The sequence below is a fragment of the Lepidochelys olivacea genome, assembly GCF_965140295.1.
Source record: "Lepidochelys olivacea isolate rLepOli2 genome assembly, chromosome: 28".
Classification (NCBI taxonomy): Eukaryota; Metazoa; Chordata; order Testudines; family Cheloniidae; genus Lepidochelys; species Lepidochelys olivacea.
Window position 1 is genome coordinate 7,056,940 of NC_140438.1, and position 138,902 is coordinate 7,195,841.

At 51.7% G+C, this 138,902-nt stretch overlaps 4 protein-coding genes and 1 long non-coding RNA gene across 10 annotated transcripts; 3 read left to right on the top strand and 2 right to left on the bottom strand.

The window, feature by feature from the left end:
- Nucleotides 1-12,297: 12,297 nt before the first annotated feature.
- LOC311513976 (E3 ubiquitin-protein ligase TRIM15-like) lies at nucleotides 12,298-27,610 on the bottom strand (the record flags this gene model as incomplete). Its single annotated transcript, XM_084616192.1, has 9 exons — nucleotides 12,298-12,421; nucleotides 12,590-12,899; nucleotides 15,536-15,677; nucleotides 16,800-17,278; nucleotides 23,471-23,530; nucleotides 24,587-24,702; nucleotides 25,141-25,163; nucleotides 25,456-25,686; nucleotides 27,395-27,610. 9 exons carry the CDS (start codon nucleotides 27,608-27,610, stop codon nucleotides 12,298-12,300), a joined length of 1,701 nt encoding a protein of 566 aa, XP_084472318.1.
- A 6,171-nt stretch (nucleotides 27,611-33,781) lies between these two features.
- Nucleotides 33,782-45,199, top strand: LOC311514110 (uncharacterized protein). The gene is made up of 6 exons (XM_084616495.1): nucleotides 33,782-33,925; nucleotides 37,412-37,498; nucleotides 38,046-38,163; nucleotides 38,698-38,811; nucleotides 39,455-39,541; nucleotides 40,294-45,199. The coding sequence occupies exons 3-6, from the start codon at nucleotides 38,130-38,132 to the stop codon at nucleotides 41,745-41,747; spliced, it is 1,689 nt and encodes a 562-aa protein (XP_084472621.1). The 5' UTR covers nucleotides 33,782-33,925; nucleotides 37,412-37,498; nucleotides 38,046-38,129; the 3' UTR covers nucleotides 41,748-45,199.
- Nucleotides 45,200-58,988: 13,789 nt separating this feature from the next.
- LOC311514134 (butyrophilin subfamily 1 member A1-like) lies at nucleotides 58,989-71,662 on the top strand. The gene is made up of 4 exons (XM_084616547.1): nucleotides 58,989-59,123; nucleotides 66,523-66,638; nucleotides 68,771-68,830; nucleotides 69,748-71,662. The coding sequence occupies exons 2-4, from the start codon at nucleotides 66,614-66,616 to the stop codon at nucleotides 70,407-70,409; spliced, it is 747 nt and encodes a 248-aa protein (XP_084472673.1). The 5' UTR covers nucleotides 58,989-59,123; nucleotides 66,523-66,613; the 3' UTR covers nucleotides 70,410-71,662.
- A 422-nt stretch (nucleotides 71,663-72,084) lies between these two features.
- LOC311514111 (uncharacterized protein) lies at nucleotides 72,085-97,840 on the bottom strand. Of its 6 annotated transcripts, none has more exons than XM_084616500.1 (8): nucleotides 97,520-97,839; nucleotides 96,315-96,395; nucleotides 90,117-90,174; nucleotides 88,134-88,260; nucleotides 78,188-78,301; nucleotides 76,751-77,851; nucleotides 73,985-74,202; nucleotides 72,085-72,439 (listed from the first exon to the last, which is right to left on the bottom strand). In XM_084616500.1, exons 2-7 carry the CDS (start codon nucleotides 96,371-96,373, stop codon nucleotides 73,991-73,993), a joined length of 1,671 nt encoding a protein of 556 aa, XP_084472626.1. In that variant the 5' UTR covers nucleotides 96,374-96,395; nucleotides 97,520-97,839; the 3' UTR covers nucleotides 72,085-72,439; nucleotides 73,985-73,990. The 6 variants fall into 6 exon arrangements, with proteins under 6 accessions (XP_084472626.1, XP_084472625.1, XP_084472624.1 ...); XM_084616499.1 differs by having other exon boundaries at nucleotides 76,751-77,854; XM_084616498.1 differs by having other exon boundaries at nucleotides 78,188-78,304.
- An 820-nt stretch (nucleotides 97,841-98,660) lies between these two features.
- Nucleotides 98,661-108,111, top strand: LOC311514148. The gene is made up of 3 exons (XR_014709834.1): nucleotides 98,661-98,888; nucleotides 100,135-100,384; nucleotides 106,249-108,111. It is a non-coding gene; the product is annotated as an uncharacterized lncRNA (long non-coding RNA).
- Nucleotides 108,112-138,902: the final 30,791 nt, after the last annotated feature.

Here is a 138,902-nt window from a genome sequence, read left to right on the forward strand (position 1 = left end):
CCATCCCCATCGGATGATTTTAGTCTCCTTCCCATACGCCCATCTTCGGTCCAGGGACAGGCCCCTACACGCAGAACACGACAAACCTCACCAGCAAGCCTGCTGGATCCCTGCTTCGGAGACTCAAAACACAGGCCAGCCTTGGCAGGCCCAGGTGTTGGATGGTTTAAATTACCCTGACAGGCACCGGCTTGCTACCTGGGCCCGTCTGGCTCCCCACACCCTTCAATACTGCTAAACACCATGGCATTGGGCAGGCATGGCATTCGGCTGATTATTCACCAGGACCCCCCAAATCTTTCCCAGTCACTGCTTCCCGGCATAGCACCCCCCGTCCTTCAGTGGGGCCGACAGTCCTTGCTCCGACATGTGACCATTTCCATGTAGCGTCGTTAAAACACCTGTTTGCTTGCACCCAGCGAACCAAAGGACCCAGATCAGTCGGTATCACTGCCTGGAGTCTCTCGCCTGAGCGGAGGGCAGAGAAAGTCCTCGTTTTCTAAAGAGACTCGGGGGACCCAGAGCAGAGGAGCTGGGACTCCAGACTCATTCAGCCCCCCAACACCACACCTTGGGGGGGCAGGGGCTGCGGTTCAGGAGTGAGGGGCACCGGCAGAGCTGGGGGGGGCAGGGCTGGGGGAGCAGGGGGCTGCGGGTCGGGAGTGAGGGGCACCGGCAGAGCTGGGGGGGGCAGGGCTGGGGGAGCAGGGGGCTGCGGGTCGGGAGTGAGGGGCACCGGCAGAGCTGGGGGGGGCAGGGCTGGGGGAGCAGGGGGCTGCGGGTCGGGAGTGAGGGGCACCGGCAGAGCTGGCGGGGGCAGGGCCGGGCTAGCAGGGGGCTGCGGGTCGGGAGTGAGGGGCACCGGCAGAGCTGGTGGGGGCAGGGCTGGGGGAGCAGGGGGCTGCGGGTCGGGAGTGAGGGGCACCGGAAGAGCTGGCGGGGGCAGGGCTGGGGGAGCAGGGGGCTGCGGGTCGGGAGTGAGGGGCACCGGCAGGGCTGGGGGGGGCAGGGCCGGGCTAGCAGGGGGCTGCGGGTCGGGAGTGAGGGGCACCGGCAGAGCTGGGGGGGGCAGGGCTGGGCTGGCAGGGGCTGCGGGTCGGGAGTGAGGGGCACTGGCAGAGCTGGGGGGTCAGGGCTGGGGGAGCCGGGGCAGCGGATCAGGAGTGAGGGGCATGGGCAGGGCTGGGGGGGGCAGGGCTGGGGGAGCAGGGGGCTGCAGGTCGGGAGTGAGGGGCTCCAGCTGGGCTATCAGGGGCTGCGGGTCGGGAGTGAGGGGCACCGGCAGGGCTGGGGGGACAGGGCTGGGGGAGCAGGGGGCTGCGGGTCGGGAGTGAGGGGCTCCAGCTGGGCTATCAGGGGCTGCGGGTCGGGAGTGAGGGGCACCGGCAGGGCTGGGCTGGCAGAGGCTGCGGGTCGGGAGTGAGGGGCACCGGCAGAGCTGGGGGGGGCAGGGCTGGGGGAGCAGGGGACTGCGGGTCGGGAGTGAGGGGCACTGGCTGGGCTGGTAGGGGCTGCGGGTCGGGAGTGAGGGGCACCAGCTGGGCTATCAGGGGCTGCGGGTCGGGAGTGAGGGGCACCGGAAGAGCTGGGGGGGGCAGGGCTGGGGGAGCAGAGGCTGCGGATCAGAGGTGAGGGGCATGGGCAGAGCTGGGGGGGCTGGGCTGGGCTAGCAGGGGGCTGCGGGTCGGGAGTGAGGGGCACCGGCAGAGCTGTGGGGGGCAAGGCTGGGGGAGCAGGGGGCTGCGGGTCGGGAGTGAGGGGCACGGGCAGGGCTGGGGGGGCAGGGCTGGGCTGGCAGGGGGCTGCGGGTCGGGAGTGAGGGGCACCGGCAGAGCTGTCGGGGGCAGGGCTGGGGGGGCAGGGGGCTGCGGATCAGGAGTGAGGGGCACCGGCAGAGCTGGGGGGGGCAGGGCTGGGGGAGCAGGGGGCTGCGGATCAGGAGTGAGGGGCACCGGCAGAGCTGGGGAGGGCAGGGCTGGGGGAGCAGGGGGCTGCGGGTCGGGAGTGAGGGGCACCGGCAGAGCTGGCGGGGGGCAGGGCTGGGGGAGCAGGGGGCTGCGGGTCGGGAGTGAGGGGCACCGGCAGAGCTGGGGAGGGCAGGGCTGGGGGAGCAGGGGGCTGCGGGTCGGGAGTGAGGGGCACCGGCAGAGCTGGGGGGGGCAGGACTGGCCTAGCAGGGGGCTGCGGGTCGGGAGCGAGGGGCACGGGCAGGGCTGGGGGGGCAGGACTGGCCTAGCAGGGGGCTGCGGGTCGGGAGTGAGGGGCATGGGCAGGGCTGGGGGGGCAGGGCTGGGGGAGCAGGGGCTGCGGATCAGGAGTGAGGGGCACCGGCAGGGCTGGGGGGGGGCAGGGCTGGGGGAGCAGGGGCTGCGGGTCGGGAGTGAGGGGCACGGGCAGGGCTGGGGGAGCAGGGGGCTGTGGGTCGGGAGTGAGGGGCACGGGCAGGGCTGGGGGGGGCAGGGCTAGGGGAGCAGGGGGCTGCAGATCAGGAGTGAGGGGCACGGGCAGGGCTGGGGGGGCAGGGCTGGCCTAGCAGGGGGCTGCGGGTCGGGAGCGAGGGGCACGGGCAGGGCTGGGGGGGCAGGGGGCTGCGGGTCGGGAGTGAGGGGCACCAGCAGAGCTGGGGGGGGCAGGGCTGGGGGAGCAGTGGGCTGCGGGTCGGGAGTGAGGGGCACCGGCAGAGCTGGGGGGGGCAGGGCTGGGGGAGCAGGGGGCTGCGGGTCGGGAGTGAGGGGCACGGGCAGAGCTGGGGGGGGCAGGGCTGGGGGAGCAGGGGGCTGCGGGTCGGGAGTGAGGGGCACCGGCAGAGCTGGGGGGGGCAGGGCTGGGGGAGCAGGGGGCTGCGGGTCGGGAGTGAGGGGCACCGGCAGAGCTGGGGGGGGCAGGGCTGGGGGAGCAGGGGCTGCGGATCAGGAGTGAGGGGCACGGGCAGGGCTGGGGGGGGCAGGGCTGGGCTAGCAGGGGGCTGCGGGTCGGGAGTGAGGGGCACCGGCAGAGCTGGGGGGGGCAGGGCTGGGGGAGCAGGGGGCTGCGGGTCGGGAGTGAGGGGCACGGGCAGAGCTGGGGGGGGCAGGGCTGGGGGAGCAGGGGGCTGCGGGTCGGGAGTGAGGGGCACCGGCAGAGCTGGGGAGGGCAGGGCTGGGGGAGCAGGGGGCTGCGGGTCGGGAGTGAGGGGCACCGGCAGAGCTGGGGGGGGCAGGGCTGGGGGAGCAGGGGCTGCGGATCAGGAGTGAGGGGCACGGGCAGGGCTGGGGGGGGCAGGGCTGGGCTAGCAGGGGGCTGCGGGTCGGGAGTGAGGGGCACCGGCAGAGCTGGGGGGGGCAGGGCTGGGGGAGCAGGGGGCTGCGGGTCGGGAGTGAGGGGCACCGGCAGAGCTGGGGAGGGCAGGGCTGGGGGAGCAGGGGGCTGCGGGTCGGGAGTGAGGGGCACAGGCTGGGCTAGCAGGGGGCTGCGGATCAGGAGTGAGGGGCACGGGCAGGGCTGGGGGGGCAGGACTGGCCTAGCAGGGGGCTGCGGGTCAGGAGTGAGGGGCACGGGCAGAGCTGGGGGGGGCAGGGCTGGCCTAGCAGGGGGCTGCGGGTCGGGAGTGAGGGGCACCGGCAGAGCTGGGGAGGGCAGGACTGGGGGAGCAGGGGGCTGCGGGTCGGAAGTGAGGGGCATGGGCAGAGCTGGGGGGGGCAGGGCTGGGGGAGCAGGGGGCTGCGGGTCGGGAGTGAGGGGCACGGGCAGAGCTGCGGGGGGCAGGGGCTGCGGATCAGGAGCGAGGGGCACGGGCAGGGCTGGGGGGGCAGGGCTGGCCTAGCAGGGGGCTGCGGATCAGGAGTGAGGGGCATGGGCAGGGCTGGGGGGGCAGGGCTGGCCTAGCAGGGGGCTGCGGGTCAGGAGTGAGGGGCACTGGCTGGGCTAGCAGGGGGCTGCGGATCAGGAGTGAGGGGCACGGGCAGGGCTGGGGGGGCAGGACTGGCCTAGCAGGGGGCTGCGGGTCAGGAGTGAGGGGCACGGGTAGAGCTGGGGGGGGCAGGGCTGGCCTAGCAGGGGGCTGCGGGTCGGGAGTGAGGGGCACCGGCAGAGCTGGGGAGGGCAGGACTGGGGGAGCAGGGGGCTGCGGGTCGGAAGTGAGGGGCACGGGCAGAGCTGGGGGGGGCAGGGCTGGGGGAGCAGGGGGCTGCGGGTCGGGAGTGAGGGGCACGGGCAGAGCTGGGGGGGGCAGGGGCTGCGGATCAGGAGCGAGGGGCACGGGCAGGGCTGGGGGGGCAGGGCTGGCCTAGCAGGGGGCTGCGGATCAGGAGTGAGGGGCATGGGCAGGGCTGGGGGGGCAGGGCTGGCCTAGCAGGGGGCTGCGGATCAGGAGTGAGGGGCACTGGCCGAGCTGGCAGGGGGCATGAGGCGTCTGCCTTGGGGGTGCGTCACACTGAAATTGACCCCCAAGAAAGAGACAGGAACGGGGAGTCTCACCCGTTCTGACATGGTTTCTTCGTACTCCACCCCGTTCAGCTGGAGAGAACGGGTGGGGGCCGCATGAGAACTGGGCCCCTGTGCGGCCGAACGAAGGGCAAAGAACGAAAGAAGGAACGAAAAGCCACAAGATCTATTTGCCAACATCATGCAAGAACTGCCCCCCCAGATTCACCCTCCCCCAATTCTCCAGGGGGGGTCTTCCACCCCACCCCACGGACCGCCCCCCCCACCTGGGAAACGGGGTGAGAACTACAAGCAGGATTCTCTATTGAACAGAAGCAGAAGTGGGGGCCAGAGGTGAGTTTGGGGGGAAAGGTTCAGGGGCTGGGGGTGTTGGGGGGGAGGGGAAGATTTGGAGGGGAGTTTGGGGGAGGTCAGGGTGGGTTGGTGGAGATTTGGGGGGTCAGAGATGAGTTTGGAGGGTCAGATCAGGGGTGAGTTTGGGGGGAAGGCTGGGGGCTGGGGAGAGTTTGGGGAGAGGGTTCGGGGGCTGTGGGGAGTGGAAGGTTCAGAGGGGAGTTTGGGGGAGGTCAGGGTGGTTTGGGGGAGATTTGTGAGGAAGGTTTGGGGAGTAAGATCAAGGGGTGAGTTTGGGGGGAAGGTTGGGTCAGGGGTAGTTTGGGGGGTCAGATCAGGGGTGAGTTTGGGGGGAAGGCTTGGGGGCAGGGGAGAGTTTGGGGAGAGGGTTCGGGGGCTGTGGGGAGTGGAAGGTTCAGAGGGGAGTTTGGGGGAGGTCAGGGTGGTTTGGGGGAGATTTGTGAGGAAGGTTTGGGGAGTAAGATCAAGGGGTGAGTTTGGGGGGAAGGTTGGGTCAGGGGTAGTTTGGGGGGTCAGATCAGGGGTGAGTTTGTGGGGAAGGCTTGGGGGCAGGGGAGAGTTTTGGGGGAAGGTTTGGGGAGTCAGATCAAAGGGTGAGCTTGGGGGTAAGGTTGGGGGCAGGGGGAGGTTAGGGGGAAGGTTGGGTGGCTGGGGGGAGTTTGGGGGAGGGAAAGGTTGGGGGGGGAGTGTGGGTGGTGGGAACGGTTCCCAGAGATCAACATGCATCTAGGAGGACGCTGTACCGGTCCAAGCCTCTCCCCGCCTTCGCTACTCACATAGGCTAGTGCCTCCAGGTGTCCGTATCCGCCAGGACCGGAGGAGAATTCGCCTGCAGGAGAGACACCCCCAGACCGGAGCCACGTCTCCCACCAGCGCTCCCCGCACAGGCCTGCCACCCCAAGGAGCATCTGGCTAGAGAATACCCCGCTCCCACTGGGCAAAGCCAACGCCGTAACGGAGACACGGGATTGGGGGTGACCCACCGAGCGGGCTCCGGGCCAAGGAGCGGCCTGCGCTAACTTGGGGGTGAAATCATTGTCATGAGGGTGAAGAACCCACAAACCCAGCGTCACAACCAGTGACGGCGGGTCGTCCTCGTTTTGCACCAGCCCTCGCGAGAACTCACTTTGTCAACGCCCGTGGAAGAACTGGGTTGTTTCTTTCCTTTGGGGCTGGCGCCGTCATGGGCCCATTTCATTTTACTCATTTCTATTCAAATTGCCCAGAAATGCTAATTCCTTGGGCGAGGCCCAGGAGCCGAGGCTGAGCCAGTAAATAGACCATGGCTGAACTATTTCCCTGGCCCCAGCACATTTTTACAGCTGGAAAACATTCACTAGCCACTCGCTTCGCGTCCCGACAGAGCGGGCAAAGCCCCCGGCTCTTTCGCTTTTCACTGGTTCTTTTCACTTTTCCACGTCTGGCGGCGTCCCTGGCTGGGCAGTTCACGGGAGACGCCCTCCAATGTTGCTTTGTTCACGCAGCTCCAGGTGTCTCTACAGGACTGACATGAAGGGGAAAGGAGTCCAGCAGAGCTGGCTGTATTTCAAGGAATCCCTGTTGAGGTTACAGGGACAAACCATCCCGATGTGTCGAAAGAATAGTAAATATGGCAGGCGACCAGCTTGGCTTAATGGTGAAATCCTAGCGGATCTTAAACATAAAAAAGAAGCTTACAAGAAGTGGAAGGTTGGACATATGACCAGGGAAGAGTATAAAAATATTGCTCGGGCATGTAGGAATGTTATCAGGAGGGCCAAATCGCACCTGGAGCTGCAGCTAGCCAGAGATGTCAAGAGTAACAAGAAGGGTTTCTTCAGGTATGTTGGCAACAAGAAGAAAGCCAAGGAATGTGTGGGCCCCTTAATGAATGAGGGAGGCAACCTAGTGACAGAGGATGTGGAAAAAGCTAATGTACTCAATGCTTTTTTTGCCTCTGTCTTCACTAACAAGGTCAGCTCCCAGACTGCTGCGCTGGGCATCACAAAATGGGGAAGAGATGGCCAGCCCTCTGTGGAGAAAGAGGTGGTTAGGGACTATTTAGAAAAGCTGGACGTGCACAAGTCCATGGGGCCGGACGAGTTGCATCCGAGAGTGCTGAAGGAATTGGCAGCTGTGATGGCAGAGCCACTGGCCATTATCTTTGAAAACTCGTGGCGAACCGGGGAAGTCCCGGATGACTGGAAAAAGGCTAATGTAGTGCCAATCTTTAAAAAAGGGAAGAAGGAAGATCCTGGGAACTACAGGCCAGTCAGCCTCACCTCAGTCCCTGGAAAAATCATGGAGCAGGTCCTCAAAGAATCAATCCTGAAGCACTTGCATGAGAGGAAAGTGATCAGGAACAGCCAGCATGGATTCACCAAGGGAAGGTCATGCCTGACTAATCTAATCGCCTTTTATGATGAGATTACTGGTTCTGTGGATGAAGGGAAAGCAGTGGACGTGTTGTTTCTTGACTTTAGCAAAGCTTTTGACACGGTCTCCCACAGTATTCTTGTCAGCAAGTTAAGGAAGTATGGGCTGGATGAATGCACTATAAGGTGGGTAGAAAGCTGGCTAGATTGTCGGGCTCAACGGGTAGTGATCAATGGCTCCATGTCTAGTTGGCAGCCAGTATCAAGTGGAGTGCCCCAGGGGTCGGTCCTGGGGCCAGTTTTGTTCAATATCTTCATAAATGATCTGGAGGATGGTGTGGATTGCACTCTCAGCAAATTTGTGGATGATACTAAACTGGGAGGAGAGGTAAATATGCTGGAGGGCAGGGATAGGATACAGAGGGACCTAGACAAATTGGAGGATTGGGCCAAAAGAAATCTGATGAGGTTCAATAAGGATAAGCGCAGGGTCCTGCACTTAGGACGGAAGAACCCAATGCACCACTACTGACTAGGGACCGAATGGCTAGGCAGCAGTTCTGCGGAAAAGGACCTAGGGGTGACAGTGGACGAGAAGCTGGATATGAGTCAGCAGTGTGCCCTTGTTGCCAAGAAGGCCAATGGCATTTTGGGATGTATAAGTAGGGGCATAGTGAGCAGATCGAGGGACGTGATCGTCCCCCTCTATTCGACATTGGTGAGGCCTCATCTGGAGTACTGTGTCCAGTTTTGGGCCCCACACTACAAGAAGGATGTGGATAAATTGGAGAGAGTCCAGCGAAGGGCAACAAAAATGATTAGGGGTCTGGAACACATGACTTATGAGGAGAAGCTGAGGGAGCTGGGATTGTTTAGCCTGCAGAAGAGAAGAATGAGGGGGGATTTGATAGCTGCTTTCAACTACCTGAAAGGGGGTTCCAAAGAGGATGGCTCTAAACTGTTCTCAATGGTAGCAGATGACAGAACGAGGAGTAATGGTCTCAAGTTGCAGTGGGGGAGATTTAGGTTGGATATTAGGAAAAACTTTTTCACTCGGTGGGTGGTGAAACACTGGAATGCGTTACCTAGGGAGGTGGTGGAATCTCCTTCCTTAGAAGTTTTTAAGGTCAGGCTTGACAAAGCCCTGGCTGGGATGATTTAGTTGGGGATTGGTCCTGCTTCGAGCAGGGGGTTGGACTAGATGACCTCCTGAGGTCCCTTCCAACCCTGATATTCTATGATTCTGTGAAACATGACACAAAGACAGCACCTCGTGGACCTGGCTACCCCGAGACGGGGGCCGTGCTGCAGCTGAAAAATCTGGAGCTCGGCGCACCACCTGAGTGGCCGCGGTAATGGGGAGCTGCCCTGAGGGTGAGTCCCAGTTCTGCGCCCGGGGACTGGTGGATCAACTGTTGAGTGAGGAAACTAGAGGCGGGGGGGCAGTCCATTGGGGCTCCTCTCACCCACCCGCACGCTGGAAATTGCTCCTGGAGTTTTGCAGTCCCAGATCCATCTCAGTGGTTCTGCTGCCAAGCCAGTTGTCCCCCAGTCTGTATTTGTGCATTTGGTTTTTCTTCCCTAAGTGTTGGCACTGGACATTTGTCCTTGTTGAATTTTATTGGGTGGCCTATAGCCTTGTCCTCCAATTTATCAAGATCCCTCTGAATTTTAGCTCTGTCCTCCAAAGTGTTGGCAACCCCCCCGTTAGCTTTTGACAGTTTGGAAATAATGAGAAGGCCGTGGAGCCCGTGGGGTATGGAGTTAAAATCCCTGCGAGATTTCAGCAATGGGCAGAGTGCATGAGAGACAGGCTATGTGGTGTATTGCTAAAGAATCCCAAGAACAACCCAGAGCTCCCTGCTTCAGACAGAAGAAGGCTTCTTGTGCACTTTTTCATATCCCCTTCCCTTGCTTTTGGGACTTGACTGGCTTAAAGGAGTCCTGGCTGATGTGTGTTTCCATTGTTTTCTTTCTAAGAGTTTTACCCAGGAGTCACACTAGCAAGATGGTTAATAACTAGTGGGCAGCCAGGGCCTCCACTCCTTATGTTAATGAAAGGGCAAAACACTTCATTAATGCAGAATTAAGGTTGCCTGGTGGGATATCATCCCCTTGCAGAACCTCAGCTTCAGCAAAACTCCAACATCTGCAAACCAGGAAATGCACTGTTAAGGTTGCCCCCACAACCTTAACTCTGCCTCTTAGAGCCATGTCCCAATATGGCCTGTTAACACATGTACATTTACTCTGCCAGCACCAAAGTGACTGAAAAGGACAAATGCTTCACCTGCCTTTACCACCCTTCAAACCAGAGCCCACCATCTGAGCTGGGCCTGACCAGGCACAAGCCCAGGGCAAGCCAGATAGCGTCACAGGTTGGTCCTGGCTATGACAGCGATTGCAGAGTGAGGCATCCCCACATACACACACCTACTCAGAGAGATGCCCCCACCTCTCTGCCTCCGCTTCACCCTGCCACACTGCCCCCCTTTTCCTCTTCCCAAAAGCCTGTCTGGGGGGGGGCTCATTTTCCCTTGTGGTGCCCCCCCCCTCAGCTGTTCTCATCTGAGAACCAAAGGGTTGATTCAGAGGGAGATGATTAGGCCCTAAGTTGGACCAGCTGATCTCCCCCCAGGATTTTCTACGGTTCTGGTCCATTTTGCTGATTGAAAGATGAGTTGACCTCCCTTGTACACATTTTATTAAAACGAGCAAACAAATAAAAGCAAGAACACACAACACTAATGCCAAAGTACTATCAACGTGACTAAACTAACTATGGGTTGAACACAGAGCTATCAAGCTAAGGTCAGATCAGTAAGTCAGTGCGTTAACAATGATATTGCATTGGAATCAAGTCATCAATGTAGTCAAATCATCAGATTAATACAACAGATAATGAACTGTTATACTTTGCAAGTTGCAGTGGGGGAGGTCTAGGTTGGATATTAGGAAAAACTTTTTCACGAGGAGGATGGTGAAGCACTGGAATGCGTTACCTAGGGAGGTGGTGGAATCTCCTTCCTTAGAAGTTTTTAAGGTCAGGCTTGACAAAACCCTGGCTGGGATGATTTAGTTGGGGCTTGGTCCTGCTTTGAGCAGGGGGTTGGACGAGATGATCTCCTGAGGTCCCTTCCAACCCGGATATCCTATGATTCTATGATAAATCTCCAAATAGTAACCCAGCGACACGACCGTCCATTTAGAATCCACACTGAACCAGCGAATATGTCAATCCTGAAACCAAATGACTGTTCTGGTTTAAGATACAACCTTAAAACCAATTAAAATCTACCCCCTTAGATGTTACCACTGTGTGGCTAATCCTTCTGCTTCCCTCTCCAACTTCCATACAGATGTTATTGAGGCATTAATCAACAGACTTTTAACACATTCAGTGATTTCAGAGGGCAGATTTTTAAGGCTATTTAGATTTGGGGAACTATTCTACCTCGCACCTTCCCTATGTGGATTTTACTTCTGATCTAGACATGCACTGAATGTAATAAAAAGGGCAAGACATCCCCAGTTAAAAAATGAAAGACAAAAAACAGATGCACATTGGAAAACAGAATCCCAACTCTTGATATAAAATGATGGGGTCTGCATTAGCTGTTACCACTCAAAAGAGAGATCTTGGAGACACTGTGGATAGTTCTCTGCAAACATCCACTCAATGGGCAGCAGCCATCAAAAAAGCGAACAGAATGTTGGGAATCATTAAGAAAGGGATAGAAAATAAGACAGAAAATATCAGATTGCCTCTATATAAATCCATGGTATGCCCGCATCTCGAATACTGTGTGCCGATGTGGTCGCCCCATCTCAAAAAAAGATATATTAGAATTGGAAAAGGTTCAGAAAAGGGCAACAAAACTGATTATGGGTCTGGAACGGCTTCCGTATGAGGAGAGATTAACAAGACGGGGACTTTTCAGCTTGGAAAAGAGATGACTAAGGGGGGGGATATGATAGAGGTCTATAAAACCATGATGGGTGTAGAGAAAGTAAATAAGGAAATTTTATTTACTCCTTCTCATAACACAAGAATCATAGAATCATAGAAGATCAGGGTTGGAAGGGACCTCAGGAAGTCATCTAGTCCAACCCCCTGCTCAAAGCAGGACCAATCCCCAATTAAATCATCCCAGCCAGGGCTTTGTCAAGCCTGACCTTAAAAACTTCTAAGGAAGGAGATTCTACCACCTCCCTAGGTAACCCATTCCAGTGTTTCACCACCCTCTTAGTGAAAAAGTTTTTCCTAATATCCAACTAAACCTCCCCCACTGCAACTTGACACCATTACTCCTCGTTCTGTCCTCTTCCACCACTGAGAATAGTCTAGAGCCATCCTCTCTGGAACCACCTCTCAGGTAGTTGAAAGCAGCTATCAAATCCCCCCTCATTCTTCTCTTCTGAAGACTAAACAATCCCAGTTCCCTCAGCCTCTCCTCATAAGTCATGTGTTCCAGACCCCTAATCATTTTTGTTGTCCTTCGCTGGACTCTCTCCAATTTATCCACATCCTTCTTGTAGTGTGGGGCCCAAAACTGGACACAGTACTCCAGATGAGGCCTCACCAATGTCGAATAGAGGGGTTACCCAGGTTTAAAACAAACACAGGGAAGTATTTCTTCACACAATGCACAGTCAACCTGTGGAACTCCTTGCCAGAGGAAGTTGTGAAGGCCAAGAGTATAACAGGGTTCAAAAAAGAACTAGATAAGTTTAGGGGGAATAGGTCCCTCAATGGCTATTAGCCAGGATGGGCAGGGATGGTGTCTCTAGCCTCTGTTTGCCAGAAGCTGGGAATGGGCGACAGGGGTGGATCACTTGATGATTCCCTGTTCGGTCATTCCCTCTGGGGCACCTGATAAGGAGTTGATAGACAGGACCATCGGATTCACCCCGGAGAAGAGCAAGCTGCAAAAGGCATGAGTGCGCAACTCACCTGGCGGACCAGAGAAAAAACACTGATGCAAATGGTAGAAATAGCCTCAAAATTTACTATGGGGGCATTAGCAAAAGTATTAAAGAAAATCAAATCTTTTGTCAACCCTAGACAAGGTTTTATGGTGTTTATCTCCCTTGTGGATTCTCAGAGATAAATAAGGGCTAAGCTCTGATGGAACGTTTTCCCAGACTCAGAGCATCTGTAGGGTTTCTATCCCTCGTGGGTCCTCTGATGACTCGTAAGGGTTGAGCTCTGAATGAAGCTTTTCCCGCACTCACAGCATTCATAAGGTCTCCCTCCCGTGTGAATTCTCTGATGTTTCATAAGGGATGAGCTGTCAATGAAGGTTTTCCCGCACTCACAGCACTCATAGGGCCTCTCTCCTGTGTGGATCCTCTGATGTCTAATAGAGGCTGAACGGTAACTGAAGGTTTTCCCGCACTCACAGCACTCATAGGGCTTCTCTCCTGTGTGGATCCTCTGATGACGAATAAGGTGTGACTGTTTACTGAAGTTTTTCCCACACTCAGGGCAAATGTTGTTTCTTTCTCTCATGGGGATTCTCTCCTGGGCTCTGGTTTCCTTGAGGTGCTTGTGAGTTCCCTGACAATCAATAGTTTTACCCACTTCCTCCCCTTGCTGGTTTTCCTGCTGATTCTCCGGCCTGTGCTGACTCTGACAGGCTTTTCCCTGCTCCCGACTCATGGACAAATTCCCTTGAGATCTTTGTAATAATGCCCCAGGCGGTTCCATTTCCTCGATACCTTCCTGCTCAGGATTCTGCTCTTTGTTCCCACACGCCATCCCACCACCTGCTGGGACAGGAAGAGCAAAGCCTCAGGCATAGGAACAGTTGCTATATTCAGACTCTGTGCTTGCGAGAGGGGAAGTATGCCTCTTAGAGGCACCCAGGATGTGTGTGTGTAATTATCCCAGGTCGCTGGATGGGGGCTCAAGACGGTTTTCTGTTTTGTTGTTGAAAAGGGACCCCTAGATACTGAACCTGCCCCTTGTTGCTGCCAACTCTGACTGGCAGAAGGGTTGCAATTGTAAAAGCTTCTCAGAAGAACCAGTCTTCAGGGTGTGATCAGATCTCACTGGTTTTGTTGAGATAGTTACACTTCAAGTCACTGTTTCAGGTTATCAAGTTGCACAGCTCATTCTGGCTATAAAATAACAGCCGCATTTTCTCGTCGCTTTTCCTTACACTTTTTAAAGGAAATCTGGTTTCGTACCGAACGGCTTGGTGTGCTCTCCTCGTGCAGCATGTGCCGAGTTAGGCAGTGAAGGTAACAACAGTAGCTGGAAACGGGCAGCAATTTCTACGTCTGTCATGAGGGGAAGTGAGTCCTCTCTTAAAGAAACAGCCACGGGGTAGCTGGAAGTGTCCGTACCAGCAGACTCAAGCTTTCAGGTGTCCCAAGTTATCTGAATCCAGCAATGATTTCGAAAAGCCACTTCTTCCTGGGTTTTTTTTTTTTTTTGCAGGCTATAATAAATTGAATGGTGACAACACCAACCAGCCAACCCATCCACTCCCCCACCCAACCTATCCACCCCCAACCCACAACTCACTCAACCAACCAACCAATCCACCAACCAAATCCCAACTCACTAACCAACCCAACCAGTCCACCCACCCACCAACCAACCCATCCACCCAATCAACCAATCCACCCACCCAACCCAACCAACCAACCAATCCACCCACCAACAACCCATCCATCCACCCATTCACCAACCGACCCAACCAATCCACCCTCCAACCCAACAACCAACCCATCCAGTCACCCACTCACCAACCAACCCATCAATCCACCCAAACAATCCACCACCAACCAACCCATCGACCCAATCAACCAATCCACCCACAACCCACCAACCAACCCACCCACCCACCCACCAACCAACCCATCCACCCACCCATTCTCCAACCGACCTAACCAATCCACCCAACAACCAACCCATCCACCCACCCACTCACCAACCCACCCACCCACCCACCAAACAACCCATCAATCCACCCAAACAATCCATCCACCAACCAACCCACTGAACTCAACCAGATTGTTGAATGCAATCTGGTGAGTAAGGGTGAAAGGATTGTAACAGGGCAGGGAGGGTTATAAAATTCGACAGGCTTGGGCTCGTTTCTGGGGAGCAGACTCATGTGACAGTTGTCGTGTGCCCTATTCCCTGTGTGCCAGGCACTGTCTCCAGAGGCAGAGGGCGAGTGCTGTGGGGGTCTTGGGGCACCTCTCAAAGAGGCCGCTGTGTTGCCATGTACATTAACTCTATGTTTCCTGGTGTTCCAAAATTTTAGTTTTGATGAACTCGACATTCTGGAGCTGTCACTGGGGAACCTGAACGCTCCTTTAACAACGTTGTGGGGTTTCTTTGTTCTCTGGGGTTTTGCTTGGTTGGTTTTGGTTGGTTGGTTTGGTTGGGTTTTTTTATTTGTTTGTTTGCTTTGCTATTTAATTTCCTAGTATTTTGAATGGAAAGAGGCTTGTTGTAAGAGTTAACGATCATTTAGGCAGTTGTATTTATCACCTACATGTTGCAGCTGATACAAGACTGAGATAAGGAAATAACAAAAAGACCTAGGGAGAATTTGGGGTTGACAGCCCCCTCACTCCTCTGTCTCCAGCCTCCCAGCTTCCTCTGCCATCCACCCCATATCACCCCTCACATTTCTCCAAACGAAAATAAATAATTATAAAGAAACACTGGCAGAGGTGGATGTCACCCACTTGTTTGCAGTTCATTCTCCGATTTGTGTCCAAGGTGGGTTTCAAACTTCATTGTTGGTAGAATCTATGAATTTTATGAAATGCTGTTGTCTCTGTTTCAGTTTGTTGTCGTTCTGTTTTGTGTTTTGGAGCCAGCTGTATCTTGGGAACATCAAGATCGAATGACCCTACATTTGAATCACTCACCCTACCCTGCACTCCCACAAGGCACAGTAAATGTCAAGACAATCCAGCTAAGCTTGGAGGAGTCATCATTTTAACAGGAGGGAAAGGGCTTCTCTACACAGCTGCTGTATCAGAGATCAGAGATGCTGTATCATAACATCAGAGAGACGTGAAGTGGCTCAGTCACCTCATGGAGATGAATACAGCCCGAAACATCAGCTCTACTGTGTGTGAAGGAGCCAGGTTTGTTGGTTGGTTGCTTGGGGTTGTTTTTTCAAAGTAAATTAAGAACATCCTGGCAGGTATCCGTTCTAGGACCAATATTCATCAGCATTTTCATCCGTGCCCTGGCAGGAACCATACAACCATTGCTCATACACAGCTTGGTGGGGTGGTAAATAATGCTGGGGCCAGGCCAATCCCACACAGGGACCCGATCACTGGGTAAGCTGGGCCCATTCAGACAGAAGGTGCGTTCACACAGCCAAATGCAAAGTTAGATCTCTGGGAACAAGGAATGTAGGCCAGACCTACAGACCGCAGGGCGCTCCGGGTCTCCCTTGCATTCCTCGGGCGATGCTCGGGCTCTTCCCTGAAGCAGCCTTTTCCAGCTCCGAGGTGGGTGCTGAGAGTCTGGGAAGTGGCCACGTGAAGCCACAGTAAGAAATCTGACTACGGCGGAAGAGGGGGGGTAACTGTTGTGGCCACAGCTAATTAAAATGAACTAGGCACAGGCTACACTTTAGCTTCTTCCCCCCTGCCTTTTCTGGACAGCTGGATGCTGTTAGCAGAGAGGGGATGTTAAGGGGAAGGACCTCATTGCTGCAGGGTTGGGTTTTTTTCTGCTGAATGTGTCCCTTGTGATCTGTAGCCGTCACTCAACCCCGTTTGTCTGGCTGCTGTTTCCTGGACCTCGGCACAACACCCTGGGTGCTGCCTCTTCCCTCTCTGAGCTGCCCCCGATGGACAGACCCCTGGACCCACGGGGTGGCCCCTGCAGGTTTGGGGCCGTGGTCCCTGGATCCTGTACAGCAACCAGCGCTCTCAGCTCCCGCTGGCTGTATCTGTTCCCATCCAACCTTTTACAAGATTGAAGCATTGTGGCCACTCGCCGGGGGCAGATTTACCAGAATGCATGTGGCAGCTTTCAATACATGGACGGAAAGGAGCTCTGACGAGAAACGGTTTTTAATCCGTGGAGCTGCATACAAATAACTGGACGCACCAGTTCAACTAAATCCAGTTTTGACCCCTATTTACTTAAACCTATTTACTTAACTTACCCCCCAACACACACAAATCCTTCCCAGAATCATAGAATCATAGACTAGCAGGGTGGGAAAGGACCTCAGGAGGTCATCTAGTCCAACCCCCTGCTCAAAGCAGGACCAACCCCAACTAAATCATCCCAGCCAGGGCTTTGTCAAGCCGGGCCTTAAAAACCACTAAGGAAGGAGATTCCACCACCTCCCTAGGTAACGCATTCCAGTGCTTCACCACCCTCCTAGTGAAATAGTGTTTGCTAATATCCAACCTAGACCTCCCCCACTGCAACTTGAGACCATTCCTCCTCGTTCTGTCATCTCCTACCACCAAGAACAGCATCCCTTCCCTGGTAAGCTGGAGGTCACCCCCCCCCCACCCCCTCGGTCTCCCTCTCCCAAGCAGCCTGCTGGTGCAGGACTCCAGCTTCTCCCCACCGCAAATCCCAAATAATCAGTTCTGTGTCCCTGCCGGCTGCCACCCCCACACCCCATCTCAGGGACGCAGTCTGACCCCACTGCTCGATCTTACTAAGAGCCAGGGGCGGATTCTCTCCCCGGCGACAGAGGCCAGCGGGAAAGTGAAGATCGGGGCCTCGGTACCAGAATCGAAAAATGTCACCTGCCCCCATTCACAGTCCAGACAAACCCGGATCCTGCTGGGGACCCGGCTCAGGGGGGTCACAGGGGAGGTGAGAGCCCGGAACTGATGCCCCCACAGCTCCACCGCCCAGATCCCCTCCTTGGGGTTAAGGTTGATCCGTTCCTTCCTCCTCACAGACTCTCTGGCCACCCCCACCGCCCAGCGTCCCTCATCCTCCACTTCCATCTCCACCTCCCAGCAATGTCTCCCGCAGGTGAATCCCTCACAGCCCAGCACGCAGTGACGTCGGTCGAATCTCTCAGGGTTGCCGGGCAGAGCCTGCTGCCTATGTTCCCATGTCACGCTTTTCCGATCCCCAGAGAGGACGAGTTCGGGATGGGCCGTGTCCGGATCCAGAGTCACGTGCACTGCGGGGGAGAGAAAAGCCGAGCGTTAGGGGCAGAGCTCAGCTCTGGGGGAGTCTGGGACCGTTCCTCACACTCCCCGGCTGCCCCATTCTGGCTGGGACAGTCCTGGATCCCGGGTGGCTGCCTCTGCTCAGTCTCAGGTGCCCCGGACAGAGACGTCCGGACAGCATTTTGGGCTGGATAAGTAGGGGCATTGCCAGCAGATCCAGGGACGTGATCGTCCCCCTCTATTCGACATTGGTGAGGCCTCATCTGGAGTACTGTGTCCAGTTTTGGGCCCCACACTACAAGAAGGATGTGGATAAATTGGAAAGAGTCCAGCGAAGGGCAACAAAAATGATGAGGGGTCTGGAACACATGACTTATGAGGAGAGGCCGAGGGAACTGGGATTGTTTAGTCTGCAGAAGAGAAGAATGAGGGGGGATTGGATAGCTGCTTTCAACTCCCTGAGAGGTGGATCCAAAGAGGATGGATCTAGACTGTTCTCAGTGGTGGAAGAGGACAGGACAAGGAGTAATGGTCTCAAGTTGCAGTGGGGGAGGTTTAGGTTGGATATTAGGAAAAACTTTTTCACTAGGAGGGTGGTGAAACACTGGAATGGGTTACCTAGGGAGATGGTTGAATCGCCTTCCTTAGAAGTTTTTAAGGCCCGGCTTGAGAAAGCCCTGGCTGGGATGATTTAGTTGGGGATGGGTCCTGCTCTGGGCAGGGGGTTGGACTAGATACCTCCTGAGGTCCCTTCCAACCCTGATATTCTCTGATTCTATGTCACTGCAGTTTCTCAACCTGGGTAATGGGACCCACTTCTCTGCCTTCTACTGTCGCTATAGAGGTTGCAAACAGCTCCCTGTTTCCCTTCAGGAGCTGCTCCATTCCCAAGGAAGGCATCAAAAACGTTTAATTAGGAGGGTCCAGAGGAGGCAGGTACCAACTTTGGACCCCAAAAGGGAATCTTTCTTGCCCAAATGCATCCAACGCTCCCAGGCCAGGGATCAGAAATGAAGATGCAGCCCTGGGGAAGAGCCAATGATTTAAGGCCAGTGAGTACACCGTAGGAGAGGACATTGGGTGGGTGTGATGGAGTGGGAATTTTCTGTAATATTTCGTATGAATGTGGCATGGGCCTCAGTTTCCCCCATATGCTGCATGGTTAATGAAGAGGTGGGAAAAGGTTGTTTACCCTCTGCAAAGAGTCAGAAATCCAGGTGAGACCGATGCCTGACTGTCTGGAGCCTGGGCCCATGTCCCTGGCGAGTCCCACAAGACAATGGCCACTCCAATTACACAGTCATTTGGCGCCTAGCAACCAACGACCATGGATGGCTCAAACTCTGCAGGAAGCCAGCTGTGTTTGACCCGCTGGAGAAGAGGAGGTTACTGACCTGTAACTGGAGGGTTTTTGAGATGTGTGGTCCCTACCTGTATTCCACTGAGGGTTTACGCATGCGCCATGCGTCTGGAGCTGGAGAATTCGAAAGTAGCATCCGTTGGGCCGTGCACGCGCCCTTGCTTCACCTCATGCGAGGTGATAAAGGGTGGGGCGGACTGACCATGCCTTCAGTTCCTTCTCCACCACAAATCGGACCGATCCGCAGTGGAGGGGCAAGAGCAGGGGGAGTGGAATACAGGTAGGGACCACACCTCCGGTTAGAGAGAAGTAACCTCCTCTTCTTCGAGTGACGGTCCCTACTGTAGTCCACTGAGGGTGACTAACAAGCAGCTCCTAATTTGGAGGCGGGTGGGAGGAAGAGGTTGGCTGGGTGGAATGGTCGGAGGCCGGCTGCGCCAAACGAGACGTCCACCGCAGAGTCTTGCACCGAGGAGCAATCCACAGCAAAAGTATGTACAGAACTCCATGTGGCTGCCCTACCCAGCTCTGGAAGTGGTTCGAGTGAGAAACGGTCCAGGGGACTTCCTGAATAGTCTTGCCCTCTGCAGGTTGACGGCCAAGGTCCTGCAGACATCAAGGGAGTGAAGGAGTCTCTCCTCCACTGAGGCATAAGGCTTTGGAAGGAAGAAAGCAAGTGAGTATTGTATATGAGTTGGTTAAGATGAAAACAGGAGACAACCTTTGGCAGAAACTTGGGGTGTGGGCACAGGGAAACTTTATCCTTACAGAATGTGGTGAAAGGGGGACCCACCATCATGGCCCCCAGTTCACCTACCCTTCATGCGGAAGTAAGAGCTACCAGGGAAATGACCTTCATGGAAAGAAGGGACAGGGACCATCAACTCAATAGTTCAAAGGGAGATTTCATTCATGTTGAGAGAACAAGGTTGAAGTCCCATTGCAGAGTGATAGGTTGAATGGGAGGACAGGTTCTGAGAAGACCCAAGACTGGGTTTGGGTCCCTGGCACCCGAACAGTTTGCCCTCCTTCTAGATAGCTTGGAAATGGGTTCGATCTTGCTAGGGAAGCTTGTCTGTAAAGTCCTCCGATTTACCGTAATTGAGAAAGTGGCATTTGGCCAATAAGGCCTGGTAGTTGGAAATCCAAAATTGGAGGCTGGCTGACGAGCACCCCAGAAGGTCCAGCGGCTTACCCTCCTTTTCTACCAGGACATCCTCCATCCCCTTACTGCTTGTATCATGAGGGAAGGGGGTGGAGGATGAGAGAACAGAAATTCAGACCCCTTAGCCAGTACATGGTACCCCCTTTTCTGCCCGCCAAACAGTGAATCCAGTCTTGCTGAATGTGGAGGCTCTGAAGGTAGATATTGTGGCCAGGACCCCCCGTGTGGCCAACAAGATGGATCCACTGGATGCTGTGGAGGGCCCCAGGCAATGGGATGACAGTGGTTTCTCTGTTGGAGAAAAATAAGGGACTCTCAGAAACTTGGCGGTCCCTTAGGATATTCATAGCAGCGGTAGAGGATCGGCAGCCCCTGCGCGCCATCCGAATCCTCCAACGAGAACTCAGAGCCTGGCTCAAGAGGCGGTACCGTCGGAACCGGGGGGGGGGATCTGTCTGAACCATAGGGGAGTGGGTAGAAGTGTGACTCGACTGAGGGAAGTCCAGAGTTGGAGATCACATCCCCGCCTGGCGCTGACTGTGCAGGAAGACATGGAGACTTCGCTTCCCCCAGAGCAAAGAAGTAAACAGGTCCGGCTGCCGCCTCCAACCTCCCCGGTCAGTGGCACACGCTCCAGAGCCGGAACCAGAGCCGGAGTGGGGGACTCTTCCGAAACCGATGGTTCCCTTGACTTAGGGGCTGCCAACTTGGAAGGCGTGCGTGGCTCGATGGTTGGTACCAGTGGATCTGGCGGTCTGTGCGACTTCTTGTGCTTGTGAGCCTTGGAAAGCGCCACTTCTCGGTGGCTGGAACTGGTGGAGGACCCATGGTCCTTCTTGGGCCTGGAGGAAGACTCACTGCCATCCTTAAGCGCATGCATCCTTGGCTCCCGACTAGGCCCCAGCACGGGATCCATAGTACCGGTACCGGTGGAACCGGACATGATCTCCACCGTTGGAGGTGCGCTTTGGGTTTCTCAGGCTGATGTATGTGGGGGCGGGTGTTCCCCAGCCTGGATCCAACTCGGCTTCATGGCGACCTCCATGAGGTGCTTTTCGAGGTATGGTTTGGGAAGGACGGGCAGATGCTGCACCTGGATGAAATGTGAGCTTCTCCCAAGCAGGAGAGGCAGCGTTGGTGCTCATCACTGACTGAGAACGAACACGGGCAGGAGGTGCAGATCTGGAACCCCAGCGTCTCCGGCGTAAACCAGTAACCAGGCGTGGGTGCTGGATTGGGATCGGGGGGACCAATGAAAACGGAACCCTGCAGTCTCTTATCTCCTAAAACTACTGCTAAACACTAAAACTAGAGTAAAACCAGCACAAACCTGAATAAAACAAATGATGTACACTTCTAAAGTGTGTGTGTGTGGGGGGGGTTTAAGTGCGTCAGAGACAAGAGGACACTAGCAGTTCCGACTCGGACCATGTAGCGGTGAGAAGGAACTGAAGGCGCGGTCGGTCCACCCTGCCGGTTATTGCCTCGGACAAAACCATGACACAAAGCAAGGGTGCATGCACGGACCAGCGAAGACTCCTACTTTCAAATTCTCCAGCTCCAGGCACATGGCGTAAACCCTTGATGGAATACAACCGGGACCATCCCTTGAAGAAGAACAAAGGGCTAAGGAGGGGTGTCAAGGTTCCTTCCCCACTCTGAACTCTAGGGTACAGATGTGGGGACCTGCATGAAAGACCCCCCTAAGCTTATTCTTACCAGCTTAGGTTAAAACTTCCTTGAAGTACAAACTTTTACCTTTTGTCCTTGAACCTTTATGCTGCCACCACCAAAGTGTCTAACAAAAATAACAGGGGAAGTGCCCACTTGGAAATGTCTCCCCCCAAAAAAATATCCCCCCAAGCACTACACCCCCTTTCCTGAGGAAGGCTTAATAAAAACCCTCACCAGTTTGCATAGGTGAACACAGACCCAAACCCTTGGATCTTAAGGACAATGAAAAAACAATCAGGTTCTTAAAAGAAGAATTTTAATTAAAGAAAAAGTAAAAGAATCATCTCTGTAAAATCAGGATGGTAAATACCTTACAGGGTAATCAGATTCAAAACATAGAGAATCCCTCTAGGCAAAACCTTAAGTTACCAAAAGACACAAAAACAGGAATATCCATTCCATCCAGCACAACTTATTTTATCAGCCATTTAAACAAAACAGAATCTAACGCATCTCTAACTAGATTGCTTATTAGCCCTTTACAGGAGTTCTGACCTGCATTCCTGCTCTGGTCCCGGCAAAAGCATCCCACAGACAGAGAGAACCCTTTGTCCGTCCCGTCCCGTCCCCAGGTTTGAAAGTATCTTGTCTCCTCATTGGTCATTTTGGTCAGGTGCCAGCGAGGTTATCTTAGCTTCTTAACCCTTTACAGGTGAAAGGGTTTTTCCTCTGGCCAGGAGGGATTTAAAGGTGTTCACCCTTCCCTTTATATTTATGACAAGGGGCCAGGTGGGGGTTGTTAGGGGTGGGCTGCTGACAGCTGGGGACACACTCCCCTGAACTGGGGCAAGAGAGGGGTCAGAGGGCTGTAGACTCAGGGCTCACCAAGGCTGGCTGAGAGTCACTGCAGATGCCGAAGGTGGGGGTGCATTGCTCCCTTCGGGTGTCTGTCCAACTCAAGCGGATCCACTGCAGGGAGCTCACAGCTTGAAGCAGGGGGGCTGACGGCTCTGAGGTGAGGTCCCAGAGGGAGGTGAAGCCACGTGGCTTCCCCTCGTGAGAGAGTGTGACGCTCCGAGGGTCTGGCTAAGGGGTTCCCCCAGGTACTGTTCCAGAGCTGTCCAAGAGCACTGGACCTGTGGCTCTGTGACCACGGGGTAAGCCCTTCCCCAGCCCAGAGAGAAGAGAGGACACAAACTGGCAGCCTTAGAGAGACGCCATCTACCCACGCCAGCAAGCAAACCCAACAGGAGAGCCCAGCCCAGCCCAAAGGAAAGTTGGGATGTTGGAGAAGCATCCTGGGGGAAAGGGGAAGGATGTGACAGCCATGAGGAGAGAGATCTCTCGGCTGACAACCCTGAATGTAATATTAGAAAGGCCTGTCAATGTCTACACAAATGACCAGGTCACACTTCAGGAGCTCTGGGTGCTGGGTGGTGGTGAGAGTGAGTCTGGTTACTCTTGTGGGGGAGAGTTGCTTTCATGGGAATTTCCTGGTAACTGAAGGAAAATCTCCCCCCCCACGCTCCCCCCAGGCTCATCCTGGGTGTGTGATCCCAGAGATTCCCCCCTTCGCTGCTCTAGCTTAGATGGCAAAGAGCATGGAGGGGGAAAAGGGCCACAAAGATTACAGCCCCTGGTCTTTGATTTACACCAGCAGCCCGTGGAGCTGCTTCTGTGCCCTGAGAGCCTGAGACCGGGCAGAGATGCCCTGGCAGTTCCCCCCCGGCTGGCTTCAGAAACTGCCTCTCTCCCTCTTTCCCGGCTGCATCTCCCTGCTGGGGCTGCTCCTCTTTCGGCATATCGGGATCTGTGCGTCCGATGAAGTGAGCTGTAGCTCACAAAAGCTCATGCTCAAATACATTTGTGAGTCTCTAAGGTGCCACAAGTCCTCCTTCTCTTTTTGCGGATACAGACTAACACGGCTGCTACTCTGAAGTTTGTGAAAATCCTTTCAAGGGATTTTTCTCTTCCTTTACAGATAATCTCCGTGTGAAATCTCACCTGGTGTGTATGACTGGAGGGATTCCCCTCCTTTTCTCTCCAGTTCAGAGGGCAGCAAGTCTGGAGAGGGAAAGGGGAAAGGAGATGAGGTTTCAGGTGTCATGTTTACAGAGACATCCCCACCCTTAGCTGACAGAACTGTGTTTTAATTACGTGAGAGAAAACGTTGGCGAGGGACAGAGCCACGCCCAGCTCTTTAATCAAAGAATCCGACACTTTCTATTTTCGCTTTCATTCAGGCATCTTGCATCCACAGAAACGGCCATTAACCCTCCCAGCCCCCCCCAAGCAGAATGACGTGGGAGACGGCTTTCCCCGGGGTCCCTCTTCCTCCAGACCCCAGGCGGTTACTCTCATTCTCCGTGTGCAGGTTTTCGTAACCTAGACCCAGATCCTGGCAAGAGTTTAGCATGAATGGAACTTTACACCCTTCGGCTCATTTGACATCAATGGGCTGCGGAGACTTTGCAGGATCAGGGCCCTGAATGGCGAAGCTTTACCCTGGCTATGCCCCTCTACCCCTGTCCCACCCCCTTCCTCCTCCGCCCTGCCTTCAACAACTCCACTCCCTGCCCACCCAGGAGCACCTCTTGAGCCTGCAGCTGCTGGGGAGGAGGCACAAAAGGCTCCCTGTGTTGTAGGGATTCGCCTGGGTTTGCACCTTTGGCTCACCCGAGCTGCCACAGGGGCCGGTGCCCAAGGATGGGCTGGGTCCACATTTCAAAAGTGACCTGTAATTTAAGGTCTAAATTTTGGCTGCCAAACTTCAGGCCCCTGGGGCCTGGTTCTCAGTGGTGCTGCAAATCCCACTGCCTCAAGCTGCAGTGGTGGATGATACCAGCTCAGGCGCACATGTCCTGCCGTTCAGTATTTGGGAGAGAGAAACCGAGGCACCCACAGTTTGCTATGTTTTTACCTTAACAATTTTACCAAGGCTCACAGAGTGAATCACCGTGAGACATCCCAGTGCCTGGCCCCTGCTCCATCTGCTCAGTTTCTCCACTTTCTGGCTTTTATTAAATTGGTACACACTGTAATTATGATGGCCAGAGCCCATCTCCTCCCACGGTCTCAGAGACACACCCTCATTTCCCCTCCTAGATTCCTTCTTGGTACCTTTGAACTTCCTCAGAGTCTCCGTTAGAGCGAAATTTTTCTGGGAGAAATCGCTGAGTATCTCTGCCAGCTCTAGAGAAATCTCCACTGGCTGCTGGAACTTCCCCATCTCACATCTGGAGAGAGAGAATTTCACATGATTATATTTCGTTTACTGACTCATTATAATTCCTTGCTGGTGGAAGCTGCTGCTTTATGGAGCCTGGAGTTAGAAATCCTCTCCTCCCAGCCTCTGAGCAGATGCAGCACGGGCCAGGGCTTTGCAATCTTCCCCCATAGGCGGTGGCCCCATTAATATCCTTCCCATCTGGCCTGCAGAGGCCAGATCCGAGGATGAAAGAGGTCCATCTTTCCTATGGACTAGAGAATTCCAGAGTCTTGTATAGATGGGTGAGTGCCTGGGGATTAAGTTCATCCGAGATATTTGCATCCAGCGTGTGACCCTGCCCCACACCTTTTGCTGTAGAGCCTTGGGGGGATATGGTGCCCATATGGTCCCCAAGCCCTTTCCCAGCATTGTGAAGCACAAGGGGGAGGAAGTGAGAGCCACGTACCTGCTCAAGGTGCTTCTGACGTCCTAGAGGGGAGAGAGAGAGAAAAACAATCTCAGTCCCTCATGCCACACTCTGGAGGACAAGGGAAAGGGATTTTGCAGCTAATGGGAAAGAGGCACTTCCCTGGCCCCAGGGCCATGCATTGGCTGAATTAATGTCATCTCAAACATAAATGAGTCTGCAACTCTTCCAAAAACAAAAATAATTTGCACGTCAGCAATGCACACACTGACTTACACTGTGATCTCTGACTGCTGGACCCCATGTTGTCCTGTCCCTGTGTTGGGATCTGGGGTGTATTTAACTCGGTCTCACCTGCGGGAATTCACTCGCTGGCTTCTGATACTTCCCCTCCAGCTCACTGATCAGGTTGCTGAGACGGGAAATCTCCTCGGAGAGTTGAGTGACGTGGTCTTTCTGTGTCTTCACAATCTCCTCGTCCAGCTTGCCCAGCTGGGCGAGAAGGAGTCGCTCTTCTTTCTCTAGAAACATCTTCAGTTCCTGAAACTCAGACACAAACTTCTGCCTCTCGTTTTCTGTCTGTACCTGTTTTTTAAAAGAGGGGTGGGGAAGGGACATATAGAGAAAGTCTAGGGTCTTTCATAAGTGCTGAGCATGCAGGAGAGAGAATTGCCTTACATCTGACACTTGACTACACACCGTAGTTACTAGGGAGCGGATTTCGTAACACCTTCCTCTTTGTTCCTAATAGCTCTTCGTGGGATGTGTGCAGGTCTGACAGGGGCATGGCACTGTGTCATCAGAGACCTACCTCGGTCCTGACCCAGAGCAGCAGGAGGCAGAGATGCCAGAGGAGAAAAAAGAATGAAGCAATTATTAAACAGCGCAAGAAATGCCTGCGGGCTCCAGCTGATGGCACTTTCTGGGATATAGTCTGTTCAGCTTGGGAGGAGAGTTGGGAAAGCCACAAAGGCTAGAAATGAACTCATTCGTTGGAATGGGAGCTTAGCTTCTGTAGAATATGAGGTGGGCCTGATCCTGGGAGAGGACTTCTCAGGCCCCCTGTATGTGTGTGGGTGCCCACGTGAATCTAATCCCTGGTCATGGAGCAATGCAGACAACAAGTCCTCATTCCCCAAGGCCACAGAGGAATCTGCCTACAAAGAGACCTCCTTCCCCAGCTCCTTGCAGGTTAATAACAATTTAAATCCCTTCAGCTTTTCCTTTTCTTCCCTCAGAGTCTCCAAATAGGCCTGGATCTTCCTCTGGTGAAACAGAAATGCTCTGGTTGTTTAGTTGTGTGTAGTGGGTGTTTTCCCACCCAAGACTTTGTAGGTGACTGTCAGCCCTTTCTGACATCAGGGACACCAAGGAAATGAATCTTCATGAATAGAGACTGGGAGTGTTTTATATTCAGGCAGTTTTAGAATTATTTGTCCTTTTTCCCCACTGAGTTAAACCAGTGGAGAAAGCTGGAGTCACATGGTGGTGAATCAATAACCCAATTGTTTAAAAGGTTTAACTAACAAAGTGATACAAACCCCAGAAGCCACCGGGGTTAGAAATACTATCTGGGATGCCCAAAGGAGCCCAACTCCCATTGAATTTCAGCCCTGAACCCCGGGGGACTGGACTGGTTGGACAGAACTGGTCTAAGCACTTGGGGGTGGCTGATTTGTGTTAAGAACGGTTGCTCTACGCGGTCCAAAACCCTTTCCTTTGCAATGCCCTCTGGGTAGCTGCCCCACCGTGCCTAGCAAAGCTACCCGAAGCAGTGGACTCTGGGAGATAGGCCGGGATTGTCCCTCACTCTTGTTTTGTGCAGGGCCCAGGCCAATGGAGGTCAGGTCTCAGGACTGGTCTGCAGGGGCTGCTGGGATGATACGGACTGTGAGGCAAAGCCGTTCTAAAATCAGCCGCTAGTCGTAAGTCCCCCTTAGCACTCCCAGGTACGCTGGCCTGCAGCGCAGGTGAGCAAAACCTCGCTGATCCTTTCACAGTTCCATTTGAGTTGCGAGTTCCCTTATTTTGCCAGGGGGAAGTGGTTTGAAAAGGGCGCTCCAGCTTCCCAGAGGAAAGTCACCCACATCAGTCATCTGTCCTGCCTTCATTTCCGCCTCTCACGTCACATCCCTCTACACATTTCTTTCCGTATCACTGTTCATACCGTGAAGGCTTTACCGAGCAGAAAGATGCAGGGGGGAGAAATCGAGTCTGATTAGCAAGTTGGGGTGAAATGAACCTGTCATTAAAATACAGTTAGAATGAATTAGACGGGGCAGCGATTCCTTACCTGGTACTCCTGGGCAGCCTCCTGGATGGGAACCCGCCGGTAAGCGGCGTGAGCCCGGGATGCGTCACCACGTGTGAGGTTTCTCTGCTGAGCAGTTTCTCCGCACTGAGGACAGGCGAAGTCTGTATCCGACCCTTCCCTGCGCTGGCCGATGCAGGCTCTGCAGAAACTGTGCCCATCAGCCAGGAGACGTTGTGCGGTGCTCTCTGCAGCCATGGCTCCCGTCTAGACAGCACCAGTGCGTAAGTTTCACTTTCCTGAACTTAGAGATTCACTCCACCTGCCACAGTAACTGGGTGTTTCCTTTCCTGGAACTGACTCATGCTGTTTGCTGCATTGGAACAAGCCCCCGCTAACATTACCAGTCCCGGGGGCTTTTGTGATCAAAGTACCAATAAAGCTCTGCCCCCCCTCGTGCAATCAGCCCCTGTGCTGGTGTAGAGGGTCACTAGGACCTCTCGTGGGTGCGAGCATCCTCCTGTGCTAATGAGCTTGCCAGAGCAGGTGTTTAAGGAGGGATACTTTGAAACTCACATTCTAAAAACTTGGCTAACCTGGAATCAGTGTTTCAAATATCTGATTCTCATTTACACCAGGGCTGCTCTGGCTCAGTGAGTTGCCAGCTCCCATGATTTCATCAGGACTCTCATGATATTTGCTGTTAGACCCCAGCTCCCGGAAGCCTGTGATTAGGGGAGACTGTTGCCACTTTTATCCAAGCAGAGCTGTTATGCCTACAGGGAAATCCTTAACATGCTGTTACTCGTTCAGCAATCTGGGCCCTGGCTCTGTTCCAGGCACAAGCCATTTTTGCTGAGGTCAGAATTAAGGATTTGCTTTACAGGGCGAGAGAGATGGATACACTGGGTGCAGGGTGTAGACCGCTTTCTGTCAAAGGCACATATCTGGGCAGGGGCAGCATCCCTCTGGTGACATTGCACTCCGTATGTTTTATGGAAATATGCTTATGAGTATGAATATGATGTAACTGGAATATGCTTTATGCAAAAGGTCTCTTGCCTACTGAATATATTCCTCCTATTTGAATGCCCGTATCATTCTTGTAGCTGAAGCTAGAAATATGAAGTATAACTCTGAGGTCCTATTGTAGTGATGCAAAGTGTGGGCCATTAATGGTGGTTTAGAATCTTGATGGCTCCCACTGACTAGGGCAATTGGTTGTAAATGGTTTATTTACCTGCAAACCTCCCTGTTTACGTGTGGGCCAACCCAGGAAGAATGGAGATTAGGGGTCTTACAGTGACCATGTCACATGAGGCTGGAATCCATCTTAATCCTTGTACTTTTCCATTGATGAGGCAGGGGTGGGGCAAGCACAGACAAAAGATTCCTGCCTGTGCCAAAGCTATAAAAGGGGGTGGAGCAGGACAAAGGGGGCCAGTCATGAGAAGACCCCTGCTTACCACCTGAGATGTCAGCTGGAACTAACAAGGACTGTACCAGGGGAAAGGATTGGGCCCAGACTAGGAAGGAGTCTAGTCTGTGTGAGAAGCTTACTGGAACATCTTTGAAGGTAAGATATTACCTGTAATCAGTTTCTTAATGTATTAGGTTTAGACTTGTGGGTTTTTGCTTTATTTTGCTTGGTGAGTTACTTTGTTCTGTCTGTTATTACTTGAAACCACTTAAGTCCTACTTTTTATACTTAATAAAATCACTTTTGTTTATTAATAAACTCAGAGTAAGTGATTAATACCTGGGGGTGCAAACAGCTGTGTGTATCTCTCTCTCAGTGTTATAGAGGGTGGACAATTTATGAATTTACCCTGTATAAGCTTTAAACAGAGCAAAAAAAAAAGATTTATTTGGGGTTTTGATGCCATTGGGAATTGGGTGTCTCGGTGCTGGAGGCAGGTAACCTGCTGAGCTGTTTCTAGTTAAGTCTGCAACTCTGGGGCCGTGGACCAAACCCTGGGTCTGTGTTGCAGCAGGCTAGCATGTCTGGCTCAACAAGGCAGGGTTCTGGAGTCCCAAGCTGGCAGCGAAAATGGGCTCAGAGGTAATTTCAACACATCAGGTGACAGTCCCAAGGGGATCTCTGTGACCGAACCCATCACACTGCTGACAATGGTTTTAGGAGTGTGTCCATAAGAACATAAGACTGACCATACTTGGTCAGACCAAAGGTCCATCTAGCCCAGTATCCTGTCTTCTGACAGTGGCCAATGCCAGGTGCCCCAGACGGAAGGAACAGAACAGGTAACCATCAAGTGATCCATCCCCTATCGCCCTTACTCAGTTTCTGGCAAACAGAGGCTAGGCACACCCATTCCTGCCCATCCTGTCTAATACCCACTGATGGACTTGTCCTCCATGAACTAATCTAGTCTTTTTTTTTTAACCCCATTATAGTCTTGGCCTTCACAACATCCTGTGGCAAGGAGTTCCACAGAGTCTGTAGCAGAGAATGGAGTAGGTATTCCCTTGAAATCCACATTTCTTTGCTTATTAAAGTTGAGGCTGTGGTGAAAATCTACACTTGAGTAACCTAATCTGCCTTTCTGCTGGTTTATTGATTTATATGCATTACACAGGATTAAAGTTTCACCCACTAATTCAGTATCCCAGATTTAGCCTAGAGAGGGGGGATGTGAAAAAAAAGATCTCTGCCAAGATCTTTGATCAGGGTTTTGGGGTAGGAGAATGATCCAGATAATGCACAGAATAATAATAAAACCTACTGCAAGTGCAATGTCACCTTGGTACCACAAAATCTGAACCCTGGAGCCTGCAGGTCAGAATGAAGGAGGGGAGCTACGTGACACAGGTGCTGGCTTCCTCCTTTCCCTGAGGGTGTTCAACCCCCACTCAGCTCAAGGCCCCACCCTCACCCCACCTCTTCCCACCCCTGCTCTGTCCCAGGCCCTGCCTCATACTCCACCCCTTCCTCCAAGCCCCCCCCCCGCCTCTTCCTGCCCAGTTCCACCGCCTCCCCTGAGTGTGGGAGGGAGGGGCAGGAGCTGATCAATGGGGCCGCTGGGGGGAGGGATGCATTGGGGTGGGGGAGCTGGCTGCTGGTGGGTGCTAAATACCTGACAACAGAGTGGGCACCTATGCTAAGCAGGGTGTGTGAACGACCTCAAAGAGAAGCCAATCCAGCAGAATCCAGAAAGGCAGAACCCCACCCCACCCCCACACCAATTAGCCCAGGGGCCCCCAAGAGCAGTGGGGGCCAGGTCTGCACACGTGGTCTCAGTGGAGCTAGTTGACCTCCACCCAGGTTGCAACGCTCGCTGTGCTTCGCAGTCCGGGGGCCTGCCTGCAGACTCAGGCAGATGTTGGCTGTTCATATTGTCATGAATCTCTTTCTCGCCGTGAAAGGGAGCTAGGTCTGAGACCAGCCACACAACTCTAGCAGGCAGGGTCTGGTGCAAGAGCCCCGCCTTCGCCCAGAATGACCCGTGCGTGGGCCCAAACTTGAACTCGTGGGAAAAGTGTGAACATTTTGCAAACGTTGTCACAGAGAAGTCCTCTTTTGACATTTGAATGTTTTGATCAGCTCGAATCAGAGCCCCCGTGAGTGGGAATTAGGGACGACAAGGGCGTAGGTTACTGAATTCATAGAAGATCAGGGTTGGAAGGGACCTCAGGAGGTCACCTAGTCCCACCCCCTGCTACCTTCCAGTGAAATCAAGGATTGAAATCAATGAAGCTCGGAGCCTAAGTGGAAGTTAAATGTTCATTAAGTTGTGAAGGCCAAAGCTATAACAGGGTTCAAAAAGAGTTAGGTACGTTCCTCAGAATTGGTCCACCGATGGTTATTAGCCCAACCCCATGCTCTGGGTGTCACTAAACTACCTGATGCTGAGTGTGGACGACAGGGGATGGATCACTAGGTGATTAACCTGTTCTGTTCATTCCCTCTGAAGCACCTGGCAGTGGCCACGGTCGGAAGCCAGGATACGGGGTTAGCTGGACCATTGGTCAAACCCAGTGTGGCCGTTCTTATGTTCAGCAAAAGTTACAGTAGATTCTTGCCTTTTGAGAAGGAGTTAATAGGAGATCGTATACGGCCCTCAGTGAATATTTGAGAATCAAGCTCCACACACAAGCAGTGACATGCAAAAAAGCACTAAGGGCTGGACTGAGAGCCAAAATAACAACTGAGAAAGGCAGTCCCATTGGTACGTCAAATGCAAATGACGTTTTGACACCAGACCGGGGAATCAGTGTCAGTATCTAGGTCTGTTCGCTACCCTGGGGTAGAATTTGGGGTTTGACTTTTTGATACTCTTATAGTAAAATGTGCAAACCAGGGACAAAGCCACTGTGATGTTGCTTCCGGCTAGTCAGCTGGATTTGTGAGTACAGTGGGAACAGGGAAGAGCAGCTGAAGTGTTACTGAGAGCACACTGTAAGATTGCCTCAACCCCTATCTGAAGGCAAAGTCGAGCAACCAGTGGGGAGGGGCAAAGGGGCTTTGCGGGGAAGGTATAAAACACGAAAAGACCAAAGAAATGCCTCACTCCTTACCCCTCCCATGGGGTCCAAAAGGGGTGGGATGAAGAACCCAGACCCAAAATGGAACATGACCCTAAGTTGTAAGGGGTGAGACTAGGGGCATGTACTGCAGATGTATTTGAGGAGGTGGGAATTGGGGAATGGGGAATGAGAATGGGGACACAGGCAAGGCTCTGCAGTGTCAGAGCTGGGAAGGGGGACACGGGGTAAGGGCTCTGCGGCTAACCCAGGAACCTATCCCTGCAACAAACCCCATTGCCAACTCTGTCCACATATCTATTCAGGGGACACCATCATAGGACCTACCCACATCAGCCACAGCATCAGGGGCTCGTTCACCTGCACATCCACCAATGTGATCTACGCCGTCACGTGCCAGCAATGCCCCTCTGCCATGTACATTGGCCAACCAGGACAGTCTCTACGTAAAAGAATAAATGGACACAAATCTGACATCAGGAATTATAACATTCAAAAACCAGTCGGAGAACACTTCAATCTCTCTGGTCACTCGATTACAGACCTAAAAGTGGCAATTCTTCAACAAAAAAACTTCAAAAACAGACTCCCACGAGAAACTGCAGAACTGGAATTAATTTGCAAACTGGACACCATCAAATTAGGCCTGAATAAAGACTGCGAGTGGATGGGTCACTACAAGAACTAAAAAAACCTAAATTTCCCCATGCTAATTTCCTCCTACTCTTACTCACACCTTCTTGTTAACTGTTTGAAATAAGCCACCCTGATTACCCCTACAAAAGTGATTTTTTGTCCTGTTGATAATAGCCCACTTTAATTGAAATGTCTGGACCCCCCAACTTGGCAAGGCAACTCCCATCTTTTCATGTACTGCCGAATACATCTTCCTACTGTATTTTCCACTCCATGCATCTGATGAAGTGGGTTCTAGCCGATGAAAGCTTATGCCCGAATAAATTTGTTAGTCTCAAAGGTGCCACAAGGACTCCTTGTTGTTTTTGCTAGCAGCTACTGACTTGTGCATATTTTCAATCAGTATTTGCTATGAAAATGCAAATGGAACAAGCACACTGGCTTTCCTCTGCCCGGTGTCGACAAAGGTAAATGATGAAGTGCGGAGAGTGACCAGAGTCATAAAAATAGCATTTTAAAAAAGAGCAGGAGGACTTGTGGCACCTTAGAGACTAACCAATGTATTTGAGCATGAGCTTTCGTGAGCTAAAATCCACTTCATCAGATGCATACAGTGGAAAATACAGTGGGGAGATTTATATACACAGAGAACATGAAACAATGGGGGTTACCATACACACTGTAATGAGAGTGATCAGGTAAGGTGAGCTACTACCAGCAGGAGAGGAAAAAAAACCCTTTTGTAGTGATAATCAAGGTGGGCCCTTTCCAGCAGTTGACAAGAAGGGCTGAGGAAGAGTGAGGAGTGGGAGAGGGGGGGATAAACATGGGGAAATAGTTTTACTTTGCGTAATGACCCCTCCAGGCCTATTGAAGCTGAAGTTAATTACATCCCGTTTGCAAATTAATTCCAATTCAGCAGTCTCTGGCTGGAGTCTGTTTTTGAAGGTTTTTTTGTTGAAGAATGGCCACTTTTCGGCCTGTAATCCAGTGGCCAGCACTCCAGCTGAAGCTGGCAAGGCAGGGAGCCTTTCAGGGAATCCAGCATTGGAGAAATGTGGGATCTGCTCGGAGACTTTTCTGCAGACCCAGAAGCTGAGAAGAGAGAGTCCTTCAAACACCCCAGGTGTGAGCTACAGAACTAGGCGAGGGTTTTGGGGTTTTTTTGGGGGGAGTTGGGGGGGGAGCATGTCAGGCACAGGGGGCCTCGGCCCCAAGCCCTGCGCAAGGGGCCAAGCTGCGGCGGCGAGATCGCTAGGACCCAGGAGCAGCGCGCTGGGGTCGCTGCCCCCTCGGCAGCAGGAAGTGAATCGGCCTCGCTCCGCAGTGACTCCGGAGCGCGGGGCTGCAGCCGGGAGAGGGGCCGCTGCAGCCGGGACAGTCTCCAGCCCGGCCGGGACCCCCCCTCCCCGGCCCTGCTCCTGGGGGGGGAAGGTGAGAGAGACCCCCCCACACACCCCCCGGGCTGCAGGGATCCCTGTGCCCAGGAGGGCGGCCGCCAGCCCCAGTGTGGGCGGGGGGCTGGGATGGGGGAGATGTGGGGGGAAGGGGGGCTGGTATAGGGGGAGGGGAAGGGTGGACTGGGCTGGTATAGGGCGAGGGGATGGGGGAGATGGGAGGCTGGGATAAGGGAAGGGGAGGGGAAGGGGGAGGGGGAGCTGGGATAGGGGGAGGGGGAGGAGATGTGGGGGAAGGGGGAGATGGGATGGGGGAGATAGGGGGCTGGGGAAGGGGGGAGGGGGGCTGGGATGGGGGAGATGGGAGGCTGGGATAGGGGGAGGGGGAGGAGATGTGTGGGAAGGGGGAGGTGGGGTTGGGGAAGGGGGGATAGGGGGTGGGGGGGATGGGATGGGGGGCTGGGGAAGGGGGGATAGGGGGTGGGGAGATGGGGGGCTGGGATGGGGAGGGGATGGGGGAGATGGGGAAGGGGGAGATGAGGTGGGGAGATGGGGAAGGGGGGATAGGGGGTGGGGAGATGGGGGGGCTGGGATGGGGAGGGGATGGGGGAGATGGGGGGCTGGGGAAGGGGGGAGGGGTGGCTGGGGTGGGGAGGGGATGGGGGAGATGGGATAGGAGGAGGGGATGGGGGGGCTGGAGGGACCATGGCAGAACAAGGGGAGGCTGGCTGGCGAAGGGAGAGCCGGAGGGGAGGGATAAGGGGAAGGGGTGGTGAGAGATACAGGGGCAGCTGCCTCGCCCCATGGAGTGGGAGAGGGGGTGGGCTGGAGGTGCTGTCCCTCCCAAGCCATTGCCGATTCCTCCCTCCCCCCGAAATGGTAACATGAGCCTTGCAAGTGGGGGGCAGGGGATTTCCCTGAAGGGGTGCGAATTTACACAGCAAATATCCACACTCCCTCCCTCCCGCATTCTGCGCTCAATTTAATGTTTTGTTTCAAGACCATCGTTATTTGGCCGGGGAGGGGGAGTGACTCGTGGGCTGACCGGGTGCTGGTCTGAATTCTGTGCAGGATTCGGTGTCACTCCAAAGTCACCGCTCGCCATAGCCGGCAAGGAGTGGAATTGGGGGTTGGTTCGGGTTCAGTGTTCGGTTCTGGTTCAAGATGCCCGAAAATGATTCAGTTACCAGGCAGCGCCGGGGGCGGGGGGGTGCGACGGGGAGGGTAGGAGCAGGTCCTGCAGCTTCCTTCAGTGGGGAACTGATTTGGGGGCCCGAGGCCTGTGTCAAGTGGGGCATTCAGAAGGAGGAGCTGCCCCAGGGGCTGGGGATGGGTGGGAGGAGGCCTGTCTAAGCAGGAGAAAAGTTGGGCAGGCAGTCCCTCTCCCCCTGGAATCGAAGAGTTATTGTTAACTTCTGGGACCAGGAGCCCCCCCACTTCCCTCTCTGCTCCTAGGGTCTCTCTCCTCTTCTCCTTCTACTGGGGCAGGCTGCTCTGGGAGCAATCGCCTGCCTGGGTGTTCTAGATAATGAAGGAAAGAGCAGAGAAGGTTTAATTTTATTTGATCAGATATTGAGCTTAAAAACTGCTGAAACTTTATTGTAACTGGCCACCAGTTTTCCCCCAGTTCAGGTCAGAGTCAGCTTCACTGAGTAAGAGAAAAATGATGGATCAAGTCTGGCTCCTGCTCAGTTAAAAAATACCAGTTCAGACTGGTTCTGGTTCGGTTCTGATGTGAGTCCAGGCGGGCAAATGAAATCTGCAGCTGCCGAACTGCCCCTGGGGGCTGCCGGGGCAGCCCAGTGGGGTGTCTGTGTCTCTCTCTGCTCGTGATGTTAGCACCCCTACAGTTGAGTTTTCTGGGTCAGACGCTTCTGCCTCCTACATCGTGATCTGGGAGCCCAGACGGAGCAGCTGCTGCTCCCCCAGCGGGGTCTGTGCTGGGGAAAGACCTTCATTAAAGCCCCCTCTGTGCCCAGCCCAGGTGGGGACTTTCCCCCATGGCTGGAATTGGCCCCGGGCTCTGCCCGCACCAGCCCTGAGGCAGAGCCTCCAGATGATGGGGAGAGAACTGGGGACCGGCAGGAAAGTGACTTTGCACAAGGGCCCCCTTTCAGGGACCAGCTGGTGAGTTTGTACCAGAGGGGAAGGGGCTCCCCATCTGTCTGCGGGTCCCAGAGCTGTTGCCCTCAGTGATACAGCCAGACTCACGCTGGAGAGCAAATGCGCATGGGCACAGGACAGTCCCCAGTTCTCCCAGGCAGAGCGGAGCGGGAAGGAGACCGAAAGGGGAAGGGTGACACCGAAACGGGCAGCAGGAACAAGAAGTAGAGAGAGAGGTTCCCAGTTCCCCAACCTGCCCAGATCCATTCACTGCGGCACCCGGGGCAGATTGAGTGTCCTGGGAACAAGGTGAGGCGCAGAGAGAGGAAAGGCCATTTCCTGACCCTGTCAAGTCATGGCACTGCTGGGCGGATGCGCTGCCTGGCGGACAATAAGAACAGAAGAAAGGCCACGCTGGGTCAGACCAATGGTCGGTCTAGCCCTGTATCCTGCCCTCTGACAGTGGCCAATGGCAGGTGCTTCAGAGGGAATGAACAGAGCAGGCAATCATGGAGTGATCTCATCGTTCTCTCTTCGCTTCTAGCAGTCAGAGTCTAGGGACACCCAGAGCATGGGGTTGCATCCCTGCCCATCCTGGCTAATAGCCATTGATGGACCAATCCGCCATGAATTTATCTAGTTCTTTTTTATACCCTGTTATAGTCTTGGCTTTCACAACATCCTCTGGCAAGGAGTTCCACAGGTTGACTGTGCAGTGTGTGAAGAAATACTTCCTTTTGTTTGTTTTAAAGCTGCTGTCTATTAATTTCATTTGGTGAGCCCTAGTTCTTGTGTTATGAGAAGGAGTAAACACCACTTCCTTATCTACTTTCTCTACACCAGCCATGATTTTATAGACCTCTGTCATATCTCCCCTTAGCCGTCTCTTTTCCAAGCTGAAAAGTCCCAGTCTTATTAATCTCTCCTTATACGGAAGCCGTTCCATACACCTCATCATTTGTGTTGCCCTTTTCTGAACTTTTCCCAGTTCCAATATATCAGTGTCAGGGGGAATCCTCCAAAGTGGCTCTTTTGATTCTGCTCTTTTCTAGCATTTGTCTCAGAGCCTCTGTCCCTGGGAGGGTTTAAAAGTGCCTCGGTGGGTCCAGTCCTGGCGGGAGGGGCCGGGTCTGTCTTGTAATGAAGGGCTAGAGAAGCATTTCAGTGGCTGCTGTCGGCATAAGATCCCCACCCCGGCGAAAGGCAGTGGCTGTGTCGGTGGGAGAAGCTCTCCTGAGCAACGTCAATTATGCCCAAGTAAGCCGGAGTGTAGGCCAAGCCAAAGTGACTGAGGGTTTTCCCACTGTGGCAAGAGTCTAGAGTGTCCTTCTGCAGGGAGAGACCCTGGAGGGGAATCGGGGTGTCACATGGACTAACGCCCCTTCTGAAACCTCCCCGATTGTCCCTCTCACCCTGACAGGCTGAAGAATCACGTCCGCTTTTCGCTGCAGGTCGTCCCATCTTCCAGGAGACGAGGAAGAGAACTGGCTGCGGTGTAGCCCGCTCAGGTAGGGGATTTTCAGGGAGCTCTGTCTGTGTGTGTGTGGTTTGTAGAGGGGAGAGGCAGGAAATATACAGGGTGAGGCAGGGAGGGGACAGGATGTGATAAATCTGCTGGGGCATGTTCACCGTGGGCCTCGTTTTCTGAACAGGCCCATTGGGAGGGCGTGACCATCCACCCATTTCTGAAAGAGGAAAGGCCCCATGGACAGGGCTGGGAAAACTGACCAGATTCTCAGTGCTGGAGCCTGGACCCACTAGCCAGAGGCTACCGTGGAATATGAAGGTGCTGGGATTCCTGTCCCTGTCCCCTGCTTGGAGCTCTGCTTCCCATATCAGCCTGTGGCTAGCAGGTGTGTGGTAAATGAGAAGACGCTGCTCTCCTCCATCTGCTGGGAGGGACAAGGGGCTCTCACCTTCTCTGCTCCGGAAGCCACCTGGCTCCTCTGAGCAGGGTGGGAGTGGGATTCTGCTTCTCCGGCCCTCCTCCATCGTGACTAGTGGGATTGTGGCCGGGGCAGCTGGCACTGAGTGGAGGAACTGATGTTGTTTCTGACACTGGTGACTTTTTGTGTGTATTTCACCGAGGGGAGGGGGCTCTGTTGGACCCCAATCAGGGAGCCCTCTACAGGGACGTCATGCAGGAGAACTATGAGACTGTGACCTCGCTTGGTAAGGATTCCTGTCCCCTCATTTATTGAAAGCCGTTGGGTCAGCATTTCTGAATCCGGTCAGGTTTTTCCCTGCTTGGTTAGATTGTAGGAGGGTCGCAATGTCCACAGCTCTAGTGCGAGTGCATCTCCATTCCCCTTTCAAGGGAACGGGGAGTCAGAAACCTAATGGACATGCTAATTCAACCCCATCTCCAGCTTTCAAGGGGCCAGAAGCACGGTATTGTCCTGCCTGTATAATTTCTCCTTTACCTTCCTTCTTGGGACTAGCTCCATCCGTGGCGAGGGCTCTAGGTTCTGCAGGCTTGCAAACAGGCAGGAATTTAACACCCGAGCCATGTGTGTTGTGTGTCCATAAGTCCCCCAGAGCACACAGATCTGGAGAACTCCTAGTGAGGTCATAACAACACCCCTGCAGACCCCAAGGGGTCTGAGTTATTCTAATCCCATGTAAGGTCAGGCTAAACTCGGGAATGTTCCTCGTGACAAATCGTCCACCAAGACTCCATGCAGCTTGATTTCCCCCGCTGCGCAGGATTTCCCATTCCCAAACCTGACCTGATCGCCCGGCTGGAAGGAGGGGAAGAGCCGTGGGTCCCAGATTTCCAGGCCTCCAAGAAGAGAGAGCTCCTGAGAGGCACCCACACAGGTGAGGGGTCAGGGAAACTGACACAGAAAGCATCCGGGACTCCCCAAAATGTGCCATGAGCAAGCGCCTCAGTTCTGCCCCATCTCACCCAGGTCAGGGCTGCAGTCAGAGGTGGCGTATCATCACGGCAAATATCAGTCCCGGCTTCCCATCCACCCTGTTAGCTGTCAGGAATCTTCTCCCTGACTTTACTTCCCTGGAAGTGTTACACCCACATAACTGCCGGTGTTGACAGCGGTATGTCAGCGGGAGAGTTTCTCCTATTGGCTTAGCTACCGCCGCCCACCAGGGCTGGAAGAAGGTCTCGTCTACACTACAGGGTTTTGTTGGCGCAAGTGATGCCGACATACAGCCACCGCTGTAATTAAACCGCTGTGGCAGGTCCACACTGTGATCCTGGTGTCGGCAGAGCGCATCCAGGCTAGCCGCTCTTGGATGGCCACAGAGAGCAGTGCATTGTGGGTCGCTATCCCACTGTGCGACTGGCCGCAGGGTGCTTTGGGAAGGGCTTGCAATGGCTCATGGGACAGGTAGCGTGTCACACGATGAAGGCTTCATCCTACTACACTAGGACCTCAGCGTCATGGAGACCTCGGGAACGGGGGTTGTTGCTAACTCTGAAATGTTTGTCACCCTGAACAAGATGTTATGGGATGCTCCTCAGGGCAGACGGCTTGGAGCAGGGGCTCACAGCTGTGCCTGCGAACCTCAGCGTCTTCACCTCCTACCTGTAAGTGGCTGCCCCATGTGTGGCGAGCAGGGGGTAGGGGTGGGGACAGGCAGCCCAGATGTGCCTGCCTTTAAGATGCAATGCAGGCAAAGTACTGGATTTTCTGGGGTTTGTTTTTTTGTTTTGTCTCCACGGCTGCGGACTTCCAGTTCCACACGGTGTCCGGTTGACTGGTCAGTCTGTAACTCCGGTGTTTGTATCTACTGTAGATTTTGCCAGCCGCTTGTCAACGGAAGTGTGGGTGTGGGGGGCAGGGGAGCAGTGGAGAGTGTGTGACAGGGAGCGAGTGTGTGTGGGAGGAGAGACAGAGACACTCTGTGTGTGTCTGTGTGTGTCGGGGGAGGGTGTGCGTTCCTCCCCTCCCGCCCGAACGCTTCCGGGAGCTTTGAAAGGGGCGGGGACGCATGTCTGCGTAGCTGGATGCCGGGCAGCAGAGTTCAAACCAGCGATCCGAGCGGTCACAGCGGGCAACAGGGCAGACTTCCTGAAGGCCCGTTACGGCGACATAACGAACGTACTGTCTGCACTGATGCTGTGTCTCTCTATCTTTGCCGCACAAAGCCCTCTGCCTCTCGTCAAGGTGTGTGTGTGTGGGGGGGCGGTTTGTCACCAAAACGGGAGAGTTTTGCTGCCAGAAGTAGCATTGTAGTGTGTACCCCTCCATTGTTTTGTCAACAAGAGTTGCCTTTTGCCGGCAAAACTGGAGAGCACAGACAATGACTCCTGTCTGGATTGTCTCTCTCTCCCGGCAGGTGATGAGCGTGGGAGGGAGAACAAGGAGGAGAATCAACAGCAGAAAGGTCCTGGGAAAGTGGAACCACAGGGGACGTTTTTGAGAAGAGCTGCAGGGAGTTTTTCCCAGTGCTTGAAACAGGGAAAAGCCTGGGGAAATCAGGGCAGGGCAGGGAAGCAGCTGGAAAACCATCCAAGGAAGAAGCCAGATGAATCCATTCCATGTGAGGGAGGATGCGTGGATCCCAAGGAAACCACAGCTCAGCAGACAAATCACAAGGAAGAAAAACCCTACAAATGTCTTGACTGCGGGAAAAGATTCAGTGTGAGAACAAGCCTCACTACGCATTGGAAAATCCATACAGGAGATAAACCCTACAAATGTTTGGACTGCGGGAAAAGTTTCCATCAGAGCTCACACCTTATTACACATCAAAGACTGCACATGGGAGAAAGACCCTATAGATGCCTTGAGTGTGGGAAAAGTTTTAATGAAAGTTCATCTCTTACTAAACATGGGAGAATCCACACAGGAGAAAGACCCTACAAATGCCTTGAGTGTGGGAAAAGATTCAGTTTCAAATCAGCCCTTAATGCGCACCAGAGAACCCACACGGGAGAGAAACCCTATAAATGTTTGGTCTGTGGGAAAACCTTCAGTGAGAGCTCACATCTTATTAACCATGGAAGAGTGCACACGGGAGAGAAACCCCATAAATGCTTGGAATGTGGGAAAAGCTTTCGTAAGAGGTCGTCCCTTATTACACACCAGAGACTGCACACAGGAGAGAGACCATATAAATGCCTGGAGTGTGGGAAAGATTTTAGTGAGCGATCAGTCCTTCTTACACACAAGAGAACCCACACAGGAGAGAAACCCTATAAATGCTTGGACTGTGGGAAAAGCTTCAGTCAAAGGTCACATCTTATTAACCATGGGAGAATCCACACGGGAGAAAAACCCTTCAAATGCTTGGAATGCGAGAAAAGCTTTAGTCAGAAATCATCCCTTATTACACATCAGAGACTGCACACAGGAGAGAGACCATATAGATGCCTTGAGTGTGGGAAAGGATTCAATGAGCGATCATCCCTTCTTACACACAAGAGAACCCACACGGGAGAGAATCCCTATAAATGCCTTGAGTGTGGGAAAAGTTTCATTCAGCCATCCAACCTTATTACGCATCAGAGAATGCACACAAGTGACAAACCCCATAAATGCTTGGAGTGTGGGAAAAGCTTCAGTCACAACTCCTACCTTACTAGACACCAGAAAATCCATACAGGAGAAAGACCATATAAATGCTTGGACTGTGGAAGAAGTTTTGCTCACAATTCAGGCCTTACTGTGCATCAGAGAATCCACACTGCAGAGAAGCCCTATCTATGCTTGGAGTGTGGGAAAAACTTCAGCCACAAATCAAATCTTACTAGACATCAGACAATCCACCTGGGAGGAAAGACCATATAAATGCCTAGACTGTGGGAAACGTTTCATTTAGACATCAACCCTTGTTACACGCCAGAGAATACTCACTGGAGAGAGACCCCACAAGTGCTTGGACTATGGGAAAAGTTTCATTCAGATCTCACACCTTATTAGACACCAGAGAATTCAGGGCCGTCCTTAGGCATACGTAGGGAACCTGAAAATTTGGGGCACCCCTGGGTCTTAGTGTCCACCCATCTGCCTCTTCCTATCCCTGTTCTGACCCTCCCTGCAGGCACCCACCACAGCTGGCTGCTGCAGCCTGGTGAGTCTTCCTCTGGAGGGGATCTAGTAACTTAAAAGTGAAAAAGCCTCCAGCCTGCCAGACCTATTAGCACAACACTGAAACTGTTAAAGACCCACTCAAGGGGTAATGAAGCCATTTAACAGGCATTTGCCAACCCCCAGGTATATACGGTCAGTTTCTGAATTTACTGACCAAAACAGTTGTGCATGACTGTAATATTTACTCAGAACATGTCAGTCTACAGGACCTTAGTTTAAAATTTGACTTAAAAATATTTCATTAGTGTGTTGGTGAAGTTTATAAAATCACATCTCTAAAAAATCCTTGCAGAGATTTTTAGATGCACAATCTCAGTATTCATCTTTAGCCTTAAATGCTTGGATCTTCAGACATATAGTTTTTTAAATAAATCCTTCAAAAGACCCCCCTTATCTAAAATATGCATGCGAGCCCGGGCTGCCGTTGGGCATCAGGGGACCAATTTAATAATACTGCATAGGGCCCCATAAATCCTAAGGGCGGCCCTGAGAGAATTCATACCGGAGATAAACCTGATAAATCCTCCACTGTAGGAAAAGTTTCATTGAGAGAACAAACGTTATTAGACGTCACAGAATCCACAAAGGCTATAAATTTCATAAACGCCTCAACTGTGGGGAAAGCTTCAGTAAGAGCTTACCAAACATCAGAGAATCCTCAAGGGTGAGATACCCTAGGAACAGCTTGACTAGATTCAGTCTGAGTTCACACATCAGTGATCCACACAACAGAGAGACCTTGAATGGGCAAAGCTTCTAGGCTGCCCCTGTTGTTCCAGGCATCAGCAAATCCACACGGGGAAGAAAGCTCTCAGATGTCCTCAGGGTGGAAAATGGTCCAAGTGGAGCTAACACGGAATTGGACAGCGGAGACTCCTCCACACAGTAGGGAAGTTCTCTCGGTGCCTTACTAGTGCTGGCCATAGTAATAAATCCATTTCCTACTTCCCCCACACACCAGGGGCATTTGGCTCCCAAGGATCCAGCTGCCCATCTCTGGGGTGAGGATACAGCGGTAGCTGTTTCAGCAAGCCCCAGGCAGAGGAGGGGAAGCCCCGATCAGGCCCTCCTCCCTGCACCAGCCCTGGCTGCTGAGCTGATGGGCCACAGGTGGGGTAAGGGGGAGAGAGAGAAACTCCTCCAGATGCTCCCTCTGCCTTGCTGAACTTCCCCCCCCTCTCCCTGCCCTTCCCAGACAGGCTCCCCCTTCCATGGAGATTAGGAGAAGGACACTTGGGCCAGGCCTGACCTTCACTCTATAGACACCTGTCTCACTCCCCTCCCTGTCTTCCACCAGTCCCTGGGCTGGGCTCCCCCATGTACCTGGAGCTATTTCATGCAGATTAAGTGTCCCTGGGGGCTGGCAACTCCTCCCCTCCCCAAATCGCCCAGGGTGCTGGGTTCTGGGGGATCAGATACTGAGGGACCAGGAGGATGGGTTTTGTGGAGGAAACTGGGGATTGAAGAGTTGGGGCGGCTAGAACTAGGAAGCACGGGGAACTGGGTGCTGGGGCTATCGAGTGTTTGGGGACTGTGGGATAAGAAGAGAGGGAGAACACGGGGTATAGAGAAGTACCGCTTCTTAACATTCATTCCCTCGGTACCTTTGTGATGGGTTTTCCCAGGGTACAGCCTGGAACTGGGGTCCTGCTGAGCCCTCTGGCATACCAGTCTGGGCTCCCTGACTCCCTAAGAAAGAGAGATTTAAAATCATTATAAGTAGTGAGCATATAGATCAAAGCAGATTACCGTAAGGAACAAAACAAAACACAACCTAAGCCCTATAAACTCGACAGGATTTGAATCAAGCAGCGTCTCGCCCTGTTAGCGGACAGAGGCAGGAATTCTGTCCCGCCTGGGACCCCCTTCCCCACTTCAGTCTTTGTTCCTGACGTGTTTTCCGGTGTCGAGTTGTAGGGGGAGAGAGGCCCAGTGGTGATGTCACTTCCCCCTTTTATAGCTTCTTGCAGGTGGCGCGAACTTCTTTGTTTCAAGCCAAGCCCCCAGCAGGAGTCTGTGGAAAAGTACAGCAACAAGATGGAGGCCAGTATCCCATGATCTAGTCACATGCCCTTGCAAGCTTCCATGAGTTCTCGCAGCCATTACTCATACCCTGACTGAAGTGTCCACACGACAGATCATCCGGTCAGGATAAGCTTTTCCCATGGCCCGTTGTTTTTGCCGATGGGCCAGTCAACTGGAATAGGCCTTTCACAATGTGCTGACTAGACTGGAGGTGGAGTATTTTGTGTTTCCCAGGAGCAAACACATTTGAAATACAGATGCATAGTCAGCATTTATAACTCCAGCTACAACGATACAAGCATGCTCAAATAAATTGGTTAGTCTCTAAGGTGCCACAAGTCCTCCTTTTCTTTTTGCGACCTTCTCCCTGGCCCCTCCGCAATCAGAAAGCGCCACTGAGTGGGACTGACTCCCACAGGACCTTTTGTGGGAGGCCCAGAGATCCCACCTCTGTCTCCTCAGCGTCAGCCTCGGAAGTTCTCTCTCGGGTAGGAAACGTGGTTGGGATTAGCCAGCGCATCCTTGTGACCCTCCAGCAGATTTCCTCGTGTAAACTGACCCTGACAGTATCTTATCTGTCCTGATCCCCCCATTAGCAGAGTGATTGCTAGTCCCTGAGTTCCCCCTTTGGGGCCAGATTGTCTCATTCCCAGATAGTCTCACATTGCTCCAGGCCATTTATTGTTTGTACATTTTCTGCCTTATGGGCCAGAATTAACTAGATGCTAGAATAGCGGAAGCTGGGCCAGTAAAAAGTGGTGTTTTACCTCCTGTGCTCTTTGAAGGCGATGGGGTGAGTCTGAGGGATGCTTAGGAACCACAGTTTGATTTCTCTGATCCTTAGTTAGACTCCTGAGGGTTGGAGAAGAAAGTGTCACAGACCTGGGAGCGGGCAGGGGAATCCTAATAGACCTCAAGGCACAGTGTGACCTGTCCGACCTTATAGCCCCTGTTTCCCTCTATTGGTAAAATGGTTTCTGGGCTTCTTCCAGGCGAGTCCAGATTTACTTATTTTTTGTCTTTCTTTCTCTTTCTTTTATTATAATAATGCGAAAACTTTTGTAACTAATACAACCAAATAATGAGGCCAGAAGTAAAGCAGGTTTAGCCACTTCAGAAGAAAATGGGTACATTTATTTTCCTGATTTTGAATCTTAAAAGACTCTCTGAGATTTCCCTTTATGAATGTGAAAGTGTTTTATAGCCCACCCTGCATTGTGGGTTTTCTCTCTTTGTGAGGGCCATTTGATCACATACTTCGATATTCACTTAGTGTGACAGGAGGTAGATCAGATTTAGTGAGGACCTCACAAGACAAGTGATCATTTGCCACAATAGCCTGTTTAAATTTTATTTTAACCTTTGTCTAACCCTTTGTCTTGAGATTTTTTGTGTTGTTTGAATACTGACAATGATCAATATCTCTCAGCCCAAACTCTCAGGGTGAGATACTCCGAGAGGCCGAGACTGAAACAGGGAAGGAGGTTACTGCCCGAATGATCCCTGCAGTGATGTGAGATACTGTCAGGAGAGGGAGAGGGCGGGAGATGGGGGAACAGAGCTGGGAAACTCCTGCGTTTGCGATCAGAGCAAGGCAGCCGAGGCTGAGAACTGTGAACTCCCTGCATCAGAGCCAGAGACAGACAGGAATTGGCCTGAGAGTGTCGTGTGAAGCTGCCCCTGAGCTCCAAAGGGCCATGAACGACACCCCAAGAAGAATGATGCGGGGAGGGGGCAGCGTCTCCCTATTATGAGATGACAAGGTTGGGCACAGGCAGGACGGGAGCCGGGGATGTCAGCAGACCTGGCCAGCCTTGAACCCAGGCTGACCCCCATCATTGAGGCCAGAGGGAGAGAAGGAGCCTGACAGCCCAGCTGGTCACCCCTTCCCCATCTATCACAGTGTCCTGTGTGGGGATGACAGAGACTGTCTCTGCCCCACTCACCCCACAGTCATCCCTCCAACCAGAGCTCTTGGGGTTCCCTGCTCTCGAGGTGTTTGCTTTTGTGCCTGGCTCCCAGTGTCTCTCATGGCTCCTCGGCCCTTCTCTACCCATTTACAAACGTTGCTGGTTCATGCAGGCGTTGGGCGCGGCCAGGCGCTGGACTGGGGGTGAAAAGTCCCGCGTTGGGCTGGGCTGGGGCTGGGGAAAGGAGTCTGCCTTTGTTCGGCCTTTGAAATAAAATAGAATTTAGTTTCTCCCACTCCCAGTGTCCTGTGTTTTGCATTAAATGCCTACCCACTCCAGAGCTAAGGTTAAAGGTAAAAGCAATGCAAACATGGTCTGGGATGGAACTACGCAGCGAGGTCACCCAAACAACCGCATCCCTGCATGCATCTGATGAAGTGGGCTTTAGCCCACGAAAGCTTAGGCTCAAATAAGTTTGTTAGTCTCTAAGGGGCCACAAGCAGTCCTCGTTCTTTTTGCTGATCCCTGTCATAGGCTCCTCAAACTTCCCATAGAGACAAAACTCACTCAACTCTTGTGCCTTCCCCCTGAGCCCAGCCCAAACCAGGAAGAGTCTGACTGGGTTCACAGGCTCATTCACCTCTTCCTCACCCTGGTGTAAACCAGACGTAATCCCACTGGAACCCCTTGTTCTGTCTACACCAGTGAGAAGCTGTAGGGTGAGGAGAATCAGACCTGTTAGCAGGAAATATACTCACACACATAGAGAGAGACTCTGACCCCGAGCTGGTTTCTGCTCAAGACCCCTGTCCCCACAACCTTACCGTCTGCCTGATTGCAGGTCGGGCACATTGAAATCAATGGGGCCATTGGCGTAGTATGAGGAAAGGCGTGTACAATTTGGCAGGGTTGGGAATTGAGAGCGCTAGGCTGGGGAGTTTCTCTCTGATGATCTTCGGCCTGTTCCTCCGACCACAGCTTTCCCCGTTTCATTCTTGTCTGACTACGCAGGAATTGTTTCTATTGATCCCGGGATTATTTTTAATACCGTAGCGGCTGAGGCTGCACCCAGGCTCGGGGCACGGTCTTGTGTTATACATACACAGCGTGAGACAGCTCCTAAGGGAACGAGCGTCAAGGCTGAATCTACAAAACGAACCAAGTCAGGATTCTGCAGGCGTTGGGAACATCTCTGCGCACTTTTAAACCAGGGTTTCAACTTCTGACGTGTGTGAAAAAAACAGATTTTTCTTTCCCCAAATTACAGCCCTTCCAAGAGTGCAGAACACAGCCCGCGGGAGTGACAAAATTGGCCTCTCCAGCGAGGGTGACCGGATGTCCCGATTTTATAGGGACAGTCCCCGTAATTGGGGCTTTTTCCTACATAGAGGCCTATTACCCCCAGCCCCTGTCTGGATTTTTCACACTTGCTATCTGGTCACCCTGTCTCTAGCCGCAGTCACCCGAGGATCGGAGAGCTTGGAGGATTCCCCTCTGCACAGACCCCTGGTTCATCTCTCTGACCCTGGAGGACTCCCATCGACACCGTCTCCTGGTTCCTGTCTGATGCTGGAGGACTCCCATCTACACAGCTTTCCTCCTGGGTCATCTCTATGAGGGTGGAGAACTCCCATCTGCCCAGCCCTGGCCCCCCACGTCTAGGACCCCTGGAAGCTCCTTCCCCCTCTTCTCCATATGCTCTGTGGCTATTAAAGTTCCTTTTAACTCCTACATATGTCAGTGCGGCGTTCAAAAGAATTCTTTATCTTCCTTCCTTTTCAATTTCCCAGCTGCCCTTGTTGAGGGCAGAGTCCTGGGATTTGCTGCCCCACTTGGCGGGGTCACCCCAGCACCTGCAGGGACCTCACCAGCTTGGGGTTTTGGGGTTTACTAGGAGGAGCCCGTGGGCTCTCTCGGGTGCTGCACGGGACCCTGGACACCCGGGATTCCCCAGTGAGCCCTGCAGCGTGAGACACCCCGCACCGGGACTGGGGGGGTTTCTCTGCCTCACTGTAGGATCCTAGTGTAGACAAGGCTCAGGGTGGTTTCACCCTTGACAGCCACGCTATCGCGCGAGCCAGGGCCCCCGAAACAACGAGGAGTCCGGTGGCACCTTAAAGACGAACAGATTTATTTGGGCCCGAGCTTTCGTGGGTAACCCCCCCCCACTTCTTCAGCTGCAACAAAGCCACCCACGCCCTATTTTGGGGACCACAAATTGGGGACCTAATTTGTGGGAACTTTGACACCCCCCCGTCCCCCCTGGGGGTTCCCCCCCTCCCAGCGCCTCCCCCTTTCTGACCCCCAGCTTCTGCACCCCCTCCCGGAGCCTGCCCTTTGCCCCGCTCCGCCCCGTGTTTTACCCCCCTCGGGACCCGCTTTGGCCCCTGCACAAACTCCCCGCCCCGATCCGGGGCTGAGCCTGCTTCGGGAGTCCGTGCAAAGGAGCCAATCCGGAGGGGAACCGGATTCACGTGGGTCAGCTCAGCGGCTTCCTCCTCCGCCCTCCGGCGACCAGCCAGCCCGGCCCCCCACCGCACCCGCCTGGGAGGGGAGCCGGGGACCTCCCCCTGCAGCCCCCCCAGGCCAGAGCACCCCAGGAGCGGCCGGAGGGGCAGTGGTGAGCCTGGGAGGAGGGACTGATGGGGGGCAAATGGCCGGGGGAGGGGCCCGGTCACACTTCTGCCTCCAGATCTGATGGGGGGGCGAGGGGGCAGATAAATGTCTGGGCAGGGGGCCGCACAGGTGGGAGCTTGTGCAGAGGGACCAAAATCTCTTTACTCCGGTGGTTTGCAAAGTTTTGTCCTGGTGACCAGCCTCTGAGTGCGCCCCTCCCCTTATAAATTAAAATATAAAACACTTTTTTTGATTGTGTAACACCATTATAAATGCTGGCGCAAAGGGGGGCTTGGGGTGCATAATCTAATGACCCCCTGAGGGGTCCTGCCCCCCACTTTGAGAACCCCTGATTTACTCGCTATATGTGGGTGAGGGGCTGCTAATTCTCACCCATCCCCTGGGAGGTTCAGACACCAAAAGGCACCAAACCCACAACAGAATCTTTTAAAAAATCCACATCATTTTTGGGATCGTTTTCCTGATTTTTGGTGGCTGACTCAGGAGTTTTGACCCCTCCAGGTGGCTACATTTTCCCCAAAGACTCTGGGGCTGTGACTCTCCCAGGCCCCCCCAAGCTCGGGAAAGCCAGATTTACCCTGTGCAGGGAACCCGGGGAGAAGTCTCCAGGGTGAAGCTCCTTGCACCCTGGGTCTGGTGTATTTCACAGACCCTGTCCCTCTCGACAGTGGGCGCAATTTCTGCCTAGCCCGAACCACCCAGTGCTTGGGGGGGGCAGGGAGGGGGGGGCGGATACACACGTCTCCTGCCCTCAGTGCAGACAGGCTGCGCCACGGAGAAACCTCAGGCCGGCCAGAGAGCTGGGAACTTCCCGGGGAGCACTAGCTCCAGTGGAAGTCAAATTGAGAAGCCCCTTCTGTTTACCGGACGACATTTCTTCGTGCTTGAACGTCTGCACCGAGACTGGGATTGCCCTGAAATCCGCTGTGCCTCATGGTGGCAAGGGATGGGGCCGTGACCACATTAGAGGTCATTTGACAAAGGGGTTCCTAAAATCTAGCCCCTCCCTCCCCCCAAAGATTTTCTTAAAGTTGAGGGATTATCTGACAGATTTTTGCACGCACTTGGAGCATCAAGTCATGGCTCCGATCAGACCCCGAAGGGTCTGGCTGCTCTTCACCCCCACTCCGGCCTGACACCCATTAGCTCTTAGGAGAAACAATATTTAAAATGTTCTATTCCATAAAGAGTTAAGCTCTCCAGAACAGCTGGAGCCTGGTGCTCATGCGCTGAATGGATGACGCTGTGCAGAGTATCCCAGTGGGTTGCTACTCCCCCAGCTTTCCTGCGACCTGGGTGGCTGACGGGAATGTGCTGTGGCCTGTAAACCAGAGCAGCACCGCGGCGCTGTACGTCGAGAACCTGCTCTAGGCAGAATTCCGGAAGGCCAGAATTTTCGGCCTGTTGCCGCGACCTGCCTCTGTCCAAAGGGGCTTTCCATGTTGGAGAAAGAGGATACAAACTTACTCAAAATCGTTCAGTCCAAAACTGACTGGGAAATTTTAAAGGGATCTCCCAGAGCTGGACGCCTGGGCGACACAATGGCAGATGATACCCAGCGTTAATAAGTGTAAAGTAGTGCACCTTGGAAAAAATAATCCCAACTATACATACAAAATGATGGGGTCTAAATGAGCTGTTACCACCCAAGAAAGAGATCTTAGGCTGTCTCTACATTACCACTTCTGTAGGTCAAGGATGTGAAAAAACACCCCCCCCCCCCCCCCCGGTTAGGATATAGATATTCAGGCCTGTCTGTAAATGCCTACATTTTAAGTATTTAGGTGTATGTTTATCATTTAGCGAGTCATAGAGGTATAAAAGAATCAAAATCACTGTCTGCCGGTGTAAGGGCCTTCTCTCACTGTGACAGTCTGAGGCCCTGTGCTTAGGCTCAGGCCTTTGGCTAAGTAGCAGGGGCAGCCATAAGCTGGGAAGCGACCGGTCACCTCCTCACATTCCAAACGAGTCACATCGAAAGAAGGTGCTATTGGGCTGTTAGGATACAATCCTGTCCTGATAATGCCTGTCGCCTCCAGAGAAAGATGGTTAAAGAAAACTTAGTTTAATAGCATCCTTTCTGGCAAAAAATCACTTCTCAATAGTTGTGATTATAAAACCCTAATTTCTGTATGTTTTATATGTATGGCCCCCACTTTTCTATTGTTAATCTGTCTGGTTCTCTAATTGTTTCTGTCTGCTGTATAATTAATTTTGCGAGGTGCAAGTTAATTAGGGTAGTGGAATATAATTGGTTAAGGTATAACTAAAAATATTACTATATAAATTAGGGGCAAACAGAAAGTAAGTTATAATTCAAAAATAAAAAAAACCCTTAAATTTAAGCTTGCTAAAAGTTCACCCCAATAAACATCAGATTGTTTGCACCTTCAAACTCTGGGTATTGTTGCTCTCTGTTCATGCAAAAAGAACCAAAAAAAATAAAAGGGTAAAAAAATAAGCCCTCTAACACCCCCCCGGACCGACATAAGTTTCAGCGGCAAAAGTGCCGGTGTGGACAGCCCTCTGTCGGCACAAGAGGCTCTCCTGATGGCAAAGAGCAGCTACATGGGAGATCTTGCTGCAGTACAGCTGGGCCAGCGTACGGTCCGCAGTGCCTTAGGGTCATCCTGGATAGTTCTCCGAAAACATCTGCTCGAGGTGCAGAGACAATCAAAACAGCGAACAGAGTGTTGGGAATCCTTAGGAAAGGGACAGATCACAAGATGGAAACTATCCTATCGCCTCTCTATAAATCCATGGCACGCCCACATCCTGAATACTGCGTGCAGTTCTGGTCACCCATCTCGAAAAGATATATTGGAATTGGAAAAGGTACAGAGAAGAGCAACAGACATGATGAGGGGTATGGAACAGCTTCTGTGTGAACACAGGTTTAAAAAACGGGGACCGGGGAGTATAGAAAAGGGACGACTAAGGGGGATGTGATAGAAGTCTATGAAATCCTGCGTGGTGTGGAGAAAGTGAATAGGGAAGTGTTATTTACCCCTTCACATAACACAAGAAGGGGAGGGGGGGGGGTTTCACCCAATGAAATAAATAGGCGGCAGGTTGAAAACAAACGAAAGGAAGTATTTCTTCACAGAATGCACAGTCAACCCATGCTGCTTCTTGGGAAGGCCGAAAGTATAACTGGGTCCAAAACAGAATTAGATAATTTCATGGAGGATAGATCCATCAGTGGCTATGAGCCAAGATGGTCAGGGATACAACCCCATGCTCTGGGTGTCCCTAAACCTCCAGAAGCCAAAAGCATCTGACACGGGCCGCTGTCAGAAGACAGGACACTGGGCTAGCTGGACCATTGGTCTGACCCAGTGTGGTTGTTCTTATGCTCTTCTACAAATAATATTTCTCAAGCTGGTTGTGACATTTGGTGGCTGTTGGTTCAGCAGCTTTGAGAGGCCTGAATGAAAGAGGAAATACAAGTGCAAGGCGTCCCATTAATTTGTATCTGGCCTCTTTAGAAAGACCGTGTTTGCATGTGTGTGTTCCTCTGTCGTAATAAAAACATTACGCTGTCAGATAATAGTGGCAATGCTATTGTAAATGTGATGGAATGAAATCTCATCTCGAGTCTCCTTTTATTCCCTCTAGACACTCTGCCATCGGAAATGGAGAGGGACTGTTGGAAGAGGCTGTTGTCGTATACAAAGGGTGAGGATTCAGGTGGTGGTTATATTTAAATTAAGAGAAAATTCACCCCATGAAAACGCCTTTGTTAAAGTAGCGTGAACACACAACTCAAACACACACTGATCATCAGAAACGTTGTCACTGACCAGCCCCCAAACACCTTATCTCAGCCCATATGATTCCCCGATTAAGTTTTATTAAAGATCTCTGTGTGTTTGTTTTAATTAAAACCCATTTATGTCAGTAAAGTATTCCAGGATAGTTAAAGCCGAATCCAATAATCATCCCCAGCAGCACTGGTTCGGTTTTGGTGGCTTTCCAGGGAGGGGCCTATTATTAGGCTGGAATATGAAGGAATTCCAAAGTGTGTCCCCCAAAGACACGGCCAGTGATCACATGGGCACCAAAAGTTTCAGTGGCGTGTTGAAGCGCTTTCCCTTCACCCCCCCTCTCCTGGTTCTTCCAAAACAGACAGAAAGCAGAAGTCCAAAGTGCAGGCAATGTGATGTTTATTGGGGTTAGTTCCAAGGAAGCATATCCATACATAAGAACGGCCATACTGGGTCAGACCAAAGGTCCATCGAGTCCAGTATCCTGTCCTCTGACAGTGGCCAATGGCAGGTGCCCCAAAGGGAATGAACAGACAGGTTATCATCAAGTGATCCATGCCCTGTCACCCAAGCCCAGCTTCTGGTAAACAGAGGCTAGGGACACCACCCCTGCCCATCCTGGCTAATAGCCATTGATGGACCTATCTTCCATGAATCTATCTAGCTCCCTTTTGAACCCCGTTATAGTCTTGGCCTTCACAACACCCTCTGGCAAGGAGTTCCAGAGGTTGACAGTGCATTGCATAAAAAATACTTTCTTGTGTTTGTTTTAAACCTGCTACCTATTGATTTCATTTGGTGGCCCCTTGTTTTTGTATTATGAGAAGGAGTAAATAACACTTCCTTATTTACTTTCTCCACACCAGTCATGATTTTATAGACCTCTATCATTATCCCCCCTTAGTCGCCTCTTTTCCAAGCTGAAAAGTACCAGTCTTATTAATCTCTCCTCATACGGAAGCCGTTCTATAACCTTGATCATTTTTGTTGCCCTTTTCTGAACCTTTCCCTTCACCCCCCTCCTCTGGTTCTTGTGACACAGAGAGAAAGCAGAAGTCCAAAGTGCAGGCAATGTGATGTTTATTGCAGTTAGTCCCAAGCAAGCGTATCCATGGCTCTACATGCCAGCCGAGCTTTTCCCCCGGTGTTCCCGTCCCAGCTCTGGGACACCACAGAGCCTTTGTCTGTGTCCCTATTCCCACCTCCTCCTCCTTAGCAGGCCCAAATATACATGCAGTACACGCCCCAGTCTCACCCCTTACAACTTATGGTCATGTTCCATTCTGGGGGGGTCGTGAGTCTGGGGTCTTCATCCCACCTCTTTTGTACCCCATGGGAGGGGTAAGGACTGAGGTTGTGTTCTGGCCAAGGCCAGGTTTTTCTTTGTGGCTTTTAGTGTTTCTTATGCCTCCCCCCCACAACCCCCCTTGTCCCCCTCCAAATTCAAATTCTCACAGAAACATCTTCCTGAACATGTCGATAAAGTAACAAGTCAGACACACCCTGTCTAACAATAAACACGTCCTGCCTTGAGGAGATCCCAAGCCGAAGTCAGACAAACAATCCTGACACCAGCCTCATTCCTCGGTGCATGCTCACGACAAGGAACAGAAATGTTCTTACTCTCCGGCATCCAGACACCCTTAACTCTGCCCTGGGGTTCTGGGAGGCTTTCACGGGCCTGTTGTGTATTAAATCAAGAGGACGGAGTGGAGTGAGGGTTCTTCTCCAGCATCCTCCCTTCCTCTTGGGCTGGGCTCTTTCCCTTCATGCGGCTCACTTCTCTCGGGCCGGGCGAGGGGCTACCTCACAGAATATTGACCTTACTCTCTGCTCTGGAGCGGCTCCTCCCCAATGCCGTGCCTTCCCCTCTTCTCCCAGGATAAGGAAGGAAGGACCAGCTGGGGGAGGGGGATCCCTAGGGGGTTTAAATCCGTGACCAGCCTCCTCCTCAACTCCCCTACCTGCAGATTCAGTCTCTTTCCTCCATGTCTCTACTGTTCTGTGTCTGGGTGTGAAACAGAGGAATCAGTCAGGTGCCCGGGAGCTCCCCGGGATCCAGGAATGTCCCGGCCAGAACAGGGCTGCTGGGGAGTGTGAGAAATGGTCCCAGCCTCCCCCAGGGCTGGGCTCTGCCCCTAACACTCGGCTTTTCTCTCCCCTCCAGCAAACGTGACTCTGGATCCAGACACGGCCCATCCCATCCTCGTTGTGTCTGAGGATGGGAAAAGTGTGAGACGAGCAGACGCGTTGCAGGACCTGCCGGACATGCCGGAGAGATTCGACACATGTCACTGCGTGCTGGGCTCGGAGGGGTTCACCTCGGGGCGATGTTACTGGGAGGTGGAGGTGGGGAATGGGAAATACTGGGCTGTGGGGGTGGCCAGAGAGTCTGTGAGGAGGAAGGGACGGATCAGCCCTAGCCCTGAGGAGGGGATCTGGGCTATGGGGATAAACGGGGTTAAGGGACATTGTAAAGTGTACCATTTTTTCTCCTCCCCTGGCACCCGTTTGATCTCGTGGGATAACATAAAGAGGATAGGGGTTTCTCTAGATTACGAAGCGGGGCAGGTGGCATTTTTGGATGCTGATTGGAAGTCCCTGTTGTTCTCTTTCCCTCCGGCCTCTTACAATGGGGAGAGGATCCACCCTTTCTTCTGGGTGCGGGGATCCCAGCTCGGACTGTGTCCTTGAGACAAGGGGCTGGGGAGATGGGGAGTGTCCCCCTGGGAATGATAAAATGGGCTTCTCTAGCCTCCAAGATCCCAACCCCTGCGTCCCTGGAGGACTCCCATCTCTCCGAGCCCCTGGACCGCTCCTCTCCCCTAAACGGCAGTGTCTCAGCGTGCCCATAAAGAGCCGGCTGGGGCCTGGCCAGAGAATCTCCTTGCAGCAGGTGTCCCCGGCCCATGTCTCACCACGCTGGGTGGCTCTGGAGGGCTCTAGCGGGGCTGCCCAGGCTTGGAACCAGCATCCTAGTAGGTCCAGCGCCACCCAGGAGCGGTCAGACCCGGCACGGGGACCCCCTTAATTCTTTGGGCCACGGAGCCCCTGGCTGGGTGAATTCTGCGGGGGGAGGATTTGGGGGGTAGGAGGCTGAGTTTTGTCTGGGGCTGCCGGTGGGGCAGCTGCTGGGTTTCTGTGATGGGGTTTTCTGAGGAGCTGAAGGGAATTAGGCACCCAAATCCCTTTCTAATTCGCTCCCTGCGGCTCTGTTGGAAATCCCAGCTGTGCAGTGTAAGCTCTTCTCCGAGTTCAGAGCAATCTGGATAAAGATAAAGATCGCTCCATAAGACGTCCGTGGGTTTTATGTCATTGGCGGCTGGCTCTTTAAACTCCCGCTCACTCACGTAACCCTGCTTGCCAAAGCGGGTAGGCTTCATGGGGCTGGATGGCCACAGTTTAATGGATAACTTTTCAGTGGCAACAGGCCCTTGTGTCTACCTACTAACCGCCCCGCGGTATCTCCAGAGGAAAGAGTGGGCCTGATTCTTAGTTACACAAACGCCCCTGATGCCACTCGGACAGCGCAAAGGGACCTGCTACATTACTAGGTGTGTCACCGTAGCATGTAGGAGTCCAGGTTACGGACCTGGACCCGCTGTACAAACACAGAAAGAAAAGGTGTCCCTGCACCTGGCAGCTTCCAGTGCAAGGCAAGCGACCAGAGCTGGAGACAGACAGACAGACAGACAGAGGGGGAAGTGCAAGGGGACAAGGAGATGGCACTGCTCAGCCGGACAGGCTGGGATCTCAGAACACCATCGGCCTTTCTGCCGGCCAGTTTCCTGTGGCGAAGAAGAGGATTAGGCGTGAGGAGGGAGCTTTGTGCATCTCTGGGAAGCTGCTCCCAAGCATGAGGGGCCGTGTGGGGGAAAGCAGGAACGTGCTTGTTTGAAAATGCGGCAAGTGGGTGATGGAGGCTGGGATCGTGGGCTGATAGCAGGTGGGGGCTGACCTTTTGGTAATGAATGGGGATAGTAAGTGGCGGGAGGTCAGCTTTATCACCCACCTCTCCGACCTTTCCTGAGTGGGTCCTATGGGAGGGATGCTCCCTGCCAGCCCCGGCCCTCTGGACCATGCCATCGGGCCCCTGTTCCCCGGTTCCCCCCATCAGCTTCTGGCTTTGCATAACCCAGCTGGCTGCGTGACCTGCCGCCGTTCCACTTCTGAAACATTGCCTAGGAAACCGCTGTACACACTCGCGCTGCATCCCCCTTCACTTCCTCACCTCGTGTCCCGACCTGACACCAAGTGACGGGGCCTGCTGTCAACTGTGGAGGGTGAGGAGCCCCGGTGGGCCAGTCCGTCTTCCACCCGGGTCCTGCGGCCTGCCTGGGATAGTCCTTGGCATCGCCTTCATGAAGCCGTGAGCACGGACATGTACCTGGTGTGGTTCACCCCCTTCCCCGAAAACTTGGGGCATAAGGAAGACCCTGATGCACATCTGTCTGGAGTGCGCCCGGCTGCAGTCCCCTGGATGCCTTTAAGGGTTCTCTGCTTGGTGTCCCCCTCTGGATCCCTGTTTTTGACCCTCTGAGCCTCACTCCTATCCCTGTTTTCTCATTTGTTGCCCTCCGAATTCTTTTGATGCCTGGGTCCAGTGGCTCTTCCCCTTAGGCCAGGGAAAAGGGGGGAGCTTTTGATGTGGGTGGGCTTGTGCCTGACCATCCCTGGCAATTCAGTACATCTGTATGTCTAACAAAATGGGCTTGAATAGTGATATTGGGCCAGGCTTTCGCCTGCTTTAAGTCGGCAAAGCTTCATTGGGTCTAGGCTAATTTACCCCTCCCTGAGAATCAGGCCTCTCTAACTGGCACAGAGACAAGATTTGAACAGGGAGTCCAGGCTTCGGGGGGTGTGCATCGGCCACTGTACTAGAGGAGATCCTTGCTGGGGTTTCCCTCAATCTCTCTTGTAGAAGTGATTCCACTGTGTTTAAATAAATATTAATTGGGTCAGAGAACAAGCAAGAATCATTGTATAGTCCAGAATACTCCCCCCCTCCCCGGACCAGTGGTCAGGGTGTTTTAAGGATGGGGAAACTGAAGTAAGCAGCTTGCTCTCAATATATACAGTAGCAGACCCAGGAATCGAACCCAGCAGTTCGCACTCCACGTGCCCGGGTCTCTCTGCTAGATAGTTCTGGAGACAGCATGCTGTCCGTCACCGCTGAAAAGATTTACACACACACTGGACAGAAAGGGTCTTGTTTACTATGGTGTAAACGGGAAGTAAAGCCGCTGAAGTTAGCCTCCTTGTTCCAGACTCTGAGAGCGGAAGCCAACCCAGCGTTTCTCAAATGCGGCCGCATGCGACCACCAGGGGCTCTTCTTGCGGCCGCAGCCTCCTGGGCTGCGTTTGGGGGCTGGGGGTGTTGGCAAAGCAGAGGCTGCCTGCATGGGTTGGCCGCTACCCCCTTCCAGAGCCACAGACCGCGTAGGAGCAGACAACCAGTGGCCTTGCTCAGCAACTGGCTGTGCGGCGGTGGGCTCCGTCCCTCAGCCGCAGGGTTTTGGGCGCCATCCCTGGACTCGTCACCTCCATCTCCCCTGCCTCCTTACCCACCTCCTCATCCAGGGCCTGACTTGTCCCCCAGCAGGCCAGGGCTGAGCAAGTCTGCTGTGAAACGTGACATGAACAAATAGGTTCACAGGAGCAGACTTACTAAAGAGCAATCAAAATAAAATAAAATAAAAATCAAACCATCTTAGTTTTGTTTCTACTCTGTTTCGGTCCAGTAAAGAATAGAGACCCCTGTACATTATTGTTATTATGGAGTCTGCAAAAAAAAAACAAAAAAACAACCCTACATAAATAAATTACAGTGACATGGACATGTATATATGTGCATATTTATTTGTTTTTCCTAAAGTTAATGATGTATTTTAGGAAAAACTCTCAGCCCGGCCACCAGCAAGAGCGGCCGCCAAAAATTATGCTGTGAGACCCCCATGACCCATGAAAGGGAGCGAGAGCGAAAGCGAGACCTTGCCCCGCAGAGGGTAGCCCTGTAAGGGCTTGGACTGGCCATAGCTCCTAGCCATGGGGCAGACACAGGCGGCAGAGACAAAGAAGCATTACAGGGGGCTAAAGGAAGAGAGAAATCCCAGCTGGCCTTGGCCTGCCGTCGCCCGAGGGGAGTTGCCCTCCGGTTCCCACAGCCAGAGACTCCGAATCACACGCCACCGCCTCTAAGGAAAGACGAATCCTCCATTCCGGGAGACTCCCGGCCAGTCCTGGAGGGCTGGCAACCCCAGCAGGCGTGGGGGCCGGGGGCGGCGTGGGCTGCGGGGATGCACCCCAGCCAGGACCCCAAAGCTCCTCACCCCATTTGTGGGAATTTTGACCCCCCCACACTGCCCCTCCCCCCCTCCTGGGGTGGGCCCCCCCCCAGCGCCTCCCCCTTTCTGACCCCCGCACCCGGTCCCGGAGCCTGCCTTTTGCCCCGCTCCGCCCCGTGTTTTTACCCTCCCCCCCCCGCCCGGGACACGCTTTGGCCCCTGCACAAACTCTCCGCCCCCGGGAAGTGCAGGGCGCTGCTGCGGGGGGGTCGGCAGCTGGGCACTGAGGCTGCTCCGTGGCCCGGGAGCAGAGAAGCTGTTTTCTCCACGGTCATCGCCCCTGCGAGCAGCCAGCCCCAGCCCCACAGCTCCCGGCGGGGAGGGGAGCCGCGGACCGCCCTGCAGCCCCCCGGCCCTGGGGCGGGGAGGGGGAGAACCCCAGGAGCAGAGGTGAGGGGGGGAGGGTCAGATTGGGGTGGGGTGGGGGGGTTGGCGTGGGCGATGGGGAGGAGCAGATGTGGGGTGGGGGCAGGGGCAGGACTTGGGTCTCCATTAGATCTGGAGGCAGAACTGATGCGGCGGGGGGTGAGGATTGATTTGAGGCTTGGGGCCAGATAAGCGGCTGGGCAGGGGGTCTGGCAGATGTAGGGTGGGAGCTTGTGCAGGGAGACAAAAATCGCTGTCCTGGCTACACGTGGCTGAGGGGCTCTGCTAGACACCAAACCCACAAGAGAATCTTTAAAGAATGTTTTTGTGGTTAATGTCCCTGCTTTGAGGGATCGTTTCCCTGATTTTTGGCGGCTGACTCAGGAGTTTTGACCCCTCCAGGTGGCTACATTTTCCCCAAAGACTCTGGGGCTGTGACTCTCCCAGGCCCCCCCAAGCTCGGGAAAGCCAGATTTACCCTGTGCAGGGAACCCGGGGAGAAGTCTCCAGGGTGAAGCTCCTTGCACCCTGGGTCTGGTGTATTTCACAGACCCTGTCCCTCTCGACAGTGGGCGCAATTTCTGCCTAGCCCGAACCACCCAGTGCTTGGGGGGGGGGGGGGGGGTCGGATACACACGTCTTCTGCCCTCAGTGCAGACAGGCTGCGCCACAGAGAAACCTCAGGCCGGCCAGAGAGCTGGGAACTTCCCGGGGAGCACTAGCTCCAGTGGAAGATTGAGAAGCCTGTTCTGTTTACCGGACGACATTTCTTCGTGCTTGAACGTCTGCACCGAGACTGGGATTGCCCTGAAATCCGCTGTGCCTCATTTGACAAAGGGGTTCTTAAAATATGGCCCTTCCCCCTGAAAAGTTTTTCTTGAAGTTGAGGGCTTTTCTGACAAATTTTTGCACCCGCTTGGGGAATCAAGTCCTGGCTCTGATTGGCCCCCAAAGGATCTCGCTGGCATTCGTCCCCACTCGTGCTGACTCTGTGCACGTGGGAGCGGGAGCTAGCCTCTGGCGGCCAGGGGGTGCAGCTGGCACAGAGGGGCTGCTCCGAGCCCTGCTGGTCAACACTGGGGCGCTGCCCAGGCCAGAGAGGGTCGCTGCTGCTGAGGGCATCATAGAATCATAGAATATCAGGGTTGGAAGGGACCTCAGGAAGTATCTAGTTCAACCCCCTGCTCAAAGCAGGACCAATCCCCAACTAAATCATCCCAGCCAGGGCTTTGTCACGCCTGACCTTAAAAATATCTAAGGAAGGAAATTCCACCACCTCCCTAGGGAACCCATTCCAGTGTTTCACCACCCTCCTCGTGAAAATGTTTTTCCTAATATCCAACCTAAACCTCCCCCACTGCAACTTGAGACCATTACTCCTTGTCTTGTCATCAGCTACCACTGAGAACAGTCTAGAGCCATCCTCTTTGGAACCCCCTTTCAGGGAGTTGAAAGCAGCTATCAAATCCCCCCTCATTCTTCTCTTCCGCAGACTAAACAATCCCAGTTCCCTCAGCCTCTCCTCATAAGTCATGTGTTCCAGTCCCCTAATCATTTTTGTTGCCCTCCGCTGGACTCTTTCCAATTTTTCCACATCCTTCTTGTCTTGTGGGGCCCAAAACTGGACACAGTACTCCAGATGAGGCCCCACCAATGTCGAATAGAGGGGGACGATCACGTCCCTCGATCTGCTGGCAATGCCCCTACTTATACATCCCAAAATGCCATTGGCCTTCTTGGCAACAAGGGCACACTGCTGACTCAGATCCAGCTTCTCGTCCACTGTCACCCCTAGGTCCTTTTCCGCAGAACTGCTGCCTAGCCAGTCGGTCCCTAGTCTGTAGCGGTGCATTGGGTTCTTCCGTCCTAAGTGCAGGACTCTGCTCTTGTCCTTGTTGAACCTCATCAGATTTCTTTTGGCCCAATCCTCTAATTTGTCTAGGGCCCTCTGTATCCTATCCCTACCCTACCTCTCCTCCCAGTTTAGTGTCATCTGCAAAAGTAGGCAAAAGGCTGAGTTTGCAGGCAACACAGGGATCAGGTGGGGAGAGGGTGTGTGGGAAACACCAGGAGTCTCTGAAACTGTTCTGTGAAGAGCATCAAAGTTCTGTCTGTCTGGTTTGCAGTCTGTCTCGGGCTCACAGAGCTCACACGGTGCTTCCCATAGAGAAGGCTGCCCGGGAGTGTACAAAGTAGGGAATTGCTGTCAAGTTCAACGAGTTGTAAGTCTGGATTTTAAATACAGTGTAATTTCACCTGGCACAGCAGTAACTGCATCATTCAGCTCAGTAAAGCCTGTGTTGTAGGGGAGAGGTGATAAAACGTAAATGATCTGGCAGTGTGGCATGCAAGACAAAAAATGAAATCTTTCCAGATACCTGAGGTGGGAAACTTATCTGAGGAGCTGAATCCTTTTGAAAACCAGCTCCCGCTGGTGAAATATGGGAACTGGTTACAGAGCAGAAGCTGTTAAAAGGATCAGTGAGGTTTAAGTCACTAGAGCTGCAGGCCGGAAGATGTGGGAGCGTTGCCTTCAGACTGGAGAAGGGGGAATTACAACGCTGTTATTTACACAGTACATGAAAAGGCCGCTTTTACAGATCCAGACTAACCCGGCGACCCCTCTGATGCTTTCTAGCCCTTGTGGCTTTCACTATGGTTGTGTCATTTCTTGCATTGTTGGATCATTTGATTCTGCTTTTCCCCCCTCTGGCATCTCTGTCAGTGTAACGCGGAGTCCTGCGGCTCTGGATCTCCCTTCCCAGAGGCCACTGATAACACAACATCCTAACCACGTCCGACATGGAAACATCCCTTGTCAGAGATATTGGGGGTAAAGGACAAAGGTGGGACAGGATCCTCTCCCAAGTAACCACAGGGTAGAGTTGAGTGTCAGAAATCTCAGGGTTTGCAAAGAAGTTCTCCCTCCTACACAGGAAGAAACCCCAGGCTGCCTTCATGTTCCCTACCAGCTCTTTTCCTATAAAAGGAGGGGCAGAAAATGGTCTGAATTTCAGTTCCTGGAGGAATAAGAGTGACTCCAGCTGGAAAAGCTGGACAAGGAGATATTTTTGTTCCGTATCTTCACAAACTCAGTGAGTTGATCAGTGAGATAGAAGGGAAGTATCTGGGGGGAGCCGGGGCCGTTATAGTGGGGACATAGAAGAGATGAGAGAGAACATGGGGGGAAATCAAATCGGTATCTTAGATGTCTGTACACGAATGCAGGAAGTATGGGGAATAAGCAGAACTAGAAATGCTAGTAAATAAACACAACTATGACATAGTTGGCACCACAGAGACCTGGTGGGATAATACACGTGACTGGAATATTGGTATAGAAGGGTACAGCTTGCTCAGAAAGGACAGGCAGGGAAAAAAGGGAGGAGGTTTTGCCTTATATATCGAAGACGTATACACTTGGACTGAGGTTGAGATGGAACTAGGAGATAGACTTGTGAAAGTTTCTGGCTAAAGATAAAAGGGGTAAAAAACAAGGGTGATGTCATGGTAGGGGTCTACTACAGACCACCTAACCAGGAAGAGGAGGTGGACGAGGCTCTTTTTAAATAACTAACAAAATCATCCAAAGCACAGGACTTGGGGGTGATGGGGGACTTCAACTACCCAGATGTGTGCTGGGAAAATAACACAGGAGGGCACAGATTATCCAATAAATTCTTGGAATGTATTGGCAAAAAAAAATTATTTCAGAACGTGGAGAAAGCTACTAGGGGAGAGGCTGTTCTAGATTTTATTTTGACAAATAGGGAGGAACTGGTTGAGAATTTGAAAGTGGAAGGCAGCTTGGGTGGAAGTGATCATGAAATGGTCGAGTTCATGATTCTAAAGAATGGTAGGAGGGGAAAAAAGAACAACAAAGACAACGAGGAGTCCTTGTGGCACCTCAGAGTGAAAATACAGGAGCAGGTATAAATACATGAAAGGATGGGGGGTTGCTTTACCAAGTGTGAGGTCAGTCTCACAAGTTAAATCAATTAACAGCAGGATACCAAGGGAGGAAAAATAACTTTTGAAGTGGTAAGAGAGTGGCCCATTACAGATAGTTGACAAGAAGGTGTGAGTAATAGTAGGGAGAAATTAGTATTGGGGAAATTAAGGTTAGGTTTTGTAATGACCCAACCATTGAGTTTACTAATACTAATTTACTCTTAAAAAGAGTCCTACAAAAAGTGCAAACTAGGTCAATTACAAAAGATGAACATAAACAACTAACACAAGTATGTAGGGACAAAATTAGAAAGGCCAAGGCACAAAACAAGATTAAACTAGCTGGAGACATAAAGGGTAACAAGAAAACATTCTGCAAATATATTAGAAGCAAGAGGAAGACCAAGGACAGGGTAGGCCCGTTATTCAGTGCTGTGGGAGGGAAACAATAACAGAAAATGTGGAAATGGCAGAAGTGCTAAATGACTTTTTTGTTTCAGTTTTTACCAAAAAGATTAGTAGCAGTTGGATGTCTAACATAGTGAATGCCAGTGCAAATGAGGTAGGATTAGAGGCTAAAATAGGGAAAGAACAAATTAAAAATTACTTAGACAAGTTTGATGTCTTCAAGTCACCAGGGCCCAATGAAATACGTCCAACAATACTCAATGAGCTGACTAAGGAGGTATCTAAGCCAAAGTCTTGGAAAAGTCAAAGACGGGAGAGATTCCAGAGGACTGGAAAAGGGCAAATCTAGTGCCAAGCTATAAGGGAAATAAGGACAACCCAGGACAGTCAGCTTAATGTCTTTATCTGACTCCACCTCGAGGCCTAATATTCCCCAATTGGCGAAGTACAAGTATCCATGATGGGGAAAACACATCTTCTCTCTTCCTGGGCTTCTTAACGCAGGCCTCTCAGTGATGGTTGCTCACGTTCTCTACCACGTGTGGCAGGGAGGGTGTCCCCGTCCAATGCGGGGTGAGTTCACCCTGTCCCTCAAGTGGTCCTTTCCCTTGAGGTGGTGAGGCCTAAGGACTAAAATCAACAGGGTAACCCTGGTATGCAGGGGAGTGAGGCCTAGCAGCCAGAGTCAACGGGATTGACCCTGATTCACGGGGCAGCCCGGCCAGAGTCAATGAAGTTGCCCTCAGTCGCAGGGCAGTAAGGCCTACTGGCGAGAGTCAGTGGGTCCCCACTTGTGGGAAGGGTGGCGGATAGGCTAGGGGGGCCTGGCCCAGTGCCCTAACAGTGACGACGTGTCCCGCCACTGAGTCAGCGAGGCTCCCACCGAAACACTTCCTACAGGACTATAGCTAGTCCCCCATCAGGGCCACTTCCTACCTTATCTTTTGGAGCTGTAGTTGAGGTGTTGTCAGGGTCTCCGGGCTTTTCGGTGCATGTGTTTCCTGGTGACTCTGATCCCTCTTGGACATCCACAGGCACTTGGGCATCAGTCTGGGTCTCCGACTTTCACGGTCAGGAGTTTCAGCTGCTCTTGGGCTGGAGCCAGCAGTGAGCATCCTTCCTCCTTGCTGGCCAGCCCAGACTGAGTTGGGCTGCTGCTACATCTGGAGTATGCCCAGTCCACAGTGAGGGGTTAACCCTTCCCCGACGAGTGCAGGGTGAGTTCACCCTGTCATACCAACCTAACAGCTTTCTTTGACAGGGTAACAAGCCTTGTGTATAGGGGGAAAGCGGTAGATGTGGTCTATCTTGACTCTAGTAAGGCTTTTGATCCTGTCTCGTGTGACCTTCTCATAAACAAACTAGTGAAATACAACCTGGCTGGGACTACTATAAGGTGGGTGCATAACCGGTTGGAAAACCGTTCCTAGAGAGTAGTTATCAGTGGTTCACAGTCAGGCTGGAAAGGCATAACGAGTGGGGTCCCTCAGGGATCAGTTCTGGGTCCGGTCCTGTTCAATAGCTTCATCAATGATTTAGATAATGGCATAGAGAGTACACTTATAAAGTTTGCGGATGATACCACGCTGGGAGGGGTTGCAAGTGCTTCGGAGGAGAGGATTAAAATACAAAATGATCTGGACAAACTGGAGAAATGGTCTGAAGTCAATAGGATGAAATTCAATAAGGACAAATGCAGAGTACTCCATTTAGGAAGGAACAATCAGTTGCACACATACAAAATGAGCAATGACTGCCTAGGAAGGAGTACTGCGGAAAGGAATCTGGAGGTCAGAGTGGATCACAAGCTAAATATGAGTCAACAGTGTTGCAATATTGCAAAAAAAGCAAATACCATTCTGGGATGTATTAGCAGGAGTGTTGCAAGCAAGGCACAAGGAGTAATTCTTCCGCTCTACTCCGCGCGGATTAGGCCTCAACTGGAGTACTGTGTCCAGTTCTGGGCACCACATTTCAGGAAAGATGTGGACAAATTGGAGAAAGTCCAGAGAAGAGCAACAAAAATTATTAAAGGTCTAGAAAACATGACCTATGAGGGAAGAATTAAAAAACTGGGTTTGTTTAGTCTGGAGAAGAGAAGACTGACAGGGGACATAACAGATTTCAAGCACATAAAAGGTTGTTACAAGGAGGAGGGAGGTAAATTATTCTCCTTAACCTCTGAGGACAGGACAAGAAGCAATGGGCTTAACATTGCAGCAAGGGCGGTTTAGGTTGGACATTAGGAAAAACTTCCTAACTGTCAGGGTGGTTAAGGACTGGAATAAATCGCCTAGGGAGGTTGTGGAATCTCCATCGTTGGGGATTTTTAAGAGCAGGTTAGACAAACACCTGTTGGGGATGGTCTAGATAATACTTAGTCCTACCATGAGTGCAGGGGACTGGCCTAGATGACCTCTCGAGGTCCCTTCCAGTCCTATGATTCTATATTTGCAATATCTCTTCCCTGGAATGTGTGTCAGGTAGGGCTGAACTTCTCTCTCTCTCCTCTAGGATGTTAGATGCACCCTGAGCAGATACATGGCTCTCCCTCACACCCCCTCACATTTCACAATGCTGGGGAAGGATGTTAGCACCACATCTCTCTGGGGCTCTACAGCCAAATATGTGGGGAAGGTCACATTTTTTATACAAATCCTGAAGTTATCACCTTTTATGGACGACTCTGGAATTATCCATTCAGTGGGAAAAATCGACCTAAAGTATTTCCTAGAGATATTACATCCCTGCAGTCTTTAGTGAGCAGATTTTTACAACACTTAACATGGGAACCTCCTGTCCCTGAGAGCCTGGAGGTCAAGGAGTGAATTAGCTGTGGAGACTCAATTCCCCTTTTATCCCCAGAGCTGGTCTCTCCAGGCCAGAGTTGAAGAGTATGATTGGGATCTCTGGGGCGGAAGGTTGCACTGCCCTGGCCTGTGCTTTGAAGCTGGGAGAAGGAGAGGAATTCTAACTCCAGGCCCATTAGAGCAGCAACTTGCTAGCAAGAACTTCTAATGAGTCACTAAATGAAATATAACTATGTGAAATTGTTTCTGTACAGTTGTGAGAAGGGGAAGTTCCAGCAGCCAGTGGAGATTTCTCCTGAACTGGAAGTGAGACTCCGTGATTTCTCCCCGAAAACTGATGCTGTAATGGAGACTCTGAGGAAATTCGAAGGTATCTAGGAGGGAAAATTCTGATAAACCTGTGAGACTGTGGGAGGAGAATGGCTCTGGCCACTTGGTTCATAATTAGATGATGCATCTATTTAATTGTTGGGTGAGAATGCCACATACCTGGGGACCAAAACACTCAGCTTTATGAATTCAAGCATTTATATGTCCCAAAAGCATGCCTTGCAATTACAATTACTATTAAAATAAGGAATGACAAAGAAGTACTGGCCAGTTACCATCTCCTGGGGCATAGGCGGATTTCTCCTATGATGCTCTGACTACCCCTTACAATGTCCAACATATTATACACATGAAAATTATATATGTATTAGTTCTTTTCCAATCACCTTTGAGTGTTCTGAATATTAAATATATATTATGTAACTCATACAATACACATGCATGAACTTTTTAAGGCCAAGGCTTTTGCTTTCCAACATATTTTCATGATGTTGTTCTCTTTTCTGATTGGTTGATTATCACTGATTATGCATAGGCCAATTTGACCCTTTTCTGTACAGGGGGGTTGTTTTGACTTTGCTAACTGCTCCTGGGCAGTACATTTTGGGGGTCTGTTGTCTTTCAGCACATTGTGTGGTCAAAACATCTCTTTGGGCCACATGGCAATGTATGAACACATCACTTAATAACAAGGTAATTTAAAGCAACAGTTCCTTATGTCAAGCAAACTCTTAAGTAAGCCAAAGCGAAGCAAGTCAGCATAATCACACAGTCTCGGTCTGTCCAAACTGGAGCAGAAGAAATGACCCTTGTACCACTTCCCAATACTTAATGTAATAAATAGTGGAAAGCAGAGAATGAGGTAGCTGGGGCCCAGGCACCAAGATGTCTCGCATCAATTCATGACTTACCAAAGATCACAACATTCAGGCCCAAATTTCGCAAAATGGCCTAGTTTTGGCCACTGGAGTTTCTTTCCCAACTTGAGAACTCCAGGACCCATGCTCCAGAGCTGTGTAGCGTCCACAGCTGCAGGTGAAGTCAGTGGGAGCTGCAGGTGCCCATCCCCTCTGAAAACCAGACCGCAGGGTCCTCAAGGTTGGCACCCAAAATTAAAGGCCACGCGTTCCATCTGGATCCAGTCCATCGCTATGATCCAGTTCCTGCGTTGCAGGCGGGGTGGAAGGGGGGGGGTGGACGATGGATAGAGAGAGGTGGGCAGCGTCAAGCTGGGCCTCTGGTATGCCGCAGGCTGGCCCAGGCGGACGGGGGTCACTGTAATAGGGATGTAACTCTGGCTGGCTTCTGCACGTCCTTAGCCCGTGCCGATCTCTGCGCCAGGCCTTGCAGCCACTGAAGAGCAGAGGCACGAATGGGCTCCCCTCTCTCCTGTAGCTGGTACAAGCCCAGTGAGCCAGCCTGCCCCCTGCCTCAGTTTCCCCATGGATAAAATGATTCTATTATTGTTCATATTTCTGCCTATGGTGGATGAGCGCCCCGTCATGCCGCTCTCTGTAGAGACGCTGAGTAAACAGAGCCAACAGCTCACAATCAGAGCCAGGATTTCACAAGCTCTGAACAGCCCGTTAGTGTCAAAGGGCCCTAAGTGGGTAAAGTTCCTGTTATGATAAAAAATCTTTGCATGATCTGGGTCTAGCTTATGACAAAAGGCAGCAAGTGAAAGAAACAAACCAGCTGGAGTCTGAAGGGGCGGGGGCGGAGGAGGGAAAAGTAACTCTCTCTCTCGCAGATTGTATATCCTGCGATGGTCGTGAGGCTTCATGGTTGCATGGGAGATGCCTGAATGGTCCCTCAATGGCTATTAGCCAGGATGGGCAGGGATGGTGTCCCTGGCCTCTATTTGCCGGAAGCTGGGAGTGGGTGACAGGGGATGGATCACTTGGTGATTCCCTGTTCTGTTCATTCCCTCTGGGGCACCTGGCATTGGCCACTGTCAGAAGACAGGACACCGGGCTTTGGCCTGACCCAGTATGGCCATCCTTATGAGACAGAAGAGAAGGCTTCAGATTAATTTATATTAAATATCTGCGTGTGTCTCTGTGTCTGTTTCTCTGTCATGATTAACGCACAGTTCTATGAGTTCAGAGTGGGGATGCTGTTATAAACAGGACAGCCTGAACCCCCTCCCCCTTTTCTCCTTTCCCCCTCCAGACATTCTGCCGCCTAAACTGGAGACAAAAAGAGGGGAACCCCTAGGAGCACACAGACAAGGTGAGTTTGCCGGTGGAGATTGTCTTCCAGCCATGAGAAAACTCCAGCGAAAACGTCTTCACGAGAGGGTAGCGGAAGTTACCAACCAAGCCGATGCCGACCGTCACACACAGCCCGGAATAGAAACACAGTGAGGAGATTCCCCACGCTGAAGTCACAGGCGCGGGCCATCCCGACGCCGGCCTGGGTGCTCAGCCGTGCCCGTGCTGATGAACAGAAACGCTCTTCCCGGCCCAGCACTCGAGCGCCCCCTCCTTTACGCCAGCGGACTGGCTCTCCCCCATGGCTCTTCTCCAACATCCGGCCTTTCCTCCAGGCAGGGCTCCGCCTCAGGGCCCCGGACAGAGGCAGCTGCCCGGATCCAGGACTGTCCCAGACAGAGCAGGGCTGCTGGGGACTGTGAGAAATGGTCCCAACCTCCTTCCGCCCCCGCCCGCCCCCCCACACCCCTGGGCTGCGCTCTGCCCAGGGGTGCCAGAACAGGGGGGGGCGTCCAAGGGGCCATGACCCTCCCGCCTTTGAAAGTGGATGGGCCTGGCTTTCCAGCCCCCTGCCGGCCCCTCCTCAGGCTGGAAGCGGGAGCCTGGCCCGGGGAAGAGCCGCCCCGGCAGCTGTGGGGGGACATGGGCTCTCCACCTGCCTGGAGTGGGGGGGCTGAGAGCAGCCCCTCCCCACCCACCCAGGGCAGGTGGAGACCCACGGCTCCCCACAGCTGCCCAGGTGGCTCTTATCATGGTGGATCCAACTTCTGGCTTGGCCGGGGTGGGGCATGGCCTTAGGAGGAAGACGAGGAGTGGGGGCGGGGCCACTTAGGGGGGCGGGGCCTCTTCCTCTCCCCCACACTTTTAGGAAGAACCCGTTGCCTCTGGCTCTGCCCCTAACGCTCTGGTTCTCTCTCTCCCCCCCCCCCCCCCCAGTGAATGTGACCCTGGATCCAGACACGGCTCATCCCGAACTCGTCCTCTCCACGGACGGGAGAAGCGTGAGATGGGGGCGCACACGGCAGGCCCTGCCCGACAGCCCGGAGAGATTTGACTCTGAGCTCTGCGTGCTGGGCCGCGAGGGCTTCACCTCGGGGCGACATTGCTGGGAGGTGGAGGTGAGGGTGCAGGAGGGGGGACACTGGGCGGTGGGGGTGGCCAGAGAGTCTGTGAGGAGGAAGGGATGGCTCAACCTCGACCCCGAGGAGGGGATCTGGGCGGTGGAGCGGGGCTGGTGGGGTCAGTTCCGGGCTCTCACCTCCCCGGCCACCCGCCTGCCCCTGGGCTGGGTCCCCAGCAGGATCCGGGTTTGTCTGGACTGCGAACGGGGCCAGCTGACGTTTTTCGATGCCGTTAGCGAGGCCCCGATCTTCACTTTCCCGCCGGGCTCCGTGCTGGGGGAGAGAATCCGCCCCTGGCTCTGGGTGTGGAGAGCCTGGCTCCGGCTGTGCCCCGTGGGGGACCCAAAAGCCAGCCTGCCCAGCCTCCGGTGTCCTAGTCTCTATGCCTGCGGAGGCCTGCTCTCTCCCTGTGGTCTCTGCGACCCTGCAGGCTCCCTGGAGTCGCTGGACTTTGAAACCAGGGAAAGCAGGGAGTGATGAAGGTAGAGCAGCCTCTCGCATTGCCCCACGGTTTTCTGTCGCCTCTTTTCTCACTATTCTCCGTGGTCCAGGATGACTCTGACCCTGGGCTTCTCTCGCTAGCTATCATCCCAGTCTCTGGGACCCTGGAGGGCTCCCATCTACCCAGCCCCCTGGCACTTCATCCCTATGACCCCTGAAAGCTCCTGCCCCCTCCCTCCCTGCAGCACCAGGGATTGGAGGAGCGGGGCGAACCCCGGAGCTGCCCTGAGAGACAGACACTTAGGTGCTGGAACGAGAGGGGCTGGGGGTGCGGCAGCATCCCCTGGCTTGAAATGGTTTCCATCATATACAGGGTTGACTGTTCTGTTCAATGGCTTTTTCCGCCCCTCCCTCTCGCATACAAAGTGTTCCCGCACCCCTGGGAAGATGGGGGGGCTGGCCAGGGACCCAGGATTAATTAATTAGTATTTGGAGGGTTGGCGGGTGGGGAGGAAGAAGCTGGAAGCTCTGCAGCAGCTGGGAGTGTCTTGTGCAAATCTGTGTCATTAGATCTCACGGAGGGGGTCTCCCAGGGGCCAAAGTCACCTTCCCCTGTCACTCCGGGACAGCTGGCCACACTGTGAAATTGTCACACACACACACACACAGACGTGGGATGGGCAGGGGTGCAGAGAGACCAAAAACAATCATATAATCTTTTAGAAAAAAAATCATCATTTTGGGTCAGTCTCGTTTGTTTTTTTTTAAACTCCTGAGGTTGGCAGGGACAGGGCGGGTTTAACCAGAGGGACTAGGAGAAGCGAGACAAAAATGTGAATTAAAATAAAACAAGAAGAAAGGGAGAGCCTGGGAGAGATGGTGGCAAATTAGAAACGAAAAGCGTGAAAGGAAAATATGTCTGGCAGGGGAACCAGCCTGGGAGCACAAAGACGGGAGGAGATAAAATCGGGAAAGAATGGAGAAGCCAATGATCTGTGTCAGGGAGGAGAGAGGCCAGTGGGAGAGACCCAGAAAAATAAACAGGGATGGGAAGTGAGGGCTAGGAAAACACCGAGAAGAAAAGAGAACATGAGAGAGGAAGAGATTTATGAAATGTTCCTGAAAGTGAGACTGTGATGCAGTAATTCCCTCTGTTAGTTCCTGCACGTCTGTATTACTGTGGTGCCATTAAGAGGACTGTTCTCAGTGGCTGGGGATCTCCTTTCCCCTACGCTTTTTACTCTCCAGCTTTCCAGTTACTTACTGTCAATAAAACATTACAAACAATTCTCCTCGTCTCTTCCCATTTCATGTCCCAGCTGCGCTTGCTGGGGGCAGAGGCCTGGGCTTGGCTGCCTGACTTGGTTGGGTTCTTTGCAACCTCAGAGTGGAAGCAGCGTAGACATAATTGTTCTTTTAACCAGGATTTTTATTCCCTCCCCCTCCGCCCCCCCAGAGTTCAAGCCGATGGGATGAGTTCTCCTCTTCTGGCTGTGAGGGGAGAATCAACAAGTCTTTTGTCCACAGAGGCTCGTCTTTTGGGCTGCCTTTTGATGGAGAGGAGATGACACCTCTGGTGATACACCAGTATGTCACACTTAATGATGCCTCCCTCCTGATGGGTTTACAGTTGCAAAACAAATATTTGTACAGGTTTCAGAGTAGCAGCCGTGTTAGTCTGTATCAGCAAAAAGAACAGGAGGCCTTGTGGTTAGAGACTAACCAATTTATTTGAGCGTGAGCTTTCGTGAGCTACAGCTCACTTCAGGATAGGTTGTAGAGCCCCTCCTCCTACTGTTGCAATGGTCCTCGGTGAAGCATGTCTGCTGGGCTACGGTAGCTCCCGAAGGCAGGGTTGGGACCAGCCGGGGTTGCATTCCAGGGTGATGCCGCTTGCAAAGCACCAAGTGGTGGAGATTTCAGGCAGCCGTCGTTACAAGGGCAAGGCAGAGTACCGTCTCTTGGTGCCGCTCAGGCTGCAGCCTTCTGCTCGCTCCCACAACTTCTGGTCTTGACAACAGGTGAGGCATGTCTCTCACAGCAGGGACTGCCCAGGTGGTGATGAACTAAAATACACATTATTTTTGCAGTTCCCAGCATGCAGTGACTAGGAGTCAGGTCTCAAAAGTCCTGAGGATGCCTTAAAAATCATGAATCATTTAAGAAATGCTACATTTGGGGGGCGGGGGTAATACTATTTCTTTCCTACTTTTTGAGCCTTTCAGATCATGTTTCCTTCATGACCTAGAAGGCTAAAATCTGATATTTAACACACACAAAAAAGACATGCAAGATTCTAGTATCGTCTAGAATTTCAGATCCTAGGCTGAGATTTCCAGCCTGACAATTATGAAAAAAAATTTTTATCTTTGTTTCTAACCTGAGTACATTTAATCTGGAATCACGGCAAGATAATAAATGTAGAGCCGCACTTTATTCTCCCCTGTTTATGAACTCATCTTCGGTGTCTTGGCCGCTGAGCCTTGCCACTGGCCAAATGAAAGGAATGCAGGGACTAGGCTGTTGTGTAGACTGAACTAGCCTGGTCCACGCTACCCTGGGTTCAGGTCTGGCTCCTATTGGGAGGTTCTATGGGGTATAACGGGGTGGACCTAACATAGCTCTCCAAGTCCACTGATCACACTCATCCCCAGGGTATCACCGGTCCAGCACTGGATGTGAAATCTCTGACCCACACCCCTAGCCTACAGAGTTCACAGCTGCTCTGAGTTCTGTATTTCACCAATCAAGGGAGTTACGAAGAGACAACGGAGTTTATAATTCCCATGAAGCCTGAAATGTTTGCTGTATGGCAGATCCAGCTCCTTTAGCCTGGTGAGCACCAGGGTTATCATCTGAGCGAGCACTGCACATTTACAAGCTCCACCGGCCCAGCCAGCCCCTTTGAGGGAGCCCTAATCCCCATCAGCCCATCCAGGAATTTCATAGTAGTAGTGAAAAGAACAGGGGGACTTGTGGCACCTTAGAGACTAACCCATTTATTTGAGCATGAGCTTTCGTGAGCTACAGCCCACTTCATCGGATGCGTACTGCGGAAGTGAAGAAACAGATAGATAGAGCCAGAAGAGTTCCCAGAAATCACCCACCACAGTAGTAGTGATCCCTACCAGCCCAGCCCGGCTTTTCATGGGAGCCGTGATACCCCAGCAAGTCATTTCTTTGTGAGCTGGGATTCCCACAGGCAAAGCCAGGCCTTTCGCAGGAGCTGTGATCCCCACCAGACCAGCCAGGTACTTTGTGGGAGCTCTGATTCCCAAGAGCCAAGGAGGTCATCTAGTGCAACCCCCTGCTCAAAGCAGGACCAATCCCCAAATTTTGCCCCAGATCCCTAAATGGCCCCCCCTCCAGGATTGAACCCACAACCCTGGGTTTAGCAGGCCAATGCTCAAACCACTGAGCTATCCCTCCCCCTGTTATCCCACCACTGAAGTCAGGCTTTGTGCGAGCTGGGGATCCACAACAGCCCTGCCACAGATGTCACAAGAGCCATGATCCTCACCACCCCAGCCAGGCATTTCACGGAAGCTACCATCCCCAGCGTCTTCTGCAGCATGGGGTGTGAGTCACTTGCCACGATTATCTGGGCATACCTCTCATCAGCATTTCCCTGCTGCTGCACGGGCATCAGCCACTGGTGCCCCTGGGTCCCTCCTGTTCTCTGGCTGGGGCACAGAATGGCTCAGGCTCCCGGGGTATCCCTGTGGTTGACGGGTTACTGTGCGGTGCTGGGTGATGTCGGTGGCCTGTGCAACACATGAGGTCAGACCCAGATGATCTGCTGCTCCCTTGTGGCCGGAAACCCCGATGACTGTAAGGGAAGAGGAGGGAGAAGCAAGAGGCTGGCGGCTTGAGAGGTGATGGGGAGGGAAGGGAGACCAGCAGGGTGGTTCGGGGGAGCAGGGGAGGGGAGGGGAAGGAATCAGCTGGGAAGGGGAGAGGAGAGAAGGGATAATGGTGGGTCCCCAAAAAGTCAAACTTCAGGTGGGTTGGCGGGTTGCCCTCGGGAAAAGTTTGGGGCTGATTGCTTTGCCCACAAGGCTGACCGTGATACGGTAGGTGCCCTGCCTGCCTTCTCCTCTGGGTGCTGGGGGTGGAGTGAGGCCGGTGCCTCCCTCATTCTCAGCAGAAATGACTTTGGCACCTAAGCTGGCTAGTTCCCAGTCTGTGGATCAGAAGCAGAGATCCACCGCTTTCTGGCAGAGGGTTGGGCTTAGTATTTCCCAGTCGCATGACAGGTTTTGTGGATCCCATTCCAAGGTGCCAATTTCTCCCCAATCGCGGTATAGGAGCCTCAGGGCCGATCTCTCTGGGGGCACAGTTCTCTGTTCGCAACCAGTCACAGACCTGAATCAGAATCTCTGTCAGCTACATGAGGCAGAGTTTCTGGTAAAAAAAATAGCTATTTTTCTCCAGCTATCTCGTGTTCAGCATGGGTTTCATTTTATGCTCCTTTGCAGCACCTACAAAGGGTTAGTTCAACAAAAACACTGCTTCTATTTCCTCCATATTTGCATAGTTAGGGACAACATTTGACCAATCAAAATATTAGCTAGGAGATATCTTCAGGCGTAACCTCCAGTGGGGCCTGGCTTGTAACTTCAATGGGAACCAAATGCATCAGCATATTACAAAACTCCAAGCCACATCTGGTGGTACTTTCTTCTCAAGGCACCTGAGATAATATAGGCCTAATGAACTGAACAATGTCGTGACCACATGCAGTTCCTTCAGTAAGTTGTAGAATTTGGAGTGGGTTGTTCAGCATTTCATAGTGGAGAATTAAAAACACAAATGTTTCCTTGGTAGCATGGAGTATTCTTGGCGTATTCTTCTGTGTTGAGTGAACTGCATTAGAATTCCCTGCATGTCATCATGGAGGGGTGGTGGAAAAGCAAGAATAAAATAAATGACTATTTTTTACCAGATAGCCATTTGTCTCAAAGTCCCCAATAAATCTGAGCTGCATTCCCTCAAACTAAACTAAACTAGTGTCCCATTATGTAACCAAATGATCTTTAGGAAAGCGAGAAAAATCCACAACACTGAGAGGAATAAGACACTTTCAGTTTTATATAAAATAAAATTCCAGAGCAGATTATATCTGATGACTCACAATCAGGACACGATATGTTCAAATGTGCTTTGTTCAGAACTCTTTCCATATTGTCGAGTCATGTTATTTAGTAAAATTTTAGCATTATCATAGTGTGTGTGTGTGTGTGGGGGGGGGCAGCCAAATTTCTAATCTGCAAACAATCCATACTCAGCAGGAAAAAGCCTAGAAGCTGCTTTGCAAAAGGATGGAGACCGGCATTTAAACTCATTATGATCAATCTATGTTTTGGATACATTCAGATTCCTCTTCCGGGGGTCTGGGACACTTTCCTCTCCAGTTCTGATGAGTCTGATTTAGGATCAAGGAAATCAAAGAGTGACTCCCAGGCAAAGTGAGCTGAGAACACTTCATCACGTGACCCTTTGGGAGGCGGAGAGTGTGAAGGTGGAAAAGATAAATTCTACATTGCTCGGTCAGAGAGTAACTCTGATGGGATGAAGGGGAATCAGGGAATCCCCCCCCGACTCACGCCATCTCCTTCAGCATCACAGAAGCTGAATTAACACTTTCCCCCCACCCAGGCTCCTTGTTATAGTTACATATATTTTAAATGAGGATAAGGGTACCAAACATAACTGCTATTCATCCCAACTCAGAGCAATGTGAGAACTACTGGGAACAAGACGATTGGTCCCCAAAGAGGGGACTCGGTGACTTTAACAATTGCTTTGCAGTGGGAGGAGTATAAATGTGATGCTTAAAGTTTGTTGAGATTTGTAAAATGTCAGAGGTTAGGTCAGGTCATGAGGAAATGTTTCCTATAACCTGGGCATCTAGACATGGGTCAAGTCTTTCCTGCAAGAATAGTTGAGCTAGCTAACGCCTCGAAAATCACAGTGGAAATTAATATTTTACCTCAATGTGGCTAGCTGAGATAACCCCAGTTCCCCCATCTGTGTCTGAAGGACATTCCTGACAGGCAGGACATACAATCCCATCATTGGTAGAAAGGACCTTGGGCTTCACCCAAAAGAAGGCCTAGCTGCAAAAAGCAGAAGTTGGCAACTCCTCTGGGGGACCTACAGGACCACGGTGAAGCAAATGGTGCAAACAGCCTTGAAGGTGACTATATGGGAATTAGCAAAAGTATTAAAGAAACAAACAAACAAAAAAATCTTTTGAGAGCCATAGACAAGGTCTTAATTATGCTTATTGCCCTGGCAGATTCTCTGGTGATAAGTAAGGGCTGAGCTCTGAGGGAAGCTTTTCCCGCACTCACAGCATTCATAGGGTCTCTCACCTGTGTGGATCCTCTGATGCGTAATCAGGGCTGAGTTACGTGCGAAGTTTTTCCCGCACTCCCGGCATTCATAGGGTCTCTCTCCGCTGTGGATTCTCTGATGTTGAATCAGGGCTGAGCTGTCAGTGAAGGTTTTCCCGCACTCACGGCATTCATAAGGTCTCTCCCCTCTGTGGATTCTCCGATGTGCAATAAGCGCTGAGCTCTGAGTGAAGCTTTTCCCGCACTCACCGCATTCGTAGGGTCTCTCCCCTGTGTGGATCCTCTGATGCGTAACAAGGACTGATCTCTTAGTGAAGCTTTTCCCGCACTCACTGCATTTATAGGGTCTTTCTCCTGTGTGGACTCTCTGATGTATAAGAAGGTCTGAGCTTTCAGTGAAGCTTTTCCCGCACTCACAGCATTCGTACGGTCTCTCCCCCGCGTGAATTCTTTGATGTCTTATCAGGGCTGAGCTCCGAGGGAAGTTTTTCCCGCATTCACAGCATTCATAGGGTCTCTCTCCCCTGTGAATTCTCTCGTGTATAGTAAGGTTTGAGCTCTGAGTGAAGCTTTTCCCGCACTCACGGCATTCATAGGGTCTCTCCCCTGTGTGGATTCTCTGATGCGTAATCAGGGCTGAGCTGTTAGTGAAGTTTTTCCCGCACTCACAGCATCCGTAAGGTCTCTCCCCTGTGTGGATTCTCTGATGTATCATAAGAGCTGAACTCTGAGCAAAGCGTTTCCCACACTCACAGCATTCATAGGGTCGTTCTCCCGTGTGAATTCTCTCATGATTAATAAAGTCTGAGAATCGACTGAAGTTTTCCCCACTCTCCATGCCTGTGTTTTTTCTCTCTCCTTTGAGGATCTTCTGCCGGGCTGTGGTTTCCTTGATGTGTTTATGTGTTCCCCGGCAATTAATGGATTTACCCACTTTCTCCCTTGGCTGGTTTCCCTGCTGCCTCTCTGGCCTCTGCTGATGCTCATAAGCTTTTCCCCGCTCAGAACTCCTGGGCACTTTCCCTTTGGATCTTCGTGATAATACCCTGTGCAGTTCCCTTTGTTCAGCATCTTCCTCTTTAGGATTCTGCTCCACATTCCCACTCACCGTCCCCTCACCTGCTGGGAGAGAGAGGGAAACCTCAGAAACAGGAACGGAAAAGAGAGAGCAAACCAAAGTCTGTGCTGGAGAGACAGGAAACATCAGGACCTGAATTTCCCCAAACTCTCCCCCATAGGGAGTCAGGAGACAATCAATTCTGCCTCCACATCCACAAAACTCATGGGAGAAAGGAGGTCAGGGAGGGAGCTACTGCCAGGTGTCAGTCACGAGTGGTATTGGCCGTGAGCATATGACACCTGCTGAAGCCGGAGAGCTCTCAAGGACTTTGTAGGGAATCCCAGCTGTTTCCTTCAGGCACTGGCCATTTTTGAGTTTGTTTAATGATTGCTCACCAGGGTAGGTGCATCTCAGGATCGCTCTTTCCTCCGAGCCCTGGAGGTCCGGGACCCACGGCTCTTCCCCTCGTTCCAGCTGGGAGCTCACATCAGGTCTGGACACTGGAAACCCTGCTGAGGAAGATCAGGTGAATTCATTTGTCACCAAAAACAAAACAAAAAAAGTTTCATTATTTTAATCCCAGCCCATTTTAAAGCAGTAAAATCCAGGGCAGCCCCCGCAGGTGCTCAGAGGCACCAACGTCCCTTGCTCCCAGGGGGTGCTTGACCCCCAACTCCATCCCTTCCCCAAGCCCTTCCCACCCCCTCCCCTGCCTCTCCCTCTCCCTGCTCCACCCCCTCCCGCCCAGCCCCTCCTGCACGCCGCTGAATAGAGTCGGCACCTATGGTCACACACTTTTTATGGGGGATTTAACTACCTCCACCTCTGTCAGGAACACACAACAGGCAGACACTCAACATCAAAGGAGGGAGATGGTAACTCCATGTCCCGGAAAGCGAAGGCTCTGGCCAGAATGGAAGGTCCCCTGCAAATGCTTCTTGCTGACCTTAGAGGCCCAGAGAGAAGGCGAGAGATAGGGAAGCCGGGACTGGAGGAATAGGAGGGAGCAGGGATGACACTGAATGCAAGCTCTCAGGAGCAGTAGATGCCAGGAGAGCACATTTTGAGGCATTAGGGAATCTAGCAAGTCAGGTGTAATGGGGGTGGGGGGTTATGAACATCCCCCAGTGCAGGGAAGCCTGAGGAATTTAGGACCAACAGACTCTAATGCCTCTAGGAAAGGAGAATGTGAAAAATAAGAATCAGCCCATGTGACTTCAGGAGGGATGGACTCAAAGATCCAAGGAGCCTGCTGGGAGGAGAGTTTGTGGCTGCTGCAGATGGGAAGGGACTCTCTGTGTCTCAAGAAGTCTCACTACCAACTTATGTCATCGCCCGGGACACACACAGACACTTGTGCCAGGGAAGGGGTCGCGTTGTGGCTGGGAGGAACATAAGGACTCAGAGATGGTGGCTGGGGTCACAGTGGGTGGGGGAGAGGTGTTTGCATGTGGTGGGGCCGGGGGCAGGCGCTCAGTCACGGAGAGAGAAGAGGAGTGAAAATAATAATTGTTGGGGAAAATCTGTACAACCAAGTGAAAGTGGGATGTAATACGGATGGAGTGCCGGCTCCAAATTAATGTGGCCTGAGCAGGGATAGTATAAACTCACTGGGATTACCCCACCACTCCTGATCCCCCAACGCTCCCCTCCCCTATGTCTCATCCCCTCCCACTTCCATGTAGTCCCATTTCTCCAGACCCCCTTTAATGAGATGGTGCAGCTCTGTAATATTGATGAACACGGGGATATTGGGGTGTTTACTGTCGGAATAACGTGGTTTAGTTTAATGGGGTTGTGACAAAGTGGGGATTTTTTGTAATATTTTTATGAATCCTGCTTGTGCCTCATTTCCCCCTATGTGCTGCATTGCTCCCTAGTGGTTAGAAAAGGGCTGTTTGCTCTCAGGGCAGGTGAAGAGACATAGACATGGGTGTGGCCAAGCTGTCTGTTCCTTAGGTTCCATAAAATCAATGGAGCTTTTAAGAATACACTGGCAGATCCAATTGCCCGGACATGGACACAGAACAAACCAAGAGCAAGGAGGATATGGATTTCCCCCTCTTAGCAGGAAGGCTGTTACCTAACACACTCCTGGATTCAGACCTGACACACTAGTGTAAAAATCTTTGTACAAAGTACGGCTTGGGAAGTATCATTTTGAAAACTCATAATCTGCTGGTTTTTATTGGCCTGATAAAAGGTATGTGGCAACTTTATATGTGAAGTTGTCAGATTTCCCTGTAGGAAAGTTATTACCACACGGTCCAAAAGCCACAGCCCTGCCCAAACTGAGGTTGGCAAACTGGTCTTTCCTAAACAAAGGAATGTGTGCCCTGCTTCATTTGGATTTAAGCAGTAAACAGAGTCATCAAGCAGGAAGGGACACAAAGGAAGCTCAGATAGGTGAGGAAAAAGCAAGGGGAGCATCCTTCCACAGAGGCTTTTTGTCTTCTGGTAGCCAGCTGGAAACATTTTTCAAGTGGCGGGACTGAAACAAGAACCTGAGTTCTTCCTGCACTTAGGAAGGAAGAATCCCATGCACCGCTACAGGCTGGGGACCGACTGACTCGGCAGCATTTCTGCAGAAAAGGACCTGGGGATTACAGTGGACGAGAAGCTGGATATGAGTCTGCAGTGTGCCCTTGTTGCCAAGAAGGCCAATGGCATTTTGGGATGTATTAGTAGGACCGTTGCCAGCAGATCGAGAGAAGTGATTATTCCCCTCTATTCGGCACTGGTGAGGCCACACCTGGAGTATTGTGTCCAGTTTTCGTCCCGTCCCCCCCCCCCCCACTACAGAAGGGATGTGGACAAATTGGAGAGAGTCCAGAGGAGGGCAACGAAACTGATTAGAGGGCTGGGGCACATGACTTACGAGGAGAGGCTGAGGGAACTGGGGATTGTTTAGTCTGCGGAAGAGAAGAATGAGGGGGGATTTGACAGCTGCTTTCAACTACCTGAAGGGGGGTTCCAAAGAGGACGGAGCTCGGCTGTTCTCAGTGGTAGCAGATGACAGAACAAGGAGTAATGCTCTCAAGTTGCAGTGGGGGAGGTTTAGATTGGATATTAGGAAACACTATTTCACTAGGAGGGTGGTGAAGCACTGGAATGCGTTACCTAGGGAGGTGGTGGAATCTCCTTTCTTAGAAGTTTATAAGGCTTGGCTTGACAAAGCCCTGGCTGGGATGATTTAGTTGGGGATTGGTCCTGCTTTGAGCAGGGGGTTGGACTAGATGACCTCCTGAGGTCCCTTCCAACCCTGATATTCTATGAACCTTTCTTGGTAACCTATTCCAGGAGTTAATGACTCTTATAGTTGGAAAGTTTTTCCTACTAGCCAACCCAACCCTCCCTTACTGCAGATCAAGCCAATTACTCCTTGTCCTAACCCAGTGGACGTGGAGAACAATTGATCACTCTCCCCCTTTATAACAGTTTTTAACATAGTTGAGAACCATTATCAGGTCTTTTTTCAAGATTAAACATGCCCAGTTCTTTCAACCTTTCCTCATAGGTCACATATGCGGTAGCTTTGTAGGTGTTTGCTTCTGAATGGATATGAGCAGGGCAAGACTGCGTTGGTCAAGGTCGGAGAAACCAATGTTGCAGTAACTGAGGCAGGAGATAATGAGTGCCCTGAAGAAGATTTTCAGCTCTGTGGATGGGTAGGACAGGCCATAGTTTAGGAACATTCAGCAGAAAGAAAATCCAAGATGTGGACCAGGAGTAGGCAACCTCTGGTACACGTGCTAAAGGCGGCAGGCGAGCTGCTTGCCAGTGGCACTCACACTGCCCGGGTCCTGGCCACCAGTCCGGGGGGGCTCTGCATTTTAGTTTAATTTTAAATGAAGCTTCTTAAACATTTTAAAAACCGTATTTACTTTACATACAGCAATAGTTTAGTTATAGATTATAGACTTATAGAAAGAGACCTTCCAAAAACGTTAACATGTATGACGGGCGTGCGAAACCTTAAACTAGAGTGAATAAATGAAGACTCGCCACACCACTTCATGAGAACATGGAGAGGGGTCTGTGTCAGAGTTACGGGCCCGAGCGACAGGCAGGAGAGTGATGCTTTCCACAACGAAAGAGAAAAAAGAGATGGTGGGATGGCTGGGGGGATTTATTAAGGGCTCTGGTTTAGCCATTTTAGCTGTTGAGTTTGAGCTGGCAGACAGACATTCCAAAGGAGAGGTTAGAGAGACCGGCGGGGATTTTAGTTTGGCCAGAAGGCGCCGGGTCGGGAGTAGAGAGGTAGATCGGAGAGTCACCAGCTGTATTTGTGTTGGTGGATGAGATTATCCAGAGATCAGGCGTAGAGGAAGAACAGAAGGGGACCAAGGACAGTGTAGTACAGAAAGACCCTAAGGCCCTCTATCAGAGGCCTGGGGCCTGAACTAAAGTAGCTCATATAAAGCAAAGTTAGTAAAACTCAGGCTGTGAACAGACATCGGGCTCTGCCTGCTTGCATGGTCACAGAACCTGGCAAGAACAGGGGGCAGAGCCGTCCTTAGGCATACGCAGCATATGCAGCTGCCGGCTGCGGGCAGCCGAAAATTTGGGGCACCCCTGGGTCTTAGTGTCCACCTATTTGCCTCTTCCTATCCCTGTTCTGACCCTCCCTGCAGGCACCCACCACAGCTGGCTGCTGCAGCCTGGTGAGTCTTCCTCCGGAGGGGATCCAGTAACTTAAAAGTGAAAAGAAAAGGAGGATTTGTGGCACCTTAGAGACTAACCAATTTATTTGAGCATAAGCTTTCGTGAGCTAAAACCCACTTCATCGGATGCATACTGTGGAAAATACAGAAGATGTTTTTATACACACAAACCATGGAAAAATGGGTGTTTATCACTACAAAGGGTTTTCTCTCTCCCCACCCCACTCTCCTGCTGGTAATAGCTTATTTAAAGTGATCACTCTCCTCAGACCTTCTTGTTAAACCCTGGATTTGTGCTGGAAATGGCCCACCTTGATTATCATACACATTGTAAGGAGAGAGAGAAAACCCTTTGTAATGATAAACACCCATTTTTTCATGGTTTGTGTGTATAAAAACATCTTCTGTATTTTCCACAGTGTGCATCCGATAAAGTGAGCTGTAGCTCACGAAAGCTTATGCTTAAATAAATTGGTTAGTCTCTAAGGTGCAACAAGTCCTCCTTTTCTTTTTGCGAATACAGACTAACATGGCTGCTACTCTGAAACCTGTTAAAAGTGAAAAAGCCTCCAGCCTGCCAGACCTATTAGCACAACACTGAAACTGTTAAAGAGTCATTCAAGTGGTAAAGAAGTCATTTAACAGGCATTTGCCAACCCCCAGGTATATACTGTCAGTTTCTGAATTTACTGACCAAAACAATTGTACATGACTGTAATATTTACTCAGAACATGTCAGTCTACAGGACCTTAGTTTAAAATTTGCTTTAAAAATATTTCATTAGTGTGTTGGTGAAGATTATAAAATCACATCTCTAAAAAATCCTTGCATAGATATTTAGATGCACAAGCTGAGTATTCATCTTTAGCCTTAAATGCTTGAATCTTCAGCCATATAGTTTTTTAAATAAATCCTTCAAAAGACACCCCTATCTAAAATACGCGTGCGAGCCCGGGTTACCATCAGGAATAGGGGCACCAGTTTAATAATAATGCATTGCGCCCCATAAATCCTAAGGGCGGCCCTGAGAACAGGGCTGGTATTGCAAAAACTCACACATTCCTGACCAGTGCTAGGCACAGGACACTGAAGCGAACACATTCCCCGAAGGTAGTGAGTGACCGCTCCTACAGATAAGGTCGGGGTAACAGTGTGACGGATGGAGATGCTTTGATTGACCCAACATGTACCAGGTACGGGGTGGTAGCTAACCACGTCAGAGGGGCAATGCGTAACTTGTTTGTATTGATGTATGAAATGAAAGCTCAAAGGGAGTATCTCTGTCTAGCCTAAGGAGGAACAGAAAGTCCCACCGTTCACTGAGCTGGTCCATTGTTACGGGGATACATGTATTAATGGTCCGGTAGAGTCTGCGGGATACTGGTACCATGCTTCGTTGACAATAAACCTGGCTGAACGCCTTCGCTACAAACCGGGTCTGTGGTCACTGTGCAGTTCATTGCACAGAGCTGGGATGGCTCACAGACAGAACACACAATCAGCCAATATCTGACAACAGACAGAGCCTGGTAGCCTGGTATGAGGGGTGCTCCTAAGGGCACACTGAAGGAGAGTTTAGACAGGTAGGAGCGGGACCGGGAGGAGACAAGAGACAACAACATTTCAATGGTCAGAGGTGTCAAAGGAGGCTGACAGGCCAAAGAGGATGAGGATGGAGGGCGGGTTCTGAGCTGTGCCTAGGGAGAGGGCATTAGAGTTTGGCAAAGGCAGCCTCAGTAGCTTGCCCCAAATCCCTGCCCTCATGCATCTGTCCCTTCCCAACTCCACCAGACCCTCCCTGCACCCTAAAGCAACCCCTCACCAACCCCTTCCCTCTCCCCCTCCTCACAATCCCGCGTTCCCCACTCCCCAGTAACCCAGATCTTCTACGCAATCCTCCCCCACCAACAGCACCACTGCTGGGCCCGCATTGTCCTCATTCCCAGTCTCCTGCTCCCCCAGCCCAACCCATTCCATTGCCAGTTCCCAGATGCACCTGTCCCCGACTCCCTCCCTCCCTCTTCCTTCCTCCCACTGCTCTCAGCCCTCCCCGCTTTACGACACCCTACGAGCAACAGCTCCCCATCATCTTCCCCCTGCTCCCTGCTCTCCCTTCTCCCCAGGACTCCTGGAGAGGAACCTCACAGGGTCTCCTGTCAGCAGATGGTCTCACCTGGCTGTCACACCCTCCCCACCTCTGGGAAGTTAATACAGTGGCAGGCCAGCTCTACTGGAGTTAAGGTTCAATATTACTTTCTCTTTACAGGTCGACTATTTTAATTTCTCTAAAATTCACATGATTACTCCGATAGTCTTGAGATATACCCAAGATCATGGGGGTGGGGGGCAGGGTTATTGGTCCAAAAAAAGGGGTTGATTGCATCAAGAGGTTCCAGAGAGACAGCCCCCCTCAAAGCAGCCGGTTACAAAAAATCATTTCCCTCTTATAACATCTTCTTGCACCTGCCTGGGGCTCATATTATGGTTCTAATGGTCTTCTGACTAATCTCCAAAAACAAGGAGGACTCCTTATGGCACCTTAGAGACTAAATTTATTTGGGCATAAGCTTTCGTGGGCTAAAACCCACTTCATCAGATGCATGGAGTGGAAAATACAGTAGAGAGGTATAAATACACAGCATATGAAAAGATGGGAGTTGCCTTACCAAGTGGGGGGTCAGTGCTAATGAGCCAATTCAATTAAGGTGGAAGTGGGCTATTCTCAACAGTTGACAAGAAGGAGTGGCAATCACCTTTCTAGTGCTAATGAGGCCAATGTAATCAAGGTGGCCCATTTCAAACAGTTAACAAGAAGGTGTGAGTATCAGCAAGGGGAAATTTGTTTTTGTACCATCTACTCCCAGTCTTTATTCAGGCCTAATTTGATGGTGTCCAGTTTGCAAATTAATTCCAGTTCTGCAGTTTCTTGTGGGAGTCTGTTTTTGAAGTTTTTTTTATTGAAGAATTGCCACTTTTAAGTCTGTTATTGAGTGTACAGGGAGATTGAAGTGCTCTCCTACCAGTTTTTGAATGTTATAATTCCTTATGTCAGATTTGTGTGCATTTATTCTTTTGCGTAGAGACTATCCGGTTTGGCCAATGTACATGACAGAGGGGCATTGCTGGCACATAAGGGGATATATCTGCCACGTACATTGGCCAAACTGGACAGTCTCTACACAAAAGAATAAATGGACACAAAGTGCTGGTCTCAGGCTAAAGGGCTTTCTAGCCTGTGTATGGAAGCTTGATGAACTCCTTGTACTATCTAACAGGGTGAGACACCGTTTGATTCAAATCCTGTGTTGTCTATTAGGCTTCGCTTGTGTTTTGCTAAGTAACCTACTTTGATCTGTTTGCTATCACTTATAATCACTTAAAATCTACCTTTCTGTAGTTAATAAATGTATTGTATATTTTACCTAAAACACTGTGTGTTGTTTGAAGTGCAAAGGGAAAAATCTCAGCTCAGGAAAAAGAGCTGGTGCACATCCACCTTCTTTTGTAGAAGTGGAGGACTGGGTAATAAATTCACACTGGTCAGGTTTTTGACCAGGGCAGGACAGTATAGCTCCGGGGTCCTAGGCTGGGGAGCTGAGTATATTTTAGCTGGAGCCTCTCGACGGTTGGTTCGTGCGGTGGCTGACAGAGCATTCAGTGAACACAGGTGGTCCCTGCCTGTGGATATTGGTGTAAGTGCAAGCTTGGAGGGCTTTGCAGTTTGTCACAAGCTCACAGGGCAAGAGGGAACCCAGATTGGTGTGACAGAGGGCTCAGCTGTATCCCAGTTCCAGGCAGCACTCCAGGGGTATTGATTCTGTGTGTGTTGCTAATAAATAGATGTTTAGAGCATAATTGTCTAAGGCTCTTTCACGGGAAAAAGGTCCTGCAGACCCGTAGAGCCCCAAACCCCATGGGTACTTAAATTGACCAGGTTTTCCCTGAGCCCCATGGGTAAAGGTAGGTGCTTGCCATTATCGCAAGACTGGATACTGGGCTAGATGGACCTTTGGTCTGACCCAGTCTGGCCGTTCTTATGTTACTGTATTTCTACTGATCGACTCCCCCATCACTATGGCCTTGAGCCCTCAGTAGGGAAAGGGTGGGAGTACCTAAATTGACCGGGTCATGCCTTGAGCCCTCGATAGGGTATAGGCGGGTTGCCCTAATTTTTTGCGGGTAACGAGAGTCTCAACAGTCTGCTCTCACAGTAATTGGTTGCCTCAGGAGGACAGGCTGTGGCCACTGGACTTGAACCCTACCACTGTTAACTTTCATACAGTGCGTGTTGCGGATTTTTCTTGCATCCTGCATTCTTGGAAGCTTTGCCCTGATACCAAACATTTCTGAGCTAAGAGCAATATTTTGAACTGTTCTAACATTCACATGTAGAGTTTGGCCTGCTTGCTACTGAAGAGTTTTGCCAACGTTGCTCTGGTCAGTTAGTTGTGTGAAAAAAAAAAAATCACATCCCTACCGGACACAGTGATGCCATCAAAGCTCGAGTGTACAGACAGTTATACAGCAAAAAAAGTCCATTAAAAACCAATGCCCACAAATGACATTAAAGCAAAGTTATGGTGGCCCAGTGCTGCCTCATGCCCTTCCAGCACGTGGATGGTAGCTAAACTTAAAATGAGGAAATGAAGGACTGAAATGAAGAGTTTATGTACCTACCACCCCTACAAAGCGCTTTTAATTTTGTCCTTGCCCCCTAGCTCTGGAGCTGGCAATATCCCCTGGAAATAGATCTGGAAGGGTGGCGCAAAGACTAAAACTATCAATGGAAGTGGCCAACTTTCCATCTATTGAAGTCTTCACATCAAGACTGGATGCCTTTTGGGAAGATGACTTAGTCCAACACAAGATACTCATCTCCGTACTGCAGTAACTGGATGAATTTCTATGGCCTGTGTTATGCAGGATGTAAAACTAGTGGCCTGATAGTCCCTCCTGGCCTTAAAGTCTTTGAAACTATAATAGCTATGAGGAAGGACTAAGAGAACATGCTGTGGTTTGTGTTTTCCACAGACTGGAATACCAGCATTTCTCTGCATGCCCTCCAGCTGTGTGCACTGGGTCAGCTGTAGCTGTAATCGGACGGTGGAGGGATTAGTTGGAGCAGCTTGGCAGAGCTCTGACTGCGATATGCAGAGAGGTGCATGTGACCCCTGAGGGACTGAGTCTGCCCCATTTCAGTGCTCAGTGTGGTAGGTTGTGACAGTGAGGGTGCACAAGGGGGAGTTCTTGCCACAGGGAGCAGCAGCAGCCTGGTGACGTACATGCTAGTGATCTCCAGGCTCAGTGAAGGTGATGTCCCAGAAGGAATTCTCAGCCCAAGGGTCCTGGGGTGGTAACATTTTATACATCCCAGATGGTTTGCGTGGCTCGGTGTTTGAGTGTTGGCCAGATGCAGGCAGCTTCTGTTCTTTATGCCAGACGTGAATCCAAGTTTTCCCTCAGCAAAGAGAAGATGTTGGACTCAGTGCTATTCCGCTCCTGGGCTCTGTTCCCAGAGTGTTCTGGGGCAGGGCAGGGCACAGCGCTGGGGTGTCTGTCCCTGGCATGTCGGGGTGATGCTGAAACAGGGCAGAGTTAAGGTTGCATTGTAGGGGTGGGGTGAAACTTAGCTCTTCATTGCCCCCTTCTAAGAACCGAGGGGACGGGAACCCTTACCCAGCGAGGTCACATTCTCATAGTTCTCCTGCATGACGTCTCTGTAGAGGGCTCTCTGAGCGGGGTCCAGCAGAGCCCACTCTTCCCTGGTGAAATACACGGCCACCTCCTTGAAGGTCACCGGCCCCTGAAAGAGCAAGAGTCCAACACTCAGAACCTGCTGCCCCACTGACAACCCCATGACTCACCGGGGAGGAAGGTCAATCACACGGGAGCTCAGGGAGACAGGCAGGCAGCAGAATCCCACTGTAACCCTGCACCCCATATTCTTCATAGGGATATTAGTATGATATAATTATATCATAGTTATGATGCATTTTATGCAAGCCCCTGTCCCAGGCTCAGCCCGGAGCCCTCTCCCACACTCCAAGCCCCTCGGCCCCACCCCCCGGCCCAGAGCCCACACCCCAATGCCCTGCCTCAGCCTGGTGAAAGTGAGTTAAGGGTGGGGGAGAGCGAGCGACTGGGGTGGGTGGGTGGGAGGGTGTCTTGGATAAGGGGCAGGGCATGGCCCTGGGGAAAGGGGCGGGGAAAGAGCGTTTGGGTTTGTGTGATTAGACAGTCAGCATTCCTAGCTGTTGCTCCTTGAATATTTTCTCTTTGAGGAACTGTCGCCTCTCCGAAACACCTTTTTCCCTCCGATTTTCTACACATGGGGCCTTACCTACCAGAACTCTCTGTGCGTTGAACTCTGCTTTTTGGAAGTCCATTGGCCTTATTCTCCTGCTTTCACTCACGTCCTTTCCTTACAGTCATGACGTCTACCATTTCATGATCACTTTCACCCAAATTGCCTTCCACCTTCAGATTCCTGCCTAGGGCCCGACCAAAGTCGCCGTCCGTTTTGGTCAATTTCGCCGTCATAGGATTTTAAAAATCGTCAGTGTCATGATTTCAGATATTTAAATCTGAAGTGTCACGGTGGTGTAACTGTCAGGGTCCTGACCCCAAAAGAGTTGGGGGGGGGTCACAATGTTATTGTAGGGGGGTCATGGAATTGCCACCCTGACTTCTACGCTGCTGCTGACGGCGATGCTGCCTTCAGAGCTGGGCGGCCAGAGAGCTGCTGGCTGGGAGCCCGGCTCTGAAGGCAGCTGCCAGCCGCGGCGCACAAGTAAGGATGGCGTGGGATGGTTTTGCCACCCCTCGTTCCGCCCTGCTGCCCTCAGAACTGGGCCCTCTCCGGCCGCCCAGCTCTGAAGGCAGCAGCGCGGAAGCGAGGGTGGCGTGGTGAGGTGGGGAGAAAGCCTGCCTGCACGTAACTGCACCGGGGTGCGTCCTTACCTGTGTGTATGCTGGTGAAAGTTCAGCCCTGAGCAGGCTTTGCAGCGTGTCTCAGCAGTACAGTGTAAAAGGGAGCCCAGCCCAGGTGGGTCAGGGGAGCTCAGTGGCACCCCCGGGGGGGAACCCGTCACACTCACTCACCCCCACCTCGCTCAGAGCACCCAGTAGGCATTGGGGTGAGGGGAGAAAGAGAGAGACCCTCACCCCTCTCAGCAGAGAGAGGGGGCAGGGGTCCTCACATCCATCACTCCCCTAATAGCCAGAGCCTGATATACAGGAGATGGAGACCCCCAGCCATGGGAAGGGACAGCCCCCAGTAGGAATCCCAACACTTCCCCCAATTCCAGCAGCTGGCTATGTGGGGGGGTGTGGTGGCATCTCCCCCAGGCCGCACTGGTGGGTGCCCCCTTCATATGTCATAGCAACCTCTGACTAGCAGGGTCATGCTCCAGCATGGGATTGTCACACAGGTTCCTAGCCCTGCCCAGGAGCTTTGCCTCCTGTTCCATGATAGTGCCATTTCCTCCCTCAATGCCCCTCTAATCTAGACCCCCAAGTCCCAGAAGATTTGCCACACCCTGTCCCCCTCCCCCTCTCTCCCACCTCCGGACCAAACCCGCAGAAGCTCCCACCTCCGAGATGGTTGCTGCCCCTCTCCCTCCAGCAGGGACCCACCAGCAACTCCCCCATAATCCCTACCTGAACTGGCTCCACGGCAGCCATTTCTCTCCCCTGTCCCACGGGAGGCTGGGATGAACTGAAAGAAAACATGGATGTTATTCTGCAGCCTGCCCGGGCAATAAGGGCAACTGGAGAGATTTCAGAACAGGCTTTAGTTCATTTAGTTCAATCTCATGAGGTTCAACAAGGACAAGGGGAGAGTCCTGCACTTAGGACGGAAGAATCCCAGGCACCGCTACGGACGAGGGACCAAACGGCTCGGCAGCAGTTCTGCAGAAAAGGACCTAGGGGTGACAGTGGACGAGAAGCTGGATATGAGTCAGCAGGGTACCCTTGTTGCCAAGAAGGCCAATGGCATTTTGGGATGTATAAGTAGGGGCATTGCCAGCAGATCGAGGGACGTGATTATTCCCCTCTATTCGGCACTGGTGAGGATACACCTGGAGCATTGCATCCAGTTTTGGTCCCCCCACTACAGAAGGGATTGTGGACAAATTGGAGAGAGTCCAGCGGCGGGCAACAAAAATGATTAGGGAGCTGGGGCACATGACTTATGAGGAGAGGCTGAGGGAACTGGGATTGTTTAGTCTGCAGAAGAGAAGAATGAGGGGGGATTGGATAGCAGCTTTCAACTACCTGAAGGGGGATCCCAAAGAGGATGGAGCTTGGCTGTTCTCAGTGGTGGCAGATGACAGAACAAGGAGTCATGGTGTCAAGTTGCAGTGGGGGAAGTCTAGGTTGGATATTAGGAAACACTATTTCTCTAGGAGGGTGGTGAAGCACTGGAATGGGTTTCCTAGGGAGGTAGTGGAATCTGCATCCTTAGAGGTTTTTAAGGCCCAGCTTGACAAAGCCCTGGCTGGGATGATTTAGTTGGTGTTGGTTCTGCTTTGAGCAGGGGGTGAGACTAGATGACCTCTTGAGGTCCCTTCCAACTACGATCTTCTATGATTCTATGATTTCATAGCACGATTTCCCCCAGGTTCTTTCCCCGAAGACAGACGTTCTAGATTCTGCCACACAAACAACAGAAATATCCAAAACACACGTAGAAATGGGGGAGGGGGGAATTAATTACCCAAACATCTGTTGGGAAACGTAATATGAACAAACAGAAAATGTTCAATGAGTCTGTGGAATGTACTGGTGACAAATTTGTTTCAGAAGATGGAAGTCGTAACAAGGGGGACAGCTACTTTTGACTGGATTCTGTCGAGCAAGGGGAAATTGGTTATGAATAGGGGCCTACCAAATTCATGGCCGTGAAAAACACATCACAGACCGTGACATCTGGTCTCCCCCGTGAAATCTAGGCTTTTGTGAGCTTTTACCCTGTACTATACACATTTCACCAGCATTTCTCAAATGTGGGGAGTCACAAGGTTATTGTAGGGGGGTCGCGGGATTGCCACCCTTATTTCTGCGCTGCCTTCAGAGCTGGGCGGCCGGAGAGTGGCAGCTGCTGAGCCAGAGAAGGCCCAGTTCTGAGGGCAGCAGGGCGGAACGAGGGGTGGCAAAACCATCCCACGCCGTCCTTACTTGTGCGCCGCGGCTGGCAGCTGCCTTCAGAGCCGGGCTCCCGGCCAGCAGCTCTCTGGCCACCCAGCTCTGAAGGCAGCGTCGCCGTCAGCAGCAGCGTAGAATTCAGGGTGGCAATTCCATGACCCCCCTACAATAACATTGTGATCCCCCCCAACTCTTTTGGGGTCAGGACCCTGACAGTTACACCACCGTGACACTTCAGATTTAAATATCTGAAATCATGACATTTACGATTTTTAAAATCCTATGATGGCGAAATTGACCAACATGGAGGGTGACTTTGGTCTGCCTGAGGCAGGAATCTGAAGGTGGAAGGCAATTTGGGTGAAAGTGATCATGAAATGGTAGACGTCATGACTGTAAGGAAAGGACGTGAGTGAAAGCAGGAGAATAAGGCCAATGGACTTCCAAAAAGCAGAGTTCAACGCACAGAGAGTTCTGGTAGGTAAGGCCCCATGTGTAGAAAATCGGAGGGAAAAAGGTGTTTCGGAGAGGCGACAGTTCCTCAAAGAGAAAATATTCAAGGAGCAACAGCTAGGGTTGCTGACTGTCTAATCACACAAACCCAAACGCTCTTTCCCCGCCCCTTTCCCCAAGGCCACGCCCTGCCCCTTATCCAAGACACCCTCCCACCCACCCACCCCAGTCGCTCGCTCTCCCCCACCCTTAACTCACTTTCACCGGGCTGAGGCAGGGCACTGGGGTGCGGGCTCTGGGCTGGGGGGTGGTTTGGAGTGTGGCAGAGAGCTCCGGGCTGAACCTGGGGCAGTGGGTTGGGGTGCAGGAGGGGGTTCAGGGTGTGGGCTCTGGGAGGGAGTTTGGGTGCATGAGGGGGCTAGGGCAGGGGGTGGGGGTGCAGGAGGGAGTTCTGGGTGCAGGCTCTGGCCTGGTGGCGCTTACCTCAGGCAGCTCCCGAAAGTGGCGGCATGTCCGGCAGCGGCTCCTAGGCTCACAGGCAGCTCTGCGCACTTCCCCTGCCTGCAAGCACTGGCCCCACTGGTTGCCTGTTCCTGGCCAATGGGAGCTGCGGAGTCGGCACTCGGAGCTGGGTCAGCGCGCAGAGACCCCCTGGCCGTGCCTCCTCCTAGGAGCTGCTGGTGGACATGCTGGCCGCTTCCGGGAGCGGCGTGGAGCCAGGGCAGGTAGGGAGCCTGCCTTAGCCCGGCTGGACTTTTATCAGCTTAAAATGTCCCACATTGGCTTCAGTAGCCTCTGGGAGATAAAGCCCGATACTGGGAGGCTCCCGGCCAAACTGGGAGAGTTGGCAACCCTAGCAACAGCAAACTATCCTGATGTGAAGGAAAGATAGGCAGAATAGTGAGAGGCCTATGTAGATCCATGAAGAAATGAAAAGCAGAAGCAGGCAGGGACAAAATCAGAAAGAGTTACACCCAGAATTTTCCCCATCGACCTAGCTACCCCCTCTCAGGGAGGTGGAGAACCAATGCTTGCAGGTGCCGGCTTCCAGCTTTCCCCAGGAGTGCTCAACCCCCACTCAGCCTCAGGCCCTGACCTCACCCCACCTCTTCCCCCAAACCCCCACCCCTGCCCTGCATCTTCCCATCCCCACCCCGCCTCTTCCCCACCCAGTTCCACTCCCTCCCCCGAGCATACCCCATGCCCCGCTCTCCCTCCTCCCTCCCAGTGCCTCCTGCATGCTGCAGAACAGCTGACCTGAGGCAGGCAGGAGATGCTGGGAGGGAGGGGGAGGAGCTGATGGGCGGGGCCGCCGGCGGGTGGGAGGCAGTGGGACTGCCCATGAGTGCTAAGCACCCGTTAATTTTTTTTCATGGGTGCCCCGAGCACCCACAGATTCGGTGCCTATGCCAATGGAAGAATCCCTCCCATCATCATAGATAGCGTCTTCACTGAAACATTATAGCCGTGCTGCTGTCAGGGTGTCGCAATGTCACCATAACTTAAGAACATAAGAATGGCCAGACTGGGTCAGACCAAAGGTCCATCTAGCCCAGTGTCGGGTGAACAGAACAGGGAATCATCCAGTGACCCATCCCCTGTCGCTCATTCCCAGCTTCTGGCAAACAGAGGCTAGGGATACCTTCCCTGCCCATCCCGGCTAATAGCCATTGATGGACCGATCCTCCATGAATTTATCTAGTTCTTTTTTTAACCCTGTTATAGTCTTGGGCTTCACAATATCCTCTAACAGTTCGCGTGTAGACATACCACTAGAAAGGGACATAAAAGGCAATAAGATAAGGGTTCTCAGAGCAAGAGAACAGTGTAAGAAAGTTCAGGTCCTCTACTTAGTAGGGAAGGAGAGCGAATAATAGAGGGCATCAAGGAGACTGAGGTGTTTAATGCCAATTGTTTAGCCTTCACTAAAAAGATGAATTGTAACCAGATACTTTAAACAATTATAAACAATGAGGGAGAGGGAACAGAAACCAGAATAGAGAAAGAACTGATTTAAAAATATTTAGGGAAGTTAGATGTATTTGAAGCCAGCAGGGCCTGATGAAATTCATCCTAGGGTATTTAAGGAACTAGCTGAAGCAATCTCAAAACCATGAGCAATTATCTTCAAGAACTTATGGAGGACAGGTGAGGTCCCAAAGGACCTATGTATCTATCTCCAAAAAGGGGAGAAAGAGGCCATGTAGAAATAAAGATCATCAAGCCTTACTTCAATACCTGGAATGATACTGGAACAAATCAATTTGTAAGCACTTAAATGACAGTCGGATAACAAATTATAATCAGCATAATGACAGGTTTCAGAGTAGCAGCCGTGTTAGTCTGTATCCACAAAAAGAAAAGGAGTATTTGTGGCACCTTAGAGACTCACAAGTACTCCTTTTCTATAATCAGCATGTATTTGTCAAGAACAAATCATGCCAAAGCAACCATTTTTCCTTCTCTGACAGGGTGATTGATCTCATGGATGAGAGGGAAGCTGCAGATGTGATATATCTTGATTTTAGTAAAGTCTTTTGATAGAGTCCCACATGACATTCTAATAAGTATACTAGGAAAATGTGGTCTAGAATGAAATTACGATAAGATAGATAAGATAAGAAGTATTTCTTCACACAAGGCACAGTCAACCTGTGGAACTCCTTGCCAGAGGATGGTGTGAAGACCAAGACCATAACAGGGTTCAAAAAAGAACTAAATAAATTCATGGAGGATGGTCCAGCAATGGCTATTAGCCAAGGTGGACAGGGATGGTGTCCCTAGCCTCTGTTTGCCAGAGGCTGGGAACGAGCGACAGGGGATGGATCACTGGATGATTCCCTGTTCTGTTCATTCCCTCTGGGGCACCTGGCACTGGCCACTGTCGGAAGACAGGATATTGGGCTAGATGGACCATTGGTCTGACACAGTATGGCCGTTCTTATGTTCAGGTGGGTGCACCATTTGTTGGAAGACCATACTCACAGAGTAATTATTGATGGTTCACTGTCAAACCAGGAGATCAAATCTAGTGGGGCTCCACACGGGCCAGTGCTGGGTCTGGTACCATTGAAAATTTTCATGAATGACTTGGACAATGGACCGGATGCTTATAAAAATTGGGGCTAACACCAAGCTGGGAGGGGTTGGGAGTTCTTTGGGAGACAGGATTAGAATGGAAAATGATGCTGACACATTGGAAAACTGGTCTGAAATCAACATGATGCAATGCAGTAAAGAGAAGTGGAAACTGCTACAAACGCACAACTAAGGCTGAAAAGGCTCTGGGGGTTAATTTGTGGATCACAAATTAAATCTAAGTCGAACATATGACTGTTGCAAAAAAGGCTACTTCAGTACTGCAACAGGTTACCAAGGGAGGCCGTGAAATCCTCACCACTGGAGGTTTTTAAGAGCAGGTTGGACACACGCATGCAGGGATGGTCTAGGTTTCCTTGATCCTGCCTCAGGGCTGGGGGCTGGACTAGATGACCTCTCGAGGCTCATGCCAGCCCTACATTTCTATGATTCTAGGCTGGGAAAATGCTTGGTCACTTTACTACAGAACAGATCCGACCCTTCTCACCAGGACTGTAAACTTGAGGGTTGTATCCTATGACTGGAGAATTGCTAATATAGTCCCTATTTTAAAGAAAGGGATGAGGGGGAGGGAAAGTGATCCAGGACACTTCAGGCCTGTGAGTTTGACCTCAACTGTATGCAAGGCCTTGGAACAAATTTTGAGAGAGAAAGTAGATAAGGACATAGAGTAAGTGGGATAAAATACAACATGGTAAGTGGTAACTGGGATAAAATACAACATGGTTTTACGAAAGATCGATCGTGCCAGACCAAACTGATCTCCTTCTTGGAGAAGATAACTGATCTTTGAAATTCAGGAAATGCAGTTGAACTAATCTACCTGGATATCAGAAGGCATTTGCTGCAGTTCCACATGGGAAAGTATTCGTTGAATTGGAGATGTGGATTAATATGAGCATTGAAAGGTGGATAAGGACCTGCTTAAAGGGGAGATTACAAGGGGTCACAGTGAACGGTGAGTTGTCAGGCCGGAGGGAGGTTACTGGTGGAGTTCCTCAGGGAATCGGTCTTGGGACCCGTCTTATTTAACATTTTTATTAATGACCTTGGCCAGAAGTGCCAACTTTCTGAGTTCCCGGTGGGGTGCTCGACTCTTGCTCCATCCCAGGCCCAGGCCCCACTCCACCCCTTCCCACAAGGCCCCACTTCACCTGCCTCTTCCTGCCCCAGCTGATGGGGGGGTGGGGGTGGGGGGCTGGCCAGCCCCAGAGCATCCACGGAGTCAGAGCCTATGACCTTGGCACAAAAAGTGGGAGTGCGTTAACAGAACTTGCGGATGACACAAAGCTGGGAGATTGCCAAGACAGAGGAGGACTGGAATATCATGCAGGAAGACCTGGATGACCTTGAAAACTGAAATGAGATGAAATTTAATAGTGAAAAGTGCAAGGTCATGCACGTAGGGACTAACAACAAGAGCTTTTTGTTATAAGCTGGGGACGTTTCAGAGGGAAGCAACAGAGGAGGAGAAAGACCTGATTGTACGGGTTGATCACAGGGTGACTATGAGCCACCAATGTGAGGCAGGCAGGAAAAAGGCGAATGCAGCCGTAGGATGCATCAGGCGAGGCATTGCCAGAGAAGACAGGGAAGCATTAGTACCATTATTAAGGCTAGGATTTTGTCATGAATATTTTTAGTAAACGTCATGACCAGGTCACAAGCAATTAACAAAAATTCACTCAAGCTGCGACCTGTCCCGTCCCCCCCACCTGCAATGGCTGGGAGCTGAGGGGACCCACCACCCTGTGGGGCTGGGGACTGGGGTGGGGGGCCGCCACCCTGCAGGCTGGGAGAGGCCCCCCCCAGCACCCATGGCGGCTGGGATGCTGCAGGGGTCCCCCATTGCTGGCAGGAGCTGGTCAGATGTGGGGGCCCCCCCAATGTCACAGGGGTCTCAGGGATGGAGAGCCACTTGCGGGGAAGCCGCGTGTGAGTGCCCCCCCCCCCCCCGAGCCTCAACATTTGTACCGCGGGCGTCCCTGTGCGGACACGCTGCCGACCCCGAATAGGAGAGAAAAAGCCCCCCCGGATCTGAAGGGATTTTATCTCCCCACTAAATGGGGGCGCGAAGGGCTTGCCTAGGAATGGTCCATACACACCCAGGCCTGAAGCCCAGCTCTGTGTCCAGCTTGTCTCTCCCCCCAAAAGAAGCTGGTCCAGTGAGAGGGGTCCCCTCCCTCTCCAATCAGCAGCACTGGTCCCTCCACCACCTCGGGCCTATTTGTCATCCCTTCCCTTCCTGCCACCTCCCTCCGCTTCGCTCCTGACCGGAGCTGGACCCCCGGGGGCTGTGAGGTCTGGGGACCCCCCCAGCTCTTTGCAAAGAGAGACACTTCCCCCCGGTCCCTCTCACTCACCTGCAGCCTCTGGCTCAGGGGCTGGTCCCCGCTGGAGAAAGCCCCCCCCCCGGCTGGGCAGGGAGGGGTTAATGGCTCCCCCCCGCAGGAGCAGCGCCTTGCACTGCACAGCCCGGGAGCTGCCCCCGCGTTTCTGTTCTTTGTTTCCCCGGCTTCCGCCCAGGCTGGTTCCTGCCAGCGCCGGCTGCTCCAGCCCCTTCCTGGGCAGAGCCCCGCGACTCCACCCCGGGCGGCAGCCGCGCTCCGTGTGGACGGGACCGAGCCCCGTTCTCCGCCCCCGCCAGCGCCGGGGCCGCCGCACTGGAGACTCGCTGGGGGGGTGGGGCTGGGCAGCGGAGGGCGGTGGGGGTGTCACTGTGAAGGGAGGGGCTGTGAGGGGGAGGGTTATGGGGTGTCTCTGTGGGGGGAGGGGCTGTTGGGAGGAGGATCCATGGGGGTGTCTGTGTGAGGGGAGGGGCTGTGAGGGGGAGAGTTATGGGGGGGAGGGGCTGTGTGGGGGCAGGGTCCATGAGGGTATGACTGTGAAGGGAGGGGCTGTGAGGGGGAGGGTTATGGGGTGTCTCTGTGAGGGGGAGGGGCTGTTGGGAGGAGGGTCCATGGGGGTGTCAGTGTGAGGGGAGGGGCTGTGAGGGGGAGAGTTATGGGGTGTCTCTATGAAGGGGTGGGCTGTGGAGGGGAGGGCTATGGGGGTGTCACTGTGAAGGGAGGGGCTGTGAGGAGACAGTTCTGGGGTGACGCTGTGAAGGGGAGGGGCTGTGAAGGGGAGGGTTATGGGGTGTCTCTGTGAGGGGGAGGGGCTGTTGGGAGGAGGGTCCATGGGGGTGTCAGTGTGAGGGGAGGGGCTGTGAGGGGGAGAGTTATGGGGTGTCTCTATGAAGGAGTGGGCTGTGGAGGGGAGGGCTATGGGGGTGTCACTGTGAAGGGAGGGGCTGTGAGGAGACAGTTCTGGGGTGACGCTGTGAGGGGGAGAGTTATGGGCTGTCGCTGTGAAGGGGAGGGGCTGTGAAGGGGGGGTTCTCGTGTGTCTCTGTGAGGGGGAGGCTTATGGATGTCAGTGTGGGGGGAGGGGCCATGAGGGTATGACTGTGAAGGGAGGGGCTGTGAGGCGGAGGCTCCATGGGGTGTCTCTGTGAGGGGGAGGGGCTGTGAGGAGCAGGGTTATGGGCTTTTAGGGTACTGCAGAGCCCAGCATGGAGCTGCCCCCACTCCAGGGTCCCCAGTAGTCACAAAGGGGTATTGTGAGGTCACTGCCCCGTCCGGCCTGGGGTGGGGCAGGGCCCCCGGAACAGCCCTGTGGCGAGACTCAGCCCTTGTGGGGACTCACTGGCTGTGGAAAAGCACTTCCAGGAACTGGGATTCCCAGCTGCAGGCAAGTGTCCGACAGAAGAAGGAGTAGATGCTTTAGGAAAGTCTGGGTGGATTGGATCGGGGGCGGGGGGAGGGTTTTCAGCAATCAGTCTGCAGTATGGCCAACCCCAAAAGTTCAAAACTCACGAGATTGGCTTTAAAATCATGAGACGACATCAAAATAATCGCTTGGGGGGGCGGTGTCTTTTTATTTGCCTTCTGCTTGCTGAGCTGTTAGCGTGCCCTGGGGTCCCGTTTGGTAGCTTTCTCCACAGCCAGGAGGGCTCGAAACTTACTTTTTCTTGGAGACTGAAGGCTGAAATCATCACAGAGCCAGGTGACTCCAGGAGCTGGGGCTTTACGGAAAACAATCATTCTCCTGAAACTCATGGCAAACTCCTGAGAGTTGGCAGTGCTGAGTCTTTATTCTCGGGGATGCCCCAGCGCGCTGCTCAGACAAGGCTGAAGTAGGGAGCAAAACCGCTGCCTTTCCCAAGGGTTGGCTCAGTGGCTCGGTGAGCAGCAGGGTGTCCCCAGGACCAGTCCAAGCCTGCAGGCCCCAGGAGGCAGGGAAGTCGCCTGGCTCAGGCTGGGAACGCTGGCCCCCAGAGAACTGGCCTGGCTCCCTTCTCAGCAGCAAAGAAGTCAATTCCCCCCACTCCTGATACGTCAGCCTGGAGCTAAGGGCAGAGCTGGGGGTGTCTCCTTTCACTCCCGCTGGGGAGTGTGGGGTCCCGGGGGCCTTTTGGAACTGAATTGAGGACACCAGCCTGTCAGAACTGAGAGCTCAGGTTCCGACTAATCTTTTTAATAATATGATCAAATCCTTCAATCCCAGTGTCACCATCAATAGAACTGTCTCCGCCTTGCAGGTTACCAAGGGTGAAACCCAACAGCTCCTGGAATCCAGGAGAGGGGAGATCAAGCACTTGTCAGAGTCACTGCGCATAGAGGAATCCTGTTGTGTTACAATCCTTGTGTCCTGGAAAAAACAATGAGGAGTCCTTGTGGCACCTTAGAGACCAACAAATGTATTTGGGCATAAGCTTTCGTGGGCTAAAACCCACTTCTTGAACCCACCACGGAAGCTTATGCCCAAATACATTTGTTCGTCTCTAAGGTGCCACAAGGACTCCTCGTTGTTCTTGCTGATACAGACTAACACGGCTGCCCCTCTGAAACTTGTGCTCTGGTGCCGTGTGGCCATTTCCTTTCCCTCCCTTCGGAGAAAAGTTTTGTTATTTTGCACAGAAACTTTATTTCCTCAGGAGAGACCCAGGAGCGGGAGCTGCCTTCATGTCCCACACACCCGCTAGCAAGTGATGGACGAACACGTGTCGTGGAGACGAGGTGGCCGTCCCGGTTAGAAATCATCTCTCTTCTTCAGCTCAGTGACAGCCTGCATCGTCCCCGATCCCGGCAGAGCCCCAGGCCTGGAATCAGCAACGCACCCCTCTGGAGGTAGCAGGAACGAACAGAAACATTTGCTTTAAAAGGCGCTGGCTCCTTCCTTCTCAGGTAAGATTTGTCATATGGGAATTTATCTCCACGCCCATGTCCCTTCTCCCAGACGAGGGATGGGCGTGGGGCCCCCTCCCCATCTTTCAGTCACTGTGGGAACCTGTCTGCTCAGGACTGACAGGTGGCTGCCTGTCCATCCATCCTGCTCAGTACATTTGCCGGCGTGAGTCATTTGGCTGGTACATGTGACGCCTGGGAGAATGGTGTTTTGGCCAGAGGCATTGGTGGTATAGTGGTGAGCATAGCTGCCTTCCAAGCAGTTGACCCGGGTTCGATTCCCGGCCAATGCAGGGGTGTGTTTTTGCCTTCCCTGGAATGGGTTTAACGTCAGCCACGTTGGGCGCTAATCGCATTATCAGTGGAATGAGAGAATTCCTGTCCCAGATCCCCGCGGGTCACTGAACACACAGCGGTTGGGACCACGTAGTGAGCTGCAGGAGTCATCCTTGTGTCATTGAGAAAGTCAGAAACCAGAGGAACGTGCATCTGTAGCTCCTTGTCTCCGTGCTCGGGCATGGTGCAACCAAAAGTGCAGATATAAAGTTTAGTGACAGTTTTTGCTGCTCCAGATTCTTTTGTGTTCCCGCAATAATCCCACAAACCAAAGTTCAGCAGCAATGTGGACACAGGCCCTTCCCTCAGCCTGAATCATCCCTTCTCGCCGCAGAGCCCGAGGACTGGAATGAGCAACATCAAACCCCGCTGTACATAGTGGGAATAAACACAAACATTTACTTTAAAAGGAGCTGTCTCCGCTGAGGTTTGTCATTCTGGTCATTTAACTTTGTTTCCCTTCTCTGAGGGGAGGGGTGGGGTTGGCGACACTGTTATGCTTATAAGAAGCACACGGGATCTTTTTCAGGGGAAAAGGCAATATGCCGTGTTTATTGAAGATCCAACAATCAGCATATGCATTTAATTACACCCCACACACACCCACACACACTGTCCCACCAGTCAATGTTATAGTTACCAGTACAGAGTTGGGATCAATCTAGTGGCCAGCTAGGTTGATCACGGGTAGGGAGGAGTCGGGTTCTGCCGGTCGAGATACAATGCTCCGGGGAAGTCTTGGCAGGATGAACCCAAAGTTTCATGGCAAGGCACCCTGTTTATATAGTGATTTTCCTTCACTGGGGCTGATGAGTTTTGCACCGTCATGCTGTAATTAATTGTTGTTTGATGAGTGCTTGTTTTTTTAAATTGAACTTTTCATTCTTTATTTTGTTCTTTTATCAAGTCTTTCAGGGAGTTATCCCAGGCTGGTTTTGATCACCGCTGTCTTGTCCCCATTGATAGGTGCCTGTCTCATCTTTAGAGTCATTAATCTGCCCTCTTCTGACATCTCAGTAGGGGTGTGTTGTAGCCTCCTGGTGCTCTTGGGGTCTGGCTCCGGTTCCTCTCTCGTACATCTGGTTCAGCAATAGCCTTCACACTTATCTCTTAAACACACATTCCTCATTCACACACAAAACAGAATTGATTTACACAGAACATTTTGAACAGGAACATCAAATTGCAATGCAAAGGAAAAACAATCATTGCATTCTTTTACTTATTTTAAAATGCTAAACCTACAGCAAAGTGGTGACCTTAAAAGGTCTGTTACTGCCTTGAAATCAGCCCAGACACAGATTCCCGCGGATGTATCTTTACCAAATGGCCCATTAGGCCATTCCTTACTGCTATTCAAAAAGTGTGGCTGGCAGGATATGATTAACTCATACACCAGTACATTTCATACATGCTACATTATTATTTTTATTATTTTTTATTTTTTTATGCTTTATTTTAAATTATACAGAATACCAACATAAAATCCTACTCCTACAACGCCTCACCCCGGGATGTAGCACACCTCTCCCCATCTTTCAGTCACTGTGGGAACCTGGCTCTGCTCAGAACTGACAGGTTGTTGCTTGTCCACCCATCTGCTGTGCAGGAATGAATCATTTTACTAGTACATGTGACACCGGGGACAGCTGCTTTTTGCAGGTGCATTGGTGGTATAGTGGTGAGCATAGCTGCCTTCCAAGCAGTTGACCCGGGTTCGATTCCCGGCCAATGCAGGGATGTGTTTTTGCCTTCCCTGGAATTGGTTTAATGTCAGTCACGTTCTCTATGTCCCAAATCCCAGCAGGTCACTGAACACACAGCAGGGGACGAGACTATGTAGTGAGCTGTAGGAAGCATCCTTGTGTCATTGAGAAAGTCAGAAACCATGGGAAAGTGCATCTATAGCTCCTTGTCTTGGTTGCACCGTACTCCGGGGACAAAGTGCAAATGTAAAGTTTTGTGACAGTTTTTGCTGCTACAGATTCTTTCGTTTTCCAGTAACTGGAAGACAGGATACTGGGCTAGATGGACCATCGTCTGACCCATTAGGGCCAGTCTTATGTTCTTAAAAATGGTACAAATAATCGTGTCCTTCTAGAATGTAACTTTAGCTTGTACTCACCTTAGCAGTGCCACTTAAAAAAAATTACCTAAGCCCATAACTGTAGACGCTCTGCAGATGAAGGTCGCTTATTTTCAAATTGTATTTTTAGTTATAGCTGTAAAGTAACTTAAAATTCGTGTGAAAGTAAATGCGGTTCCAAGTATGATATTAATACCAATGATGGGGTGAAATATTAGTGAGTCACGTACATGACTGTGATCGGTAAACCTAAGTGCCAAAATAATTAGAAAACTAAATTCCCTCTCTTAATAAAGGAGAAAAAACCTTAATCGCATATGTTAGAATTAAGTAAATATGTTTTTTAGTGGAGTGAAAAACAATTGACTAAAATAGAGGTGTTAATGGCAGAAACATTGAGTGTTTCCATTAGAGAAAGTAAGCAGATTTTATTTATTTTTATTTATCTCTACGAAAGACAGCGTACAACGTAGCAAACGTGTGTTTCTGAGATCTGCGCTAAAGCTCCAGGACTGATACTTCAAGGTTTGGGATTGGGAATATTTTGCTGTATTAGCTCCTGATTGCTCTAAATTGACATGGCAATTTAAAATGTGGCTTTAACTGGAGTTTGTATATATTGTTCTTTCTTTATACAACAATTAGATACAGTGCTTCTGTCAGCTAATTCCTAAGTCGTTATCTGCAACAGAACCCTAGAGTTTTCAGGTGCCTAAGGAGCCCCTGGAATCACAGTTAAAGTTGCCCCGCCGCTCCCCAAAATCGGAAACGGTGCCCCGGTGAGTCAGGAGTGGCCAGAGGGCTGTGGGAGGCCGTGGGCTCTGGCAAGATGCAGCCCCGTGTGACAGAACAAAGCTCGCCCGGAGCCACAGGCCAAGTGCCAGGCGTTGCAAGCCACGGCAGCTGCGCAGAGGTCAGGGTGGCAATGCACGATAGACCAGGCCACCTTTACTTCCGCGTGGCTGCTGGCGGTGGCGTTGCCTTCAGAGCTGGGCGCCCAGCCAGCCCCGGCTGCGATCAGGCTGCCTGCCAGGGCTTAGTTTGTGCCGAGGCTGAAATGAAGCACTGGGGGGAGGCAGTGGGGTCTGGAGGTGCTGGGGGTGGGGCACTGATAGGGGTCAGGGGTGAGGTCCGTGTAACTTCCGTTACTTGGGGTGTGGCTCATTCCCACCCCAGAGCGAAGTCCGTTATGCTGACGTGCCCGGGAGCGTTGACAAGGTCTTGGTCAGTGTATAACAAAAGAGACCTTTTCATAAACGGGAAAGGGAACGACGCATTAGTTTGGGAAAATGCGACAGTCACATTCAAAAGCTTGCAACCGTAGGCAAAAACCCCACCCCACAGGGCATTGGGCAGTGTCCTTTGCCTCAGTTTCCCACCTGGCAGTGGGAAAGTCTGACACACAAACGCCCATTTAACACACCTCACCCCTGTCCCTCCATGGCACCCCACTCGCAATTGGCTGTACTTGGTCCGTGCAGACCCAGCGTTCAGAGGTGTGTTCGCAGGGCTTCACCTCCCACCTCAGGAGTCTCTGGGGTTGCTGTGCAGGCCTGCCGTGCTCTGAGGAGCCCCTGCTTAACGCAGGTGTTCAGTGATTTCAGCTCTTCGCGATTGCCCTGGGCAGCCGGGAACCTCACTGCCAGTACATCCGCCGCCTTGGGTTTCCTCGCACCCCTGTCCTGACGCCAGGTCTGGGACAGAACCCCGAGAGGCGCGTGCCAGGAATTCCGCTCTGCTAATCACTGAACAGAAACAAACTCTCCCTGGAGGGTAATTAGCTTTGCCTTCAAACACTGAACAGGGAAAGGTCAGAGCATATCTTCAGGCACAAGCCACCTCAGCAAACAGAAACACCTGTCATCCCCCCACCTTTTCCCTGGCATTTAGCATCCCTCTCCCCCTGTTCAGCGAATCAGGCTCAGTTTAGGGCGACCCCCTCAATCAGCTGTCTGCACTCCAGTAAAAGACAGAACCTCACCCCCCTAGCCCCTGCATCAGGGCAGGGTAAGTAATCTCTGCCGCCCTTTACTCATGCAATAAGGATAACAACATCTCAGTGATTTGTAACCCAGCACCAGACAAAACTGGTCCTTTTGGCAAAGCAGCTCCACCGTGCTGCGTAGCTGCGGGTCTCTGCAAACTCGGTCTGTTCCTGACGTCTTTCCCCCAGCTCCTCACTAGGTGGGAGAGGGGGAGCTCATTCAGACCCTGCTTCCACTAACATATTTAAAAACTCCTTATTGTCCCTACCTCCCCTGGAGTTTCTGTCTGCTACTGAGCAGCTCAGATGAGGTGGCCAAGTGGTTAAGGTGATGAACTGCTAATCCATTGTGCTCTGCATGCATGGGTTTGAATCCCATCCTCCTTGGATGCATTTATTCTTCTCCCTTCCCTTCCAAACACCCATCTCCTATTTGGTACAAGGACAGACCATGTTGCTTCTTGCAAACAAAAAATCTTCCCAAGGTGTCAGACTGGCCTGCTGGATCCCTGCTTGAAATAAAACCAATTGAAACACAAGATTTCTAAAAGAGGTCGGGAGTCTACCCCCAAACATCCTGGGACTTCCCCCAAAATTATTAAAATGCCCCAGTCCACAGTGAGCCCATGACAATGAAACACAGCCAGAGTGTCTCGGCCAAGCTATTCTGTGAATAGGCAAGTGAAATATTTTTCTCTGCACTTCCCCTTGGAGAGGTTTGTTTGCCTGGGAAAACAAAATCCCCCAAATGGAAAATTCTCTGCTGTTCTGTTCTGGCCCTTTGATTTGAATGTATCGTTGTTCTTCTCTTCTGGTTTCTGAATTAGTTCAGGTTTTGGTTGGCAAAAAAAAAAAAAAATCAGTTTTCAATTTCTAAGCCCAAAGGGGGAAATATGTTGAAAATATCTGTATTATACACATACATCTCACCCCTCGGGAATTAAGAAATGAAATGCTTCAGATCCAGTTATGGAGAGAAAAGAGAAGGTGTGGGGGGGAAGGTGAGCAGAGCTTCCTATTTAATATGGAAATTTCCAACGTGCTGTAAAATCCACAAGGCGATTCACACACAAAAACCTAGCAAGAAAAGCTCCCCGAAGGAGTCAGAATCACCTGCTGCTGGGGGGGAAGGTGGGGGCTGTGGGTCGGGATTGAGGGGCAGTGTACAGAGGAGGGGGCTGTGGGTTGGGACTGAGGGGCACTGGGAATAGGGGGGTTCTGGGTGTGTGTGTTTTCCCTCTGTGCCACTCCAGCCATGCCCAGACAGCTGGCACGGCAAACCTTGAGCTAACCGCCCAATGACCACAAAATCCGTTAAGGAATGAAGGCACCCAGCCAGGTTTATTGTCAACAAAGCACGGTACTAGGATCCCACAGACTCTACCAGAGCACTAAGACATGTATGCCCATAACAATGGACCAGCTCAGTGAACGGCGGGACTTTCTGTTCCTCCCTAGGCCAGACAGAGACAATCCCTCTGAGATACATCTTTACACCCTGATACAAACAAGTTGGAGACCCATACTAGATCTCAGAGCTCTCAAGTTTGTTACGGCTCAAAAGTTCAAGATGGTCACCTTATCGCTGATCATTCCAGCATTGGAACAGGGAGACTGGTTTTCAGCCTTCGACCTCCGGGATGCCAATTTTCACATCTCAACCCTACCGGCTCACAGACAATTTCTCGGATTCACTCTGGGACCCGACCACTACCAATGCAGAGTGCTCACCTTCGGGCTATCAGCAGCCCTGAGAGTATGTTCCAAGGTTCTCTCAGGGGTAGCCGCTCATTTACACTCTCAAGGGACAACGATTTACCCATACCTGGACGATTGTCTCCTCAGAGCCCGATCTCTCCGGGAGGCTCACCAAGTCACTGGCACGATGATACATTTGTTTTATGGAACTGCGTCTACCCTTCCTAGCAGGATGCGATTAATGGCCCTACACACTTGTGTTAACGCAGCCCCAACAGTTCACTTCCCGGCTCCAAACTGATTCGCAACCGCCCGGCAGACATCTGGAGTCACCAGCTTCCACACTGCTCCACAGAGAGGACAGCTCTCATTTGGCTGTCCTTGCGCCTCAGTGCTGGGGCAAGCTCGGCACACAGTTCCATGAAGGTGGATTTCCTCATCCAAAAATTCTGTAGCCAATACTCTTCATCCCAGACCTGCATGACGATATGATCCCACCACTCAGTGCTTGTTTCACTAGCCCAGAAGCCATGGTCCACCATGTGCAGCTCTTCCAGGAATGCCAAAAGTAATCTAACGTTGCTCCTATCCATGGCAGACAGCATGTCCGGCATGAGTTAGGAACTTCATGATTAACTGCACTGCCATTCAGGATGTGTTAATGACAGTTCGCAGAGCACTGGAGAGCAGTGTGGGATCCGGCCTTTCACACAGAGATGACAGGGCCAACAGCAAACAAGGGCCATTGAAAAATCCCGTGAAACAAAGTTCTGGGGGGAAGCCAGTTGTCATGGTACATGTAGGTACCAATGACATAGGCAGAGTTAGGAGAGAGGTCCTAGCCAAATTTAGGCTTCTAAGTAAGAGATTGAAGACCAGGACCCCCATGGTTGCATTCTCTGAAATATTCGTTGAGGTGACGCAGGTCCAGGATGGGCCGCAGTCCCCCTTTGGCTTTCGGGATTAGGAAATATCAGGAGTAAAACCCCTTCCCTCTCAAATCCTGAGGGACCTCCTCAACCGCCCCCACACGCAGGAGGGCTTCCACCCCCCGGCCGAGAAGTTGCTCATGAGAAGGGTCCCTGAAGAGCGATGGGGTTGGGGGGGTGGAACAAAACCTGCAAGTGTACCCCGGCAGTCACAGTGCTGCGTACCCCAAGGTCCAATGTTATGTGGGACCACGCAGTGTGTAAAGAAAACAGGTGGTCCAAAAACAAAAGGAGGGAAGGATCCTGGATAAAGTCTGGCACACCCTCAAAAGGCCCATCTGGACCGTCCAGGGTATCTACTCGAGCTCGACTGACAGGCTGAGGTAGAAAACAGGGGTTGGTGATGCTTATAGCCCTTCCCTGCCTCTGGGCCCGCCAAAAACCTTTGAGGCTGAGGTGATCTAAAATGATTCCTGGAGTCTGGAGGCGTGCTGGCTGATGAGAGCTGCCGGGAGGGAGGCCTTAGCCACTGTCTTGCCCTCCTCCAGAGAACTCCTGCCTCCATTCCTGCAGCAGGGAGTCTCTGAATTGGACCGAGTCGCACAAATTAAAGTCAGACCTCCCGAGCAAGGCCTGCTGGTTCAAGATACGGAGTTGGAGGCTGCCCATAGAATAAACTTTCCTCCGGAATGAATCCAGTCTCTTGGCCTCCTTATTTTTCGGGGTGGCACTGGGCTGTCCCTGCCTATCCCTCTCATTGGCCACCAACATCACCCTTGACCCGGGAGGGGGAGGGGGTCTGCCAAAGGGCCTTCAATGGCCCCAGCACAGCCTCATTAACCAGGAGGAGTACTCTGGAGGGAGCCATGCTGCTAATTAGGCTGCGGGTGGACTCCTTTAGTTCCTCCACCTGCAGCCCCAAGTTCCTGGCAACCCACTGCAGGAGCTGCTGATGAACCCTGAAATTCTCTGGTGGGAGTGGGTTCGAGGGACCTGCCACCACCTCATCTGGGGACGATGACGCTGAGGAAGCCAGCATCATTGGAGGGACTGGTACTTCCTCCTCAGTCTGACCCGCCTCCGTCTGGCCCATTTCGGCAACCTCGATGCTGGGGTCAGTGCCGTAATCAGTATCCGGGGCCGGGCGGGGTAAGGCCATGGACCACATCTGGTGCATGAAGTCTGGTGCATGCATCAGGTACTGATACCTTTTCTGTAGCACAAAGAATTCCACCTCAGACTCCTCACCTGCATACCATGGGGGAGCTGTGCCCATCTCTGCCTCCAGACCGACCTGGGGGCTTGCTGACCAATGCCAGGTCAGGGACCAATGCAGCAGGGCCATGCAGCGTTTACCCTGGAAAGGTGCCAGTCTGGCTAAGGAGCTCTCCATTCTTTGCACACTTCTGTCCCCAGTAGCCATGGCCAGTCTGGCCCCTTGGGGAGTGGGTGGTATCGGGAGGGACATCAGGTCCTTTTCAGCCTAGAAGACTTCCAGAGTCAGGGGGGCCATCAGATGCAAGACACCGTTACCGCTCCTGGGAGTCGGAGGTGGGTCCTGGATTAGGCTCAGTGCCCTTGTCGCAGATGCTGGAGGCCAACCATGGCTCCGAGGAGGACAAGTGGCTAGGCATGGATTTCACCAGGTCAGATACTCCCCGTGTGTCCTGCTCTGGCACCAAAGAGCACCCTTTTCCAGCACGCAACATCTTGTGCCTCTTCCTCGGCACCGGGGATGTAAAACGATGTTGGGAAGAACAAGATGACAGAGACACGCTATGCATTGCGGCCGAAGTGCTCGATGCTGATTCGGAGTGGGACGGCTCCGAGGACGGTCCGAGGACTGCCTCCATCAGTATAGCCTTCACGCAAATGTCTCTCTCTTTCTGAGTCCTTGGGTTAAAGCCTCTGCAGATCTTCCACTTCTCCTTAACTTCAGCCTCCCCAAGGCATTTCAGACAGGCCGAATGTGGGTCGCTCACTGGCATAGGAGAAGCACGGTTTAAAACCTGGATCCCAAGGCAGGCCCAGTCCTTCGGATGACATCCCTCTAAGCTCCGGACAGCTATTTACACTCTATATGCTAAACTGGGAACTAAATGTACTAATTACAACTATCTACAACAAAACAGAGTCCAAACCATTAGTCTGGGAAACCCTCGCAAGAGCAAGAAGACGTCCCAGCAACCATCACAGGTGATAAGAAGGTACTGAGGGGGGGCGCGGGGCCAGCGGCACCCCATATATTGGTATGAGGCTCCAGGGGTGCTAGGGCTGACCCTATGGACACTACTAAGGGAAGAATCTCTGTGCACATGGCATGCACATGCCTAGCACGGAATCAACATGAGCAGGCACTTGAAGAAGACCTGGTTAATATCTAGAGGGAAGCCATGGCCTCTCCTCCTAGTATTAATAAAACGGGGGTGGGAGGACCTTCATTAACACAAACTTAAGGTTGCCTGGTGGGATGTCAGCCTTTTGCAGAATCTTAACGTCAGCAAAACTCTGACTTCTGAAACCTAGGAACTGCACTGTTCAGTTTGCTTACTTTCAGCAATGCCCCAGGATGTCATTTACACACGCAGTGGCAGTGTAGCTGTGGTGGCCTCAGGATATTAGAGAGACAAGATGGGCAAGGTAATATCAAGTTGGTTCACCTTGTCTCTCTGTTAACACCCATACATTTACTCTGCCAGCCCCACAATGTCTGAGACGTGCACGCTTTTCGCCTCCATTTACAACCCTTCAAACCAGACCCCCCCCCCCCCAGCCTCAGCTTGGCCTGACCTGGCACAACTCCTGGGCTAAGTTTCCTCTAAGCTGCTGCGGCTGGGGAGAGGAGCATCACACCTGGCCCCAGCCCCAGAGCTGCCATGTGTGGGGAGAGGTGCTCTCCCCCAGCCCCAGGCTGCTGCAGCGAGAGAGGACTGGAGGGAGGGGGGTCCTCTCTCCCTGCCGCAGCCCTGAGGTAGCCTGCACCCCTGAAGCCCTCATCCCCGGGCCCACGCCAGAGCCCACACCCCCAGCCAGGGCCTGCACACTGTAGGCCAAAAGCGTAATGGGGAGAAATTGTCTCGAGTAAACTGTGCTCCATTTTTCTTAATTTGTTAGCTTTGAATTAGTAAGAAGAAATTGTTTTGGTTTTATTCTTTGCTTTACATGTTAATGATTGTTTTTAGAAGGATAGACGTGTTATGGCTGCAATTCTTGCTTTTGAAATTATTTACTGTTGTGTGTGTGGGTGAAGAATGTCTGGCATGCTAACAGAGAAGAGACAGGAGGTGCCAGCATTGATGGGCCAGATGGTCGAGAGGGGAGTGGAGAAGTCGAGAGGCACTAACCTTATTATCAGAATCACCCGCATGGCAGATTGATGACCCGAAAGCAAAGGCATACACCCCAAGGACAAGATAAAGAGTGGAGCCAGAGGGACGAGATAAGAAACACCTGCGGATACTCCCAGTAGCAACCCAAAATAATGCTGATTGGGAGCAACCTTGACTATCTTATGATTAATGCTCTGGTGTGACACAGCAAGGTCTATAGACTTGTATGGGAACTTACTACTATAAAAGGAGGGTGTATTTGCCCTAGGACTTTGGGTTTGTTCCTCATCAACATCAGAGCTTCAGACGCGTCTGACAGAGATCCAGCTCCAGTTCCTCCCCTCCCGCGTGGGCAATTTCAGCTGGCCAATGGAACTGACGGAGCAACGCTATGGACTGGTAACTATAAGATCCAGCTGCAGAACCTTTGTTGTGTGTGTATAAATGGAACCATATGCTGATTTTAATGCTTAAATTGTCCTCTCAATAAATGCGGTGTATTGCCTTATCCCCTTGAAAAAGATTCTGTGTGCTCCTTATAAGCATAACACCACCCTTATACCCCAACCCTCTACCCTAGCCCTGAGCCCCATCCCACACTCTGAACCCGTTGGCCCCACCCCACCACACACCACTTCCATATTGGGGCACATAACAAAATTAATTCCGCACATGGATGTAAACAATGAGAGGGAACACTGCTCCTGGGCAAACCAGACAGGGGCCCAGAGTGGGCCTCGCCAGAACAGTGACTGCAGAGCAAGAACCCAAACACCTCCATCTCAGTTACTTCTCCCTACTTAACCACACATCTCTCATACACACTCCCAAAAGCCTGGGTGGGGCGGATTTATTTTCCCTTGTGAAGCTCTGAGCCCCCGCCTCCCCCTGATGAAGATGAAGCTGAGAGAGTTGGCACCCTGTGAAAACCAAAGGGTCAATTTGGAGGGAGATGACCAAGTTATGAGGTGGACTGGCTCCAGCCAGAATCTCTATGGTTCCAGTCCATATTGCTTATTAAAAAAAATATGACTCAATATCTCTTTTATACACTTTATTAAAAAGAACTAATCAAATCAAGAATACACATCGAAGGCTAATCTACTACAAACCCAACTCAACTAAATAAGGGTTAAACCATACAGGTAGAAAGTTGAGGTCAAATCAGTCCATCAATGAATTAATTGCATTGGAATCAACTCATCAATTTGTCAAATCATCAGATTAATACAACAGAAAACCAACCCTTATAAATCTTAAAACAGAAATGCAAAGAGGTGGTGTGACACATGACTGGAAAGAGTTAAGCATCCTGCAGGATAAATGACCCAAATTCAACCTTTAGGGACGTATTGGTAGATAATGTTTGTTTTTGTGTGTTTACATTTATCTTCTTAAAGGTTAGAGTTCCTGTCCATGCTGTATTCTGCTAATTCAGAGATCGAAAGGACAACTTAACATTTAAATGATCTGTAAATATTGTGATATCACCGTATTGATCTCTCTTTGACGTATATAGCAAATCATCTGTGAATGGTGGAAAACAGGCAATTTCAATGTCCCCAAGGGTGCTTTTGCAGTATGGAAAGTCCCTGCTCGCAGCTTTCTGAACAGATCTGTGTTCTTAAAGATGTGTGCGTCATACATCATCCCAGACCATCCCATGTTTACGTCAATAAAATGCCCCTGGTGATCCACCAGCGCTTGCAACACCATAGAAAAGTTTCCCTTTCTGTTTATGTACTTCGTGGCAATGTGGTCTGGTGCCAAGATAGGGATATGTGGGCCATCTATCGCCCCACCACAGTTAGAATCATAGAATAACAGAGTTGGAAGGGACCTCTGGAGGCCATCTAGTCCAACCCCCTGCCCAGAGCAGGACCAATCCCAACTAAATCATCCCAGCCAGGGCTTTGTCAAGCCTGACCTTAAAAACTTCTAAGGAAGGGGATTCCACCACCTCCCTAGGTAACGCATTCCAGTGTTTCACCACCCTCCTAGTGAAAAAGTTTTTCCTAATATCCAACCTAAACCTCCCCCACGGCAACTTGAGACCATTACTCTTTGTTCTGTCCTCTTCTGCCACTGAGAATAGTCTAGATCCATCCTCTCTGGATCCACCTTTCAGGTAGTTAAAAGCAGCTATCAAATCCCCCCTCATTCTTCTCTTCCGTAGACTAAACAATCCCAGTTCCCTCAGCCTCTCCTCATAAGTCATGTGTTCCAGTCCCCTAATCATTTTTGTTGCCCTTTGCTGGACTCTCTCCAATTTCTCCACATCCTTCTTGTCTTGTGGGGCCCAAAACTGGACACAGTACTCCAGATCACTGCGGACTATGTGGCTCTAGGAAGAAGGATAAAGGAGTTGGAGGCGCAAGTGGTGTTCTCGTCCATCCTCCCCGTGGAAGGAAAAGGCCTAGGTAGGGAGCGTCGAATCGTGGAAGTCAACGAATGGCTACGCAGGTGGTGTCGGAGAGAAGGCTTTGGTTTCTTTGACCATGGGATGGTGTTCCATGAAGGAGGAGTGCTGGGCAGAGACGGGCTCCATCTTACGAAGAGAGGGAAGAGCATCTTTGCCAGCAGGCTGGCTAACCTAGTGAGGAAGACTTTAAACTAGGTTCACCGGGGGAAGGAGACCAAAGCCCTGAGGTAAGTGGGAAAGCGGGATACCGGGAGGAAGCACAGGCAGGAATGTCTGTGAGGGGAGGACTCCTGCCTCATACTGGGAATGAGGGGCGATCAGCAGGTTATCTCAAGTGCTTATATACAAATGCACAAAGTCTTGGAAACAAGCAGGGAGAACTGGAGGTCCTGGTGATGTCAAGGAACTATGACGTGATCGGAATAACAGAGACTTGGTGGGATAACTCACATGACTGGAGTACTGTCATGGATGGTTATAAACTGTTCAGGAAGGACAGGCAGGGCAGAAAAGGTGGGGGAGTAGCACTGTATGTAAGGGAGCAGTATGACTGCTCAGAGCTCCGGTACGAAACTGCAGAAAAACCTGAGTGTCTCTGGATTAAGTTTAGAAGTGTGTGCAACAAGAGTGATGTAGTGGTGGGAGTCTGCTATAGACCACCGGACCAGGGGGATGAGGTAGATGAGGCTTTCTTCCGGCAGCTCACAGAAGCTACTAGATCGCATGCCCTGATTCTCATGGGTGACTTTAATTTTCCTGATATCTGCTGGGAGAGCAATACAGCGGTGCATAGACAATCCAGGAAGTTTTTGGAAAGCGTAGGGGACAATTTCCTGGTGCAAGTGCTAGAGGAGCCAACTAGGGGGGGGCGCTTTTCTTGACCTGCTGCTCACAAACCGGGTAGAATTAGTGGGGGAAGCAAATGTGGATGGGAATCTGGGAAGCAGTGACCATGAGTTGGTTGAGTTCAGGATCCTGATGCAGGGAAGAAAGGTAAGCAGCAGGATATGGACCCTGGACTTCAGGAAAGCAGACTTCGACTCCCTCAGGGAACGGATGGCCAGGATCCCCTGGGGGACTAACTTGAAGGGGAAAGGAGTCCAGGAGAGCTGGCTGTATTTCAAGGAATCCCTGTTGAGGTTACAGGGACAAACCATCCCAATGAGTCGAAAGAATAGTAAATATGGCAGGCGACCAGCTTGGCTTAATGGTGAAATCCTAGCGGATCTTAAACATAAAAAAGAAGCTTACAAGAAGTGGAAGGTTGGACATATGACCAGGGAAGAGTATAAAAATATTGCTCGGGCATGTAGGAATGTTATCAGGAGGGCCAAATCGCACCTGGAGCTGCAGCTAGCCAGAGATGTCAAGAGTAACAAGAAGGGTTTCTTCAGGTATGTTGGCAACAAGAAGAAAGCCAAGGAATGTGTGGGCCCTTACTGAATGAGGAAGGCAACCTAGTGACAGAGGATGTGGAAAAAGCTAATGTACTCAATGCTTTTTTTGCCTCTGTTTTCACTAACAAGGTCAGCTCCCAGACTGCTGCGCTGGGCATCACAAAATGGGGAAGAGATGGCCAGCCCTCTGTGGAGATAGAGGTGGTTAGGGACTAATTAGAAAAGCTGGACGTGCACAAGTCCATGGGGCCGGACGAGTTGCATCCGAGAGTGCTGAAGGAACTGGCGGCTGTGATTGCAGAGCCATTGGCCATTATCTTTGAAAACTCGTGGCGAACGGGGGAAGTCCTGGATGACTGGAAAAAGGCTAATGTTGTGCCAATCTTTAAAAAAGGGAAGAAGGAGGATCCTGGGAACTACAGGCCAGTGAGCCTCACTTCAGTCCCCAGAAAAATCATGGAGCAGGTCCTCAAAGAATCAATCCTGAAGCACTTCATGAGAGGAAAGTGATCAGGAACAGTCAGCATGGATTCACCAAGGGAAGGTCATGCCTGACTAGTCTAATCGCCTTCTATGATGAGATTACTGGTTCTGTGGATGAAGGGAAAGCAGTGGATGTATTGTTTCTTGACTTTAGCAAAGCTTTTGACACGGTCTCCCACAGTATTCTTGTCAGCAAGTTAAAGAAGTATGGGCTGGATGAATGCACTATAAGGTGGGTAGAAAGTTGGATAGATTGTCGGGCTCAACGGGTAGTGATCAAAGGCTCCATGTCTAGTTGGCAGCCGGTGTCAAGTGGAGTGCCCAGAGGGTCGGTCCTGGGGCCGGTTTTGTTCAATATCTTCATAAATGATCTGGAGGATGGTGTGGATTGCATTCTCAGCAAATTTGCGGATGATACTAAACTGGGAGGAGTGGTAGATACGCTGGAGGGGAGGGATAGGATACAGAGGGACCTAGACAAATTGGAGGATTGGGCCAAAAGAAATCTGATGAGGTTCAATAAGGATAAGTGCAGGGTCCTGCACTTAGGACGGAAGAACCCAATGCACCGCTACAGACTAGGGACCGAATGGCTCGGCAGCAGTTCTGTGGAAAAGGACCTAGGGGTGACAGTGGACAAGAAGCTGGATATGAGTCAGCAGTGTGCCCTTGTTGCCAAGAAGGCCAATGGCATTTTGGGATGTATAAGTAGGGGCATAGCGAGCAGATCGAGGGATGTGATCGTCCCCCTCTATTCGACATTGGTGAGGCCTCATCTGGAGTACTGTGTCCAGTTTGGGGCCCCACACTACAAGAAGGATGTGGATAAATTGGAGAGAGTCCAGCGAAGGGCAACAAAAATGATTAGGGGTCTGGAACACATGAGTTATGAGGAGAGGCTGTGGGAGCTGGGATTGTTTAGCCTGCAGAAGAGAAGAATGAGGGGGGATTTGATAGCTGCTTTCAACTACCTGAAAGGGGGTTCCAAAGAGGATGGCTCTAGACTATTCTCAGTGGTGGAAGAGGACAGAACGAGGAATAATGGTCTCAAGTTGCAGTGGGGGAGGTTTAGGTTGGATATTAGGAAAAACTTTTTCACTAGGAGGGTGGTGAAACACTGGAATGCGTTACCTAGGGAGGTGGTAGAATCTCCTTCCTTGGAGGTTTTTAAGGTCAGGCTTGACAAAGCCCTGGCTGGGATGATTTAACTGGGAATTGGTCCTACTTTGAGCAGGGGGTTGGACTAGATGACCTTCTGGGGTCCCTTCCAACCCTGATATTCTATGATTCTATGAGGCCTCACCAATGTCGAATAGAGGGGAACGATCACGTCCCTCGATCTGCTGGCAATGCCCCTACTTATCCATCCCAAAATGCTATTGGCCTTCTTGGCAACAAGGGCACACTGTTGACTCATATCCAGCTTCTCGTCCACTGTCACCCCTAGGTCCTTCTCTGCAGAACTGCTGCCGAGCCATTCGGTCCCTAGTCAGTAGCGGTGCATGGGATTCTTCCGTCCTAAGTGCAGGACTCTGCACTTATCCTTATTGAACCTCATCAGATTTCTTTTGGCCCAATCCTCCAATTTGTCTAGGTCCCTCTGGATCCTATCCCTACCCTCCAGTGTATCTACCACTCCTCCCAGTTTAGTGTCATCCGCAAACTTGCTGAGGGTGCAATCCACACCATCCTCCAGATCATTAATGAAGATATTGAACAAAACCGGCCCCAGGACTGACCCTTGAGGCACTCTGCTAGATACCGGCTGCGAACTTAGGGAACCCCATTGCGGCAAAACAATTCAGTATGTCCTGCACATTGCCCAGAGACACTATTCCTCCTAGCAGAAGGTGATTAATGGCCCTGTCTTGGATCGCAGCAACCTGCACGGTGGATTTACCCACTCCAAATTGATTCCCCAGTGATTAGCAGCAGTCTGGAGTTGCAAGCTTCCACACAGCAATCGCCACTCGCTTCTCCACTATCAGAGCAGGTCTCATTTTCATGCACTTCAGAGCCGGGGAGAGCGCCACACAGAGTTCCTGGAAAGTGGCCTTGCACATACGAAAGTCCTGCAGCCACTGCTTGTAATCCCATACCTGCATAATGAGGTGATCCCACCAGTCAGTGCTTGTTTCTCGGGGCCGGAACAGCACGAGGCCAGGTTCAGCTGCTGGGCAACTGCCGACCGCAACTGGGAATTGCTTCGTTCCATGGTTTCCAGCAGCGCGACGTGAAGGCCATTGTCACGTCCTGCACGGCACTTCCTCTCACAGCTCTGGAAATATCCGACAGGATGCAGCCCCTGTGGTGTTTGCAACGCTCACCACGAGAGTGCCCAGCTGAGCGGAGCCCACGCTTCCCTGGAGCTGGCCTATGCCAGCCTTTTTGGGAAAAAGAAAAGGCACGAAGTGCTGTGGGCTGCAGATGAAATCGGGGAGGGAGCAAGCCGCACCCTGGGATGTTGAAGCCGCGTTCCCAGCCACGCCCGGCAGAGCGTTTCGGCCCTGCGAGGAAGAGGAGGCCTCCTGGCTCCTTAGCCGCACACGCGTTGGCGGGCTGCAGCTCCCGTCGCGGGACGCCCGCTGTGGACAGTGCAGAAGGCGCTGGTCCCTACGGGGCACTGCAAAGCCCTTCCCCCGGGCGCCGCTCGCTGGTGAGGACGCGGGCCGCCGACCCGGGGGCGCTCGGGCGTCGAGCGACGTCTCTGGCCAGGGCGTGGCTCAGGCCCCGGGCCGGGGGGCTCCAGCCTGCACCGCGGGCCGCACCCGCCTCCCCGGGCCGCGGGGAGCCGCAAAGGACGCGGGCTCCGGGCCCCCCGCCAGGCCGGACCCGCCCCGCTGCCGCGGACAGCGCGCGGGAGGCCCCGGCTGCCAGAGGCACGCGGGCGCGGCCGTTAACGGACATGGGGGGGGGGCGCGGCCGTTAACGGATGTAACGGTCGAGGGCGGAACGCGCCGCTCTGAATGGGGGCGGGGCCTGTCATCCGCGGTACTGGGGGGGAGGGGAAGGGAGGCCCCGCGGGGGGGCGGACCCCGGGCCCGGCTCTCGCCACTGACGCAGGACGAGGGGCGGGGAAACGCCCCCCCACCCCGGCGCCAGCTGCGCATGCCCGGAAGCTGCGGCGCGCCGGGCCTGCTGGGAGATGGAGTCTCCGCCGCCTGGCGGCGGGCGCGGCGCATGCGCAGCGCTCAGCGACGGCTGGCGCGGGGCGGCCGGGCAGGGGAGGGTTCGGCCCCTCCCCCTAGTGACGCCGCTGAGCCCGCGAACCCCAGGAGCGACGGCCCCCCCGCCCCGCCCCCTGCTCCGCCCCTCCGCCAAGGCCCCGCCCCCTGCTCCTCCCCTTTCCCGTGCCCCCGCCCCCTGCTCCTCCCCTTTCCCGTGCCCCCGCCCCCTGCTCCTCCCCTCTGCCAAGGCCCCGCCCCCTGCTCCTTCCCTGTCCCCAGGGCCCCGCCCCCTGCTACTCCCCTCCGCCAAAGCCTGCTCCTTCCCTGGCTCCGCCCTCTGCTTTGCCTTGTGGCCCTGCCCAGCCCCTTTCCCGTGGCCCCGCCCCCTGTTCCTCCCCTTTCCCGATGCCCACGCCCCCTGCTCCTTCCCGTGGCCCCGCCCCCTGCTCCTCCCCTTTCCCAAAACCCACGCCCCCTGCTCTTTCCCTGGCCCCGCCCCCTGCTCCTCCCCTCCGCCAAGGCCCCGCCCCCTGCTCCTCCCCTTTCCCGAATCTCACGTCTCCTTCTCCTTCCCTGGCCCCGCCCCCTGCTCCTCCCCTCCGCCAAGGCCCCGCCCCCTGCTCCTCCCCTTTCCCGAAACTCACGTCTCCTTCTCCTTCCCTGGCCCCGCCCCCTGCTCCTCCCCTCCGCCAAGGCCCCGCCCCCTGCTCCTCCCCTCCGCCAAGGCCCCGCCCCCTGCTCCTCCCCTTTCCCGAAACTCACGTCTCCTTCTCCTTCCTTGGCCCCGCCCCCTGCTCCTCCCCTCCGCCAAGGCCCCGCCCCCTGCTCCTCCCCTTTCCCGAAACTCACGTCTCCTTCTCCTTCCCTGGCCCCGCCCCCTGCTCCTCCCCTCCGCCAAGGCCCCGCCCCTTGCTCCTCCCCTTTCCCGAAACTCACGTCTCCTTCTCCTTCCCTGGCCCCGCCCCCTGCTCCGCCCCTCCGCCAAGGCCCCGCCCCCTGCTCCTCCCCTTTCCCGTGCCCCCGCCCCCTGCTCCTCCCCTCTGCCAAGGCCCCGCCCCCTGCTCCTTCCCTGTCCCCAGGGCCCCGCCCCCTGCTACTCCCCTCCGCCAAAGCCTGCTCCTTCCCTGGCTCCGCCCTCTGCTTTGCCTTGTGGCCCTGCCCAGCCCCTTTCCCGTGGCCCCGCCCCCTGTTCCTCCCCTTTCCCGATGCCCACGCCCCCTGCTCCTTCCCGTGGCCCCGCCCCCTGCTCCTCCCCTTTCCCAAAACCCACGCCCCCTGCTCTTTCCCTGGCCCCGCCCCCTGCTCCTCCCCTCCGCCAAGGCCCCGCCCCCTGCTCCTCCCCTTTCCCGAAACTCACGTCTCCTTCTCCTTCCCTGGCCCCGCCCCCTGCTCCTCCCCTCCGCCAAGGCCCCGCCCCTTGCTCCTCCCCTTTCCCGAAACTCACGTCTCCTTCTCCTTCCCTGGCCCCGCCCCCTGCTCCTCCCCTCCGCCAAGGCCCCGCCCCCTGCTCCTCCCCTTTCCCGAAACCCACCTCTCCTTCTCCTTCCCTGGCCCCGCCCCCTGCTCCTCCCCTTTCCCGTGGCCCCGCCCCCCGGCCAGGAGCGGGAGCTGGGCTCTGGTAAGAGCCGCCCGGGGAGTCTGGGCCACTCTGGGGCGCCCCGGACCCCGCACCTGCCCCGGGCGCTGCGCCCTGGGGGGCGGGACACGGGCTGGGGGCTGCTGGGGCCCAGGGTGCTCAGGGAGGCAACCCCCGGGCAGCTTAGTTTGCCTAAGAGCCTTCGGGGAGGGCCCTTGTCCGAGGGTTTCTGAAAATCTGAGTCCACGGGGTCCCCTCGGTCCCCAGCTTGTCGACCCCCCCAGACAATTCCAGCCGCTTGGTGAGGCTGATCCCCCCCTTCCTAAAACCCCCCTGACGGCTCCCAACAAATTCTGTTCATCTCTGTGTCTGGCCATATTGTTCTTTATGAGAGTTTCAGACAGTTTGCCCGGCCCGGAAGTCAGGCTTACGGGCTTGTCATGGCCGGGGTCACCTCGGGAGCCCTTCTTAAAAATGGGCGTCACATTAGCTCTCCTCCAGTCATCTGGTACAGAAGCGGGTTTAAATGATAGTTTACAGACCACGGTTAGTAGTTCTGCAATTTCACAGCTGGTCCTGCTGGCTTTTTGCTGTTTAATTTATCGATTTGTTCCAAAATCTCTAATGATACCTCAGTCTGGGACAGTTTCTCAGATCTGTCACCCAAAACGAATGGCTCAGGTTTGGTCTCTCCCTCACATCCTCAGCCGTGAAGACCAATGCAAAGAATTCATTGAGTTTCTCCGCAATGGCCTTGTCGTCCTTGAGTGCTCCTTTAGCTTCTCGATCAGCCTGTGGCCCCACTGCTTGTCCCTTACGTAGGAGTAACTGCTACCAGTAGCAAATTCCTACAAGGAGCAGTTTCTCATTAAATAATGTGCTTATAACACAGTGTGACTGAAATGAGACCAATTTCAAACAAGGGGGACAAAATGCAGTACTGCATTGGCTGGGAATCGAACCCAGCTCAACTGCTTGGAAGGCAGCTATGCTCACCACTATACCACCAATGCACTTCAAAAGAGTGTGTCACAAAGGTGTCAACTGTGCAAGCAAAGCAGTGACAGCCAGGGAGCGAATGAGGAGGCTGGGTTTGAGTGGGGGGCAGCATCTCAGGTCTGGGCGGAGACAGGGGCCCCCAGGGACTGAACAAGGGGGGAGGGGAGCTATATCCCAGCAGGAGTTGGCCCCAGCTCCACTCCTCCCCTAAGACACGGGAAATGAAGATAAATTCATCTGACTCAAGAAGGAAGGCGGCTGCTCCTTTTAAAAGAAAATCTTTGTGTTCCTTCCTGCTTGGCACAGAGGGGTTTCCTCATGCAGCTGCCGATCCTGGGGAGAACGAACAGTAGCGGCCACTGAACCGAAGGAGGGAGATGATTGTTTGACAAGGACGGACGCCTCATTCTATGGGTGTTTGGTACATGCAGGCAGCCCCTGTTCCTGCATCTTTCCCGGCGAAATACAGTTTCCGTGCCAACTCCCAAAACTTGTTACAGAAAGGTGGGGAAAGGAGATGGCCACACGATGGCGCCAGGACATAAGGAATGAAACACAACACTTGTCTTCTCTACGCAGTTCCTCTTGAAAAGTGATTGACCTCCACCCACTTGTATGTGAAGCGATGTTCAGTTTCACCCTGGGCAAACTACAAGGCTGAAGCAATTTCATGGATTGTGACACTGGGATTGAAGGATTATTTAGTGTTATAAGAAATTGTAAAAAAACAAAACAAAAAACAGTTCATCTACACTTGAGCTGCTTGTTATGAAAGGCCGGTTTCCCCAGTTCAGTTCCAGATGCTCTTTGAGGCTTGCCCCGGGGTTCCCTGCATGCCCCAGCAGGAGTGAAAGCAGAAACCCCTGCTCTGCCCTTAGCTCCATGCTGATTTTTCACAGTGGGTGGAATTGGCCTTTTTGTGGCCTGTTCTCTGAGCACCAGAACTACCAAATCAGCTGCAGCCTGGCACAGGGCACTGCATTCAATACGCCAGACCATTCGCGTTCGCTCCGGGTTAGGGCATTGGAATTCTGATGTCAGGCCATGTTGATTCTGAACTTTCACCAATTTTATTATTGATGCCTTGCAAAGGAAACTTTCCTGAGGGGTCTCCTGCCCCGGGGACTCTGCAGAAGGAGCAGAAATGGCAGTCTTGGGAGGACGCTTTTCCCCCTTTTGCTGAAGGTTCTCCCCACACACGCACACTCTCCCCTGACCTACACTGCAGGGTTATGTCAAGTGTTATGGGGTAAGGCCTAGTGGCCGGAGTCTATAGAATTGCCCTGATCCACAGAGCAATAGGGCCCCACGGACCAAGTCAATGGGGACACCCTTCTCTGCAGGGCAGCAAGGCCAAGCAGCCAGAGTCAATTAGGCTATCCTCATTTGATGGGCAGCAAGGCCTAGTGGCCTGAAGGGGGAGGGCCACCACCCCAGGGTGGGGTGGCCAGTGTAGGGGGTCCCAGCCCAGGGCCCTGGTGGCACCGAGTGAGTTCACCACCGAGTCAGCGGGCATCCAAGTGCAACACACTGACTATGCTTGGGACTATGGGTAGTCCCTCCCTTGGGCTACTTCCTACCCTGACTCCTGCTGTCTCTGTGGGCTGGGTGACGTCGGGGTTCCCAGGTTCCACTGCCTGGACTGGTGCCGGTGGCTCCGAAGTCCCTGAGGTGTTCGCAGGTATCCAGGCATCTGCCGGGGTCCCCGCACCGCTGGGGCTGGGGCTGGGGCCCACAATGAGGAGTTAACCCCTTCCCCTCCAGGGCGGGGTGAGGGCACCCCACCAGACTCCCACTGACATCAGTGTCCCATTACGCAGACTTAATAACACTACCTCCCCGAGCAGCAGAGACCCAAGGCCAATGCACTCAGCTTAGTCCAGTGTTAGTGTAATCACTGCATTACTTAGGTTGAGCGATATTGTCCTCCAGCACTTGTCCAACAGTGTCCCACACTGACCACTCTGGGCACCATTGTGATTTCCACAGCCCAGGGGTCAAGTAGACCAGAAAACCCCTCCTCCACACACACACACACACACACGGCGAGAAGCAGAACCAGCAGCATGGACAGCAAGGAGGAGAGGAGAAAGGGGGACAGGCGACCAGCTTCACAGTGAGCCAGGAGCTATTTCTGACTCCACTGCATTCCGGCCAGTTGCAGAATCATGCAACCAGGCTATTCCCCCTCCTCATTTCTCCAACCCCGGGAGGGCTATACTCACCGTGGCTGGTGCTGTGACTGGCGCCCTGTACAAGCAACCCCAAGCAGAAGTGAGAATGTAGTGCTTAAAAATTCAGGGGAGAAAGGGGAGTAAGTTCAGCCTCTGAAGTTTTGCTTTCTGCAGTGAATACACCGACAATGAAACCTCTGCGTGTTTTATCTGCAGTTGCTGCCATTGCAGCCTTTGGGGTCTCACCCCCCACACAAAAACCCATGCAACGCCTGAGCCAGAGAAGGAGGAGAAAAAAGAGGACTTGGGATGACATGTTCCAGGAGATCCTGCAAGTCAGTGTTCCATGAGACAGTGCACATAGGATGAACATCATAGCCAGCCTGGAAAAGGATAGAGTGGAGAGGAGCCAGGTGCAGGAAAAGGAGAGGGAGCTGCACCAGGACATAATGGGGCTTTTCAGGCCTCTAACACAGATTCTGAAGACCCTGGTGGATCTGCAGGTTCATAGCTCATCTCCCTTTGCAGCCCATTCAAACTCAGGATCAGGACCTCAACTTTCCACATGGACATTAAAGAGAATCACAACTTCACATAGGCTGACCTGTGAAAGCCACGGGTGGCGTATGTGTAGATGAAATAGACATGAATGTTCCTTCCCCTTCATAAGTTCTGTTCTCTTAATTTATTACGGTTTTAATGTATTCGTTTTAAAATCCCACAGGTTTTGTGAACTCATTTTGTTACAGAACAAAATTCTATTATTTTGAACCTAATTCATCTTTATTACTTCGCAACGTATGCTGACTGGTGATCAGGAGTTTGTAAGCGACCGATTATCGGTTATCGCTCAGTTTCACACAACTGGTAAGATTGTTGTTAATGCGGCTATTTGGCAACTATCAATGTCATATTGCCACAGATAAAGCAATCACCACATGATTCATACCGGGCTGCAAAAGAGCAGTGCCAGGAAAAGCACACTACAACAACGCACACTACTTTGGCTCACTATTAAAATGGTCTTGCAAAGCCTCCCTGAGCTGTACAGCTCTGCCTGGAGCTCTTGTATCTGGCTGCTCAGATTCAGCAAACTGCCAGTCCACTTCTGTCCTCCACCCCATGGGGACTTTTCCTCCTTTGCTTCGGAGATGTTATGCAGGACACGGCAGGCAGCTATAGCCGCTGGGATACTTTTCTCACTGAGGTCCAATCATGTGAGTCAGCAACGCCAATGCCCCTTCGAATGACCAAATTCGCATTCAGCTGTCATTCTGCACCTGCTGAGCCAGCAGTGGAAGTGTTCCTTGGTGCTGTCAAGGTGGCCGGTTTATGGCTTCCTGAGCCATGGGAGCAAGGGGTAGGCTGGCTCACTCAGGATCACTACTGGCATTTCAGCTTCGACAGTGGTAATCCACCGGGTGGTATAATCACGGCTCATGGCTTTCTGAAGAGTTCTGTGTTCTTAAAAATGTGAGCATCAAGGACTTCCCCGGACCAGGCCACGCTGAGGTCAATGAAACTTTCACCAGGAAAAAAAGAGAGAGAGAGCTGGGGCTGCTGGTCTCGCTGTTGACGTGGAATTCCTTATCCCAGACTAAGAGGGGATTTTTGATCATTTAATCCCCTCCCAAAGCAATATAATCTAAACAGAAAACAGGCCATTCTTCTCCAGGCAAGAGTGTCTCCATGGGGAGCTCTACTGGGGTAAATACAGCAGGGGAAATGTATCTGGTGTAGAGAAGTCCTTTGAGAGGTGGAAAGGCAGAGGCAAGGAGGAAAGACACCTGGGGTGTGGGAGTAGATAGTGAGAGGTGAAGAGAAATAATAATTTAAACAGGATACTGTCTTTCTCAGTGCAGCTCACCTCATGTATGCAGAGGTGAGGCTAGATGCTGGCTCCATGGTGGAATGGTCAGTGCTCCGGACTCTGAATCCAACAATGTGAGTTCAAACGGTGGTAGGACCTCAATGTGCTTTGCTTCTCTCCCCCACCTTCCCCCCTTAGGCCTCATTTCATTGTATTAATACTTTTGTGACCAGGGTCTCAGGAGGGCCACGCTGAGGTGGCTCAGTTGGAGCAAACTGCAAAGAATGGGGCAGACAATCCCCAAAGCTGGTGGTTATTCTGATACTCAGATTTACCAAGACACGAACAAAACAACTTCCATAATGTCTTACTGGTTACCCAGAAGCCAAAACACAGTTCCCTTAAAGCAACCAGCCTTGGGCTTCCTCCCAGACAGCTAAGTCAAATGTGGTGAGGACGACTGAAAATCTTGTTCATCATATAAAAAGTTCTACCAATCCCAAAGGATTGGACACATTACCCACCAGGTTAATGAATATTTCAGATCTTACCCAAATATACACTTACAGCCAATTCTTAATAACTAAACTAAGATTTATTACAAAAAGAAAAGAGTGTATTCGCTGAAAGATCATTATACAGGCAGATAGGAATAGAGTCCTTAGGTCAGTTTCACAGTAGAGCTGCTCAGCTTCAGAATTGCAAAGAGTCCTTTCCAGAATCAGTTCTTCAGGTTATAGTCCAATGTCCAAATATTCAATATCAGTGCAATCCAGGTGAGGCTGGAGACCTCAGTCTTATGATTCAAACTTCCCCTGAATAAAGCTTAAGCAGATCTGAGATGAAAGGATCAGGTCCCAAGAGTCTTTATAGAGATTTTTGGCCGCTTCTTGACAGCACCGGTCCTTGAGTGAACAATAGGGTTTTGAAGTAGACCTATTTCCTAAACATCATAGGTAATTAGCTACATGGATTAACATAAGGCAATTGACTATCTCTGCCATTTGCAGGTGATTTACCACAAACTTAAAAGAGAAATTAAGACAGTGACATTAGTACATTTAAATGTTAAGATCTTCTTTTGATCTCTGAATTAACAGAATACAGCATAGACAGGAACTCTAACACAAAAAACCACAATCATTACCTGCTGATATGTCTCTAAAGGTTGAATCTGCGTCAATTAGCCTGCAAGTTGCTTATCCCTTTCTGGCCCACCGTCACAACATTGGTTTCTCTTTTAGTTGTCTTTCAGTCCCTTCACTCCTCCGCTGGTTAATTTCATTATTCTTGTAACATAAAAGGAACATGAAGAAAAGCGAGAACTGACCCAAACTTCTATTCCCTCCCTCCCTCCCTCCCCACCATGCAGGCATATAGCACATGGAGGGGGATTAATGGTTAAAGTGGAGTCTTTTGCTGGAGTGAAGGGAGAGTATTTTGCAGTTTAATTTTAATCAAGTGATAACCCCCCCATCCTACCCCCCTGACTCAGATCTTCCTGCTGCTGAGCCCTGAGACAGGTCTCAGTGTTGCAAATTATTGAACATCTGGAAAAGAAAACAACTCCAGCTCTTGTGACTATTTTCTCTCACAGGGATTTCATGAACAAAGGCAGTCCCTGTACAGCAGGAGGTGACTATCTCTCTGTTTTCTCTGCTGTTCATGATGGGGAGTTTCCCCATTTCTAACATTTCTTGAAGGGAGAGGAAGGGCAGAGAGAAGGGGTGTTTTCTCTCTGTTTCTTTCCTCTCTGTTCTTTCCTTCCCTTCCAGGGTCCCCCCGGGCATTGCAGGTTGTGCAGGGGGTCACTGGGTTCCTATGGGTTGGGCTCCCTGCCCTAGGGTTAGGGTTCCTACGGGTAGGCCACTTGGAGTTTGGGTTAGGGTTTCTATGGACCCCAGGACTCTGGAGCCTTTGGAGCAGAAGGACCCCATGAGCTCAGCATGAGTCCAGGGACTGAGTAGGCAGGGAGGAGTCTGAGCAGCTGTTCTGGGAATGCAGGTGAGAAATCATAGAATCATAGAATATCAGGGTTGGAAGGGACCCCAGAAGGTCATCTAGTCCAACCCCCTGCTCAAAGCAGGACCAATTCCCAGTTAAATCATCCCAGCCAGGGCTTTGTCAAGCCTGACCTTAAAAACCTCTAAGGAAGGAGATTCTACCACCTCCCTAGGTAACGCATTCCAGTGTTTCACCACCCTCTTAGTGAAAAAGTTTTTCCTAATATCCAACCTAAACCTCCCCCACTGCAACTTGAGACCATTACTCCTCGTTCTGTCATCTGCTACCATTGAGAACAGTCTAGAGCCATCCTCTTTGGAACCCCCTTTCAGGTAGTTGAAAGCAGCTATCAAATCCCCCCTCATTCTTCTCTTCTGCAGGCTAAACAATCCCAGCTCCCTCAGCCTCTCCTCATAAGTCATGTGTTCCAGTCCCCTAATCATTTTCGTTGCCCTTCGCTGGACTCTCTCCAATTTATCCACATCCTTCTTGAAGTGTGGGGCCCAAAACTGGACACAGTACTCCAGATGAGGCCTCACCAATGTCGAATAGAGGGGAACGATCACGTCCCTCGATCTGCTCGCTATGCCCCTACTTATACATCCCAAAATGCCATTGGCCTTCTTGGCAACAAGGGCACACTGCTGACTCATATCCAGCTTCTCGTCCACTGTCACCCCTAGGTCCTTTTCCGCAGAACTGCTGCCTAGCCATTCGGTCCCTAGTCTGTAGCTGTGCATTGGGTTCTTCCGTCCTAAGTGCAGGACCCTGCACTTATCCTTATTGAACCTCATCAGATTCCTTTTGGCCCAATCTTCCAATTGGTCTAGGTCCTTCTGTATCCTATCCCTCCCCTCCAGCGTATCTACCACTCCTCCCAGTTTAGTATCATCCGCAAATTTGCTGAGAGTGCAATCCACACCATCCTCCAGATCATTTATGAAGATATTGAATAAAACCGGCCCCAGGACCGACCCTTGGGGCACTCCACTTGATACCGGCTGCCAACTAGACATGGAGCCATTGATCACTACCCGTTGAGCCCGACAATCTAGCCAGCTTTCTACCCACCTTATAGTGCATTCATCCAGCCCATACTTCCTTAACTTGCTGACAAGAATACTATGGGAGACCGTGTCAAAAGCTTTGCTAAAGTCAAGAAACAATACATCCACTGCTTTCCCTTCATCCACAGAACCAGTAATCTCATCATAAAAGGCGATTAGATTAGTCAGGCATGACCTTCCCTTGGTGAATCCATGCTGGCTGTTCCTGATCACTTTCCTCTCATGCAAGTGCTTCAGGATTGATTCTTTCAGGACCTGCTCCATGATTTTTCCAAATGACTCCCCACTCTCTAGATTCTCCCTGTGGGGCTCTGGGGAGCAGGGAGGGTTGTGTGATAAATTCCATCCAACATCCCTCTTTGATCTAAGACAAGGGACGTCTCCAGAGGGACATTTCCCACTACCCTGGAGACCCCAGCCTGGGACTAAAGGCAGCTCTGGGCTTTGCCTCTCGCCCTTCCGGGGAACCATGTTCAGGTTTTAAAAAGAGCTAAAGAAGCCATAACACCGTTCACACCCCCTCCCCAGGTCTGAATGAATGCCATATTCCCCTTCTCGAAATAAAAATATGTTCTTTCAAACCCAGGTGAGTGGAGTTAATTCAGTTCTCAGCCTCAGTCCTTCACCCACATTCCTTAGGGCATTGCACCACCATGTGGGTGTTTCATTTCCCACCTCAGTTTCACACAGAGGAATAATTTCCTTTGCACAGATCCATGAGCAGCAAAACCTCCCTGTGTCTCTCGTCTGAACCCGGGTATTGAATTCTATTGAAACCTTCATTCCTGCATGGCAGTGCTCAGACAGAGGGGACGTGGCCACCTGCATACCCGACAGTGAGATATTGGCTCGGCTCTTTCTTCATGCTGCTGCTGTCATTCCATGGAATGTCAGGGATGGAATAAAACTAATTCATTCTTGCTACAAGAGAGGAAAAAACTGGGGGCCTTAATTGTTATGGTTTGAATAAATAAAGTTTAGGGTTTAATTAATATAGAAAAAATAATTACTGATTCCTCTAAATAATACTATAAACTTGAAATTAGAACAGAGATAAATCTTGTCAGTAATGGCTAATTTCCCAAGTGATCCTCACATTATTAATTTCCACTCCACCCTCATAGGAGGTCTGGGCATCGCCAGTTTTACTGCGCTGCATCCACCTTCCCATTAGAAATGTTGGTTTTGGTTATTCCCAGTTTTGAAAAATTGTAAACTGCAGAATTTGAATAGCGAACCTGCTCTCCTTCCTGCACCTGCTAAACATTGCTCGTCAGCAGCTTCTCCACTTGCAGAGTGACCACAGTCTGAGGAGCCCAATTAGAGTCAACTAAATTACCTGCAGGTCAAACTGAACCCCCTGCACTCAATCCGCTCTGTGGGATCTTTTCTCGCAGCATGGAGCAGAGTGTGTGGGTGGGCAGTTTGTGGGTGAATGGTTCCTATTTTCTCTCTGCATTCACACAGATCTGAGACTGTGTGCTCCTAGGCATGACTTGGAAATGTCTTGTTATGGAAACTTCAAAGTGAAAACCCCTTCCCCAAATCAATCCCTCTCAGTGAGCTGTGAGGACAGGAACCTTTAGGGTGAAAAAAACTCTGGGAATGAGGAGGAGAATATCACACTTCATTGAAGATTTGACTATGTTAAAATTAATAGGGAATATTTGGGGGGGAGGGGGACAAATTCAAGACAAACTCAGCCACTGCTTGTCAGAAATAGAATTCAAACCCACTTCTCCACAGGAAGTCTCTAATTTAGATACACTACCGCATGCTGCTCAACCATCTTAAAAGCTAGGAGAAATGAGGGCAGTGTGGCACCTAACCAATGTGGAATCTGATTCCTCCATGGGGTGAAGGCTATCCTTCTTCTATCCTTGCTAAACAGCCCTCTTCCTTGGATTACACTTGCTGGGGATCAGGATAGGGGAAAACTAGTGTCTGCGGACTAATTTAAGACTGTATTTTGATTTAAGAGGCAGATGAGATCTCTATGGACATCTGGTCTGACCAGCTGCATAACAAAGTCCAGAGAATTTGACCCAGCGAGTCCTACATCCACCCCAACATCTGAAGGTTGAACTAGGACAGATCATTCAGAAAGTCATTGTGTTTGGATATAAAGACTTTACATGTTAAGAGGGGAAACTGGCCCTTATTTCAAGTTTGCATCCTGTAATTTCTACATCTAAGCATAGAACCATAGTGTTACCAGGGCCTGCAAGTGTCATCTAGTCTAACCCCCAGCCAAGATGCAGGATTTGTTGTGGTTAAACCATCCAAGACTGATGGCTCTCCAGCCTCCTTTTGAAGTGAAGGAGCTTCCATGAACTAGACTCACCTCAGTCCCTGGAAAAATCATGGAGCAGGTCCTGAAAGAATCAATCCTGAAGCACTTGCATGAGAGGAAAGTGATCAGGAACAGCCAGCATGGATTCACCAAGGGAAGGTCATGCCTGACTAATCTAATCGCCTTTTATGATGAGATTACTGGTTCTGTGGATGAAGGGAAAGCAGTGGATGTATTGTTTCTTGACTTTAGCAAAGCTTTTGACACGGTCTCCCACAGTATTCTTGTCAGCAAGTTAAGGAAGTATGGGCTGGATGAATGCACTATAAGGTGGGTAGAAAGCTGGCTAGATTGTCGGGCTCAACGGGTAGTGATCAATGGCTCCATGTCTAGTTGGCAGCCGGTATCAAGTGGAGTGCCCAGAGGGTCAGTCCTGGGGCCGGTTTTGTTCAATATCTTCATAAATGATCTGGAGGATGGTGTGGATTGCACTCTCAGCAAATTTGCGGATGATACTAAACTGGGAGGAGTGGTAGATACGCTGGAGGGGAGGGATAGGATACAGAAGGACCTAGACAAATTGGAGGATTGGGCCAAAAGAAATCTGATGAGGTTCAATAAGGATAAGTGCAGGGTCCTGCACTTAGGATGGAAGAACCCAATGCACCGCTACAGACTAGGGACCGAATGGCTAGGCAGCAGTTCTGCGGAAAAGGACCTAGGGGTGACAGTGGACGAGAAGCTGGATCTGAGTCAGCAGTGTGCCCTTGTTGCCAAGAAGGCCAATGGCATTTTGGGATGTATAAGTAGGGGCATAGCGAGCAGATCGAGGGACATGATCGTTCCCCTCTATTCGACATTGGTGAGGCCTCATCTGGAGTACTGTGTCCAGTTTTGGGCCCCACACTACAAGAAGGATGTGGATAAATTGGAGAGAGTCCAGCGAAGGGCAACAAAAATGATTAGGGGTCTAGAACACATGACTTATGAGGAGAGGCTGAGGGAGCTGGGATTGTTTAGCCTGCAGAAGAGAAGAATGAGGGGGGATTTGATAGCTGCTTTCAACTACCTGAAAGGGGGTTCCAAAGAGGATGGCTCTAGACTGTTCTCAATGGTAGCAGATGACAGAACGAGGAGTAATGGTCTCAAGTTGCAGTGGGGGAGGTTTAGATTGGATATTAGGAAAAACTTTTTCACTAAGAGGGTGGTGAAACACTGGAATGCATTACCTAGGGAGGTGGTAGAATCTCCTTCCTTGGAGGTTTTTAAGGTCAGGCTTGACAAAGCCCTGGCTGGGATGATTTAACTGGGAATTGGTCCTGTTTCAAGCAGGGGGTTGGACTAGATGACCTTCAGGGGTCCCTTCGAACCCTGATATTCTATGATTCTATGATTCTAGACAGTTCCATTGTCCTACTGTTCTTACACTTAGAAAGTCTTTCCTGACATTTAATCTAAATCTGCTATGCTGTCGTTTGCACCCATTGCTGCTGGTCCTGCCCTCAGTGGCAAGAGAGAACAACTTTTCTCCATCTTTTTTATAGCAGCCTTTCAAGTATTTAAAGACCGCTATCATATCCTCCCTGAATCTCCTCTTTTGCAAACTAAACATACCCAGTTCCTTCAGCCTTCGCTCAGAAAACTCAGCTCGGCATTGGCTGTGAATTAAGCCCAGGCCTGCTGGATGGGAGACAAGAATTGGCCCACTGAACCACAATTGTGCAAAATATAAAAAAGGGACCCGTGCATTATGGGCCCTGCTCACTGCCCGTGCCTCAGTCTGTTGCAGGGCAGAGGGGTGTGGCTGACACTCCCGGGAGCTCTGTGTTTCTAAATCAGAGTCTGGGAGCTCTGTGTTTCTGGTCAGAATGCCATTATTTGGGAGTTCCTTAATTAATGCTATGGGGAGTAAGGGGTTCTATTTACACGTGCCCTGTGCCTTTAAGGGTTTGGAGCAATGCTGGAGAGGTTAAATTGCCCAGAGCTGGGGAGCAGGGTGTGGTCCCAGGTAAGCAGTAGTTGTGGTCCGGTGAGACCGAGCAGGTGTGGGGATTGTGTGAGCTGTGATTTTTACATGCACGTATAATGTTTAATAAACCCCCATTTTTAAACCACCCATGACTGGGAATATAAGAGGAACTCTTTGAAATAGGGTGTGGCCTTCAAAATCCTCAAGATGACTGGCTCCAATATGGTGCTGTCATAGGGAGTATAGCTCAGTAGTAGAGCATTTGACTGCAGATCAAGAGGCCCCTGGTTCAAATCCAGGTGCTCCCTTAGGAGTTGTTTTTTATTTGTAATATAAATATATTTTCTTATCCATCTCTAGTATGTTCAGCAGTTCCACTGAATGGTGCGGGGATGGGGGCTTGTATAATGTCTAAAAGCCTAGCAAACCTGTCCATCAGCTGAAATCAGATCCAATCCTCTAAGCGTGGCACACTGTACCCCAAGTAACAGCCTGAGGGACCTGGCTCTCTCTGGAAGGTCTATGGTGATTCTTAAAAGAGCCGTTGGGAGGCAGGAGTTATCCCCATGGAAATCTCTTCACTTCTTTCTCAGGACCACCTTCTTGGGCCTGGCTTTAGCCTGGCTCTCTCATGATTTGGTTTTAGGTGGGATGTTGACCACCTTCTGGGTTTGGCAGCTTAGACCCTTTGGGGTCTTTTCTCTGCCATTTTGGTCCCTGCTGCAGCCACCACTTTCTTAGGGCTATTCCTGGCCCTGGGCATGGTGGCCTTTCTGGGGATCCTGGCAGCTCTGACCAGCTTCCTGGTGGCTATTTTCCTGCTCAAAGCCACTGGATTCTTCTCATGCCTTGTCCTTGGGGCCCAGATGCTGCTGGCTGAGCATGAAGGAGCCAAGATTCTTATTAAAATAAATATGACTCAATATCTCTTTTATACACTTTACTAAAATGAACTAATCCAATCAAGAATACACATCGAAGGCTAATCTACTACAAACCCAACTCAACTAAATTAGTATTAAACCATACAACTAGAAAGTTGACGTCAAATCAGTCAATCAATGAATTAATTGCATTGGAATCAACTCATCAATTTGTCAAATCATCAGATTAATACAGCAGAAAACCAACCCTTATAAATTTTAAAACAGAAATGCAAAGAGGTGGTGTGACACATGGCTGGAAAGGGTTAAGCATCCTGCAGGATAAATGATCCAAATTCAACTTTTAGGGACATACTGGTATATAATGTTTCTGTTTTTGTGTGTTTACATATATATTCTTAGAGGTTAAGAGTTCCTATCTATGCTGTATTCTGCTAATTCAGAGATCAAAAGGAGAACTTAACATTTAAATGAACTGTAAATATTGTGATATCACCGTATTAATCTCTCTTTGATGTATATAGCAAATCACCTGTGAATGGTGAAAACAGGTGTCATAAATATAAAGGGGAGGGTAACTACCTTTCTGTATACAGTGCTATAAAATCCCTCCTGGCCAGAGGCAAAACCCTTTCACCTGTAAAGGGTTAAGAAGCTAAGGCAACCTCACTGGCACCCGACCAAAATGACTAATGAGGAGACAAGATACTTTCAAATCTGGAGGGGGGGGTGGAACAAAGGGTTCATCTGTCTGTGTGATGCTTTAGCTGGGAACAAATCAGGAATGCAGCCTTACAACTGTTAGTTAGTAAGTAATCTAGCTAGAAATGCGTTAGATTTCCTTTTGTTTAATGGCTAGTAAAATAAGCTGTGCTGGATGGAATGTATATTCCTGCTTTTGTGTCTTTTTGTAACTTAAGGTTTTGCCTAGAAGGATTCTCTATGTTTTGAATCTGATTTCCCTGTAAGGAATTTACCATCCTGATTTTACAGAGGTGCTTCTTTTACCTTTTCTTTAATTAAAATTCTTCTTTTAAGAACCTGATTGATTTTTCATTGTTCTTAAGATCCAAGGGTTTGGGTCTGTGTTCACCTGTACAAATTGGTGAGGATTTTTATCAAGCCTTCCCCAGGAAAGGGGGTGTAGGGTTTGGGTGGATATTTTGGGGGAAGACGTCTCCAAGTGGGCTCTTTCCCTGTTCTTTGTTAAAACGCTTGGTGGTGACAGCATACGGTTCAAGGACAAGGCAAAGTTTGTACCCTGGGGAAATTTTTAGCCTAAGCTGGTAAGAATAAGCTTAGGGGGTCTTTCATGCAGGTCCCCACATCTGTACCCTTGAGTTCAGAATGGGGAAGGAACCTTGACATGGTGGCAGAGTGGTGGGATCATTTTGAGATCATTGTGAACCAGAAGCACAGCAGGATTTTAACGGGTTTTGTAAAAGGTGATTGCAGCTGTAGATTCTGTCTCTCTGCCCAGGGGACAGAGCAGCAGGTATAAGGAAAGGATTTTTCTGTAGGCTGAGAATAGCTATCAGAGAAACATAGGTATCAGGTTACAGCACAGCAAAATTTTACCCATCCCAGTTTAGGGTTTTCCCCATTTGAACTTGTATACAGCCACGAGGTTAAGGGGCCGTTACAGTTGGTGAAGTAGCAATGGGAGGGGTTTACACCTTCTCCAGGAACTAACATTCTAGACTTTGTAACCAACCTACAAAACACCCTCCGAACCTCTTTAGACCTTGCTAAGAAAACCTAAAGGATGCCCCAAAAGAGCAAAAAGCCTAGTATGATAAACATGCCAGAAAGCGTTCCTTCAAAGTAGGGGACCAGGTCATGGTCTTAAAGGTGCTCCAGGCCCATAAAATGGAAGCATCATGGGAAGGGCCATTCACGGTCCAGGAGCGCCTGGGAGCTGTTAATTATCTCATAGCATTCCCCACCTCCAACCAAAAGCCTAAAGTATACCATATTAATTCTCCAAAGCCCTTTTATTCCAGAGAATTAAAGGTTTGTCAGTTTACAGCCCAGGGAGGAGATGATGCTGAGTGGTCTGAAGGTGTCTACTATGAAGGGAAAAGTGATGGTGGTATGGAAGAGGTGAACCTCTCCATGACCCTTTGGCATATGCAGTGACAGCAGATCCAGGAGCTGTGCACTAGCTACGTGCCTGTAGCCAGACAGCCCCCCCCCCTCAGACCAGCATTGCTGGAAACACAGGAGGAAGCCGGAACAGGGCACTTAACATATATTCCAGCACAGCCTTTGAAGCTGTGAAAGCACAGGTGTGCTGCTACAATGTGCCTCTGGGAACAGATACGACGATTAAGCTCACAGCAGGCAGAGGCCCTGTGACAGACATGGCTCTTAGCCCCTACTAAATAGCGTGATGCACACACACCAACATCCTAGGTGGGAAAATATTTACCCTGATAAAAGAAATGTCCAGTAGTCGAAACTTATTGATTCTCTCCCTTGCAAGTGTAAACTACTCTTGCAAAAGCTGGTGTCACCCAGACAGACCAGCCTCAATTTGGCATAAGAAAGGAGAAAGAGAATAGAGGAGTACAGAGGTATAAGTAGGGGACCTACAGCACCATGATTTTTGAGTGCTTTTCACTATCTATCTGCTGGTCAGATAAGTGACAGCCTCCCAAGGCTTCTGCAGCTAAGAGGGTCCCTACGCCTTGTCCCTTATTCGTCTTTCCGCGGAATTGAGTGACCGATCCTGGCTTGGCACCGCTGGAATCGAGAGATGCAAGGAGGGTAAGAAGCACCCACACCTGATCTCCTATCTTTAGTGTACACATATTTTGAAATAGAGCTCTATACTTTGTTTTCTTTCTTTGGGATTGTGGCTTCAGTTTTGTAACTTGTTTGCGTGTGTAACATCTCTACATTTAAATAAGTAGGCACTACCAATTTTGTAACCACATGATTAGAACCTAGCTTAATAAATTTTGGTAACCATTTATGCATAAGCCTGACTTGTTTTCTCTGGTTTACTGTAAAGCAGCCAACACAATTAAAGAACCTCAGCCGTTTTGGCTCTAAAGCCTGGCCATTAGGTGAGAGTACTAAGAGCCTAGCGTTGAGTTGTGCCACCTCCACGGGGCAAACTCTTGGGGCACCTGTCAGTCAATCCTGGCTACCCGCTGCGAAGGAGCTCTGAGCTCTAGCAGTTAAAGTCACGGGTGGTTAGGACCTTGGGGCATCCGTCAGCCTAGCCCGGGCTGCCCGCCGCGAGGGGACAGTGCGTCCTAGCGGTTAAAGTCACGGATGGTATAAATGGGCATAGCTGGCACCTCACCAAACATCCTTGGCTGTCGGCTAACAGCGCCGACGTTCTCAGCCACCCCAGGACTGACTGAACGGGCATACCACTCCACTGACACAGGGAATGCTCACCCAATTAGAGCCCAACCTTACCGGGTGTCTCCTCAAGCTAAAACTGCTACAGAATGGGAGATCCTGGATATGTTACAGATGGTGTAATCCGCCCCTCTGGCAGTGCATGGGCATCTCCAGTGGTTCTAGTTCCCAAACCAGATGGGGAGATACGTGTTTGCGTGGACTACCGTAAGCTAAATGCTGTAACTCACCCCGACAACTATCCAATGCCACGCACAGATGAACTATTAGAGAAACTGGGATGGGCCCAGTTCATCTCTACCTTGGATTTAACTAAGGGGTACTGGCAGGTACCCCTAGGAAAGGTCAACCTTCACCACACGTGTCGGGCTGTATGAATTTAATGTGCTCCCTTTCGGGCTGAGGAATGCACCCGCCACCTTCCAAAAACTTGTAGATGGTCTCCTAGCGGGATTGGGAGAATATGCAGTCGCCTACCTAGACAATGTGGCCATATTTTTGGATTCCTGAGCAGAACACCTGGAACATCTACAAAAAGTCTTCGAGCGCATAAGGGAGGGAGGACTAACTGTTAAGGCTCAGAAGTGTCAAATAGGCCTAAACAGAGGGACTTACCTTGGCCACCAGGTGGGTCAAGGAACTATCAGCCCCCTACAGGCCAAAGTGGATGCCATCCAAAAGTGGCCTGTCCCAAAGTCAAAGAAACGGGTCCAGTCCTTCTTAGGCTTGGCCGGATATTACAGGCAATTTGTACCGCAATACAGCCAAATCGCTGCCCCACTGACAGACCTAACCAAAAAGAAACAGCCAAATGTAGTTCAGTGGACTGAAGAGTGTCAGAAGGCCTTTAACCAGCTTAAAGCGACACTCATGTCTGACCCTGTGCTAAGGGCCTCAGACTTTGACAAACCGTTCCTAGTAACCACAGATGTGTCCGAGCGTGGCGTGGAAGCAGTCGTAATGCAGGAAAGACCGGATCAAGAATTCCACCTTGTAGTGTTTCTCAGCAAGAAGCTGTCTGAGAGGGAAAGCCACTGGTCAATCAGTGAAAAGGAATGTTACGCCATTGTCTATGCTCTGGAAAGGCTATGCCCATGTTTGGGGATGGCGTTTCCACCTGCAAACCGACCATGCTGCGCTACAGTGGCTTCATACTGCCAAGGGAAATAACAAAAAACTTATTCGGTGGAGTTTAGCTCTCCAGGATTTTGATTTTGACATACAACACATTTCAGGAGCTTCTAACAAAGTGGCTGGTGCACTCTCCCGTGAAAATTTCCCAGAATCAACTGGTTAAAATCATCCTTGAGATGTGGAAAATAGTTAGTCTTTATACAGTTCATAGTATATTTAGAGGTGCATGTGCCTTATTAACTCTGTTTTCTCCTAGAGCTCCAGGAAGAAATCACAGCCCGTGTTTCAGCCTATCTGTGATTTGGGGGGCGTGTCATAAATATAAAGGGAAGGGTAAGCACCTTTCTGTATACAGAACTATAAAATCCCTCCTGGCCAGAGGCAAAACCCTTTCACCTAAAAAGGGTTAAGAAGCTAAGATAATCTTGCTGGTACCTGACCAAAATGACCAATGAGGAGACAAGATACTTTCAAATCTGGAGGGGGGGTGTGATGCAGCAGGGAGTGGGGAGATGTGACGCAGCAGGGAGGGGGAGTGGTGACCTGGGAATGTGGTAGGGGTGTTTCACTGGGGATGGGAGACCTGAGAGCCTGTAACCTGAGCCAGGAGGGGGGGCGGGAGGTAACACCTCTGCCCGGGAAACTGGACAAAGGCTGCAGGAGGGAGCCTGCTGGAGGGTTTTTTTTGTTTCAGTTTTGTGCTGGGTGGTGGAACGCAGGGAACCCCAGGGCTGGGGTCTAGTGAAACTCCCAGTGAAACTCTCCTGCCACATTCCCAGGTCACCACTCCCTCTCCCTGCTGCCTCACAGGGGGAAACAAAGGGTTCGTCTGTCTGTGTGATGCTTTTGCCGGGAACAGATCAGGAATGCAGCCTTACAACTGTTAGGTAGTAAGTAATCTAGCTAGAAATGTGTTAGATTTCCTTTTGTTTAATGGCTGGTAAAATAAGCTGTGCTGGATGGAATGTATATTCCTGTTTTTGTGTCTTTTTGTAACTTAAGGTTTTGCCTAGAGGGATTCTCTATGTTTTGAATCTGATTTCCCTGTAAGGTATTTACCATCCTGACTTTACAGACGTGATTCTTTTACCTTTTAATTAAAATTCTTCTTTTAAGAACCTGATTGATTTTTCATTGTTCTTAAGATCCAAGAGTCAAGGGTTTCGATCTGTGTTCACCTGTACAAATTGGTGAGGATTTTTATCAAGCCTTCCCCAGGAAAGGGGGTGTAGGGTTTGGGGAGATATTTTGGGGGAAGATGTCTCCAAGTGGGCTCTTTCCCTGTTCTTTGTTAAAATGCTTGGTGGTCGCAGCATACGGTTCAAGGACAAGGCAAAGTTTGTACCTTGGGGAAGTTTTTAACCTAAGCTAGTAAGAATAAGCTTAGGGGGTCTTTCATACA

Coding starts and splice junctions, on each gene's coding strand:
- LOC311514111 (XM_084616496.1), bottom strand. CDS start 96,373: ATGCTCTGGGGCTGGCCAGCCCCCCACCCCCACCCCCCCATCAGCTGG. Junction 90,175..96,314: donor ATCAGCTGGGGCAGGAAGAG/GCAGGTGAAGTG, acceptor GTTTTCTTTCAG/TTCATCCCAGCCTCCCGTGG. Junction 88,261..90,116: donor CTGCCGTGGAGCCAGTTCAG/GTAGGGATTATG, acceptor TTGCTCTTTCAG/GGGCCGGTGACCTTCAAGGA.
- LOC311514110 (XM_084616495.1), top strand. CDS start 38,130: ATGCAGGAGAACTATGAGACTGTGACCTCGCTTG. Junction 38,164..38,697: donor TGAGACTGTGACCTCGCTTG/GTAAGGATTCCT, acceptor CCCGCTGCGCAG/GATTTCCCATTCCCAAACCT. Junction 38,812..39,454: donor CCTGAGAGGCACCCACACAG/GTGAGGGGTCAG, acceptor ACCCTGAACAAG/ATGTTATGGGATGCTCCTCA.
- LOC311514134 (XM_084616547.1), top strand. CDS start 66,614: ATGGAGACTCTGAGGAAATTCGAAG. Junction 66,639..68,770: donor GACTCTGAGGAAATTCGAAG/GTATCTAGGAGG, acceptor TTCCCCCTCCAG/ACATTCTGCCGCCTAAACTG. Junction 68,831..69,747: donor CCTAGGAGCACACAGACAAG/GTGAGTTTGCCG, acceptor CCCCCCCCCCAG/TGAATGTGACCCTGGATCCA.